This window comes from Phyllobates terribilis, unplaced genomic scaffold (genome assembly GCF_046119375.1).
Source record: "Phyllobates terribilis strain yellow unplaced genomic scaffold, ASM4611937v1 Scaffold_5__5_contigs__length_657084704, whole genome shotgun sequence".
Classification (NCBI taxonomy): Eukaryota; Metazoa; Chordata; class Amphibia; order Anura; family Dendrobatidae; genus Phyllobates; species Phyllobates terribilis.
The window spans coordinates 182,566,822-182,711,000 of NW_027362765.1; the positions used below are offsets into that span (position 1 = coordinate 182,566,822).

General features: G+C 45.6%; 1 protein-coding gene across 1 annotated transcript; it reads right to left on the reverse strand.

Annotated features, from left to right (window-relative positions):
* Positions 1-1,359: 1,359 nt before the first annotated feature.
* LOC141272649 (serine/threonine-protein kinase 17A-like) lies at positions 1,360-72,027 on the reverse strand. Its single transcript, XM_073683575.1, has 7 exons — positions 71,645-72,027; positions 19,123-19,335; positions 8,044-8,188; positions 7,304-7,430; positions 4,984-5,032; positions 4,640-4,819; positions 1,360-3,866 (listed from the first exon to the last, which is right to left on the reverse strand). The coding sequence occupies exons 1-7, from the start codon at positions 71,740-71,742 to the stop codon at positions 3,614-3,616; spliced, it is 1,065 nt and encodes a 354-aa protein (XP_073539676.1). The 5' UTR covers positions 71,743-72,027; the 3' UTR covers positions 1,360-3,613.
* Positions 72,028-144,179: the final 72,152 nt, after the last annotated feature.

Sequence of the window (144,179 nt, forward strand, 5' to 3'; positions counted from 1 at the left end):
AGTGGAGCTGGGAACTTAAGATTTCAGCCCATGAAGCGGATGATTAAAATAGAAACTACTGATGTGTCCTGCTCGTGAAGTATGGGAAGTTGTTGTTTTTTTCAAGTCCCATTGCTTCCATCCAAATTCTACCCTTCACTATAATGATCACAGACTTCATTGTAAAATATTTATATCTTTATTCACAAAACATATTAAATTGACACAGACAAAACAGAATGCTCCTATTATACAAGGTAAGGGACACTCCTTTTGGAGTTTGCTTGGATCCCTTTCATGGAGGACACAAGGTACCGGCTACGACTGCAAAATCAATTATCACTGCTGCAATGTAAAATGATAGGCTGCACTTTAGGTTGGGGCTGTATGAGTGACCACTGGCAATCTTGACATACAGGCATTGGTTGAGTGGGGTGTTGGGTACCATAAAATGCCCAAATGTGCCACAGCCCAAATTATTGTTACTTCAACCTGTGATATCTGGATATTAATGAATATGTGCGCTGTGCAGCACTTGACTGCGTAATGCCAATCTAAAGCTATACAATATCAGCACGTATCTCCGCTGCGTATATACGGACATATAGTGTTCCTGTGCACTGGGGTAAAGTGTACTCCGAAGTGTATCTACACCTAAAATCTGCAGTATCACCACCATGTCCCATATTTTGACTTGGAAAAAGCATTAACTGGAGCCATAAGTATAAATTGTAATGCAGTCCTAAGTATTAAATGGTGGTAGATGTGTGTGCGAACAACATGGATTACTGAAACTTCTCTGGTAAAGCGAATGGGTGAGGGAGGGACATGGTTGGCTGATACAATGCAGTTTAGCCTTGGAGAAACAATTAGCATTTTATTTAAATATCTTAATTAGCTAATTGCTCTTGTTTATAATTTAAAAAAAAAATTAATGGATCCCAGGAAAAACATTTCTCAAAAGGTGCCAAACAGTAGTGGCCACAGCTATGTACTCTGCGGCCTGGAGACAGTGAAGCTTCAACTGATGTAACCTTCTTATTGGAGGAAATATGCCAACTCCTGAAGAAGCCTTGCTAAGAGGCTTCCAACAAGCGATAGGACGCAAATTCTTTCATAACTTCATGACAGTTTTGTCCACTAGGTGGCACTGTTTTTTTTTTTAATATTAAAGTGTTTATCAAGTTTCTTGCCTATAGACTACTTGTTTCAATATTTTCAATAAACTTTATATGCTCTCTACATAGTCACGTAGGCATGTACATACGTAGCAGTTTTATGGATATGTCGTCAGTGCCAAAAATATATAACTAAGAGCGCATAGAGATTGCAATAAAAGTACATTAGACAACCGCTTTAAAAGTGTTTTCAAAGCTTACGGTATTATTGACCTATGCATTGGTGGGTGTCCAACATCCAACATCAGATGGGTGGGCGTCCGACATCCAGCACCACCACTATTCAGCTGTTTGCAACTTCGGTAGAAGCTGAATGTTAATTGGTGAACAGCGTTCCACAGGACAGCTGTGTATATTGTGTTGTAGCCATTCTCAGGTGTTATAGCACAGTTCAAGTACATACTGGAGGCGCTGTACTGCAGTCCCCAAAACAACCACTATACATTGAATGTAGCAGTGGTGTTTCAGTTACATAGTATATATCCAGCTGCAAACAGCTAATCAGTGGGGGTACTGGACCCCCAACTGATCTGATATTGCTGACCATTATTAGATCGTCATTAATATCATAAGCATGGAAAACCCCTTTAAGTTACGGCCAAAATAGCACAAAAAGTTGTCCTTTTTTTTCTTTAGAAAAATATAATAAACCACATTTATAAATATATTGTATTTTACATAACTAGTATTTCCCAAATGGGGAATATTTACATCTTAAGTGGGTAGGTTACACTATAGCAAAAAAGTGTAAAAATGACACTGAAAGTACTAAAGGACATGCAATTATGCTGTGACAAGTGGCGTCCTGCTGCTGTTATATGGTTATAATACTGGTTACTTCTAGCATCCAAGTTGCAGAAGATACAGCTGCAATACCTGGACCTACTGAACCCACCATAGAACACTTTAAAGGGATTTTGTCAGCAGGTTTTTGTTGTGTAATCTGAGAGCAGCATGATGTAAGGGCTGAGACCCTGTTTCCAGTCATGTGTCACTTATTAGGCTGTGTGTTGTTTCAATAAAATCAGTGTTTTATTAGCAGGAGATTAACACTATAGGACTAGTTGTGTCATGCCTCCTAGTACAACTGTTCTGTATAACCACGCCCCCACTACTGATTGGTAGCTTTCTGTGAACACTGTATATTGACAGAAAGCTGCCAATCAGTGCTGTGGGCGGGTTTATGCAGGGCTCAGTATTCTGAACACTACTTAATCTGCATAGATGAAAACAGTGACTACCAAAATTTACAGCAAGCAGACCAACAAGTGACACGTATTGCTGGAATCAGGGTCTCAGCCCCTACACTATGCAACTCAGATTACATAACAAAATCCTGGTGACAGATTCCCTTTAAGGATCTATGTTTGGTTCAGCTTATCCGGGAGGTCTAACAGGCCATGGTATGGACACTATAATGTGCCTATATTAAGTCAAAAATGTAACAAATATTAAAAAAAAAACAAAAAAAAAAAACAAGGCTGCAGGAACCGTAAATAGTCATGGCTATGTTTTCTAGTAATCTGTATAAGTTCCATTATGACACCCAACAATGGCAATTTTATTGGACCTACGAATGGCAGACCAAAGGTTATGTGCACAGTTGTTGCTTCTTTTGCAGTGTCCTATCATCACCAAATGATAATTTCAGGCGCAATGTATGAAAACTGAAATATTTACGACAGTTAACCCCCAAAAAAATCATCCCAATAATATTTTTCTTATGAAATACAATTTCATCGCTGAATCATAAAAAAAAGTTGAAAGGCTTGATCTTCAGCTGGCGTCTGAGGGTAAAATACCTGCAGTGCCAGCACTCATATTCTCTAAGAAAGGCTTTCATATTAAACATTTATTAATTCAATCTCACAAAAGTCCCAATAACTATTTGCCATATTTTCCAAAGGCCCCCTTTTCACTGGATTCTTAAATATCAAAGGCGAAGTGCATTAGGAAATATACCACACACATGGGCATTTCTGGTGCATTTTGTTAGCTACTAAGTGAATCAGGGGGCTAATGCTCAATATGTCCCACAAATGGGGATTCGGATACTGGGATATCAGTGGGCATAGTCAAGGTTTTAAGTCTTGAGAAGTTAAATGGTATTCTGGACCAAGCATAACGTAGGCTCTGTCCGATCTTCAAGATGCTTCCAAGTGCACTTAGTAGTCTTTAAAGTTGCATAAATTTTAATGTTTCCGAAATTCAGGTTTAATGACTAAAACAAAGACTGTGGTCTCAATATGGATAGCATTTGATAGTCAAATCTCTTCCACAGGCAGTAAGGCAGCAGTAACACAGTAATGCCTAGGGTTGAAAAAAGGCAACAAGCTAAGCCTAGTTTCAAAGGACCCGTTTCATTCCTGACATGTAAAACACGGGCTGTTCTAGATCTCCACGTCCAGCCTTGAAGGACACAACCCGCTTTGGTTGAATCAAGGATCATCCTGATGTTAACACACAACCTCAGGCTGAATTTCCTTCAGAGCTGTAAATTGGTTCCTCACACCTTGTAGGTCAGTCTCTATGATTTCCAGGCATGGACAATGAACAGTGTAGGAGGCTAAAAGCACAATTTCTTCTGAAGCTTCAGGTATCTCCAGTTCACTTTCATTCTGCTCAAAACTTATGGCCTTCAAAGGCTCTGGCTCTTGGTGTGAAGATAGCCATGAATGTTTAAGACACTGGTCAGCTCGAGCCCGCTTCCTGTTGAACAGAGGGTTGAGATAGGTTTACTTCTACTTAGAAATTTATGGGTGAGTTACAACAGATGAAACCACCTTTATCTAGACATGAGTAGGGTAAGGGTATGTTCACACGTGGCATTTTTTTCTGAAAAAACGCTGCGTTTTACAGTACCATCAAAGTAAATGAGATTTCTAAAATCTCATTCACACACTGCATTTTATTCCTTGCCTTTTTTGAGCAGCTAGGCGTTTTTAGAAATCCGCAGCATGTCAATTCTTTCAGTGTTTTTGCAGTATTTTTCATTTATTCAAATGAATGGAAAAAAATACAAATAAAAATGCGGAAAAATGCATGAAAAACACACATATTTTAAGCAGAGTTTTCCCAGCCAACAGTTTTTTTTTTTGTATTAAAAACTCTGCAGCAAAAAAATGCTGCATGTGAACTTAACCTAAGAGAAGATGCAAAAATTTACTTTACAATGCATCATAATCTCTGGACAACAAGATAGTAAGAAGGTATGATCCTCAGTTCTGGATCTTGAGGCTGAAAGCTGATGGCGAGACGAGACCACAACTCATCTGGTAGCCATCTCTGTGTATGATCACCTTTAGCTGGTAAATACAGCCAGCTTAAAACATTCCCTCAAAATCAAAAACTTTGAAAATGTTTCAACTTCTGATATGCCCGACATGACCAAATAACCATATTCAAATTTTTTTTAGCCACAGTAAGTTTTTTTTCTATCAATTTCACATCCTTCTACCCAGTCAGGTAGTAAAAATCCTTACCTGGGGTTTTTAATAAGAAGAGACTTGATGAAGTTGATAGCATCATCCGAGATCCCCTCAAACTCTTCCTGTGGGTATTGTACGGCCACTTGTGAAATATTCAAGAATGTCTCCTGCTTGGTGTCTCCCAGGAACGGAGATATTCCGGTAAGCATGACGTATGTAAGGACTCCAATACTCCTGTGACATAACACATAAGAAATGAAATCTTACAATCTCTTAAGATTCAAGCACCTCTAGTGATAATAGGTATGTGGGGTAATAGTAACCAGGTGCATTAATGATAATGGAAGTCACAACAGGGGACTAAGTGTTCGTCCAGTTATCTACATTTATAAACTCACCACATATCTGTTGCTGTGCTGATTGGTTCATAACTCAACACCTCAGGAGCTAAAATCAAGAAGAAATCCAATTAACATGTTCTTCAGAACAGGAGTCAAATTTTACATTTACTATATTATCTAATATATTATAACATACATTGTGTTTCATTTTTACACACATATTCCACAATGAACATCCAAGCCTCTTGCTAAATTTAACCTGTAATCTTTAAAACTCTCCTGAAATCTCGGTTCCAGTAAATATATGAATTCTTTATAAAAGCCATTTCTGTGGCATCTTTTCCCAAATCTTTGCGCTCCTCTGGTACTTCTAAAAATTTATGAAGCAATTGATAACTGAGAGTCACGTGTGACATGCAGAAGTAGTGATGTTGCTTTCAAAGCATTCAGCAACTATTAGAAGTAACACAAGCACATGAGACAGGAAGTGTTGTGCTCCAAAAGCATCCAGCAACTAGAGGGGTTAACACAGTCACAGGAGACAGGGAGGATTTTAGCAGAGCCCCAAGGGGATTGTGGGGAAGTTGTTTACTGTCTGGCTGGAGCCGAAGAGAAAGGTGGTGTGTGTGATCTGTATCTTACAGAAGGTCCCCTGCAAGTGAAAAGGATTCAAGTCAAGGATGAAGCTAAGCACAGGTCAGGTAGAGTTCCTGAACTAGCAGTGCAGAGTATTCTCAAGCAGAAAGCTAAGGACTGGAAGAAATGGTGTCACAGGGATCATCTCCGTCAGCAAACCCTTCCCCCCTCCTCTATCTCACTGTGCTGTAAAGAATGCTGTGTTCATTAATATGCCTTTGCATTAGAACTGTGTTGTCCTGTACTACTGGAAAGACTGTGAACTGCTGTGCTGCTAAGGAAACTGTACTGTTTGTCACTGGAGCTTGTTGCTCATAAGACTTAACTTGCACTGGCCGTGTGGCTTCTTAATAAATGCTACTGTTCTACAGTTTATGAGGATCGGTAGGTAGGATCCTGCTGTGATTAAAAACGCCACGGGCTGATGGGTGGAGTGCTCGGTCAGAGGGCCTATGTATAAACATCAAAGGACTGATTTTAATTACAGCAGGATTCTACCCATATAAATGTAGGATTTAGCCTAGGAGAAAAATCACATTAGGATAGATTCCCAGCAATGAAGGTCATCTTGGCATGGCAGCTGGGCATGCATGAATTGGCCAAATTATGTTCTAAGTATCTTAGTTTTTTCCTATTTTCTATAGCAGTAATGCAAATCAAATTTCATATATTTCATGTTTACATGCTATAAGACTACAGAGTGCATCTTTATTTGTTAGATATCTATTTGGGTAAATAGTTATATTCACCATGAAATAAGAATCCTCATCCTCTTTTCTTAGAACTCAGTTTCGTGCTGTCCCTCTGTTATTCCTCCTAATAAATTTTGAATAAATTGACAAATGGGTGTTCCTGCACAGTGTGACACGTTCCAATTGGTGTTGTCAGTGTCAGACTGTCATGAGACACGCCCCTTTAACAAGTAGCAACACCCAATTGTCAATATATTCATAAATATTCAGCAGGAATAATAGAAGAATGGCACAATGAGTTCTAGGAAAAGATGCTCCAGATTGGTTATTTCATGAGTCTCATCCGATTTCTGGAGGAAAATTGTGCAGGCTGACACTTTTTTCACACACAATTTCGGTCAGTGAAAGAAAAAACCTTTATCTGCACTGCCTCGTTAAACAACATTGGTCTGAGTGCGATCTGTTTTTTTAACGGGTAGCACTCGGTCCCAAACTACAATCGTGTGCACGAGTCCTAACTCGCACAACAGAAACCTGGATCTTGATACACATCTGCTCACAATTCTTAAAGAGATTTTCCACTACTTTAACATTGATGGCCTATCTGCAGGATAGGTCATCAATGTCTGATCGGTGGGGGTGCGAAACCTGGCACCTCCGATGATCAGCTGTTTACGGTGTTGGCAGCAGGAACTGCACAGCTCCGTCAACAATATAGTGGCTGATACCAGGTACTGCACATCTGCCCCCTATTGATTTGATTAGGGGAGGTGCAGTGCCTAGCCGAGGCCACGATACAGTAGACAGAGCTGCGCTGTACAGCTCTGTAACTAGGCAGTTCCAGCTGCCGCTGACACCGAGAACAGCTGATCAGCGGGGATGCCGGGTCTCGCACCCCCACCGATCAGACATTGATGACCAATCCTAAGAATAGGCCATCAATGTTTAAGTAGTGCACAACCTCTTTAATAATGCCAGTTGATGTGCAGTCATTGCTCGAATGATCTATATGCATGCTTATTAGTTCATCTAACATCATTCTGACTTACCTACATACTCAGGGGTCCCAAGTATCTCTCGCACCTCTTTAATGTTGTCTACCTGCCGGGACAGACCAAAGTCTACAATACGGATGTCTCCCAGTGGTTCACTGCTGGTAAGCAAAATATTTTGTGGCTGTGAAGAGGAAAACAAGATTAGCAAGAATGCAACTTTGCACAGTGTAATGTAGGCAATGACATTCAGTGCTATACTAAATAAAAATAGTAATAAAAAGGGAAATCCAGTCAGACAATCTTCTTATCTGTCATAGATACATATGCAAAGATCACATTGGAGAAGTCTGTAATCTCGGGCCACCAAAAAGGTCTTAATACAGTAAATATAACCAAGCAATCATATCAGTGTGAGTCTGCTGAGAACATTGTGTCAGAATTACAGTATAGAGACGTTTCATTCTCAAAATCAGTGGTGGTCCGAGATTACAGACTTCCCCAATGTGATCTTCTCACATGTATCTGACATATCAGAAGATCGTTTTGACTTAATTTCCCCTTTAAACCATAATGTAGCGCCCTCTAATCACAATTCATGTTCCTGAATGCTGTCTTGTCAAGTCCTTGTAAGGCCACTGACATTCACAGTCATTCTCATATATGAGGCTGCTGAGATTGGGTCAGGAGATCAGTGGTCCATTGTGGTCCGTACTTGGACCGTGAATGTTGGATGTGGAAAACAAGCTTAAACTGTAGATTATGTTTACATTAGATTATATCCATAGTATCTTTACCTTTAAGTCAAGATGGACGACATTATTTCTGTGTAGGTACAGTACACCCTGCAGGATCTGACGGATGAGCCGCACGACATCCTTCTCTGTGAAAGCTTCATCTTGGTCGGCCACACATTGATTAAAGATTTCACCTCCTGCCGCACTAGAAGAGGAATATTATTCAGAGAATTAGAATTTATTATAGATCAAGATACTATAAGATTGTGGTCACATGTGTCCACGTGCAAAGTTCCAACCACATGGTGACTACTTCCACCTTGACATATATAAGGCAATAACTAAAAACAGGTCATCACGAAGATGTTCAATGTGACAATGGGGTATTTCCACTTTGACACCTCTCCTTTTGACACATCGATCACTGGATCTGATGCTGAGGCTGCATGTTTACTGGGATGTCAGGGGCATTTTTCTGGCAACATCCTTCCATAAGTCAAAGAAAAAAAAAGAGCATTGTTGCTTTATTGCTGCTCCGCCATATGAAGAAAGCAGCATTTTTTTTATCACCCAATCCCAAAAATGCATCAAAGTATTAAAAAACACCCAATAAACTTCTTAAAAATCGTAAAAAAAGATAAAATCTGTCATTCATCAGGAACCAATCCTCATATATTGAAGTTCTGATACTAAACCCTTCCATAGGAAACTGGTCAATTGGACACGACTTTACGTGGAACCTTCACAAGAAGCATTACACAGATGAACAATGAAGCTCCCCTATCAGTAAGGTATATGCTGCGCAATGCGGTAATTCATATTTTTTTGGACACGCTAGTAGTCAATTACTGCTCCTGAAATCATACAGCCTCGGGCTATGAAAACATTTTGTTCACCTTCCTAAATGACAGTATAAGCATGTTATCTTTGTTGGAGTACAGAACAATCTGTATCTATGTGATTCTGAACCAACACAAATATACAAGACAGATCTTGTCACCGGATTTTGCTATGGGCTGTCATAAGTGATGAGTAAGTCTGAGAAGTTTACAGCTAGCAGCATAATATTCTGCCAAATGTTATATTATTAGGGTATGTTCCTATCTATGAGCCTCCATGGAAGACTACAAACAATCCAGGTGTGGACTGATCCTGCAGAGGACAGGTGGACGGGAGTGTGACTGCGGCGACAGACTGCATAAGGTTTATTTGCAGCCATAGAGACACATAAGTCCACATAGAAACTACTGTAAATACACAAAACATTTTTTCAATTAAAGGGTTATTCCTATTTTAGTGATGAAATATTATTAGGACATGCAAAAAAAGGAGGAGAGCCTCGTACAAAAGATTGGTTGCACTTCCTATATTTAAACAATGTAACAAATAACTAGAAAAGGCAAATAAAAGCATTTAAAAATGTGCACTTTGCGCCAAAACTTGTTTCCTAGGCCAAAAATTGGACTGGGATACAACCCCTATCCCCGGCATGATAACCAATATAACAATGTAAATGTGGTGGACATCTGAGATAAGTATAAATGGACACTACCCCTGAAGTGATTTAGTATTCAGTAAAGAAGAAAGGTGCAATGAACATGTACTGATAACAAATAATGCAGTATCAAAAAATATATAAAAGTAAGCATTAACTATGTGCAATAAAGTACCATGTGCAGAGTCACACAGGTAAATTAGCTCATAGAAAAAGCATCATATGGGAATGAGGACCCCACGTGTATCACCACAGGAGATGGCTTCCTCAGGAGGCACTTTGCTGCACATACAGTGGGGAAAATAAGTATTTGATACACTGCTGATTTTGCAAGTTTTCCCACCTACAAAGGATTGAGAGGTCTGTATTTTTTATCGCAGCTACACTTCAACTGGAAAAATCCAGAAAATCACATTGTATGATTTTTACATAATTAATTTGCATTTTATTCCATGAAATAAGTATTGGATACAATAGGAAAACAGAACTTAATATTTGGTACAGAAACCTTTGTTTGCAATTACAGAGGTCAAACGTTTCCTGTAGTTCTTGACCAAGTTTGCACACACTGCAGCAGGGATTTTGGCTCACTCCTCCATACAGATCTTCTCCAGATCTTTCAAGTTTTGGGGCTGTCGCTGGGTAACATTGAATTTCAGCTCCCTCCAAAGATTTTCTATTGGGTTCAGGTCTGGAGACTGGCTAGGCCACTCCAGCACCTTGAAATGCTTCTTACGGACCCACTCCTTAGTTGCCCTGGCTGTGTGTTTCATGTCATTGTCATGCTGGAAGACCCAGCCATGACCTATCTTCAATGCTCTTACTGAGGGAAGGAGGTTGTTGGCCAAAATCTTGCAATACATGACTCCATCCATCCTCCCTTCATTACTGTGCAGTCGTCCTGTCCCCTTTGCAGAAAAGCAACCCCAAAGTATGATGTTTCCCCTACCATTCTTCATGGTTGGGATGGTGTTCTTGGAATCGTACTCATCCTTCTTCTTCCTCCAAACAAGGTGAGTGGAGTTGATACCAAAAAGTTCTATTTTGATCTCATCTGACCACATGACCTTCTCCCATGCCTCCTCTGAATCATCCAGATGGTTATTGGTGAACTTCAAACAAGCCTGGACATGCGCTGGCGTGAGCAGGGGGACCTTGCTTGCCCTGCAGGATTTTTATCCATGACGACGCAGTGTGTTACTAACAGTAATGTTTGAGACTGTGATCCTAGCTCTCTTCAGGTCATTGACCAGGTCCTACCGTGTAGTTCTGGGCTGATTCTTGATCTTTCTCAGAATCATCCTTACCCCACGAGGCGAGATTTTGCATGGAGCCCCAGACCGAGGAAGATTGACAGTCGTCTTGAGTTTCTTCCATTTTCTAATAATTGCACCAACAGTTGTTGCCTTCTAACCAAGGTGCTTGCCCATTGTCCTGTAGTCCATACCAGCCTTGTGCAGGTCTACAATTTTGTCCCTGGTGTCCATACATAGTTCTTTGGTCTTGGCCATGATGGAGAGGTTGGAGTGTGACTGATTGAGTGTGTGGACAGGTGTCTTTTATACAGGTAACAAGTTCAAACAGGTGCAATTAATACAGGTAATGAGTGGAGAGTAGGAGGGCTTCTTAAATAAAAACTAACAGGTTTGTGAGAGCCAGAATTCTTGCTGGTTGGTAGGTGATCAAATACTTATTTCATGCAATAAAATGCAACTTAATTATTTAAAAATCATACAGTGTGATTTTCTGTTTTTTATTTTTAGATTCTGTCTCTCACAGGTGAAGAGTACCTATCATAAAAACTATAGACCTCTACATTCTTTGTAGGTGGGAAAACTTGCAAAATCGGCAGTGTATCAAATATTGTTTTCCCCACTGTAGTTATTGTTATGATGGTGGAAGTGCACATTACTTTTCTAAATTGCAAAATGGCAGCCGTCTCCTAATTCATCACAATGGACATCTCTGCAGTTTTCTATAGCTCCTCCATAGAATATAGGCTATGACAATTAGTATGGACAAGTGATTCCTCCAGGTAACTGCTGTTGTGATCAATTTGCAAAGTTACAGCTCAACCAGAGGTTTCCAAGCTCAGTCACAATGTCAAACAGAGGGCTGTTCACGGAGCCAGATTATAGATGCTAACTAAATGCAATATAGCCAGAGGAAAACTACTTAACATGCCTGGGTCACCATGGAAAATGTAAATCACCGCTTGAGGAAAGGTGCTGCAAATATTAGCTCACTATATCCTTCAAAGCCTGTAAACTGTCAGGTCTAAGCCTTTGTAGTCTTCTTTTTTTGTCTCATACATTGTTTTGGTAAGGAAGAGTTCCAGGCCTGATGTGTATTCCCTACACTGGTAACAGATTCATAAATCCCTTTCTTGTCACCCATCTTCTGTATCTTTCCTGAGAATATGTTACAGATGTGTTCTGATTATAGATGTATTGAGTCTATATGGGACCGTACACATGAATGTCGGCCGAACCAATCGATCTTGATAGAACTAGTTGAGCATTTAATGTGCATGGGGTGTCTAATTTCTCACCCAGTTGCGATGTGGGAATGCTGGATTGGTTTTCAACAAGCCCAATCCTTTTGTTCTTATGGGAGATATCTCCCCATTGAGAATACAATTATGCTTGGCTAAGCCAAGAGCGCGCATGTATCAGGGCAGTCAGGAGGAATAGCTGCCACTGCTATCTAAGGGTATGGCCATTGTTACCCTAAATTACATTTTTGCTTCTTTTCATCTTTCTTTTAGCAATTAAATGTCTCCTGTCACTCAATTTCCTGAAATCTGTAAACCAGATTGTGCTCCCAAGTGGAGACAAAGACCATTGGGAATGGTTACTTCACCATTGATGCAAATGGGGACACGGACCTCTGTTCAAACCGTGGAATATGTAGTATCCTGCAGATGAGAAAAGAGCGGGAAGAGCCTGCTCGCTGTTTTACTATGAAATGACACATTTTTCATAAAAATGCAGAAAATCATAGTAAAACTCCATGTAGTTCTTGCCATAAAGTTGAATTCTCGGCAGTGCGGCGTAAAGTGCTATAAGCAGAATAAACCAGGCTTAAGAGGCTGTTCGTTGTTCAGTCCAAAAAGATGCAAATATTCAGCTTGCATCTTTGTTCAGGATAGTCCTGGCACCTCATTAGAAACCGGACACACTGCATGATCTCCTTGTTGGCCAGCCGACCCTTAATTTGGGATTCCTGGTAAAATGTAGACATGCTGCTGACTTCTAAAACTATAAAAACATATTTGACATAAAAGTAAAATCCTCCAAAAGGACAAGAGCTGAATAGGTTAATCTCCTCCCTGGCTGCGATAAGATGCCTTTATGAGAATTTATTGTCTCAGCGCATTCCATGTCCAGAGGCCTGCAAGTCCCATTTACTGTCTACACGAGCGGCTAATGAGATCTCAAGCACAAGGCCAACTGACAAAGAAATAATTAAAATCATTATTTCCTCACCATCCTCTCATCTCCAGCTGCTGGGTATACGTCATGGAAAAAAATGATCAAATAATAAGCCAGAAATACAGTGTGAAGATAATCTGCCGTAGAATGTACACAGCACCTGGCCCTCCATTTACCACATTAAGTCAACTGTGCACGAAACACTAAAAGTCCATTCTGTGGGTTATAGGAGGAATGTCATAATCCTATTTACCTCTCAGAAAAGTCTGGCTTTTTGTTTCCTGTTGGTGTCCTTTTCCACACTGCTGTATCTTTATTAAAGATCATTTCCCCTACAAATAATAGGGCAGCATGGTGGCTCAGTGGTTAGAACTGAGCACAAGGACAACATCAGCCAGGGGTTTATATGTTCTCCCTGGGTTTCCTCCCACACTTCAAAGACATACTGATAAGGAATTTAGATTATGAGCCTCAATAGGGACATTAATGATAATGTATGTAAAGCGCTGGGGAAATTAATAGCACTATATAAATACGTAAAATAAATAAAAGCAAAAAAAATCACCGACAAATAGAAGTCCAGTTGTTTCTGTTAATGCACCCCTGCAAGAACATGGCTATCATTCGAATGTTCATTCATCCAACAGCAATCCCCGATACAGAGGAGCGCTCCTGTGTCCTCTATTAGAGCTGCTGACAAACTCCTCTGGCTGCAGCTTATCTCCCAGAGAACTAAACGATCCGCCATTGGAAATCCAACAGGCCGGATCCTTCTTTCCTCCAATATCATCTGTCAGGGGAGAGTTGGAAGGCCTCCATAAACATAAGACTGTTGGCTGATTCAGCTGATATCGGTGGATTTGGCCATATTTAGTCTAATGTGTACGGTTCTCAGAAAAAAATAATTTTCATATATTTTTTGTGACACATGGGTGATGACTAGAGATGAGAAAACCCGAACTTAAAAGTTTGGGGTTTGTACCGGGCAGTCAGTGCTAAACGCTGAACATGGACTTCTCCCAGAAGTTTGTTGCAATAGAATAAATTTCGGATATGGTACCAGAACTCAAACTTTCAAGTTCGGGGTTTGTACTGGACAGTTAGTGTCCAGTGTTAAATGCCGAACATGGACTTCCCCCAGAAGTTTGTTGCAATGGAATAAAGTTCAGGTTGGGTACCAGAACCCAAACTTTCAAGGGTTCACTCATCCCTAGTGATGAATGATGATGACCAAAAAGGCCTCCATGACACCTATGCGGGGCGGTAGTCACTTAAACTTCCCTGGTCTCTATTTAATCGTCACTCATATTCCCAAAAATTTAAGAAGAACGAAGAATATTTTCAACAATTTGGCAGAAGACAAAACGATTGCAAAGGGCGGTCTGCTTTAAATGACCATTTACCAAATACCCTTTTAGGATGTTTAGAAGAAAGGAAAAATGATTCAGTTATTTGCTATATATCGAGAAACTGGCATATCCGTCTACAGATTCAATAGCCACGTCCTCCAATAAGGAAACCTTTACTTAAATATCTGAGTATTAATTCCCTTCCTAATAGTTTACTTATCATTTAAGCACATTGATGGCATCCCATCGTATTAATAAGGAATCCATCTTGATTAAGACGCACCAATGTACCAAATATAACATGCGGAAAATGTAGCATTTACCGTATATTCCGGCGTATAAGACGACCTGGTGTATAAGACGACCCCCCTACTTTCCTGTTAAAATATAGAGTTTAGGATATATTCACCGTATAAGACTACCCCTTTTCCAACGCATACCAAACACCGGTAAAAATTAAAAAAAAACAGATTTGAATTTAACATGGTCCTTTTTTTAATTTAAATTCTTATGACATGCAGGTATATAGCAGGAAAACTGTCACTCATAAACATATTAAAATAGGGGGGACCCCACGTCATTTTTTGGGGGGGTCCCCCATTCTAATAGCTAGTAAAGGCTAGGTATTCAGCTGGGGGCTGATATTAGTAGCCTGGGAAGCTCCGTGGGTATTACCCCCTTCCCAGACTTCAAACATCTGCCCCAGCCGTCTGCTTAACCTCCGCTAGAGACTATAATGATGGTGGATCCCACGCCAATTTTCTTTTTAAAAAATCCTTTATTTTAACACTAAATGACAATTGAGGGGTTAATAAAGATGCAGTCCCTAAATTATTATTAATTTTGTAATTAATTTTTCCCAAAAATGTTGACGTGGGCTTCGCCATATTTTTGTGTCCAGCCAGGTACAGCAGGCAGGAACGGGCTGCCCCCAACCACCAGCTGCCTATTTGTACCTGGCCGGACACAACAATATAGGGAAGCCCTTTTTTTTTTAAATTATTTCATGAAATAATTAAAAAAAAAAAGACGTGGGGCTTCGCCCTATTTTTGTGTCCAGCCAGGTACAACTAGGCAGCTGGGGGCTGGAATCTGCAGCGCAGGGAGGCCCAAGCTTTCTGGCCCCCCCCCGCTGCAAATTGCAGTCCGCAGCCACCCCGGAAAATGGCGCGTTCATAGAAGCGCCATCTTCTGGCGCTGTACCCAACTCATCCAGGGCCCTGGTGCGGTGGCTCACTGGGTAATAAAGGGGTTAAGGCCAGCTTGGCATTATCAGCTGGCCCTAAGCCCGAAATTCATGGGGTCACGCCAATATTAGACATGACCGCCATGAATTTCTAGTAAAGTAATTAAAAAAAACACAAACACCCAGAATAAAGTCCTTTAATTGAAATAAAGACACAATTTTTTAATGTTCTAAATTAAACCATACTTACCATCACGCCCATTCCAGCTGAAGCCAACGATCTCCTGCAATAAAAGTAAAATAATAAAGCAACCTCATCCTTACCTCTCCATGGTTCCCAGGACCGGTCCAGCTCTGCTACATTCACATGACAGGCTGCACCGCAGCAGAACGCTGCCGTTCAGCTTGCCATGCGGCAGACACTGAGAAGCGCAGGCATGCTTGTGCTCCTCAGTGTCTGACTGTGACGGCATCCAGATGAGCCGAGATCATGTCCAATGAACTCGGCTCACCTCATGCACGTCACTCACAGCGTGGGAAAATTCTCCTGCTCCCCGCATGAGCAGTAGAAGTTTCCCACGCTGTCAGTGACGGACGTCCAGGAGGTGAGCTGAGTTCATTGTCGGCTCATCTGGATGCCGTCACAGCCAGACACTGCAGAGCGCAAGCATGCCTGCGCTTCTCAGTGTCTGCGGGATGACAGGCTGGATGGCGGCGTTCTGCTGCGGTCCAGCCTGTCATCTCGATGTAGCAGAGCTGGAGCTGTCCTGGGAACCATGGAAAGGTAAGGATGAGGTTGCTTTATTATTTTACTTTTATTGCAGGAGATCGTTGGCTTCAGCTGGAATGGGCGTGATGGTAAGTATGGTTTAATTTAGAACAATAAAGAATTGTGTGTTTATTTCAATTAAAGGACTTTATTCTGGGTGTTTGTGTTTTTTTTAACTTTTACTATGGGGTTAGTAATGGGGGTGTCTTATAGACGCCTCTCCATTACTAACCTGGGCTTGATGTCAGCTGGCATTATAAGCTGACATCAACCCCAGCCCTATTACCCCCTGCCACCGCACCAGGGCAGCGTGGAAGAGCGAGGCTAAGTGCCAGAATTGGCGCATCCTATGGATGCGCCATTTCTGGGGCGGCTGACGGTTGGTGTTTCTAGCCTGGGAGGGGGCCAATATTCATGGCTCCCTTCCTGGGCTATTAATATCAGCCCCCAGCTGTCTGCCTAGCCTTTGCTAGCTATTAAATTAGGGGGGACCCCACGTCATTTTTTGGGGGGGGGTCCCCCATTTTAATAGCTAGTAAAGGCTAAGTATTCAGCTGGGGGCTGATATTAGTAGCCTGGGAAGCTCCGTGGGTATTACCCCCTTCCCAGGCTTCAAACATCTGCCCCAGCTGTCTGCTTAACCTCCGCTAGAGACTAAAATTAAGGGGAACCCCACGCCAATTTTTTTTTAAATAAATCCGTTATTTTAACACTAGATGACAAGTACAGTAACCAGCACTGTCACTGTACTTCTTATATATGTGACTGACATGTTTCTATCTATCTAATCTATGTGTGATGCTCTATCTTTCTGTTATAAATTGTCGGGTACAGATGCTGAATTGCCGGACGGCTTTTTTAAAGAGACGGTGCATGAAATCACTAATATTTGTTTTAATAAATCCTTTACACTAAATGACAAGTACAGTAAGCAACACTATCACTGTACTTCATATATATGTGACTGACATGTTTCTATCTATCTAATCTATGTGTGATGCTCTATTCTTTCTATTCTAAATTGTCGGGTGCCGGCTTATGCCGCTGCTGAATTGCCGGCTTTTCATATATTGTCACAGAAGCGATGCGAACTTCCCTGCTCCGGACACAGCGCAGCGCTTCTGTGACAAGTGAAAGCTGTCGGCACAGAAGCCCTGCGCTGTGTCCGGAGCTGGGAATACGCAGCGATGTGTCAGTTTCAGCACAGAAGCGCTGACTGTCTGGACCTACCGCCGCCGTATTTTAACTCCCTCCACCTTATATTAACTCCGACATGGCAGGGATACGGCCACGGCAGCTTATTAACACCCCCAGAGTATCCCCGCATGTCAATTTCTGAAAGTTCAAAAGCATTACCGGCGTATAAGACGACCCCAGACTAGACAGAAGATTTTTCAGTCTTCAAAAGTCGTCTTATACGCCGGAATATACGGTATATTGTTGACCTTAGAAAAGGTTTTTTTAACTCCTGTCCATGAAGGCTTTTTTATATCTCAATGGTAGCCATACACATTAGATAGAAGTAAGTTAATCAGCGGGTGACCGATCCTTACGTAGAAGCAGCCATACACATAACAGCCTATATTGGCAGTTACAAGCGATATACTTTTAATGACATTGGATGAATATCATTCTGAGAACGTTCTTTCAGGAAAGATCTTTTGTGGACAAGTGACTTATTGGACAAAAATTTTAAAGGGAACCTGTAATGTAAAAAAATGCTACTAACTTGCACATAATAGTGTTCTGAACCTGCACTTAGAGCCCCGCTGGCGGGAGGAAATTAACTTTATTCTCCCGGCAACGTTCGGGTTTCAGTCACGGGGGCAGCGCCAGCGCGGATTCAGTCACCGTTCTGTGTATAGAGAGCAGCGCCTGTAGCTGCGCCCGATGCATTGACTGACAGCTGACCCTAATGCTGAGCTGCTGTTAGTCAGTTCTGGGGGCGCAGCTACAGCCGCTGCTCTCTATACACAGTGGGGTGACTGAACCCCGGTGACTTAAACCTGAACGCTACTGGAGGGGAAGAAAGTTTCCTCCCGGCAGCGGGGCTCTAAGTGTGGGTGCCGGGCAGGTTCACAACACTATTAACATGCAGATTAACCCCATATCTGCAGATTAATAGCGTTTTTCCTGTGACAGATTCCCTTTAAACAAGACTGATTTCTTTCCTCATGCTGATAGTCAGTCACCAGTCAAATGAATCATTTTAGTAGAAATGGTTGGTATGTTCAGTTTTAGACAGATGTAAAGGCCTACGTTGTTTATTGGAGGCTGATATGCCTTATGACAGACTGGTTGCTATGGATCGGCCAGGGCACATATGCTTAGCAACCTGTCTCCACTTGACATAAGGCAGAAAAGGCCAGGAGCTTTGGCAGTGCTTTACATATGATTTTTCTCTTTTTCTTACCGGCTTATCTATCAGATCTTTTTAGACAATTTATGTAAATCTTTTTGGCTTTACACAATTGAAGAAGAAATGGTGTCAGGAGAGGTGATATTTTCTGCAGAATTAAACCTCGCATTTAATAGGTGCAACCACAACTTTTTCGCAGACACTTTCAGAAGCTCCATATAAGGTTATACACTTCAGCCTTAAAGGGCTTTATAGACATTACCGTCTGTGAATTGGGCAGGAAGTGGTCACCTTGGTTCAGCTGACACAGACACGAACATGTGCTTCTCAGAAAGATGCTGCACAGTGTTAGAGCAATGTGGTAAGAATTTCCTCTGAGTTTGTGGATTTCCATCATTACAGTTTCGAGGCACTTCACCTACACCAGTTCTTAGCATAGCGTGGAGCGCGTTTCTTATCAATGCAAGGTGGACTTCAAGAAATTTGTGTGACCCTAAACCCCCTGTGACAGCTCCAGACATCAGTCCCAGGTGACGTCACTACTTACTATTCCATGACGAGGATTATTTCACTGTTGGTCTCAAAGACTTCATGTAGGTCCACCACATGGGGTGAGAATCGAGCCAATTCTAGAATGGCGATCTCATTGATGATGTCACTGCGGCAATCTTCACCTTTTCGTCGTTTCCTCAGACACTTTGCAGCGTATTTCTTGCCGGTCGATAATTCCACACATTTCTTGACCACTGCAAACTTCCCCCTAAGACAGAAGAACAGAAACGGTTTACAATTCATTTTAGCCATTTGCAACAAAAATAATAGCATTTGGACATAATCCTAGATTTATGAAATTCTCAGTAGTAATGGAAGACCCAACTGGGATATAGGGCTAGATATGCCAGAGCCTTTACAGCCACCCCTTCTCAATAGTGAAATAGTGCCAGAGGTTGCCAAACTTGTATGCCAAAGTCACTGGTTGTGGAGATACATTGTTTTAAAGGGAATCTGTCATCAGGTATTTGCCACCTAATCTATGAGCAGCATAGTATAGGGGCAAAGGCCTTGTCACGTACTGGACTGCTTGCTGAAGTTTTGATAAAATCACTGATTTATCTGCTTCAGATCTAGCAGTTATCTGAATGATGAGCCCTGTATAACCTCGCCCAGCTTTCTGTGTACTCTGTGCATAGGCAGAAAGTTGCCAATCAGTGGTGGGGGGCAGGGTTATACAGAGCTCAGAATTCAGAGAACTGGTAGATCTGCAACAGATAAAACAGTGTTTTTATCAAAACTACAGAAAGCATCCATGTAAGTGATATATCACTGGAATAGGGGTCTCTACCTCTACATCATGCTGCTTTCAGATGGGGCAGCAAACACCTGGTGACAAGTTTAAGTATAACTAAGGCTGTACATCTAATGTGATTGGTAAACGGGCCCATGAATAATGAGCCCAATCCTATGAGGCACCATCCCGTTTCCTATTAGGAAGAAGAAAACTATTCAGGACCCCCCTGTCAAGATGAACTGTATTGTAAGTATATAAAGGGTGGTACAGGCACAAAGGTCTAATTATATGAGTGGGCAGTGAAGCAAACAGAAGGCTCTCATGTCCTGTATGGCAAAACCCTGTACCCCTCTCTCCTCTCTGTGTACGCCAATGATCATATATGTATTGTCCAGCACCGTGGACTCAATTATAGTGTCAGTAAGCAAATATCATAAGCCATAATAATTAGAACCATTGTTTCCCAGCATGCTTCATTCTCATTATCTTATTCTAGTTATATGAGTACAATACATGAATGCTGAAAACCATTATACAACTTTCTCATGATCAGAGAGGAAACCAGATTGTCTTCAGTGAAGCGTGAACATCCCACGCATGCTACATACATCTGCTAATTGTGACTACTTTGCATTTCTCGATAAACAGGAAACTTAAGATTAAAGGTATTATAGAACTTTTAAAGTATTCATGATATAGCAACAAGAGCTCTGTGTAGACTTCACTGCCTCCTACCAACTATCTACAGGAGCTGTGAGAATACAGGGTTATATAAACAGCAATTATTATTATTGTTATTATTATTATAGCACCATTTATTCCATGGCGCTTTACATGCGAAAAAGGGGTATACATGATAAAAAGGATACAGTAGGTCAGGGCAGAGCTGGTCATGCAGAGGTATAGTAGAACGGTGGTTACTGCAAGTTGTACCCTTGTCGAAAGAGGTGGGTCTTCAGGTTCCTTTTGAAGGTTTCCACGGTAGGCGAGAGTCTGATATGTTGGGGTAGAGAGTTCCAGAGAAGGGGGGATGTAAGGGAGAAATCTTGTATGTGATTTTGAGAAGAGGAGATAAGAGGGGAGTAGAGAAGGAGATCTTGTGAGTATCGGAGGTTGCATGCAAGTAAGTATCGGGAGACTAGGTCACAGATATATGGAGGAGACAGGTTGTGGATGGCTTTGTATGCCATGATTAGGGTTTTGAACTGGAGTCTCTGTGTAATGGGGAGCCAGTGAAGGGATTGACAAACGGGAGAGGCCGGGGAATAGCGGGGGGACAAGTGGATTAGTCGGGTAGTAGAGTTTAGCAGAGATTGGAGGGGCGCGAGAGTGTTAGAAGGAAGGCCACAGAGCAGGAGGTTGCAGTAGTAGAGGCGCGAGATGATGAGGGCATGCAATAGTGTACAAATACATGGTAGTCTGTATTCTGCACTGCAGGTTATTACGGGCATCAATAGAGTTTATCTGGTAACTGGTTGTCACACAGTATTATCACACATACAGTTATATGAAAAAGTTTGGGCACCCCTATTAATCTTAAGCTTAATGTGTTATAAAAATTGGTGTTTTTGCAAAAGCTATTTCAGTTTGATCTATGTAATAACTGTTCGACACAGTAATGTTTCTGCCTTGAAATGAGGTTTATTGTACTAACAGAAAATGTGCAATCTGCATTCAAACAAAATTTGACAGGTGCATAAGTATGGGCAACTCACCAGAAAAGTGACATTAATATTTAGTAGATCCTCCTTTTGCAAAAATAACAGCCTCTAGTCGCTTCCTGTAGCTTTTAATGAGTTCCTGTATCCTGGATGAAGGTATTTTTGACCATTCCTCTTTACAAAACAATTCCAGTTCAGTTAAGTTTGATGGTCGCCGAGCATGGACAGCCCTCTTCAAATGATCCCACAGATGGTCAATGATATTCAGGTCTGGGACTGGGATGGCCATTCCAGAACATTGTAATTGTTCCGCTGCATGAATGCCTGAGTAGATTTGGAGCGGTGTTTTGGATCATTGTCTTGCTGAAAGATCCATCCCCTGCGTAACTTCAACTTTATCACTGATTCTTGAACATTATTGTCAAGAATCTGCTGATACTGAGTGGAATCCATGCGTCCCTCAACTTTAACAAGATTCCCGGTGCTGGCATTGGCCACACAGCCCCAAAGCATGATGGAACCTCCACCAAATTTTACTGTGGGTAGCAAGCGTTTTTCTAGGAATGCTGTGTTTTTTTTCCACCTTGCATAACGCCTTTTTGTATGACCAAACAACTCAATCTTGGTTTCATCAGTCCACAGGACCTTCTTCCAAAAATAAATTGGCTTCTCCAAATGTGCTTTTGCATTCCTCAGCCGACTCTGTTTGTGGCGTGCTTGCAGAAACGGCTTCTTTCGCATCACTCTCCCATACAGCTTCTCCTTGTGCAAAGTGCGTTGACCGATGCACAGTGACACCATCTGCAGCAAGTTGATGCTGCAGCTCTCTGGAGGTGGTCTGAGGATTGTCCTTGACTGATCTCACCATTCTTCTTCTCTGCCTTTCTGATGTTTTTCTTGGCCTGCCACTTCTGGTCTTAACAAGAACTGTCCCTGTGTTCTTCCATTTCCTTACTATGTTCCTCACAGTGGAAACTGACAGGTTAAATCTCTGAGACAGCTTTTTGTATCCTTCCCCTTGTAGCGCTGGCGTCCCTGCCCTCTGCTAGGCAGGGACGCTGCTCCCCTCACCGCTCTGCTCCGTGCCCGGCGTCCTCTCCCCGCTCTGCTGTCAGCGCGCGCTCCTTCCCGGCGTCCTCCTCCCGCTCTGCTCTCAGCGCGCGCTCCTTCCCGGCCCCTGTGCTTAGGGCGCGCGCGCTCCCCTCCTCTTAAAGGGGCCGCGCGCGCCGTCCTAAGGAGTCCCCGGCCAATGGCCGGAGGACTTCATCATATATAAGGCACCTCCTCCAAAATGGAGGTGCCCGAGCAATGTTGTTTGCACCTGTGTCTCACCTGTGCTTCAGCCCTCAGGTCCCGTTGCCAGTTACCTGCCAGTTACCTGCCAGTTTCCTGCCAGTTTCCTGCTAGTTACCTGCCTGATTCCTGCCTGAATACTTGTTACCTGCCTGCCTGCCTGAGGTCCGACGGTCTGCCTTACAACTCCGGTCAGTCTGTCTAAGGACCAACTTGTCCGCTCACCTGGGAGCGCACATCAGCTACCTGCCTGCTTGCCTGAGGTCCGACGGTCTGCCTTACAACTCCGGTCAGTCTGTCTATGGACCAGCTTGCCCGCTCACCTGGGAGCGCTTCTCCGCTACCTGCCTGCTTGCCAGCCCGGAGGCTCCGTTGTCACGTGCTGTGACCACCAGCTATCTCAGAGACTCTTGCCCGCTCACCTGGGAGCGCTTCTCCGTTACCTACCTGCCTGCCAGCCCGGAGGTTCCGCCGTCACGTGCCGTGACCACCTGCTATTCCAGAGACTCTCGCTTGCTCACCTGGGAGCACACATCTACCATCTGCCTGCTAGCCTACCCGGAAGTTCCGCCATCACAGGTCGTACCTACCCCTTACCCAGAGACTGCCCTGATCACTTGCCGTAACTCCCTTTCCGTTCACCCAGAGACTGCCACCCGCTCCCTTACAAGGGCCGCCCCCTTGTATAGTAGCTCAGAGGTTCCGCCTCCCGGACCCGTTACAGTTTGCTCAGGCCATGGAACCCGGTGGCACCCAAGCTCCCTCGCTCTTGGACCTCTGTCTTGAACTGTCCCGTCAGAGGTCCCAACAGGAGGCCATCCTGGGTCACCTGCGGAATGTTAATACTCGCCTGAACACTCTGTCTGATCCACCAACAACCTCCGCCAGTGCCATATCTTGCAATCCGGCAGCTCCGCTGCCCACTAATACTATGATATCCTACCCCGGACCCCGGCTCTCTGCACCTCCTCGCTTCGGAGGCGACCCCGTCCAGGCTCGGGGCTTCATAAATCAGTGCACCCTGCACTTTGAACTTTTGTCCCATCAGTTTAATTCCGACCGGGCCAAAATTGCCTTTATCATGTCCCATCTCACCGGGGAGGCCCTGGCCTGGCTAAATCCTCTATGGGAGAGAGGAGACCCCCTGGTGTCCAACTTGCCTGCTTTTCTCTCGGATTTCCGGAAAGTCTTCGACGAACCCGGACGGAAGACCTCATCCGCATCCCCTCTGCTACGCCTCCGTCAGGAGGGTCTCACCGTGGGCCAATATGCCATACGGTTCCGCACCCTTGCCTCGGAGCTGGCTTGGGATAACGACGCTCTGGTATCCGTCTTCTGGGAGGGTCTGTCCGGTTGTATTAAAGATGAACTTGCTGGTCGGGACATTCCTACCTCTCTCTATGATCTAATAACCCTTGCCACCCGGATTGACCTACGGTTCCAGGAGCGTGCCAAAGAGGTCACCCGTGAGAGAAGGATTCCACGTTTAGCTCCTACTTTCCAGAAACCCGTCATTCCCTCCATCTCTCCCCAGGTACACTCTCCTGAGCCTATGCAGGTCGACCAGACCAAGATGGTCAAAACCCGTCAGGACTCACGCCGTGCCGAGGGGAGCTGCTTCTACTGTGGCAGTAAGGAGCACCGGATCCGTGCCTGCCCGGAGAGGTCGGGAAACGCCTGTGTCTAGGTTCGCTCAGAGAGGTCCACCTAGACAAGAATAAATCCTCTCCATCCCTGCTGTTGTCAGTTTCGATCATCTACGGGGAGAACCGTTATTTCGAACTAGCCCAACTTGACTCTGGAGCAGCCGGGAACCTTATTTCACAGTCCCTGGTTGAGAAATACCGCATCCCCACCAAACCTCTGGCTGTACCCTTGTCTGTCGCTGCCGTGGATGGGGGCCTCTTACCTCGCCCCATTCAACTCATCACCGAATCCATTACCCTGCAGGTGGGAATGCTGCATTCTGAAAGTATCTCCTTTCATGTTCTGCCTGGACTCTCTCACGCCCTTTTGCTAGGTCTGCCCTGGCTCCAGAGACATGCACCCGTGCTAGACTGGCAAACCGGAGAGGTCCTTCGCTGGGGACAAGACTGTCATAAAACCTGCCTGGTTCCCGTCCATCCCGTCCGTCCCTCTCCTACCCCAGCTAATCTACCTGGACTTCCGATTCCTTATTGGTCTTATGCAGATGTCTTTAATAAAAAGGAGGCAGAGACATTACCACCACATAGACCATACGACTGTCCCATCGATCTGCTACCCGGTACTACTCCTCCCCGTGGGCGTATCTATCCTTTATCCGCTGCTGAGACCCGGTCAATGTCCGAATATATTGAGGAGAATCTGGCCAGAGGATTCATCCGGAAATCTACCTCCCCGGCGGGAGCAGGCTTCTTTTTCGTCAAAAAGAAGGACGGCTCTCTCCGTCCCTGTATAGACTATAGAGGCCTAAACCTGATCACGGTGAAGAATAAGTACCCCCTTCCGCTCATTCCAGAATTATTTGATCGCCTGAGGGGGGCTAGGATCTTCACCAAACTGGACCTTCGTGGGGCGTACAACCTGGTTCGTATTCGTCAGGGGGATGAATGGAAGACGGCATTCAACACCCGGGACGGCCACTATGAATACCTGGTAATGCCCTTTGGTCTCTGTAACGCTCCTGCCGTCTTTCAAGAGTTGGTCAATGACATCTTCCGGGACCTTCTCTACTCCTGCGTAGTGGTGTACCTGGACGACATCTTGGTCTTCTCTCCGGATCTCCAGACTCACCGGAGGGACGTTCGTCAGGTCCTGCTCAGGCTAAGGCAGAACCATCTCTACGCTAAATTTGAGAAGTGCCTCTTTGAGCAGACCTCGCTTCCGTTTCTGGGCTACATTATCTCTCAGACCGGCCTACAAATGGATCCTGAGAAACTGTCTGCCATCGAGAAATGGCCCCGACCGGAGGGGTTGAAGGCCATTCAGCGATTCCTGGGCTTCGCCAACTACTACCGCCTCTTCATACCACACTTCTCTTCCCGGACGGCCCCAATTTCTGCGCTCACCCGTAAAGGTACTAATCCCAAAGAGTGGCCACCCGAAGCAGAGGAGGCCTTTCTTTCCCTTAAACAGGCCTTCTCTTCCGCCCCGGTGCTGCATCGCCCAGATGGCAACAAACAGTTCTTCCTGGAAGTTGACGCCTCCTCCTCTGGAGCCGGAGCGGTACTTACTCAAAAATCATCTTCCGGGAGGATGGTAACTTGTGGCTTCTTCTCTAAACTCTTCTCCTCCTCTGAGCGCAACTATTCCATAGGAGACCGAGAGTTATTGGCCATCAAACTGGCATTGGAGGAGTGGCGTTACCTGCTCGAGGGGGCTCTTCACCCAGTAATAATTTACACTGACCACAAGAACTTGGCTTACCTCCAGCATGCCCAGAGACTTAACCCGCGCCAAGCCCGGTGGTCCTTGTTTTTTGCTCGTTTTGATTTTGTCCTTCATTTTCGCCCGGCTGACAAAAACATCAAGGCGGACGCCTTGTCTCGGTCCTTTCTGGTGTCTGATCTCGAGGAGGATCCGAAACATATCATCGATCCCGCCAGAGTAATGCAGGTGGCTCCCGTGAGTCTAAATCGTCTTCCTCCTGGTAAGACGTTCGTACCAGTACCTGATCGGGAGAAGATCCTACACTGGGGTCATTCGTCTAAACTAGCTGGCCACGCCGGTCAGAAAAAGACCCTCCAGCTTATTACCCGGCACTACTGGTGGCCTAACCTGCACAAGGATGTAATAGACTTTGTTTCTGCCTGTGTGTCCTGCGCCCGCAACAAAGTTCCGAGACACCTGCCGGCCGGCCGCCTCCTACCTCTGCCAGTACCTGCTGCCCCCTGGCAGCATATAGCGATGGACTTCATTACTGATCTACCCGTCTCTGCCGGTTGTACGGTCATTTGGGTGGTCGCTGACCGCTTCTCCAAGATGGCTCACTTCATTCCACTGCCAGGTCTTCCGTCTGCACCCGAGCTGGCTAAAGACTTTATCCGCCACATCTTCCGTCTTCATGGCCTGCCCCGTCACATCGTGTCGGATCGTGGGGTACAGTTCACTTCCCGTTTCTGGAGAGCCACTTGTAAATTGCTGGACGTCACCCTGGACTTCTCCTCCGCTTACCACCCACAGTCTAATGGTCAAGTGGAGCGGATCAATCAGAACCTGACCAGTTACCTTCGGCACTTCGTTAATGCCCACCATTCTGACTGGGTGGATCTCCTGCCATGGGCCGAATTCTCGTACAACAATCACGAGAGCGAGTCTTCCTCCAAATCCCCGTTTTTTGTAGTCTACGGTCAGCATCCTCGGATCCCGTTTCCCGTCTCCACCTCGGCGGACAATCCGGCTGCGGAATCTCTTGTTAACAAATTTTCCTCCATATGGGAGAGTACCCGGTCCGCACTCCTTCTGTCATCCGAGCGTATGAAAAGACACGCTGACAAAAAACGTCTGGACCCTCCTCAATTCCGCCCTGGGGATAAAGTCTGGCTCTCGTCCAAATATGTCCGGCTCAAGATCCCTTCCTATAAGTTAGGGCCTCGGTTCATCGGCCCACTGGAGGTCATCAGTCAGATCAACCCGGTGGCCTATAAATTGAAACTCCCGGCCAACTTACGGATCCCTAACTCCTTCCATGTGTCTCTCCTCAAACCTGTGGTGCTTAACTCTTTTTCCAAGTCTACAGGTACGCCTCCTGCTCCGGTTTCTGCTGAGGACGAGTTTGAGGTAGAGAACATTCTTGCCACCAAAAGGGTAAGAGGAAAGACCTTTTTTCTGGTAGATTGGAAGGGGTTTGGTCCTGAGGAGAGAACGTGGGAGCCCCGGGAGAACATCCATGCCCCTCTCATCCTAGCTAAATTTCTGTCTGGCCTAAAGAAGGGGGGGCCTAAAGGGGGGGGTACTGTAGCGCTGGCGTCCCTGCCCTCTGCTAGGCAGGGACGCTGCTCCCCTCACCGCTCTGCTCCGTGCCCGGCGTCCTCTCCCCGCTCTGCTGTCAGCGCGCGCTCCTTCCCGGCGTCCTCCTCCCGCTCTGCTCTCAGCGCGCGCTCCTTCCCGGCCCCTGTGCTTAGGGCGCGCGCGCGCGCGCTCCCCTCCTCTTAAAGGGGCCGCGCGCGCCGTCCTAAGGAGTCCCCGGCCAATGGCCGGAGGACTTCATCATATATAAGGCACCTCCTCCAAAATGGAGGTGCCCGAGCAATGTTGTTTGCACCTGTGTCTCACCTGTGCTTCAGCCCTCAGGTCCCGTTGCCAGTTACCTGCCAGTTACCTGCCAGTTTCCTGCCAGTTTCCTGCTAGTTACCTGCCTGATTCCTGCCTGAATACTTGTTACCTGCCTGCCTGCCTGAGGTCCGACGGTCTGCCTTACAACTCCGGTCAGTCTGTCTAAGGACCAACTTGTCCGCTCACCTGGGAGCGCACATCAGCTACCTGCCTGCTTGCCTGAGGTCCGACGGTCTGCCTTACAACTCCGGTCAGTCTGTCTATGGACCAGCTTGCCCGCTCACCTGGGAGCGCTTCTCCGCTACCTGCCTGCTTGCCAGCCCGGAGGCTCCGTTGTCACGTGCTGTGACCACCAGCTATCTCAGAGACTCTTGCCCGCTCACCTGGGAGCGCTTCTCCGTTACCTACCTGCCTGCCAGCCCGGAGGTTCCGCCGTCACGTGCCGTGACCACCTGCTATTCCAGAGACTCTCGCTTGCTCACCTGGGAGCACACATCTACCATCTGCCTGCTAGCCTACCCGGAGGCTCCGCCATCACAGGTCGTACCTACCCCTTACCCAGAGACTGCCCTGATCACTTGCCGTAACTCCCTTTCCGTTCACCCAGAGACTGCCACCCGCTCCCTTACAAGGGCCGCCCCCTTGTATAGTAGCTCAGAGGTTCCGCCTCCCGGACCCGTTACACCCCTGAGCAACTATGTTGAATAATTTTTGTTTTCAGATCATTTGACAGTTGTTTTGAGGAGCCCATGATGCCACTCTTCAGAGGAGATTCAAACAGGAGAACAACTTGCAAGTGGCCACTTTAAGTAGCTTTTCTCATGATTGCATACACCTGGCTATGAAGTTCAAAGCTCAATGAGGTTACAAAACCAAAAAAAGTGCTTTAGTAAATCAGTAAAAAGTAGGTAGGAGTATTTAAAACAAGAAAATAATAAGGGTGCCCATACTTATGCACTTGTCAAATTTTGCTTGAATGCAGATTGCACATTTTCTGTTAGTACAATAAACCTCATTTCAAGGCAGAAACATTACTGTGTCCAACAGTTATTACATATATCAAACTGAAATAGCTGTTGCAAAAACACCAATTTTTATAACACATTAAGCTTAAGATTAATAGGGGTGCCCAAACTTTTTCATATAACTGTACATACAAGTAGGAAATGGGTGCTAGGAAGGACAGGATAATTTCCAGACTTAACGGTTCTTTTACTTGTGTGTCACTAAATTGTATGTACAATAATAGAAGCTTGAGGTGACCATATACATCAATTTATTTCAATGGGACCAGATGACCATCAAATATGCCTATGGTTAGTCTATGTAACCCTGTCTTGATGGCAAATATCAAGGATAGAAAGATCGGGCTGATCAATTTGAACATGTACTATCCTTTTGTTCCTAACAGAGATAAGCTGCCAACAGAAGACTCTGGCTGGCAGCGATTTACTCCTTTCTCCTTATTGGGAACACACGCACAAAGACAAGCCGTGTGCGTCTGAATAAGGAGATAGGAGTGATAGCTTTAGGCTGAATGGGTCACAACCAGCCGGCAGCTGACAATATTCTAAAGTTTATGGCCGGCCTTAGGGTAATACTTCTTTATCAGTGACTTAGATAAATACTGTCTGTAACCTTACTATACCCAATGAAGCGGATAAGTCAATTCTCCAGCAGGACTTTGTGGTTCTCACAGACTCAACAACCTCTGGACTAAGGTTATTCTGCAGGCTGCTATTATTTCAAGCCTGCTCTCTGGGAAAATCAAGAAACAATCAGTGGAGGACGAAACATTAGACATGGATGGCATATCCTAGTGATATACAGTTAGGTCCATATATATTTGGACAGAGATAACATTTTTCTAATTTTGGTTCTAGACATTACCACAATGAATTTTAAACAAAACAATTCAGATGCAGTAGAAGTCCAGACTTTCAGCTTTCATTTGAGGGTATCCACATTAAAATTGGATGAAGGGTTTAGGAGTTTCAGCTCCTTAACATGTGCCACCCTGTTTTTAAAGGGATCAAAAGTAATTGGACAGATTAAATAATTGTAAATAAAATGTTCATTTCTAGTACTTGGTTGAAAACCCTTTGTTGGCAATGACTGCCTGAAGTCTTGAACTCATGGACCTCACCGGATGCTTTGTTTCCTCCTTTTTGATGCTCTGCCAGGCCTTCACTGCGGTGGTTTTCAGTTGCTGTTTGTTTGTGGGCCTTTCTGTCTGAAGTTTAGTCTTTAACAAGTGAAATGCATGCTCAATTGGGTTGAGATCAGGTGACTGACTTGGCCAATCAAGAATATTCCACTTCTTTGCTTTAATAAACTCCTGGGTTGCTTTGGCTTTATGTTTTGGGTCATTGATGTCCATCTATAGTATGAAACGAAGACCAATCAGTTTGGCTGCATTTAGCTGGATCTGAGCACACAGTATGGCTCTGAATACATCAGAATTCATTCGGCTGCTTCTATCCTGTGTCACATCAACAATAAACACTAGTGATCCAGTGCCACTGGCAGCCATGCATGCCCAAGCCATCACACTGCCTCCGCCGTGTTTTACAGATGATGTGGTATGCTTTGGATCATGAGCTGTACCACGCCTTCGCCATACTTTTCTCTTTCCATCATTCTGGTAGAGGTAGATCTTGGTTTCATCTGTCCAAAGAATGTTCTTCCAGAACTGTGCTGGCTTTTTTAGATGCTTTATTAGCAAAGTCCAGTCTAGCCTTTTTATTCTTGATGCTTATGAGTGGCTTGCACCGTGCAGTGAACCCTCTGTATTTACTTTCATGCAGTCTTCTCTTTATGGTAGATTTGGATATTGATACGCCTACCTCCTGGAGAGTGTTGTTCACTTGGTTGGCTGTTGTGAAGGGGTTTCCCTTCACCATGGAGATTACTCTGCGATCATCCACCACTGTTGTCTTCCGTGGGCGCCCAGCTCTTTTGCATTGATGAGTTCACCAGTGCTTTCTTTCTTTCTCAGGATGTACCAAACTGTAGATTTTGCCACCCCTAATATTGTAGCAATTTCTCAGATGTTTTTTTTCTGTTTTTGCAGCTTAAGGATGGCTTGTTTCACCAGCAAAACCTTCCAAATGCAAGCACCACACCTCAAATAAACTCCAGGCCTTTTATCTGCTTAATTGAGAATGACATAACAAAGGGATTGTGTAGCGCCCCGAGGGTTCGGCCGCTACAGGAGTATTGCACCTCAGACCAGAGGTGTGGTATTCCACTCCCGGGTAAGGATGGAGAATGGACCAGGGCTCAGTTAGCTGCATGCAGCACACACACCCCATTTCCGAGGGACAGCTCAACGGTGCTCCCACTAGTCAGAAGTGCAGGCACGACCGACTATGTCCCTGTCTGGAGTGGGGAGGGGGGTGGAATACCCAGTGCTGTAGGGGCAGATAGGGGTTGGTTCCTGAGCGTAGGAAGGAGCCCATTGGTTGCTGGTCACCTGGGCTCATGGCTAGAGGGAGGTATAAAAGGGAGGAGCCATCTTAGCTCTAGGAGAAGAAGTTCAGTCTGTGAGGAGAGGAGAGCTGACAGGGAGCAGCAGCTCAGGCTGAGTGCTGCTCCAGAGGCAGGCCTAGGGAAGAGGCCGGGGCCTGAGAGGAGAAGGAGAAGTGGGCCTGGAGAAGAGGCCGAGTAGGAGGTGAAGGGGAGCTGAGATTCTGGCTCATCTCAGCTCCAAGAGAAAGGAACAGAAAGGAACAGAACAGGAACTGCAAAGAAGGAGAGACAGAGAAACAGAAGGGCTCAGGAACAAGAAGGTGGAAGGGACCCTAAGAACCCACGAGAATCCAGGGTGCAGGGTCAGGCAGATTAAGGGTACCGGATCCCAAGTTGGTGGAGGAGAAACAACCCTCAGCCAAAGACCGGTCGTCGTGATCATATATTGGTGCGACACCTCATCAAACCTGCTAGGAAGGCACCATATAGGACAGCGGAGGACGGGGCCCACGTTTAACCGCACAAGTCCGCGTCAGCTGGACAAAAGTGGGTCACTGGTGAGGCAGGCCAGAGAAAGGATAAAAGGGGGTCCTGTGCCATGCTCCTGAACTGCCTGGGAGTTGACCGAGCCCCACACCTGGTGGACGCAGCACGGCTCGGGCGGTCACTGCTGACAGAAGTGACCCGGAACAAACGAACTGTGAGTAAAGACCCTGGACTGTAACTTGTTGTCTGTGTGCTCCTTCGCGCCTCCAGCACTATTAGCACCGGGACTCACACTACCATCACTCCCACCATCCACTACACTGCCCTGGGGCCGCACTCTTCCCGTGGGGAGTCTCATCACCTCAGCTGCACCCATCATCAGCCCCAGCGGACTGCCTTGCAGCGGCGGTTCCTAATAACCGCAATCCACGGGTGGCGTAGTCGGACATTATCTAAAGTACAGCAGCAGACTACCATTGGTCTGACCACCCTGAGCCGCGGAACCGGGCTGCCACTACTACTCCCAGCGTCTCCCTATTGCCTGGTTCCGCGTGCCCCACGGCCCAGGGGGCGAGTCAGCTTTGGCGTAGTCGGCAGGATCGTGACCAACCCACCGCAAACGGGTATTGCGTGCCTGAAGAAGATTGTACATGTACCTTGAAAAGAAGTCTCCCGCCATTTCCAGAAGTTTCCCGCCGTCCGGAGTCATTTCCCGCCATCCCAAGCCGATTCCCGCCCTCAGACGCCATCTTGGACCGTTTCCCGCCATCCGCAGCCGCTTCCCGCCATCGGACGCCATCTTTGGGACGCCGCTCAGGAAGAAGAGGGGCGTGGACGCCGAAAGCGCGCGAGATCCGAAGCTCCGCCCCACGCACTGACGCTGCGCAAGGTCCTGGAAGGGAGAGGGAGCGACGCTGACGTCACAGGAGCGCGACGCCAGGTCCTCAACCCCGACAATCGACTGCGGAGCCGCGGCCTACGGAGGAAGATCATCGCAAGGTAGGCCACGGTCCACCAGGGGGGAGGAGGACACCAGGAACGGAGAGCAAGATGGCGGACCGGCAGCAGACCAAGCTGCCCAGCATCGGCAGTGCCCCAGCCGTCGCGGGCCCCGACCAGCACCAGGAGAAGACGCGTGATGCAGGAGCTGTCGCGGGAGCAGGTAAGAGGAGTCTCCCTGTCCCGGACGCTGCCAGCGTCAGCCTGCTCCCGGGCCCCCTGGTGGAGCCGCCGATCCCGGGCGCTGCAAACATCGACCTGCTCCAGACCCCGCAACAAGCCCTGCTGCCGAGCCCTCCAGCCCTGGGCGCTGCCACCACCAGCCCGCGCCCAGGCCCAAAGTCGCACCCTCTGATCCCGGGCGTCATCAACAGCGGCCCTCTCCAGGCCCGATCGCAAGGCCTGAACTCCCCAGGCGCCAAAGGACCGTACGCCCTCCATGTCCATCGGCTTGCCGAGGAGGAACAGCAGCACTACGGCTGTGAGGAGAGCCAAGAGGACCTGGATGGGTCTGAAGAACCATATGAGGAGGAAGAAGGAGCATCAGGAGAACACCGTTACTAAGGAACGGTAAATTGAACTGTATATAGTTACCCATCAGGGTATGAGAACTGTTTCAAATTGAGTGTGGTCCCCGTTGGGACTGATATAGGACTGTGTGAAAGTTATCCCCTACCAGGCTGATGACTGTGAGCAGCCATTTCCCTATCCCCACCGGCCGAGGACTGGGAACGGCCAATCCCATGTATATAGTTGCGCTTCTTAAAGCGCCCCCTACTGGTTTTATAAAAAGACTGCAACATCTACCTCAAGACAAATTTGTTGCACCTTTAAGAAGGAAAGAACACCTGGTCGCAAGTTGCACCGCGACCATGAATCAAGAACCCAAGAATGTGCTTTACTTAAAAATGTTTTACTGCAAATGTTTTACATGAAAAGTTTTTATATGCTGCTAGGTGATAATGCGAATGTTTTACAAGATGTTTTATATGACAAAAGAGTTCCAGAGGCATTAGCAAAGTGTTTTATAATAGTGAAAAGAAAAGTGTGTCCCATAAAGGGAGTTGAACAATGTCGTCCGTTTCTAAATGTAAAAAGTTATTGAAAAAGGTTTGCATGTCCTGTATTTAACTGTTTTTGCTCTTTTCCAGCCCGAGGACGTGCTGTGCTTTACCAGGGGGGAATGTAGCGCCCCGAGGGTTCGGCCGCTACAGGGGTATTGCACCTCAGACCAGAGGTGTGGTATTCCACTCCCGGGTAAGGATGGAGAATGGACCAGGGCTCAGTTAGCTGCATGCAGCACACACACCCCATTTCCGAGGGACAGCTCAACAGTGCTCCCACTAGACAGAAGTGCAGGCACGACCGACTATGTCCCTGTCTGGAGTGGGGAGGGGGGTGGAATACCCAGTGCTGTAGGGGCAGATAGGGGTTGGTTCCTGAGCGTAGGAAGGAGCCCATTGGTTGCTGGTCACCTGGGCTCATGTTTCTAGAGGGAGGCATAAAAGGGAGGAGCCATCTTAGCTCTAGGAGAAGAAGTTCAGTCTGTGAGGAGAGGAGAGCTGACAGGGAGCAGCAGCTCAGGCTGAGTGCTGCTCCAGAGGCAGGCCTAGGGAAGAGGCCGGGGCCTGAGAGGAGAAGGAGAAGTGGGCCTGGAGAAGAGGCCGAGTAGGAGGTGAAGGGGAGCTGAGATTCTGGCTCATCTCAGCTCCAAGAGAAAGGAACAGAAAGGAACAGAACAGGAACTGCAAAGAAGGAGAGACAGAGAAACAGAAGGGCTCAGGAACAAGAAGGTGGAAGGGACCCTAAGAACCCACGAGAATCCAGGGTGCAGGGTCAGGCAGATTAAGGGTACCGGATCCCAAGTTGGTGGAGGAGAAACAACCCTCAGCCAAAGACCGGTCGTCGTGATCATATATTGGTGCGACACCTCATCAAACCTGCTAGGAAGGCACCATATAGGACAGCGGAGGACGGGGCCCACGTTTAACCGCACAAGTCCGCGTCAGCTGGACAAAAGTGGGTCACTGGTGAGGCAGGCCAGAGAAAGGATAAAAGGGGGTCCTGTGCCATGCTCCTGAACTGCCTGGGAGTTGACCGAGCCCCACACCTGGTGGACGCAGCACGGCTCGGGCGGTCACTGCTGACAGAAGTGACCCGGAACAAACGAACTGTGAGTAAAGACCCTGGACTGTAACTTGTTGTCTGTGTGCTCCTTCGCGCCTCCAGCACTATTAGCACCGGGACTCACACTACCATCACTCCCACCATCCACTACACTGCCCTGGGGCCGCACTCTTCCCGTGGGGAGTCTCATCACCTCAGCTGCACCCATCATCAGCCCCAGCGGACTGCCTTGCAGCGGCGGTTCCTAATAACCGCAATCCACGGGTGGCGTAGTCGGACATTATCTAAAGTACAGCAGCAGACTACCATTGGTCTGACCACCCTGAGCCGCGGAACCGGGCTGCCACTACTACTCCCAGCGTCTCCCTATTGCCTGGTTCCGCGTGCCCCACGGCCCAGGGGGCGAGTCAGCTTTGGCGTAGTCGGCAGGATCGTGACCAACCCACCGCAAACGGGTATTGCGTGCCTGAAGAAGATTGTACATGTACCTTGAAAAGAAGTCTCCCGCCATTTCCAGAAGTTTCCCGCCGTCCGGAGTCATTTCCCGCCATCCCAAGCCGATTCCCGCCCTCAGACGCCATCTTGGACCGTTTCCCGCCATCCGCAGCCGCTTCCCGCCATCGGACGCCATCTTTGGGACGCCGCTCAGGAAGAAGAGGGGCGTGGACGCCGAAAGCGCGCGAGATCCGAAGCTCCGCCCCACGCACTGACGCTGCGCAAGGTCCTGGAAGGGAGAGGGAGCGACGCTGACGTCACAGGAGCGCGACGCCAGGTCCTCAACCCCGACAATCGACTGCGGAGCCGCGGCCTACGGAGGAAGATCATCGCAAGGTAGGCCACGGTCCACCAGGGGGGAGGAGGACACCAGGAACGGAGAGCAAGATGGCGGACCGGCAGCAGACCAAGCTGCCCAGCATCGGCAGTGCCCCAGCCGTCGCGGGCCCCGACCAGCACCAGGAGAAGACGCGTGATGCAGGAGCTGTCGCGGGAGCAGGTAAGAGGAGTCTCCCTGTCCCGGACGCTGCCAGCGTCAGCCTGCTCCCGGGCCCCCTGGTGGAGCCGCCGATCCCGGGCGCTGCAAACATCGACCTGCTCCAGACCCCGCAACAAGCCCTGCTGCCGAGCCCTCCAGCCCTGGGCGCTGCCACCACCAGCCCGCGCCCAGGCCCAAAGTCGCACCCTCTGATCCCGGGCGTCATCAACAGCGGCCCTCTCCAGGCCCGATCGCAAGGCCTGAACTCCCCAGGCGCCAAAGGACCGTACGCCCTCCATGTCCATCGGCTTGCCGAGGAGGAACAGCAGCACTACGGCTGTGAGGAGAGCCAAGAGGACCTGGATGGGTCTGAAGAACCATATGAGGAGGAAGAAGGAGCATCAGGAGAACACCGTTACTAAGGAACGGTAAATTGAACTGTATATAGTTACCCATCAGGGTATGAGAACTGTTTCAAATTGAGTGTGGTCCCCGTTGGGACTGATATAGGACTGTGTGAAAGTTATCCCCTACCAGGCTGATGACTGTGAGCAGCCATTTCCCTATCCCCACCGGCCGAGGACTGGGAACGGCCAATCCCATGTATATAGTTGCGCTTCTTAAAGCGCCCCCTACTGGTTTTATAAAAAGACTGCAACATCTACCTCAAGACAAATTTGTTGCACCTTTAAGAAGGAAAGAACACCTGGTCGCAAGTTGCACCGCGACCATGAATCAAGAACCCAAGAATGTGCTTTACTTAAAAATGTTTTACTGCAAATGTTTTACATGAAAAGTTTTTATATGCTGCTAGGTGATAATGCGAATGTTTTACAAGATGTTTTATATGACAAAAGAGTTCCAGAGGCATTAGCAAAGTGTTTTATAATAGTGAAAAGAAAAGTGTGTCCCATAAAGGGAGTTGAACAATGTCGTCCGTTTCTAAATGTAAAAAGTTATTGAAAAAGGTTTGCATGTCCTGTATTTAACTGTTTTTGCTCTTTTCCAGCCCGAGGACGTGCTGTGCTTTACCAGGGGGGAATGTAGCGCCCCGAGGGTTCGGCCGCTACAGGGGTATTGCACCTCAGACCAGAGGTGTGGTATTCCACTCCCGGGTAAGGATGGAGAATGGACCAGGGCTCAGTTAGCTGCATGCAGCACACACACCCCATTTCCGAGGGACAGCTCAACAGTGCTCCCACTAGACAGAAGTGCAGGCACGACCGACTATGTCCCTGTCTGGAGTGGGGAGGGGGGTGGAATACCCAGTGCTGTAGGGGCAGATAGGGGTTGGTTCCTGAGCGTAGGAAGGAGCCCATTGGTTGCTGGTCACCTGGGCTCATGTTTCTAGAGGGAGGCATAAAAGGGAGGAGCCATCTTAGCTCTAGGAGAAGAAGTTCAGTCTGTGAGGAGAGGAGAGCTGACAGGGAGCAGCAGCTCAGGCTGAGTGCTGCTCCAGAGGCAGGCCTAGGGAAGAGGCCGGGGCCTGAGAGGAGAAGGAGAAGTGGGCCTGGAGAAGAGGCCGAGTAGGAGGTGAAGGGGAGCTGAGATTCTGGCTCATCTCAGCTCCAAGAGAAAGGAACAGAAAGGAACAGAACAGGAACTGCAAAGAAGGAGAGACAGAGAAACAGAAGGGCTCAGGAACAAGAAGGTGGAAGGGACCCTAAGAACCCACGAGAATCCAGGGTGCAGGGTCAGGCAGATTAAGGGTACCGGATCCCAAGTTGGTGGAGGAGAAACAACCCTCAGCCAAAGACCGGTCGTCGTGATCATATATTGGTGCGACACCTCATCAAACCTGCTAGGAAGGCACCATATAGGACAGCGGAGGACGGGGCCCACGTTTAACCGCACAAGTCCGCGTCAGCTGGACAAAAGTGGGTCACTGGTGAGGCAGGCCAGAGAAAGGATAAAAGGGGGTCCTGTGCCATGCTCCTGAACTGCCTGGGAGTTGACCGAGCCCCACACCTGGTGGACGCAGCACGGCTCGGGCGGTCACTGCTGACAGAAGTGACCCGGAACAAACGAACTGTGAGTAAAGACCCTGGACTGTAACTTGTTGTCTGTGTGCTCCTTCGCGCCTCCAGCACTATTAGCACCGGGACTCACACTACCATCACTCCCACCATCCACTACACTGCCCTGGGGCCGCACTCTTCCCGTGGGGAGTCTCATCACCTCAGCTGCACCCATCATCAGCCCCAGCGGACTGCCTTGCAGCGGCGGTTCCTAATAACCGCAATCCACGGGTGGCGTAGTCGGACATTATCTAAAGTACAGCAGCAGACTACCATTGGTCTGACCACCCTGAGCCGCGGGACCGGGCCGCCACTACTACTCCCAGCGTCTCCCTATTGCCCGGTTCCGCGTGCCCCACGGCCCAGGGGGCGAGTCAATTGCCCACAGCCTTGGAGTCAATTGTCCAATTACTTTTGGTCCCTTTAAAAACAGGGTGGCACATGTTAAGGAGCTGAAACTCCTAAACCCTTCATCCAATTTTAATGTGGATACCCTCAAATGAAAGCTGAAAGTCTGAACTTCAACTGCATCTGAATTGTTTTGTTTAAAATTCATTGTGGTAATGTCTAGTACCAAAATTAGAAAAATGTTGTCTCTGTCCAAATATATATGGACCTAACTGTACCACCAGTATCCGTTATCAGATAACCCCTTTAAAACCTTCTTAATCATTTTGGCTCCTTCTTTATCAAACTGATTTCATAACAAATATGTAATCTATTAGGGCATGCTGGGAGTTGCAGTTTCACAATAGATAGAAACTACACCTTTCAGACCATTGCATTTTAAGGACCTAGATTTCCAGGTATGGTAAAGGGAACACTGGATTAGTGTGGATGTAATGTTTTTAGTTGCTTAATGCTTTACCTGTAATCCTCCACTTCAAAGTGATTATCACGGTTACCTGGCTGTTGGCTACAGATCAGGCGCGGTCCTTACAGATAACCTTGAGATGTCCAGGCACGCTGCAGCCTGACTCCACCGCCGAGAACGACAGACCTTATCTCTGAGTGGAGCCAGTGGGATTGCTGAGTATTTACTATAATACCTGGATAGATACAGGTATAGGAGGAGGGTGTCGGCCGCACAGGTAGTACACGGGGCCTGGAGTAACCTCATAAGCTAAATAGTGGCATTAGCCCCTTACTGCAAATGTAAACCATCTCCTCTGGCTCCAGCTACCTAAATGGGCCCATACACTTACAGCTCTGGTAAAGCAGCCCAATGTGTAGTGCCCCCCGACCCGACAATATGTAGTGCCCCCGACCCGACTATATGTAGTGCCCCCGAGTCGACAATATGTAGTGCCCCCCACCCGACTATATGTAGTGCCGCCGACGCGACAATATGTAGTGCCCCCGACCCCACTATATGTAGTGCATATTGTAAGTAGACCCCGACTGGCAATTTGCAGAACTGCTGAATATTCACATTAACATGGTGCTTTTGGAGACCTTTCATGAAACAAAGGCTGTTTTCTATGTAGCCAAGGGCATATCTTTAGGGAGTACATTTGCAGCAGAGACCCAATGACCCCTATGCCACAGCGCAGTACTATAAATGATATGTGATAGTTGGGGGTACCCTATTTAGATAGATTCTGCAATGGGAACTCATGAGCTTTAAAGCATAAGGATGACTTTTTGGACATAATGGATACAAATAACTTTTCCAGTTTGGTTTCATTAAAATTGTAAAGCACCAGCGTTTTTTTTAAATTTTATCTCTGGAGTGGTTCCACTAATATAAGTTCCCTGCCTCTAGTCTTATACTTACCAGCTGCCATCTTAATCTGTTATCGGTCGATGTTCAGCAGTTTATGACCTGTCGGATCTCTCCAGTGTTTGCTGGGCGAGCCGGAAGTCACATCTCAATGTAAGTCTATGAGGCCAGAACGAAGTTCCCATAGACTTACATCGAGAGCTTGTGAACGTTACCTCTGACTTTCCTTTCAATTAGAAGTTGCAGTCACAAGATGGCGGCGTGGGACCGGAGCGGTGTCGGGAGGAGCTACAGCTAGCAACTGGTGAGAATAATACTAGGGTCAGGGTACTTACGTTAGAGGTACCACTCAAAAAAAACCAAAAACCGCTGGAGTGGTGCTTTGAGTTTCGGTTATTTTAATGTCAGGGTCAGTAACCTTTCCTACTTTCTTATTACTGTTTTTTAACCTGATTTATGACCACATCAAAGTTACACTTGGTGTGATCTTGAGAAGCTTAGAACTGTTCAGGAGAAGCAAGATAGTGGTTAAAGATCCTGCTGTTGTCAGAACAAGCTCACTAATGGATTCTCTGGTAACTCATTCTGGAGCCAGTTATCTACTAAAGCCATGTTATGTGATACATAGAGGCTGAAGAAGCCAAAGAGTTAATATATACATAGAGGCTGAAGAAGCCAAAGAGTTAATATATACATAGAGGCTGACACTTCACTGTATCTCTGTTGGCTTATCGCAACTTTGCTATATATGTATATAGTTTTTTTATATAGTAAATACTGCACCGCAATGGACCTTACAGGCTATTCAATTCACAATGCGACTGTATTCAAAGGAGAATTCATACTATAATTGAGATTACCATAGGGATCTATGGTAATCTAAGTACAATTCATACAGCCATAGGAGATCTGGATCATAATACAAACTCTAAAACGCGTTAGCATTACATCCGTCTGAAAGTAATAACGACTTCCACTGTGTAACGTCCAAGCGGTGACAGTCCCACCTTACACCATGTACAATGACAGATGTCTTTCCCCAATTCATTGTATACAGAAGTGAAAGAAAACTGTTTGCTTGGAAATGGGCAGTTAACTAAACAAATTAACCTCACGGGTTAACAGGAGCAGAATGCAGACGAACAGATGGCAATCCAATACTAACAGGGATTGCTTGGAATTCTAACACATACTAATGTTTTCCACCTGTGCCCTGTAGGTGCCCACTCCGAGACCTTCATCTTCAAGGTCAGATACACAAGAATGCAGGAGAGCAGATTAATTCCAAACTTTGTTAAACTTATCCCCAAGAGGTGCGCCGGCCTAATCCTGCAGCTGTAATTCAATTACATTTCTCTTGGGGCTATGTCAGTATCATTTCACATATTAGACTGAATTATTATATTCTTCTGCTATTTCCACAAAGCAATTCACAGGCGACATTATTACCTGCTCCCTTATACAAGAAAGAGTACATCTCGGTCACATTCATGCCACCTTTCTAAATTCTGTTGAAAGGTACTGTTGTTTTTCAAGATCAGAAAGACACCTTCACAACAGATACCTTGGACAATGCACAATCCGACAAATGTCTCCTACAGTTTTCTAGGACTACAGTCACGTTAAGGGGTTTCTCCCATCTCATAAGCCCGTTCTTTATAGCTCTGAAGCACAGAATTAAAGAAAAAACATAGTACTCTCCTCCTGGACTGGCACTGTTCCTGCAATGTCGGCTCTGTGTCACGTAACCAACATGCCAAATACTGCTTTTCCCCAGCATCTACCAAAGTGTGAGAGTCAGGACAACGCCATACACATAAGATGGCTGACTGAGTTCTGCTGACATATTTCAGTAGCATCTTTTGTATGAACCCCAAAAATATTGGATTTTTAGCACATTTCACCAAATTTCGCAGGACTTGCCAATTATTTGCGTGTAAATATGCAATGTGTATGGCCAGCTTTAAAGAAGTTGTCCCTATTCATAAAATATCACTCTCGGCAACTGATATTGGCTGCAGCCAATCACTGAGCTCAGCTGCTCTGCCCACCTAGACGAAACGCCATGTTCTGGCCTACCGAGGTCATTGATTGGTTGCCGCGCTGTCAATGTGACGTCAGAGTTGCAGCCAACATTAAATACCAGGAGTAGTGGCGGAGACTCAGCCGTGATTGTTTTTCTTTTCAGAACAAGCTGGGCCCAGGGACAAGTATTTTCTAAAAGCTAGGACCGATTAACCAACTAATAGGTAGGGGGGCCCTCCTGATTCTACCACTGACGGCAAATGTAGGGAGAAAGAGAATAAGCTACTTGACTTCCTTCAGTATGTCTGATCCTTTTGTTCTCAGCAGTGATAAGTTACCCTCTAACGAAGTCGGGCAATGGTCTGTTCAACTCTCCCCCTAAAGAAGGTGTGGAGACATATCTGTCATACAAAAAAATTATTTCGTCAAAAGTTTAAAAAAAAAAACTGTATAGAAACAAGACCTAATGGGCAACCTTCAATTCACGGTACTGTTTAATCTGCCACGAACAATAGTTAATAGAGTGGAGAACCCATAGACTTGTGGACGAGAATTATCTTTCTAGAACAACCCGATCAAAGTATTACTCAGTCATGTTCATGAGTCACGGAAAAACAGATTCAGCTCTCAGATTTTTCTTCTAACTAGGAAACCAGACTTTCTTCTTTTGGCCTCCGATGCGGGGGCAGGCTGCATTGGCCTGGCATGTTATCATCACGATTATTCGAGGTTAGGAGGTCATAATTTAGGTGATATTAGTAAATGTTTGCTCTCTCTAATGCATCAGAGAAGATAAGGAGCATTTTAATGTGTCACTTGTCTATTGACCAAACAAAAGACTTTGCCCTCACATTCACTAAATGGATTAGCAGCGCATATGTCTTATTTAATGTCTCTTCATGGCGGTAAACATAGACTTGGTTCTTTCTTTTTGGCTTCAAAGTAACCTGACACAACTCTGATTAGGAGTCAAGGACACATCTCAATAATGTTGAGTACCTGAACTAATCCCATCTGGCCTGACATGTTTGTCTAGTGGCTATATAAATGGGGAACACATCTCCGGATAGATCCTGTGCCCTTTACTTTTAGGATGTGTGCCTACGATGCGTTTTTGGTGCGTATTTTCAGCGCGTAAACGCTCCTTAAACGCATTGCATACCTTATCCCATGACTTCCTATGACATTCTGAAAGTTCTGTGCACATGGTTAGGATTTTTTCTGCGCAGATTTTACTTGCAGAAAAAATACGGACATGACCAATTCTTGTGCGTTTCTGGATGCGTATTTGCCTATACAATGCATTGGAAAAACGCATGGCAAATACGCATGCAAAAACGCTTCAAATACGCATGGAAAAACCGCATGCGTTTTTCTGCCAAGGAGATGCAGAAATGCTCAGGAAAATTTCTGCTTCATAACCCTTAGGCTGTGTGCCCAGGATGCGTTTTTTAAGCGTTTCCGCAGCGGCAATTCCGCTGCAGAAACGCTTAAAAAACGCTTAGTAGAAGGTCTGCCATGTTCCCCAATGATAATCTGCATGTGCTGTGCACATGCTGCGGAAATTTCCGCTACGGATTATCATTGCGGAAAAAACGCAGCACTAACAATTATTTTGCGGAAGCGCTGCGTTTTCGCAGCCATTGACTTACATTAGATTGCATGGATTACGCATCACAGCATCTGTACATGCGGAATCCATGCATTTCAATGTGCGGATGGTACCCGGGTTTGGAGAAGAGGAGACTCTCCTCCGGACCCGGGTACCATAGTACCTGTAAAAAGAAGAATAAAATAAAAAATAAATATTATACTTACCTTCTGATGGCCCCCGATGTGCTCGTCTTCGCTTGCCGGCAGAACGCGGTGGACTGAAGGACCTGCGCTGACGTCATTTAGTCATGTGATGGGTCACGCGACCGCTGACGTCGGAAGGTCCTTCAGTGTACCGCGATCTGCCAGCAAGCCAGGACGGAGCAAAGCAAGACTCCAGGGGCCATCAGAAGGTAAGTATATATTTAGTTTTTTATTTTTTAACATTCTTTACGGTCACACTATATAAATCCATGCCGGTTGCATTAATTTATATAGTGTGACCAAGTTGACAAGCACTTTCCAAGTGATGCTAAAATGCTTCACATCCGCATGTCCCTGGCAGGAAAATGCATGTACAATCTGCATGTACAATCCCCATGTACAATCCGCATGCGTTTTTTCTGCCAGGGAGATGCGGAAACGCTCAGGAAAAATCCGGAGCATTTCTGCATCGTGGGCACATAGCCTTATAGCAGCCATCATGTTTAAGTAAATAGAAGAAAAGGTAATGTATATGTTGGGTACTACTTAAACTAAGGTTGTCTGAGATTTGATATCCTGTATATGGGATCATGCCAGCATTACATATAGGATGGCCTCTGACTAAAAGCGGTTTCAGTTGGTAGGAATTACTCAGTGTAAACCTGGCCATCCATACTTATAATTTCTTATGCAGCAACAACACATTCTGCAACACTTTCCACTCACTATTCCCATTAGGGGCTCACAATCTAAATTCACCATCAGATGGGAGTATTGGGAAACTAGACTACCCAAAAGAAACCCACGATGAATGTACAAATGTCATGCAGATGTTGTACTTGGTCTGATTTGAACCCAAGTACCCCAATGCTGCAAGGCAACAGTGCTAACCACTGAATCATTACACACATTAGATTAATGTCTACCAAATCAGCTGATTTTGGTGGGACCGGCCAACCATGTAATGTATATTGGACCACCAAAGTTTCTGATGACAGATGTCAGGGGAGAAAAAAAAATAGACAAAGAAATAGACAGTTTTATTTCAACATGGATCCTTTTGTTCTCTCCATGAAAAGCAGAGCCAGCATGTGTATAGGGGGTGTCAGGAAAGTCAGTTTTCGATGAAACAAGCATATGAGTAAGCATTCATTATCCATAGGGGAGAATTGGAGGTCACCATACAGTGTCAGAGTTGAGTGGCTAGGGAACACCAGTAACACTAACTCTAGGGGCCCACTGTTCAGTTACAGATAAAGGTAAAGATATAGAAAAAGATATTTAAGGTGTCCGTGATTTTTTTTTTGAAGCTGAAAAATACTTCAGTTGCGTTAATACTCAAAAGGACCTCATCCTAAAAATACAGTATCTTACTGATCTTTTACATTAGCAAGGCATGTCACTGTCCATGATGTTAAGGGCTAGTAATAAGCATCTACGTTTTCCCAAAAAACATCACAAATCTCAGAACTATGTCTAGTTTTATAACATATACTCTTTCTATTCAAAAGAGCTTATCTATAATATCAGACACAATACATGGACAAGTGAGATATTTTGTTGGGGGGGAAAAACCCCACACCCATTATTCTAATCCTGTCATCCACTCTTAGGCAAGTATATAACCTGATGCCAAATGTGGATACAACCTTGATTACTTTGCTTAATCGTTTAGCTAACTTAAGACCCTATTAGTTTTTTAATCATCTTCTATGGTTATAACAAAAAAGGGGGGGGGGCAAATGCCTCAGCGAAACGCGCGTTGGGGGTGTTCCCCATATAGATGGATTTATATATTTTGTGCTGAATGGGTTAATTTTCATTATTTATCCTTCCTGGCTGTTTTTACCTTTGACTGTGGAGCTATTTATTTTTTTATTAACTATAAGATAGTGGCCTTATCCCTCTTTCCATTCTTACTTATCGATACATTATTTTAGGTGTATGTACAAATTGATATATTGTTTGTCATGCTTGTATTTTTTGCTGTCGCCTGAGTTTGAAACCTTCACCTTGTCTATGACAGTTCTCTTGAAATTATATGATATGTAGCATATATTTTTTTTCCCTTCTCTTTTCAAAATTACAATCTTGACTATACAGTCTAGGTACCATTATAATGGTAGGTGCCCTTTTAATGCACCAATTTGATACAACATTATATTAACACTGCATATAAATGCAAAGTTTCTGACGAACCAGAGGATCTAATAAACTGCTAAGTCCAGGGAACGTCTGAGTATACATAGCTAAAACAACGCACCCTATGAGAAGGGGCATATTGCTATTATACAGCTCTTTGCATCCATTTCAGAATTCAGCAATGTTGGGGAGGGAAACAAATTTCAGACAAAGGAAAGCCCTAAGACAAGAGGCCCATTGTTAGCATGCAGAAGGTGGTCAGCCAGGGGGACAGTAAAGACGTATGCTACAAATAGGGTGGGATTCTTGGAATTCCAGCACAGCAGAGGTGGTGATCCCAGCAAAATGCCTCAGATATAGAAACTGACTTGTATCTGAATCTAAAAGCACATTTTTATAACATGTATGAAAAGGTCAGATGTTGTCCACAAAAGCTGTTTTCCATGTTTCCTGCATGTCAATGTGCAGTCTCCACCTGCTGCGCCTTTGTTCTGGAACACTATGGACTATGGCGTATTCCCACCTCTGTTTGTACCTGGAACTGGAGTTACATAAGTGTCGTAATTCAGTCAAGCATGGCTTCAGGTTCTTCCCAGTTTGACAGATTTATTACACAGTGATGTAAACGCGGCTGCTGACACTGTCAGGGTAGTTGTTTTCTGACTGTAAGATACACGCCAGGATTTATAGACAGATCCAATACTGCAGATGATAATCATTAACTGTACCCATAACCCTTGACAGCTTTCATATGGATCCAAGCCAGAGAAACATTTTGGATAGGGTACAGAAAAGGGAAAAACACAAAAAAGCACTTGTCAGTTTCTCAATGGTTACCATTAATCCAATATTAAATCTCCTCTAAAATATATGGGGTCTGCTTTAGTGTCCCTAAAATTTTTCCTTGTTAATGTATTCCTTGTTAACATTTTTACCAGTTCTTGAGATATTAACACTTTTCTTTTGTTTACTGCTCATTGCCTTGGAGACCGACCACTGCTGCCAGACAGAACATGCACATAGCTTACAGCTCTTTTCTGCTGAGTTTTTAAGCACTATTTTGAGGCTGGCCAGGATCGCACTGTTACCTACTTATGCCAACCAGCTTCAGTGCTTTGCAACATGTCATGTCAATTTTGCCTATTTTTGTGTTTTATGAATTGCCAGAAGATACAACCAGTAACCTTCAAAGAGAAAACACATGACCATATTTTATTCATTTTTTTGCCAAGACCACGAAAGAATCCAGTTGGAACCAAGCAGGGAACATTCTACAACCTCCTTTTACAGTACGGTGACATGTTGGAGAGGTTAGCATTGCCGCTTTCTGGGTGTCAATCTGATCAGAGGCTACTGTTTTCATATTCTATATGTGTTTCCTATATGTGTTCTTCTCGTTGTCTCCTACACTCTAATAAACACTCATAAATCAATTCACTTTTTAAGAAATTGTCAGTGTGCATACGAGAGGTTAAAACACAGAGATTAAACTGTGAGCTCCACAAAATTCTGTACAGAATATATGATCGCTCTAAAAATAATGAATGATTTTAAGTATTTACAGTACAGATCATAACCGCACACCACAGGCTTATATCATTAAGTATGGATTGCAGGGTAGAACATATATTAACTGCTGGAATGTATATGTATCTGCAAATACTTTGTACTTCATGGTCCGACTTATATTTATGAGGTATCACTGAGAAAGGATGTCCTTTTACAAACATAACTTCTACGCTTTAATGTATGCAGCGCTTTATGTGTCCATTTCAATGCAGCCTGCCTCTCTAAGAGCTTGCACATGGACATGGCATCAAGAATGGATGTGGTACATTGAGGAACCCAAATATCTAATCTAGACAGAATGCCAAAGTTGTAGCTATCTTTTCCTTCCCCTACAAGATTCAGTTTTTTCTCTTGCCAAGGCAGAATTTCTTGTTGGCACCCCTTCCCTGACACCATCACATGGGCACATGTCTGGCCAGTCCTCTAACCTAGACCTTAGTTGACCATTCTGAGTCTTATTGCTGTATTTAAAAAAAAACTAAGATACACCTATTTCCATTATTAAACAAGCATAGGGGTGATCAAAATCATCCTAAAATCTAAATCTTTGCCGCTTACACTGCAAATTGTGCTTGCAAGAAGCCTATGAAGAGAAGGGTCCCAATCTATGTGTCATATCACAAGTAAGGTCTCCATTATTGTCATGGTTATTAATTTTCCAAATATTTAAATGTACAGTTTTCAACTTGGATTCTATGTATTGGTCAAAATAAACCCAATCAGATCATTATAAGCCAGTTATGTAACATACAGATACTGTAGATAATTTGTTTTTGAACATTTCACAAAGTGTCAGTTAAAGAGATTGACCCTTGAAAAACAGTGTAGCTGCTATATGCACAAATGTCGGACCCCTACTAATCTACTAAAGTCAGTTTATGGTAACATTCTAGAGCAGAAATCAGTACAAAGGGGGTCCCAAACTTCTGCTGTGGTGGAGATTAAATGTCACGTCATTCAACAACTGTAAGGCTGACAGAGATAGGCAAGCACTGTAGTTGGGTGTCTACATCAGTCCCAAAAACAATTACTGGAGTGGTAGTGCGCAAATGTGACCACTACATCCAAATGGGATACGGGGTCCCAGTTATCGTGATGGGATGAGGGTGTCAACATTAATATAATTATGACATTTCCTATAGTTATGTGATAAATTTGTCAAATCGATCTTGAGATACCATGACCTGAACCATAGTTGTATCAGCGATCACTTCCACAAATTAAAGGGGTGTGCTTATCTTCTGTCTTCAGGAGTGCATCACTCTTCTGCCTATTGGCTTCTTGCTTGTTGGCAAATGGTGTATTCCTGATGATTGACAGTTGTGACCAGTACCATGGTCGCACAGCTAGTCTGAACTGTGTGCTCTTTTATTTTGCTAGCAGAGGCAGTTTTGCCTCTGCAGCTTAGGGCAACTACAGGGGTCCCCTGAAGTTGGCTACATCTAGGCATCCGGTCAGCAACTTGCAATCGCATGCTTCTTTACTTGGAGACTGGCCACGCTAATGTGGATGGTAACCTATGTAGCGAGCAATAAATGATGGAATTAAAAATCCCCCTGTTCTTCTAGTAAGAAGTAAAACATAAAGTTGTTTGTTCTTAAAAGCACTTGACAATTTTAACCATTAATGAGCATGAGGCAACCCCATATTACACATTATACTGTCAGCCGATATCCCTGAAATTGGTGGGTTTGAGCAACATTAATATGATGCGTATGGGGGCCTTTACATATAGCCATTGTGTAAGCAACATTAAGTGTGTGTATCAGTTTGGAAACCAAGGCTCAAATTAATCAAGACCGGCATTGTTCAAGCTGGTCTTGAGTGGGCATGTTGGAGCCAGACGCCCTTGTTTCATTAAGGGATAAACACCTATTAATGAATCTGGGGCGTCTCAAAAGTGATGTGCGCCTCGCCAGTAATCACACTGTAGTCACGGACTAGGGCTAGAGTAAAATTTCTGGCTTGAGGTGTGCCACAGATCTTCATGTATTAAATGAGCTGTGGCGTCATGTCTTATCCCTCCCCTATCCGGACCCAGCACCACCTATTTTGACGTAGCGTGGCAAAACTGGCACATGAATGCTAAAAGCTGCAAAATTTTTACGCATTTATGAGTTGCACAAAAATTTTGCAACTTATCAGAGTGATTTACACTAGAAATCTTGCGAATGCACTTTGATGAATCGGGGCTTTGTGATGATGGACACGAGGGAAGGGCCACACAACTTTTTTTCCTTGACTTGCACTATGTTACAACCAATTGTAGTCTTACTTCTATAGCAGTAGAACAATCACTACACTGTGCCATATAACTAATTGATGTGGCCCATGCCGCAGTGCAGCAATAATAATGATAGCTTCTTAACTACTATACAAGATAGTTTCTTGTCTCCACTTGTAAGAAGAGCAGAGTGCGGAGTGCTGATGCTCTCCATGCCTATCACTCAGGCTTTGATGTAGGCCTACATGACACGCTGTGTATACAGATGTTCCAATCTCTCGATAAGGTAGCCCCTTTTCTGGGTCATGAAAGGTTTAGCCTACATATCTGTAACCCCCACCATGTTCTTGTCCTGATATTGACAGGCTCATCGCTTACAGTGTTGTCACGTCTTTTATCGCTTTTCCTCTCTCTTCTATGTTTCTTTTTTTAGCTTTTTTTTAAGCTCAGTTCATAGTAACATTGTAGAGAGGAAATCAGTGAATTGTGAATGTGCATGTGTTATTAGCAAAATGACTCATTGACCTCCAAGACACAGCCAGCAGTCCCATACAAACGTACCCTTGTACTATAAACAGTATATCCCTTTACATGCGGGTAACTTGGAGAATGGCATACATTCAAAAAAGAAAATATGGCTTGTATTAATCACCCAGAATCACCATTTACTGGGCCGTCATCTAACACCGCCGGTAAAGTAACTCGCTGATTACATATCTGTATTGAATACTTAGAATACTGCGGTGCATTACTTGATTAAAACGTTTTTCTTGGAAGATATAAGTGCAGCATGCACTGATGTAATGTAATGTACACTACTAAACTACAGAGCCTAAGCACCATATTAGGGATGGTGGCTGCATGAAAAGGGTGGGGGTGACCTACATCTCTTCTATAGGATAAGTCTATAGAATTAGTATATTGGATCGAATAGATTATAGTAGACAGATGGATAGAGCTATAATGTGCTATTTTATTTCAGTCCCATTTACAGATTTGTGAAAAAAAAAAACTTTTACAGAAAATTTTCAATATTTTCTGGTGCTAACAACAATAATGAAATTGTTATTTTTTAATGTTTTAAAGATGGTTTCCTACCATGTAAAGAGATGCTATATCTCTAGGATATGCTATCAACTATGGCACCCACTAAAGTGAATGTGGTGAAAGATGCATTAAGGCCTCATCCGTGAGTTTTCACTTTCACAAAAAAACACTGTTTTGGATCCGATTTTCATCAGTGCTTGGCTAGTGTCAGTTTTTATCAACATAGTTTCATTAGTGATTTCATATAGGAAAAAAAATTACAAAGCTTATCCTATCCAATACAATGTTAAAGGGGTTGTCTGGTCCAATCCGATATGTCTGCAGTCACTGAAGACATATGAATCCCCCCAAGCGCACACACTGTATGGAGTATATGGAGAGTGAGGCTGTGCCCACTGACTAGGAGTGTGTATAACTCATACGTACCCTCCGGTCCCGACTCAGAAACTGGCGAATCCCCAGAGAGCACTGTGCGTGCGCTGTGGGGATTCATAAGTCTAAAGTCACGCAGAGTGACTGCAGACTTATCGGTTTGGACTGGACAACCCCTTTAATGTAGATGGATGCCATTCATGTGCTGTCCATGGCTTTCACAGAAACATATGGGTATGGGTAATTTTGATCCTTGATTTCGATCAAAAATGGACATCTCCATGATTTTTTTTTCAAATGGACCCATGAGTTGCAGGTATGGTATTTGCTCTATAAGTAAAAATCACAGACAGAACATATATGTGATTGACATACGTCTGAATGAGACCATACGTGGGCTGCGAATTGGTGGACAAGGCTGCACAAGAACGCTGGTTCAAGATATCTAACCCATGTAAAGATGTCAGTGATCACCTGATGAAAGAGCCAATCTCTTGACCAACAGGTGACTGGATAAAAATGACCGTTATTGGCAGCGCATCTGCCTGTCTAAACAGGGGGATGTGCTGTGATAATATGATACTGTATGGGGCTAGAACAATCATATTAACCATCATTCTGTTCACTTAAATTTTTTTGGCCTGTATAAACAGGGGAAGAACACTGAACTATATATGTAGTTGATCGGTGCTCATTAAAGGGAGCCTGCCATGTCCTTTGTACTACCTAAACTGATCCCATTGCGTTGTTAGTGATGCAATGAGCATCACTAACACGCTTTTTTCATTAAAATTGGCGCTAATATAATGTGTAAAAACCACTTTATATACTTATATCATACCTGCTTGTTTAGTCATTGGGGTATGATTCATCGCATTCAGTCCGGTTTGTGGCCGTCCACGTCATTTGAATTCTGTTCCCAGGTTTGTGCTGACGTCGGAGCTTAAATCCCGCACTTGCGCAGTATGTCATGGCCAGCCGCACTTGCGCAGTGTGTATTGGCCAGCCGCGCTTGTCGAACTGGGAGCCGCGCATGTGCCATGATGAGCGGCTCCGAACGCACACAGTGAAGCTGGGAACTACACACAGCTTCACTGCGCACGCGCGAGAGTCAGTTGTCACAGCGTATGCGCGGCTCCCAGCACGGCTGGCCACCAATTTGAATGAAAAAAGTGTGTTAGTGATGCACATTGCATCACTAACAACGCAATGGGGGCAGTTTAGATAGCTAGGACGTGACAGGTTCCCTTTAATGGCCGAAGAGCAGCCACTCTGAATGCACCCTTTCATTGTGGCTCCTTTGGTTTGTGGGTCAGTGGGGATCCCAGGAGGTGGACACCACTAATCGGACAGATAATGATGGTAAGTCCTATAATGGTGGGAGCCTTGATTGGCTATTTTACTTGACTCAAAGTAAATAGATCAAGTTACCCAAAACGCACATTATTTTTTATATTACTTCAGTTATAGTAATTGAAGAAAGAGGGAATGTCTGCTAACCAGCTGCCTTGAGCCTGGGGATCCTCGTACTGTTCCATGCAAATTGCATATAAATACTGTAAATTACTAAGTTTTCTAAAACAAAAAAGTATTTTTTGCAATGTAGGCAAAAACAAAAGAAAACGAGAAGTAGGGACATCATTAATGGAAAACTCTAGTTTTTGCAATCAGGGAGCCCTTTAGTCTACCTAATGACTATTTCTGTTCATTCTCCGGCAGAGACCACTTGGTACTTAGCAGATTGGATGGTGCTTCTGTAGCACCCCGAGGGCTCGGCTGCTACAGGGGTATTGCACCTCGAACCAGAGGTGTGGTATTCCACTCCCGGGTAAGGATGGAGTGTGGACTGGAACTCTGTTAGCTGCATGCACCACATACATCCCATTTCCGGGGGACAGATCAACGGTACTCCCACCAGATAGATGTGCAGGTACGACAGCGTCTGTCCCTGGCTGGAGTGGGAGGGGGGGAGGAATATCCCAGTGGTGCAGGAGCAGAGAGGGGAGGGACTCTGGGCATAGGAAGGAGCCCATTGGTGGCTAGTCACCTGGGCTCGGGTGTCAGAGGGAGTATAAAAGGTGGGCACCATCTTAGGAGTGAGGGAGTTCAGTCAGACAGAAGAAGAGGAGAAGAGTAGTGACAGGGAGCAGCAGCCCTGTCTGGGTGCTGCTCCTGAAGGGAGCAAGAGAGAGAAAGACAAGAGGAAAGGAACAAGGAACAAGGAAGGGTTGGCAGATCAGGGTACCGGATCCCGAACTGGTGGAGGCCACTTATCCTCAGCCAGGAACCGGAGGTCGTGGCCACGTCTTGGCGCGACCACTCACTACACTCACCACGAAGGCACGCCACATAGGGTCAGGGAAACCGGAGATAGGTTTCGCCACCAGAAGGCCCGAGGAAGCTGGACATGGGTGGGTCCCTAGTGGGGACGGCCAGAGAAAGGAACGGAGAAAGGAGTTCAAGGTCACACTCTGGAACTGCCTGGGGGTTGGTCGAGCCCCGTACCTGGTGGACGCAGCACGGCTCGGGTCGTCATCACCTGCAGGACTGACACTGATAACATCTGTGAGTAAAGCATTGAAAACTGCCATCAGTCTCTGTGTTCCATCGTACTACCAGCACTAAAGGTACCGGGACGCCCTTTCTATCACTCCCTTCACCCGTACCAGCTCCCCTGAGGCCATACCTCTCCCGTTGGGGGTTATACCACCATTGCTGCACACATACCACCGGCCTCAGCGGACTGTTCTGCAGAGGCGGCCTTGCGGCCGCAAATCAACGGGTGGCGTATTCGACACTTAAACAACATCTACTGCCATAGACTGCCATTTAGTTTGACACCCTGGGCACGGACCGGGTCCCCGCCACTCGGAGACTACTAACCCCATCGGATCCGGCTCCGGGTATTCCCCCGCGCACACGTGCGCCGCACTACAGCACAGGCCCAGGGGCGCGTCACTTCTTTTTGGTTTTGGTTTGTAACTGAAGTGCAGTTAGTCCCCGAACAATTTACTATCAGATTCCTGTTATCTGTCCAGCTTTAATTCCGATCCTACAGTGGTGGCCAAAAGTATTGGCACCCCTGCAATTCTGTCAGATAATACTCAGTTTCTTCCTGAAAATGATTGCAATCACAAATTCTTTGGTATTATTATCTTCATTTAATTTGTCTTCAATGAAAAAACACAAAAAGAATTGTCCTAAAGCCAAATTGGATATAATTCCACACCAAACCTAAAAAAGGGGGTGGACAAAAGTATTGGCACTGTTTGAAAAATCATGTGATGCTTCTCTAATTCGTGTAATTAACAGCACCTGTAACTTACCTGTGGCACCTAACAGGTGTTGGCAATAACTAAATCACACTTGCAGCCAGTTAACATGGATTAAAGTTGAGTCAACCTCTGTCCTGTGTCCTTGTGTGTACCACATTGAGCATGGAGAAAAGAAAGAAGACCAAAGAACTGTCTGAGGACTTGAGAAACCAAATTGTGACGAAGCATGAGCAATCTCAAGGCTACAAGTTCATCTCCAAAGACCTGAATATTCCTGTGTCTTCCGTGCGCAGTGTCATCAAGAAGTTTAAAGCCCATGGCACTGTGGCTAACCTCTCTAGATGTGGACGGAAAAGAAAAATTGACGAGAGATTTCAACGCAAGATTGTGCGGATGGTGGATAAAGAACCTCGACTAACATCCAAACAAGTTCAAGCTGCCCTGCAGTCCGAGGGTACAACAGTGTCAACCTGTACTATCCGTCGGCGTCTGAATGAAAATGGACTGTATGGTAGGATACCCAGGAAGACCCCACTTATTACCCCGAGACATAAAAAAGCCAGGCTGGAGTTTTCCAAAACTTACCTGAGAAAGCCTAAAACGTTTTGGAAGAATGTTCTCTGGTCATATGAGACAAAAGTAGAGCTTTTGGGAAAAAGCATCAACATAGAGTGTACAGGAAAAAAAAAGAGGCATTCAAAGAAAAGAACACGGTCCCTACAGTCAAACATGGTGGAGGTTCCCTGATGTTTTGGGGTTGCTTTGCTGCCTCTGGCACTGGACTGCTTGACCGTGTGCATGGCATTATGAAGTCTGAAGACTACCAACAAATTTTGCAGCATAATGTAGGGCCCAGTGTGAGAAAGCTGGGTCTCCCTCAGAGGTCATGGGTCTCCCAGCAGGACAATGACCCAAAACACACTTCCAAAAGCACTATAAAATGGTTTGAGAGAAAGCACTGGCGACTTCTAAGGTGGCCAGCAATGAGTCCAGACCTTAATCCCATAGAACACCTGTGGAGAGATCTCAAAATGGCAGTTTGGAGAAGGCACCCTTCAAATATCAGGGACCTGGAGCAGTTTGCTAAAGAAGAATGGTCTACAATTCCAGCAGAGCATTGTAAGAAACTCATTGATGGTTACCGGAAGCGGTTGTTCGCAGTTATTTTGGCTAAAGGTTGTGCAACCAAGTATTAGGCTGAGGGTGCCAATACTTTTGTCTGGCCCATTTTTGGAGTTTTGTGTGAAATGATCAATGATTTGATTTTTGCTTCATTCTCTTTTGTGTTTTTTCCTTGCAAGCAAATTAAATGAAGATAATAATAGTAAAGAATTTGTGATTGCAATCATTTTCAGGAAGAAACGGAGTATTATCTGACAGAATTGCAGGGGTGCTAATACTTTTGGCCACCACTGTATGCCCTGATCAGAATCCCAGCCAAACATTAAGACCCCCATACACATTAGACTAATATTAGCTGAACCCACTGATATTGGCTGGTTCGGATGACTGTTCAATGTGTATGGGAGTCTCCTGACTCTATCCCGTCATCATCCTGAACTTTCAATTTCGGACAAGCTTTATTTTCTTCTGATCCACAGAGAATTCCAAAAAATGTTGAACAAGGAAAAGAGGCCCCCAGCTAAGAATGTCTGTCAATGTAATTCTGTCAGGATAAGACTCTACATCTCTACAGGGAGATGAGGTGCAGACATGATTCAGAGAGTGAAGGACAGAAATGCAAAGTGTTCAGTGAGATGGCTCCTTCTGCAGGATCTCAAGGTAATTTGAGGCAAAAATGAATGTAACAAGAAACAGAATGTATGCATAAGGCTGTGTGCCCACGATGAGTTTTTTAAGCGTTTCCGCAGCGGCAATTCCGCTGCAGAAACGCTTAAAAAACTCTTGGTAGAAGGCCTGCCATGTCCCCCATTGATAATCCGCATGTGCTGTGCACATGCTGCGGAAATTTCCGCTACGGATTATCATTGCGGAAAAAAAGCAGCACTACCAATTATTTTGCGGAAGCGCTGCGTTTTCGCCGCCATTGACTTGCATTGAATCGCTTGGATTCCGCATCACTGCATCTGTACATGCGGAATCCAAGCATTTCAATGTGCGGATGGTACCCGCGTCTGGAGGAGAGGAGACTCTCCTCCGGACCCGGGTGCCATAGAACCTGTAAAAAAAAGAATAAAACTAAAAAATAAATATTATACTTACCTTCTGATGGCCCCCGGTGTGCTTGTCTTCGCTTGCCGGCAGATCGCGGTGGACTGAAGGACCTGCACTGACGTCATTTAGTCATGTGATGGGTCACGCGACCGTTGATGTCGGCAGGTCCTTCAGTGTACCGTGATCTGCCGGCAAGCCAGGACGGAGCAAAGCAAGACTCCAGGGGGCCATCAGAAGGTAAGTATATATTTATTTTTTAACATTATTTACGGTAACACTATATAAATCCATGCCGTTTGCATGGATTTATATAGTGTGACCAAGTTGTCAAGCACTTTCCAAGTGATGCTAAAATTGCATGGAAAGCGCTTGACAACCCGCATGCAGAAATGCTTGTGAAGAACGCTTCACATCCACATGTCCCTGGCAGGAAAAACGCATGTACAATCCGCATGTACAATCCGCATGTACAATCCGCATGTACAATCCGCATGTACAATCTGCATGCGTTTTTTCTGCCAGGGAGATGTGTAGCACCCTGAGGATTCGGCTGCTACAGGGGTATTGCACCTCAACCCAGAGGTGTGATATTCCACTCCCGGGTAAGGATGGAGTGTGGAACTGAGCTCGGTAGGCTGCATGCACTACATACATCCCATTTCCGAGGAACAGGCCGACGGTACTCCCACTTAGAAATGTGCAGGTACGACCGAGTCTGTTCCTGGCTGGAGTGGGAGGGGGGTGGTACATCCCAAGTAGTGTAGGGGCAGATAGGGGGAGCAGCCTGGGTAAAGATAGGAGCTCATTGGGTGCTGGTCACCTGAGCTCACACATAGAGGGTGTATATAAGGTGGGCACCAACTAAGAACAGGGTCAGATGCAGAGAACAAGTCAGCAAGCGAGGAGAAGAGAGACCCAGAGTGAGAGAGGAGAAGAGAGACCCAGAGGGGGAAACAGAAAAGGGGACTCCAAGAACCCAACTTAAATCCCCGGGTGAAGAGTCGGCACAGGGTACCGGAACCCAAGCTGGTGGGGGGGCAAAACACACCCCAGCCAGAGACCGGAGACCGTGGGCAGCGTTTGTCACGGTCACCCATCACATCCACCCCGAAGGCACACCACATGAAGGGTCAGGGAACCCAAGGCCAAGGGTGTCCCAACAGAAGGCCCGAGGGAGCTGGACCTAGGTGGATCACTGGTGGGGACGGCCAGAGAACGGGACAGAAGGAGAGCTCAGGGCCACGCTCCGGACTTGTTTGGGGGTTGGCTGGATCCAGGACCTGGTGGACGCAGCACGGCTCGGGTGGTCACTCGAAGCTGGAGTGACCAGTACAACATCTGCAGTAAGTAAACACCCTTAACTGCACAACCTGACTCTGTCTTCATTGCCGTCTGCACTGCACCACCACAACCCCCATCCTCTACACCTGTCCCCCCTGAGGCTATACCCCTCCCGTTGGGGGTTATCTCACCAAGCTGCGCACCCACCATCAGCCTCAGCGGACCCTGCTGCAGCGGCGGCCACAGTGACCGCATCACAACGGGTGGCGTAGTCGACACAAAAGAACTCTTAATAACATCTGTAGGACTGCCACATAACACTGAGCTTGACGCCCTGGGCACGGGCCGGGTCACAGCCGCTCGGAGACTACAACCCCCCATCTGATCCGGTGCCGGGTATTCCCCTCAAAAAGGAATATGTCCCAGGGGGCGCGTCAACTTTGGCGTAGTCGGCAGGATTACGTGCCCGCAACAACCGGGTACTGCGTGCCTGAAGAAAAGTGCAAGTTTACCTCAGAAAGAAGTCTCCCGCCGGTTCCGGAGGGTCCACGCCATCGGACCCCATCACAGGTCGTTTCCCGCCGATTGTCCGCCATTTCCAGCTTGTTCCCGCCATCTGCAGAGTTTCCCGCCACTGGGCGACGCTTCCCGCCAAATCCGAAGATTTCCCGCCTTGGAAGAGCAGCGGACGCCATTATGGGCGTGCCAAAGGAGGGCAAGAGGCCGCCTCCCATCGTGGGCCAGGACAGAAAATGGCGCCAAAAGTGGAAACCGCCCCCACCAACAGAGACTGTGATGCTGGAGGTGTCTGTCAGCGTGAAAGAACTACCCCTGGAGCTGACAGTCACCGAGTTGCCCCGGGACCGCCCTCGAAGTGGGAGGAGACGAAAGAAAAGAACGAAGATGGGTGCCGCCTGGAGCAGTCTGGAGCGAGCGCACCCGGAGACAAGAAGTCTAACGAGGAGTCTGGAGCGAGCGCACCCGGAGGCAAGAAGCTTGGAGAGGAGTAGCGGAGGAGCTTGCCCGGAGATGGAGAGAAAGCAGAACAGCACCGGCCCGCTGGCCAGGAGTCTGCTAGAGACCGAGGAAGGAGAGCAGAGCAGCACCGACCCGTTGGTCAGGAGCCTGCTAGAAACCACGACCCCACTAGGCCTAGTGGAGGTCCTTGCACAGCTCCCCCGAGACCGGGAGTGTGCACAGACTGCCCTGGAGGGCCTCGCACGGAGGATGGCCCGGGTACAGCGAGAGACATTGGCGGAGTGGAGCCGAGAGATGGCCCAGCAAACCAAGACCCGGAGCACGCCAGCCAAGATGAGGAGACAGACCGCCTCTGAGGATGGCGCGGGAGGACCCAAGGCCGGAGACGGCGCCGAGAAGGGAGCCGAACGCATGGAGGCAGGTAAAGGGGACGCCTATACCCCAAGCCGGGAAACCGCCCACCTGCCCCAGCTCCCCGTCGCAGAGCCCGAAAGTCCCCCTGCTGTGCCCGTAGCCGCCATGTCACCGCTATGGACTAAGCCCCGACCGGAAGCCGCCGCAGCGACCCCTGTGACGTCACGCGCCTCGACCCGGAGCGTGACAAAGCAGGAAATACCACCAGCCTGGTCGCAAGGCCTAGTACCCCCGGGCGCCGCATCACCAACAGCGCCCCCTACCTCCGCGGAGCCTCCGGCCTGGCCGCAAGGCCAGGTAGCCCAGGGCGCCGCCGTCCTAACGGTGCCCTTCACCTTCCAGGTGCCCCAGGCCTGGCCGCAAGGCCTGGGCAACCCGGGCGCCACCACCACCGCGCCCGCGCCCGTAAAACCAAGGGTGCCACACCTGGGGGAGGACTTGTTCAGCCAGCTCACATGGCCGGACGGGCGGCCCTTCATCTGGCCCGAAGAATTCCATGAGCTGGAACGGCAGCAGAGACTAGGGCCCTTGTGTGAGCCCCTGATTCCGGCTCCGAAGCCCGTGGCACGGATCTCGCCCCCGCTTGAAGAGGCCCAATTTGAGTGGGACCCCACCGGAGAAGACCTAATGGGGTTCACTCAGGAAACCAGGGCAGCTGCAGCGGAGCGTGCTGAGTGTTGCCGACAGCAGCTCGAAGAGTTTGCGAGGGAGCGGAGAGAGAGGCGGGTCCGGGAACAGCAGGCCCAAGTACGGAGTGCCGAGCAGAAGAGCCGAACCAGGAGGGACCCCCGTGCAGCGCACAGTCCCCGTACCACCGGGACTGTAATAAAGTTTAACCTGCAGCATGGGTGGGGCTTCATTAGAGACAACAACACCCCCGGCGACGTCTTTGTCACGCGCAGAGACGTGGAGTCCCATCTGCCGGAAGGGCACAGAGGTCGTGACCTTTACATCGGGGACGAGGTCACCTTCACCCGGCACAAGTGTGCCAAAGGACCTTACGCCCTCCACGTACACCGCCTGACGGAGGAGGAGTTGCGGTGCGAGGAGGAGGAGCAAGAGGACCCGGACGGGTCTGAAGTTACAACCAGCTACAAGCAAAGAGCAGGAGGAAGACGCCGTTGAGTGCGGCAGAGCAGTAGATGTAAATAGTTACCCGACCGGGTACCAAAGAAACTGTTGCTACATATATATAGTCCCCGTTGGGACCAGCATGAGTGAACTGTTTACCCGTTATTCCGTAATCCATACCAGGCTGAGGACTGTGAGCAGCCATTCCCTTCCCTTTACCTGGCCGAGGACTGAGAGCGGCCAACTTCCCCTGTATATAGTTGCGCTTCCTAAAGCGCCCCCTACTGGTTTTATAGGAAAACCAGTTTTCTGGAGAGACTGTCGCACTTTACCCGGTCACACGTTGCACAGTGACCGGAGGAGGAGCCAGAGGCGACGAGAATGTTTTATTTGCTAATATATGTTGTTTTATATGTTTATGAAAAAAAAAAAAAAAAAATGTATGTTTTTGGTGTTATTTATGTCTTACAGCCCGAGGACGTGCTGTGATTTACCAGGGGGGAATGTAGCACCCTGAGGATTCGGCTGCTACAGGGGTATTGCACCTCAACCCAGAGGTGTGATATTCCACTCCCGGGTAAGGATGGAGTGTGGAACTGAGCTCGGTAGGCTGCATGCACTACATACATCCCATTTCCGAGGAACAGGCCGACGGTACTCCCACTTAGAAATGTGCAGGTACGACTGAGTCTGTTCCTGGCTGGAGTGGGAGGGGGGTGGTACATCCCAAGTAGTGTAGGGGCAGATAGGGGGAGCAGCCTGGGTAAAGATAGGAGCTCATTGGGTGCTGGTCACCTGAGCTCACACATAGAGGGTGTATATAAGGTGGGCACCAACTAAGAACAGGGTCAGATGCAGAGAACAAGTCAGCAAGCGAGGAGAAGAGAGACCCAGAGTGAGAGAGGAGAAGAGAGACCCAGAGGGGGAAACAGAAAAGGGGACTCCAAGAACCCAACTTAAATCCCCGGGTGAAGAGTCGGCACAGGGTACCGGAACCCAAGCTGGTGGGGGGGCAAAACACACCCCAGCCAGAGACCGGAGACCGTGGGCAGCGTTTGTCACGGTCACCCATCACATCCACCCCGAAGGCACACCACATGAAGGGTCAGGGAACCCAAGGCCAAGGGTGTCCCAACAGAAGGCCCGAGGGAGCTGGACCTAGGTGGATCACTGGTGGGGACGGCCAGAGAACGGGACAGAAGGAGAGCTCAGGGCCACGCTCCGGACTTGTTTGGGGGTTGGCTGGATCCAGGACCTGGTGGACGCAGCACGGCTCGGGTGGTCACTCGAAGCTGGAGTGACCAGTACAACATCTGCAGTAAGTAAACACCCTTAACTGCACAACCCGACTCTGTCTTCATTGCCGTCTGCACTGCACCACCACAACCCCCATCCTCTGCACCTGTCCCCCCTGAGGCTATACCCCTCCCGTTGGGGGTTATCTCACCAAGCTGCGCACCCACCATCAGCCTCAGCGGACCCTGCTGCAGCGGCGGCCACAGTGACCGCATCACAACGGGTGGCGTAGTCGACACAAAAGAACTCTTAATAACATCTGTAGGACTGCCACATAACACTGAGCTTGACGCCCTGGGCACGGGCCGGGTCACAGCCGCTCGGAGACTACAACCCCCCATCTGATCCGGTGCCGGGTATTCCCCTCAAAAAGGAATATGTCCCAGGGGGCGCGTCAGATGCACAAACGCTCAGGAAAAAATCCGGAGCACTTCTGCATCGTGGGCACATAGCCTAACAGGTAACTAAGGATAAATACCCAGTCGCACAGTCTCTAAAATCAGACACCTGGGTTTAAAGGCAATATATACAGATCCTAGCGGGTGACTGGATTATGTAGCTTTACTTTTAGGGGAACCTGTCACTTGATCCATGCTGCTCAAACCACAGACAGCATGAATCAGAGCCTGACAACACAACTGCAGCCAGGTATATTTTTCTCTTTGTCCCAGCTCCAGGTGATTGACAGGTCTCTCGCCAAGTACAGACATTGAAGAAACCTGTCAATCACCGCAGAGAGAAGCTTGCCTGGGGGCAGCATGGGACTATTCTCGTCTCTGCCTGTGTCCCTGGCCAGACTTCTAAATATATTTTCTCTGAAACGCTAGAGTGTTTGAGAGAAAATTAAGCCTGGATGCAATCACCCAGCCAGTCTCTGATTCATGCTGCCGGTGGTTTGGTCACCATGAATCTAGTGGCAGGTGCTCTTTAATACCTTTATTGTAATGATGGCTGTACCATACACTACAAGCAATTTTTACTTTTCGTGTCCAGCATACTTTCTTAGGCCGGTTTCACACATCCGTATATTTCCGGTACTGGAAAAACCGTGTCCCGTGTGTATCACACGTATGACAACCGTGTGCCGCATCAGGATCACACGGACTGGTGTCTGGGAATCAGCGCTACAGTTAGCGCTGTTCCCAAGTGCCAGGTACTAAACTCTGCCCTCATCATGGTTCCTGCCGGCGCTGGGATCAGCACCAGCAGGGACAACAATGAGGGTAGTAGTAGTCTTCTCCCGCAGTGTCCCTGTGTAAAAATACGATTAAAATAATAAAATCCTTATACTCACCTGTCTGGAGATGTCCCACGCTGTAATCCTCTGACCACTGACGCCAAGGAGCTGGGGAGAATGAGCTGCTCCAGTGAGCGGATCCCGGAGCTGCGCTCAGTGAGTGACAGGACACCGCTCCTCGGCTCCTTCTCCCCAGGATACAGGTGAGTATAAGAATTTTAGTGTTTTATTCTTATTTTTACACAGGGACACTGGGGGAGCAGACACTACTACCCTCATCATTGTCCCTGCTGGTGTTGATCGCAGCGCCGGCAGGAACCATGATGAGGGCAGTGTTCAGCACCCGGCGCTTGGGAACAGCGCTAACTGTAGAGCTGATTCCCAGGCACTGGTCTGTGTCACACTGATGACACATGTCATCTGTGTGTGTTCAGCGTGAGAAACTTTTGCGGACTGTGCATCCGCAAAAAAATGAACATATCAGCATGTGGGGCACAAAAACACACGGTCCGTGGAAAAACACTGACTTGTGCGCAGACCTATAGATTTGAATGGGCATAAGTGTCTCAGTGTCTCCGGTACATGTGGAAACTGTCACCACACGTACTGGAAACATGGACGTGTGAAAGAGCCCTTATAGATTGTAAATTTGAACGCAGGGCTCACACTCCTAAATGATTGAATTATGTATTAATCTGTCATAGCTGACATTATTTGTACATGCAAAGTGTTGAGAAATATGTTGACACTATAGAAAAAAAGTACTATTAATATTTATTAACACATGTAAAGCGCCATGGAATAAATGGCGCTATAATGATAAATAATAATAATAATAACTGAGGAAACCTTGACATGAGCTGTGTAGGTCATACCAGATTCACATGGTTAAGATTTCAGTGGCTTCCTTGGTAGTAGATTCCCAGTAGTATATGAGCACATAAAATGATATCTACCAAAGACAGATACAATATTGTGGACATAAAGACAAAGAGTCCTCTCCTCACATTTGTTAGTATGTGTTAATCTAATCTTAAATGTGTCTATCGGAAGCTTCATTTTGTAGGTTGCATTGTCATGGATGGATAAAAACTAATAAAAGCGTAACCTGGATTGTTACAGCCATGATTCCATTCATTTTGGGAAGTATTGACAAAAGATAAGCTTCACTGCTACTTCCACAGTTGACTAAAGCCTAAAAACAAAAAAGTAGGACCATGTCTAATGGTAAATAAGCAGTCAGGTCATGTAATCATTGTCTTCTGACCTGGCCAGGCCGCCTGGAATTCCTACGTGTCAGCTCACAGCTCTCGTATAAACAGGCCGGGGTATAGTTTCTCCTGTAAATGTATAGCTAGAACTCTAGTATCAGAACACCTGACCATCCTCGGATCCCGCAATAACATTCCCAGACGGACAGTCACATTTTCTCATTGTGTAGTGTGGTAATAAATTCAATGTGGCTCCAGCAAAACCACAGAGTCCACGAAAGAGGAAGTTCCCTTCTGACTTTTTGCATAACATGATCTTCACCGGACAAAAGACCCCAGAATTTACATATCTCATGCAGATCCATCATCACCAGCATCAAGCTCAAGTGAAGACAATAACAGATATAACCCAAATATTTATTCCCAGTCACTCATATAACACTAGCGTACTCCGTAGCGCTGGACAGAGAATAAATTCTCATTGACCTGCTCATCTATTTTTTTTTTAATCCTAAACAGTTAAAATAAAGTAGAGGTCCCCATACTTAAGGTCCAGTTACTGTATACTGTGTGTTTATCGTGAATGATAATCATGATAATCGTAAAGTCGATCACTGAAGGAAAGAGCAAAACACTTGTTGGTCAGGTGAGGTGAAATGATCTTTTGGTTTGCACAAGAGAACATTCTCTGCAGTGAATTGACCTGTGTAAACAGGACCTGTGCTGCCGAGACCAATGGCAGCCTATGAACAGCGAAAGATCTATTACAGATGAATCAATGCGCATCGGAAGAGCGGTCAGCCTGTGTAAACAGGGTATTCATTTACTTCTGAAGTAGCTGATTGGTGGTCGTTTAGTGCTGCAGTTCGTAAGGTGTATACACACTTATATTAAAGTCGGGCAAATCCTCAGATCACGTTAGGACCAGATGGATGGGGGACTGGGTATAGTGAAGTACAACAACAGACTCTTTTACTTCATTGGCAGATAGACAAGAGGTGCCAGGCAGCAGCTTGCCACGCTCCTTACAATGAACCAAGGGGTAAGGTTTCTCCTTGCGGAGAGTGACAAGTCAAGCCTTACAAGCCAAGGTGAGGAGAATTTTAAGCCACAATGTTCCTCTGGGAAATATGCAAATTGTCTCTTCAGAGAGGAAGAGGACTAGAACTCTAATGCCACCAAAAGGAAGTAGCAATCCTTAAAGACAATATCGACTCTTTAACAAGCTCACACTGTGCACTGACGAGAGGCAGCACCCCGAAACACAGTGCCTATAAATTGAGATTCTGGTTTTGGCTTTTATCCTAAGTCATGTGACAAGGCTTGTTAGAGAATCGATATTGACTATAGGATTGCTACTTCCTATAGGTGGCGCTAGAGTTTTAGTCCTCTTCCTCTCTGAAGAGACCATTTCCTTACAGTGAGAGGAGCATGCATGTGTATAGAGGTCAGGACAGACAGCTAAGGATGCATGGGACATCTTTTGGGGTCAAGCAGACAATCTACAAAAATAGATGGAGGCAACTCCTCTGAAGAAAATGCAAACTACATGTAGATAGTTGCCCCTGGTTAAATAATCTGAACCCATTGTATGAAGCATGCCAACCTTTAACTTTACAACTGTGAATTATCACAAGCAGTAAAGGATTTGGACATCCTTTAAAGATGGGTGACAGACTTTTGGCTTTATTAGTGTTCTTGGAAACCTCTATCTATTGGCCATGTGCACACTTAAAAACTGACAGTATTTGTTAAAAAATAAAAAGGGGTTATATTAAAATAAATCTGAACATAATAATGAATGCACAGTAGATTTTGAAGTAATATATTATTTCTGCAATAAATTCCATGAAAATTACAATGGGGCTTGCGTGTGGATACACAAGCCAATCAGTTTTAGAATTCTGAGCTATAAAGCGCTGATATCAGTCTTGGATTTTCTGAAAAATTCACAACGGATCTACCCTTGACAAATGAGAGCCAAGAGAGGCTTTATTATGTCTTTTCAATTAGTAAGCAATTACACGTGGACATTCGTCTCTTACAGGACATGCTGAGTTATTACTAAACAGGTGGAAATCCTTTAAGTAATGGTAGAAGGTATACGTCTTGCTTTTAAGTGTTTTTTCCATTAACTCATCACCTTGTCCACAGGATTTATGTCTTGAAAACCCTTGACCTTAGATGAACAACCTCCAACTACCTGCTCAAGGTATATTGTTATAGATCACAGCTCAGATTAACACTTGAGCCATAAAGTACATAGTGTAGAGAACTTCTAGTTCCCTCAAGAACCCCATGTATCATCCTTTTAAGCATATGTATCATCCTTTAAGCACATTTAAGCATAGCATCCGCCATGCTTAAATGTGAATTTGAGATACCCTTTCCAAACAAACTCAGGAAATGTCCTGGAATTTCCCTCTGGTCCCTGGAATCCTTTCACATTTGCAAACTTCCAGGTGCAACCACAATGTATCACAATGGAAAATCCGACTTTTTCTCTTAACTTCTTAATGGGAATCTGTCAGCAGGTTTTGTTATATAATCTGAAAACAGCATGATGTAGAAGCAGAGACCCTGATGTAGAAGCAGAGACCCTGATTCCAGTGATATGTCACTTACTAGGCTGTGTGTTGTTTTCGTTAAATCAGTGTTTTATCAGCAGGAGATTACACACAGAAAGCTGCTAATCAGAGGTATGGGCGAGGTTATAAAGGGCTCTGCATTTGAGCTCTGCTAGATCTGCAGCAAAGAAAACAGTGGTTGTACCAAGATGACAGTATGCAGACGAGCTAGTAATACATTGCTAGGGTCAGGGTCTCTGTCCCTACATCATGCTGCTCTCAGATTGCATAGCAAAACCCTGGTGACAGATTCCCTTTAAATTGGTAAAATTACAAAGTGCTTTAAAGCACTATACTATATATTTTTTTCCACCAAACTTTCTCCGGTGATTCCTATTAGGGGGGTTATTCACCCTTAAATTCATTTTTGTGGCACATATTCTAGATTTATTCTTTATCTTTGCTTAATATTTATATATAATTATTTGTTGAGTATAGCCACACTCTTTTCTTTACCACTGATTTATCATACTTCATATTGTTTTATTTACATCTGATCTTATCAGATAGTACTATTCTATTTTTTATTGCCTCTTGATTATATACATTGTACATATTACAAGACTATTTATTATTTTAGTATATATTTGGGTGTCATTATATTTTGTATTCATATTTTGGAGGTGTTTTGTGGGTTTGAGGGGTTTGTTATGACCTTTATCACAAAGTTTATTCTTTCCCACTTTTATGGGACTTTTTAATACTTTAATATTCTAATATTTGTCCATGCAAATGTATTTACCTCTGATGCTGCAGTGCCAAAACTACCTTTTCTAGTGTCATCAGACATCGTAGACAAATCCTATAAGCTGTAGGATGCAGTCTTTTCCACCATACTATATGGTTAACATGCCATAGATTTCCAATACTAATGAACAAATGACACAATGTATATTCATATATTCGTATATTCTCATTGTTAGTGTGGTTTCTTAAGACATCGTGTGTGGTCAGGGGGTGGATAGAAGACAATTAATTCCTCCAAGTGCTGTCACTGAAGCTAAGGAATGAATTTGTAAGGTTGGTGTTACTCTGAAAGTAACAGTCTACTTTGGGAATAGCACTGTGGTGTGAATGGCCCATGATGGGAGCAATTAACCCATTGTCTCTTATCTCTTCCTTACAGAGTCCTTAGAGTAACCTGGTTCTACACCACTGATCAGTAGATAGCACAGACATTAACATCTATCTCTTACATTGAGATACTATAAATACTATTATCAATGTCTAAGCCCGCGACTAAGCCACGATAATAATACATTCATGGCTTTACAGATCAGATCAAGGTACAATAAAGATCAATGCTTTGTTGTCTGGGTCTAGAGGTCAAGTTTCATTTCAGTTTTCCTAAAAATCTTGCTATATTATAGTAAACCAGCACAGTAAACCATGGTTCACTTTTCAAAGTCTGGCAGCCTTTTTCTAGGCTTCTTTTTGTAGAAAAGTTGCATCAAATGAAAAAAATGGGCAATCATAAGGGTCTTTGCAGTTTTTCAAGGGACAAATTGTGAGTTGATTTGGTCAAAGCATCTCCAAAATGGCAGAACTTGTAAGATAGTCCCAGTATGCAATGGTTAATTGCTACCAAAAGTGGTCCTTGCGAGGGCAACTGGATCTGCAACACTGTAATGGGTGCCAAAGGCTCACTAATGCATATGGAAAGGCTAGGTCAACCAGACTGGTTTGAACCCACAAAGGCACTACTGTATTCTTAAGACTTATTTAAAGGGGCAGTCTCAATGTGACAACTTCATTCCATGTACCCTATTAGGACATATGAACATTATCAAGGGGATCCCCTTCTTGGAATATCACCTATGACCTAGAGTGGAGAATCAGCGGCTCTCATGCTGGCTGACCTGGATCTTGTGTGTTATTACATGGATGGATAGTAATTTGAATGGCTGCTTAAAAAGTTAACTCAATAATAGAACGACAGTGTATTATTCCTTGCTGCGTAGCCACACACAGCTAGATGCCACCTCCACCGCCAAACGCGCCTGCAACGGGTACATGACCATCAGAACTGAACCATGTAAGAAAAAAACCTTGGGTTCTGTCAATTTGGATTTGGATGTTACTTTGACATAACACCTACTGTATCTATACATTGTTGCACAACAAACAGTGGCCTCATGATAATATAAATTGTTTAGGAATGATTTGATGAAGATGACAGAGTTCAAGGTGTTTACTTGGCCTCCAAATTCTCCAGATCATAATCCAATCAAGCATCTGTGGGACATTCTGGAAAAACAAGTCCACACTATGAAAGTCCCAACTTACAGTACTTACATCTGTTTTTGTCTTGGTGTGAGATGCTACAGGACATCTTTAGAGATCAATAGTCTGTGAACTGGGTAGTCGTCATTATGATCTCTTTCTTCCAGTTGAGGGAGGCAGCTTTTATTCCCTTAAGGCTCCTGTACACATTAGACTAATGTTGGCTGAACCCACCGATATCGTATGGGAGAGTCGGCTGAGATGGCTGCTGGAGGAATGATCGGCTGAAGCGTCGTTCGGAGGACAGTGATCTAACATGTATGCCCAACTTTATAGCCATTCAATGGTCAGTAACAGCATTAGCATCAGCTAGCTTACTTTTTTTAGGGTTTCCATTGGTTGCCCAAATTTAGAAAGTTCGGCCTGCTCAGGACCTGAGGGGATGGTGCACGATACAGGGATTCAAAGAAATCAAGAGAAAGACCCTCGCTATGCAGTAGGCATAAAACAGGGACAGGCAGCTATTGGCTGCACGATGGTTTGGCAGCCGTCTCTCCCAACTCCTCCATGAACAGAAGCATGGCCAGACTCCTCCTTGTCTTGCCAAGAGCAAAAAAATTGTTAGTCCGAAATCAGACAGGAAGGATTTGTATCTTCCCCAAAATCACCTGTAGGGGGAGAGTCGTGAGACCCCTGTCGATATCGGTGGGTTTGGCCGTCGTTAGTCTTGTGTGTATGGAATCCTTTATTGATGGTCTAGGTTACAATAGTATCATTACAGGCATCTGTACACTCGTAGGCATCCGGAATATACATCTGTTTTATCCACCATTGTAAAAGAATGCATGGGAAGAGAGTGGCACTATTATCTTAACCCATTTGAACACAGGAAATAATTGGGCAGAGTGCTTAAGTCAACACCTTATAATGATTACTAATGATGTGTTGGGACAAATTCACAGAGGGTATTCCATACCTTTCAAACAAGTCATGAAGAGTTAGTCACATGGAGGACTGAGGGTGTGCTATTGCTGGTGTGGGGGCAATAATCTAAGATCATCAATATTTAATAGAATTATAGTATGTAGATATTAGTAAACTAGGTACCAAATCCACTGTACTACTACTCAGTAGCGATGATCTGCAGGGACAACTTTTCAATGAATTTGCAAAATTAAGAATATTTTTGGACCATACAAGACCTTCTGATAGGAGACCCCTAACGATACCTAAACACCTTTGGCTCAGTGGTAGACTATGTCATGAGAAAGGCAATTGAAAAAAGCCTTGGACAGGCTGAAATGTTTTTGGAGTTGTGGAATAAACAAATTATCCACCAACACATGAATGCCGGGATTTGCCTTTCTTAGAACATTATTTTCCACGTGCACCACCCTAGCTGAACGGAGTGCCGACTATATTCCTTTGATGTAGGCTATGTCATGAACACCTACTAATTTTATACTTGGATATGTCCTCCTTAAAGGGTTCATCTAATGATATCTGGTGGAGGACCACCGCCTATCAGCTGACATTGGCCATTGCAACAGTTTTTTGGGTAAGCTGTGGATTTGCCTACCTCTCTATATTAGGCCTCTTGTCGTTACAGAAGTGGCAACATATCAGACTTTTCCAGAAAATAGGCCAGAAATATATTTTGTCTGAATTCCCATTTTTTTTAATTTGTTGTGCAAAATGGTAACATTAATCTGGTAAGATTGGATTCAATGTAAAAAGATTATATGAGTAGCTATCAAATCATCATTGGACCCAATAGAATTAACTCCATAATTCTGGTACACTGAAGCAACTTGAATGGATGTAGCGTATCATTTTTTAGGATAGGTTCACAAAGGCTTTTCAGCAGAATATTTCAACAGAGAGATTTGCAGCAAACAATTCAAATCAGATCCCCACCAGTCTCTTCCCCTTTTCTACTGATAGTCTCTTCCATGGTCCCCAGCCAGTCTCATCCATGATCCCCAGCCAGTCTCTTCCGTAGTCCCCAGCCAGTCTCTTCCATGGTCCCCAGCCAGTCTCTTCCATGGTCCCCAGCCAGTCTCTTCCATGGTCCCCAGCCAGTCTCTTCCATGGTCCGCAACCAGTCTCTTCAGTGGTCTCCAGCCAGTCTCTTCAATGGTCACCAGCCAGTCTCTCCCATGGTCCCCAGCCAGTCTCTTCCCTGGTCCCCTACCAGTTGCTTCCCTGATTCCCTACCAGTCCAGTCTCTTCCCTGATTCTCGCCTGCCAAGGAGGGGAGGCTGGTAAATGGAGATCAGTGAGGAGCCAGGGAATCCTTGCCATAAGAGCACCACATGAATAGAAGGGAGAATATATTGTTTGTTTTCCATTTTTTATTGGTTGATTCACAGGTAATCTGCCAAAAATCCACAACACTAGGATGTGATCGGAGATTCTGTCTTCCCCATTGTTGTCCATGAGGAAAATCCACAACAAATCAGTACTCATTGAGCAATAAAAATGGGCACCATAGCTCAATATCCATATGGATATTTAGTGGATGATATCTGATAAAATATCATTTGCTTGCCTGGTAATGTATTCCCAAAAAACGTGAGTGATCACTCCACTGACAGTTCCCATCCTCAATGCCAAAAGCATCCTCATCCTCAATAGTCGCCAATAACTGAGGGCAATAAGGCTTGGATTATGGCAAACATTGCCAAATCCAATGCACAGGAAACCTTGCAATTAGTGAGTAAATGCTGGTACCTGTAGTTCCATAACTTCTAGCAAGTATCAAACAAATGCAAATATGAACATGCTAGAAATAACATCTGACAACCTACCTGCCCAGCTCCTTGCCCACCACACTGTAGAGGTCAGTGAAGGGGTCAGTCCTCAGGACAGTCTGAGTATGAGTGACCAGGCTGCTCTTATCCATCATCTCAAATGCAATTGTCCCAAATAGTCAGAAGTGAAGCAGGACAAGTCAGGAACCCCGAACTCTACACACACAGTCCAATGCAGGAGGAGAAAGAAGATGCAGAGGCTGCGCCCCTAGAGCCCTCACTGCAGCCTGCCGGTGCTGACAGCCGGGGACATGATGCAGGCGCCGTGCACAGTGACTTGTCGGGTTTGCTGTGAGACGCCTCCGGAGCTGCGCTCACACTGCAGACTCCTCCACAGCTGCCTGTGCTCTATATAGAACGTGCGGTGTGTGCAGGGACACAGTTCACAGCTGCCTGCGCCGCAGCCAATCACAGCGGACGGCTCCGCACAGCGCCCCCAGTGGCGGCTTTTTAGAAACTTGTAATGACAAATTCCAGTTTCAGATGAATGATATCATCAATTAAAATAGCAGCAAATATAATTTATGCAAAAATACGGCTGTATGTGTATGAAGATTTCTAATTAATTACCCCCAATTTGATTAAATCGTTCACATGGTGATTATTACCCTTACATTTTTTTAAATGTTATATAATACTTATTTATAGGAAAGATATGCTTTATTCATCAAAGTTAGCCATTTATCCAGTTTTGAAGATTGTTATTTAATGTATATGCTATCTTCCCCAGCTAATACATTAACATGTGGCTTGGTGTAAGTATATTTATTTTTAAATACTAGGAGGTGACCAGATACCACTGGTGCTGCTTATCTTTAACTATCCTCACCTCCCATTACTAGAGAAGTAGACATGAAAGTGGCAGTAAATCCTAGGCTATTCTATGTCATAACACTATGGTTGGTCTTCATACCCATAGGATTTTCACTTCCAAAGAGGCTTGGACAGGCCCACGGGAGAATAGGAGAATCCTCCGGTGGGCCCCTGTGCAAGAGTGGGCCACCACCCTGTTATATGAGCAGTACTTGGCACAATACTCTTGAATCACTATATACAGACAAAGGCAGCATCTTATTCATCTAACAATCTACCCAGTTCATTGTTATATGAATTTGTGATTGAGGATAATGTCACATTTGCATTTAGCTGAAATGTAGGACCCTGGAGTAGGTTACTGGTGGTGCCATGACTCCCCAGTCCGACACTGCTTCCAAGCCTTGCTCAGTTCACGTGAACAGAGCTGAAGAACTAACTGAAAGCCCCTACTCTTCTGAAGATATTGGGGGTTACAGCAGTAGGACACCAATCAGGAGACTATGCAATTTCCATCTGCTATGCCATCACCACCAATAGGTAGCACCATGTTAGCACAGTTGCTTTGCACTCAGGATTGAACTGGCCCATCGAGGAACTGGAGAATTACCCGGTGGGCCGCTGTGCACAAGTGGACCCCCACCACTATATGAGCACTAGTTGGCACACCACACTTGATTCACCATGTACAGACAAAAGCAGCATCTCATCATTTATTTAACAAAGTACCCAGTTTATTATTATGTAGGTTATAATTATAGTTATATAGATTATAATTATATAGAAGCCTAGGTAATTTGTGAATGAGGGTAATGTAATATTTGCATGTAGCAGAGTCAATGGGCCCTTGGCACCTCAGTCTGACACTGTCTGCAGCACTGGGGTCCTGGATTTGACCAAGAACAACATCTGCATGAAGTTTCCATGTTCTCCCTGTGTTTTCCTCTGGGTACTCCGGTTTCTTCCCACAATCCAAAGACATACTGATAGACAATGTAGATTGAGAGCAACAATGGGGACAGTGTCTACAAGATACTGCGGAATGTGTTGATGCTTTACAAACAAGCATAATAAAAAAATAAACCCGTTAAAGGGGTTTTCTCATGATTAATCATCACTAGCGCACCGCTCCCATGTGTCCTGGCTTCCTGATTGTAAAGGACGGTGTGCTCATGAAGATTTACAGTTCGGACCAACTGCACGGTCACTCTGCTGGTCCTGAGTGCTTGCCCAGGCTGCTATGCAAAGGTAGAACGTTCTCATTGCCTAGGTAACCGGCCACTCTCAAACTGCAAGGTGGCTAGTAAACTTGGTAATGAACTGTAAAAGACCCTCCATTCTTGAGAACTGAAAGGATTTTTAATAAGAGATAACTTGCTAAGTTGCTAGTTTTTACAAGCCCTTTGCAATTTTACCCATTTGAAGTGCAAATTGCCTCTTCAGAAAAAAAGAGGACTTGAACTCTATAGCGCCACCTATTGGAAGCAGCGATCCTACAAGTCACTATCGACCGTTTAACGAGTCATGCAATGTGACTTAGGATAAAAGCCAAATCAGAATCTCAGTTTGCTGACACGGTGTTTCGGGCTGTTGACCCTCGTCAGTGCAAAGTATGAGAACTGATTTGGCTAGATGAGTGGCTCTGGACTGAGGTCTAAGGGGTAACGTTTCTCCTTGTGGAGAGTAACATACCGGCTCTGGCATGTCAAGGTAAGGAGGCTTATTTGTCATGCAATGCTCCTCTGGGAAATATAATATGCAAATTGCCTCTTCAGAGAAAAAGAGGACTTGAACTCTATAGCGCCGCCTATGGGAAGCAGCAATCCTACAAGTCATAATCAACCCTTTAACAAGTCATGCAATATGACTTATTTAAAGAGGACCTTTAATCAATTTTAGCACTGCACACTGTACAGTCCTGTACATAATGGCAGGAATGTACATGAATTTTTTTTGTGGAGATACAGGGCGCCGAAATTATTGATGTCAAATCAGTTAATTTTTTTTATCCTTCAACTGGAAATTTGATGCTGTGCAATGGTCGTGTACTTTCATCCCACTATGACACTGTCCAATCATAAAAAGACATCTTGATAGGTAGGAAAATGCAGACGCCTACAATTGTAACCGAGATTAAACACTAGTGCAGATTTTCCCCTGGGGCCATAGGACTTTAGTTACGCCTCTGATCGGAGCTGTGTTTATGTGAGTTTGAATATATACTGTATATATACATGTGTGTATGTAGCAGAGATGCGTGTATGTCTTGATGTAGCAGAGTTGGTTGTGTGTGTGTTGATGTAGCAAAGTTGTGTCTACATATATACAGCAGAGTTGAGTATGTGTGTATGTATACAAACATTACATACAGCAATGCATAGTGTGTATATAGCAGAGATGAGTTTGTGTGTGTGTATAGCAGAACTGTGTGTGTTCATATGTAGCAGTGTTTTGATGTAGCAGATTTGTGTGTACGGTATATAAAGCAGAGCTGGGTTTATATATCAGAACTGAGTGGTTGTTTTGATGTACCAGAGCTGTGTGGGTTGAGGTAGCAGAATTGTGTGTATATAAAGCAGAGCTGGGCGTATATTCCACTCATTGATCACCCTTACTGTCAAAAAGATTTTTCTATTATCTAATGTGTACATTTTCCCTTTCAGTTTCATTCCATTGCTTCTCGTGTTGTTCCCATGTGCAAATGAGAATAAGGATGATCCCTCTACACTGTGACATCCCTTCAGATATTTGTAGACAGCTATTAAGTCTCCTCTTTGCCTTCTTTTTTGCAAGCTAAGCATTCCCAAATCCTCTAACCGTTTCTCATAGGACTTTGTTTGCAGTTCGCTCACCATCCTGGTAGCTCTTCTCTGAACTTGCTCCAGTTTTTCGATGTCTTTCTTAAAATGTGGTGCCCAGAACTGTACACAGTATTCCAGATGAGGTCTAGCCAAGGAGGAGTAGAGGGTTATAATTACTTCATGTGATCTAGGCTTTATGGTTCTCTTAATACATTTTTTGCTGCTGCATCACACTGTTGACTCATGTGCAGTCTGCGATCTATTAGTATACCAAGTCTTTTTCACACATGCTATTGCTTAGTTCTATTCCTCCCATATATGTAATAGATGTAATTTTCATTTTTCTTGCCCACATGTAGAATCTTGAATTTCTCCCTGTTAAATACCATTCTATTAGTTCCTGCCTATTGGTCAAGCTTATCTAGATTCTTCTGAATCCTTTCTCTGTCTTGTCTAGTGCTAGCTATCCCTCCTAGCTTTGCATCATCTCCAAATTTGATTCGATTACCTTCAGTTCCCTTATCCAGTTCATTTAAAAATGTTGAAAAATACTGGGGCCAAGACAGAGCCTTGTGGTACCCCACTTGAAACACTCTTCCAATTGGATGTGCAACCATTTATTACCACTTTTTGAGTACTATCACTGAGCCAATTATGAATCAACTTAACCGTAGCTTTGTCAATTCAATACTTGGTCATTTTTCAATAAGGATAGTATGAGATACTTTATCAAATGCTTTGCTGAAGTCAAGATATACTATATCTACCACATTTCCCTGATCCACCCAGTCAGTGATTCCAACATTGGACGGAAATTAGAGATTAGTCTGACATGACTTGTTTGCTACAAACCCATGCTGGCTCTAGTTAATTACTATATTCTTATCCAAGTACTTAAATGAATGCTGTTTAATAATTTGTTCAATGATCTTTCCTGGTATAGAAGTAATGCTCACTGGCCTGTAATTTCCTGGCTCCATCTTCTTTCCTTTTTTGAAGATAGGGACATCTGTAATTCTGGTATTTTTTAAAAAAGTTGGATGAGTGCGCACTATTATTATGATTATATTATTATTACTATTGCTCCCACTATTATGGCCCAGCTTGCAGTACACAGATTGTAAAGTCTCCCATACACATTAGACTAATGTCGGCCGAAACCTCCGATATCAAAGGGTGCGGATGACTGTCTAATGTGCTTGGGGTCACTGGCCGACCGATGGTTGGGGGAGATGTTGATCATGCATGTCTGATCACATTGTTCACCCAGAGATAGGCCGCCAGCCAACATGTCACGTGGTGGCATCTTTCTGATAGAGAACACAGGAGCGCTCAGCCGAACATGTATGAGAGAGTCGGCTAAGATGACTGTTGGCTGAACGATTGGTCGAAGATTCGTTTGGCCGACAGCCATTTCATGTGTATGACCAGCTTAAGAGATGCAATGATGAGATCACCAGAGATTACAGCAAGAGAAAAATGTCCCCACATTTCCCGCCCTTGTGGGTGGTTGGTGCCACCATACCCTTGGTAGCAGAATTGTTCTCCCTCTTACAGAGACGGGATTTGTGGTCCTCAGTCTGCTTCTCCATTCTCTTATTTTTAATACAACTTTACACAGATTGACACGACCCACGTGAAGGAAGGGTGGTGCCACTAGTGCTGGGCTCCCTCTATGGCCCCGTAACAGCCGCTTCATCTGCCTTTATGTTAAATATAGCATCATTTGGTGTATGGCGGATTATACAATTAGTTTATGTAAAAGCTGTTTTCTGAACATTGTGTCCTCTACGGATGCATCATCTCATGTATTCACCAGATTGAGCTTCACCCCCGGAGCGACGCTACAAATGTGTTTTTTTATAGGTGTGATGTCTGTCCCTGGGATACAGCTTTATAATATATAAGCAGTTATTATTTACATGACATGATGGCCATCAGCCACAATAATGGGGTGAGAGACATAAGTGGCTGCAAGGTCCCTGTGTGCCCTCTCATTGTACTGAAGAGGGTCCAGGCTGAGTCTATTCACCATACTAGCCAATATACGGCCCTCCTGGATTCTCCAAATTCCTTTGTGTTTTCCATGGAAATTGCAGGAAACAATTAGAAAACAAAAGGGACACTGCTGCCAGAGAACCAACTTACATGAAAACCCCAGAGGTAATGGAGACAGATAGCGAATCCCAGAGTCCTTTATTTAGCCCAATAATTCTGTATCAGTCTACAGAAACCCATAAAGTTCTATATACATAGATTATATTATTTACCATCAATAGTCAAAGTATATGCAAATATATGATTGATTATATATTTATTACTGGTGTTATTCATTTTCTGTTATGTACTTTATAGGTGATAGCTATAACATAGCTCCACTCACAACCTACACTGACCGTAGCTAACTCCGGTATCCTTCTTTTCTTCATATCACATTTACAAGGGTGCCATATGCCTAAATATGGGTGTTATTTGGTGCATCACTGTAATGCACATGCCCGGGCTGAGCGGCGTGTGCGTGTGATTCCACTGGACCGTGCCGGAGAGTGAATGCCTGGAGGGGCGTAACTAGGTATTCACCCGATCCGACAAGGGTCGCACGACGGCATACGACGCCAGTGCACCAAGGAGGAACCGAGCAGAGGGACCAGGTGCTACTCCAGGACAGACCCCGGACACGACTGTTGACCCACACAGGGGAATACAGAAACAGACAGGTTAGGCTGGCACACAGACCAGTTGGGTATAGGCAGGCACGACTGGTATGCAGGCAGGCGGGTATGCAGGCAGGGGGGTACAGGCAAGCACGGCTAGAGTGCAGACAGGGAGGCACTAGCAGGTTGCAACACAGGCGGGATAGGACCCAGTACACACTGGGACTCAGGAACAGAACCACAGATGTGGCGGACAAACACAGCAGAGTGAGACCGCCCAGAGAGGTGAGCGAGAGCAGGGCAAGACGAGACCACCTAGAGCGGTGAGCGAGAGTAGAGCAGGACGAGGCCGCCTGGAGCAGTGAGCAAGAGTAGAGCAGGACGAGGCCGCCTGGAGCAGTGAGCAAGAGTAGAGCAGGACGAGGCCGCCTGGAGCGGTGAGCAAGAGTAGAGCAGGACAAGGCCGCCTGGAGCGGTGAGCAAAGGGTCAGAGCTGAGCGAGACTGCCGGAGCAGTGAGCAAGGAGTCAGAGCAGAGCGAGACTGCCGGGCCAGTGAGCAAAGGAGTCAGAGCAGAGCGAGACAGCCGGAAACAGTGAGCAAAGGGCCAGAGCGGAGCGAGACTGCCGGAGCAGTGAGCAAAGGGTCAGAGCGGAGCGAGACTGCCGGAGCAGTGAGCAAAGGGCCAGAGCGGAGCGAGACTGCCGGAGCAGTGAGCAAAGGGTCAGAGCGGAGCGAGACTGCCGGAGCAGTGAGCAAAGGGTCAGAGCGGAGCGAGACTGCCGGAGCAGTGAGCAAAGGGTCAGAGTGGAGCGAGACTGCCGGAGCAGTGAGCAAAGGGTCAGAGAGGAGCGAGACTGCCGGAGCAGTGAGCAAAGGGTCAGAGAAGGCCAGAACCGCCGGAGCGGTGAGCAAAGGCAGAGCAGGCTAGAACCGCCGGAGCGGTGAGCAAGGCAGAGCAGGCTAGAACCGCCGGAGCGGTGAGCAAGGCAGAGCAGGCTAGAACGGCCGGAGCGGTGAGCAAGGCAGAGCAGGCTAGAACCGCCGGAGCGGTGAGCAAGGCAGAGCAGGCTAGAGCCGCCGGAGCGGTGAGCAAGGCAGAGCAGGCTAGAACCGCCGGAGCGGTGAGCAAGGCAGAGCAGGGGGGACAGGGCTTTGTACACACGGAACAGGCAGGAAGGGAAAGGCAGAACCAGATACCCACAGGGTACTTGCAGTGAAGTAGCGAGTGGACCACAAACTCACAAACGGAAGTACAGTGACAACGAGCAGGAGTTAGGTACGAGATCAGACTCTGCAGAAAAAGGAAAGGTACGGGCATAGAGAAACAAAGGAAACAGGCTAGAAGAGTATACAGACAAGAACAGACACAGTAGCAAGATACAGGAGCGGGTCTAGGTATGCAGCCCCTAGAAGGCGGGAGGAACAGGCTAGGAGCGTGTTCAGACAGGACAGACAAGATACAGGAGCGGGTCTAGGTATGCGGCCCCTAGAAGGTGGAACGAACAGGCTAGGAGCGTGTTCAGACAGGCCTGGAAATACAGCCTCCAGGAAAGGCAGGCAAGCAAACACAGAAAGGGACCTGGCACATTCAGAGTGAAAGAGCACACTGAATGAAACACAATGCTCAGGCAGGGATTCATTGGAGCAGCTGGATTAAATACCAGGTGACAGACAGCAATAGGCTGAGAATGCACAAGGGGTGTGCCCGCAGCAGGTACAAGAAACAGGAAGTGATCGGGCGCCGCCCTTAAGCAGCAGAAGCAGAGGCAAGCAGACAGCATGGTGGGAAGCCAGGCTAGCAGACTGGACTGGAGATCAAGTGCGCGCTCTTGCACAGTGGGAGATGGACCACTATGCAAGGTCGCCGCCAGGTATGTTACAATCACTTGTCCTGGATAACACCTTTCTCAACACCTATGTCTGATAATACCATGGGGTGGACACTACCATCAAGTGGCGTACTTAAAATGGTGGCATGCCATGTGACTGCTATGGGGCTCCCAAAAAGGACCACATCACAGTCACGTGGCCTGCCATGATTACCACAGACTAGTGATGGGTGACCCTGTTCGGCACTGCTCGAAACTCAAGTATCAAGCAGTACCGAGTATCGAATGGTACTTGAGTGTTCGGGTCCCTGTAAGAAGCTCATTTGAATCATCTGAGCCACGCAACGCACTGAAGCGGGGTATTCCCTTGCTGGGAGCGCAGAGACTCCTCTGTCACCTGGACTCTTTGCAAGCTGTAGAACGAGAGAGACCGTCTTTTGGAAAAATGCTTGAGTTTCACATTCACTTCCATCATGCTTGCTACTCGAGTTGGACACATCCAAGCATCCGACGGGCTCGATTCGAGTGCTGAGCACTCAAGCATTTCAGTGCTCGACCATCACTACTGCAGACACCTGGCAGTAACTGTTGTGATTTGAGCCAGCTCTTACCACTGCAGTTAAACCCTTAGATGCCATGGTGAAAAATTTCCATGGCATCTAAGTTTTTAGACGAAGACGAGACCCACTGACGACCTCATTGGGTCTTCGTAACACAATGGAAGGAACCCAATGGGTTGTTTAATGGCAGCTTGGGGCCTAGGAGAGCCCCCAATTTGGACCTTCGTTTTGGGGTTTCCGGATTTCTATTTACGCTCCTGTTGTCATTTCTGATAATGTTCTATACCTGACAAACAAAACATGGCAAAAAAATAGTTCTGACCCTGACAGTGGCTTTTTTAATCTCAGTTTATAATACCTATTAAATCAAGTGTGTAAGGGAAAAAAGGGTAGCAGTTGAACTGGGCCCTTTTGACCAGGGGTAATATAAGTGGCACAAAGGTGAGGGTCCTTGTTAAATATTTTGCACTGGGGCTTCAAGTTATGCTTTGGTACTGAACCATGGCCATTCACACATTGGGATGTGAACTATCAATTCCCGTGCACCAGTGACATCACTCAGTTTTAAATCCATCACCAGGATTTAGTTATGCTGGTCCCACATGATGTAATAAAAGTAACAAAAAGACACTATTTGTCTTGGTCCTGATGACACCCAATTCAAATTATGACGGTGTTGAGAGATTATAATTGTATAAGGAGATGACTACTGACAGTCCATGTCATGAATCTGTGTGGTCATCAATCTAACATGCTGACCATCATGGAGACAGAAGATATTTGTGGCCAAGCTGGAGAACTGTTGTCTGCTGGTGATCACTAGCTAACAACAGGATTGTATGATGCAGTTAATATGATATATGAAATATATAAACTTTTAGTAGTTTAAATGAGTATAAGAGAGGTACAAAATTGATGTCCAATCACTCAGTATATCATGTGGGACTGTGGTCTTACAGGAATAAACTCCTCATATTTTTATTAGGAAGTTTTTTAAAAAAAGGAATTAAAAAAATGGGAGTGTACCGGTAGTGCTGATTAAAGAAGCATTCCCAACTAATTTTTTTTCTTCGGAATATATTCCAATCATCATATTATATAGCACTGTGTACTTACAATTGCTCAATTTGCCCTTCTACCCAGCTAATTCTTCTGTTTTCCAAGACATCACGTGATTAAAAACTGACTAGCTGTGTGCCCAAGGTGTGGGGTTGGTCCAGCGGATAGTATACACATGTTCTGGATGTGCGGTGCAATAGGGAATTTCTGGAATCAAGCCCTAAACTACATTGATAATGTGTTTAAACTCAGGATCCCTGAACAATCTTTGGTATGCATCCTGGGTTTTGTTGATGAGGAAACAGAGGATGAAAATGTCAGGGTGACACTTAAAAGGATTTTGTATCAAATTAGGAAAATTTTCGCGGCACATTGGCTGGATGGGGCATCACCAAGACTCAGGGAATATATCGAAAAAATGTATTTGCATATACTTCTGGAGGAAGAGGTATGCAAAAAAAACAGAGAGCTACGCATAAATTCTACAAAATATGGGCGATGTGGAGAACTTATCATGGGATGTCCATCCTATCCTTACTAGGCTGAAGCTGAGTGGTCACTTAGTTGTGTGATCCATATCCAGCCCTGGCCTTTAGTAATATTATTGTGTAATCCTTAATATTGCGTTATGAGATCAATGTCTGATTTAAGAAGAAACAAAAGGACGATTTGATGGAACAGTTTTCTCTTTGCCAGTTCTTTATTTTCATGTATCAACATTTTCTGTATCTTTGATTGTGAATGATGGTCTGCTATATGTATGTTGAGATTCATAATGTCCAGAGATGGAGGAGAGGGGTGGGAGCAGGAAGAGGGTGAGGATGTTATTGTTTGTGGTTATTGTATTGTTATAAAACTTTAATAAAAACTTGATCTGAAAAAAAAAGCGGACTAGCTGAATCCTTCTAAGTTCTGTGTAGAAAAAGGAGGTCAATATTCAATGTATGAATCATAAGTCACTGCAAAAGTCCCTGGTAGGGGAAGGCGGGAGCAGCTGGGTCAGTAGTTGAAGAGGGGAATGATAAGGCTATGTGCTCACGATGCAGAAATGAAGAAGAAAATTTCTGCAGCATTTCTGCATCTCCCTGGCAGAAAAAACGCATGCAGATTGTGCATACGTTTTTCCTGCAGAATACATGCGGATCCACATGCGGATTCACATGCGTTTCCGCATGCAGATTGACAAGCACTTTCCAGGCGATAGCATCACTTGGAAAGTGCTTGACAACTAGGTCACACTGTATAAATCCATGCAAACAGCATGGATTTATATAGTGTGAACCGTAAAAATTAAAACAAATAAAGCTATACTCACCCCCGATGCCCCGGCGTGGCTGCAGCGCTGCTTCCTGGCTGGTTCCTGGATGCCAGCATATCGCGAGACAGAGCGGTGAAGGGCCTGCGGTCACATGACTGTGACGTCACCGCAGGTCCTCAAGCGATGCCGGCATTCAGAGAGAAGCCTTCGGAAAGGTGAGTATAAACTTTATTTGTTATTTTATTCTTTTTTTACAGGTAGAATGGTACCCAGGTCTGGATGAGAGTCTCCTCTCCTCCAGAACTGGGTACCATCCGCACATAGAGACGCATAGAAGCCGCTTGTAGAAATGTACAGTCGCGGTTTCTATGTAAGTCAATGGCGGGAATTCCGCTGCGCTTCCGCAAAATTAAATGACATGCTGCGGATTTTTGTACGCAGCATAAACGCTGCGGAAAAATCCGCAGCATGTGCATAGAACATGCGGAATCCCCTTGGGGACCATGGGGTGCGGATTACCTAGCGTTTAACAAGCGTTTATGCTGCGGAAAAACGCTTGAAAAACGCTACGTGGGCACCCAGCCTTAATGCAGGGAAAAGAGATTTCCTGTTTCTACATAGAGCAGAGTAGAGAGAAGAATTAGCTGGGTAGAAAGGCAAAATGAGCAATTGTAAGTACACAGTGCTATATAATATGATGATTGCTATATATTAAAAGAATAAAAACTTTAATGGAAGGAGGAGTGCTTCTTTAAAGAAAGTTAAAGCTATAGCAATTAAAAAAAGTTAAAGCCATCACATCTGGCAGATAAAAGTTAACTCGTTTCTACATCAGATTGGTGTGTTCATTTGGCCATGGAAGACATCATTTTATTTGACCATATCATTTATTTTTTAATAGATACCAAAAAAATCACTGTTTCTGATGCTCTAGTTGTACTTGTTTTTAATTGGCAGTGCAACCTGTACACTCGGATTTATTATTTACTTTTTGCTTTTTTAACAATCCTACTAAGTTTATGGTTGTCCACTCAACTGTCTGTATGGGGCAAATAGTATCTGATTATATATATACAACCCGCAACAGAGGTGTGAACAACTTACCAAAGTGACCGCACTACCTGGCACTCTCTCTCTATCCTTGGAAATTTTCTATGGCACCCTGTTTTCTTTTTCTAGCTTAGTTCATCATATAATGTTATGACATAGTGCTAGTATATTCAGTTGAGGTCCAATCTTTGGGACCCCCGCATATTTAGAAAATAAAGAGACAAATGGCCCTTTTGCACTTTTTTTACACTGCTGTACTAAAAATGCAACACAATTCCATTGGAGTGAAGGAGGTTGTATTGTCAACTCCTTGCACAACGATTGACTGGAAGCGTCCAAAGGGAGCTGCATTGCTTAACTAGCGCTGAGACCCCCTTAATTCTAAGCATTATTGCTGTATGAATCAGGGACAGACTCCGTAATGACAGATATCTCTGTTATACTCTGAAATGCTGTAGCATTTTAAGAAAAACATAAGCCGGAGCCAGCAAAAAGGAGATTAGTCACCGAGGCAAAATTCTTCCCGCCTGGCTTTTCTTCATTGGCAGTTCCCCCCATGTGCATATAGGGAAAGACCTATCAATCGAGCTGAGCATACGAGGATATCTGCCTTTGGGAAGCTCGTCTCTGACAGGTTCCCTGTAAATTGATGTTCATTTTCATAATTATCACATATTTAGGCTATTTATACCCCAAACTAAAATTGACCATTTGTACTGGCATTGTATAATAGTGTATTTTTTTATCACAAAAAAATTGAATAGACAATTAGTAACATTCTAGACATAATGAAATCAATATTTTCCAACTGTATTGATGGAGAAACACTTATAATTTGCTGTATGAAAAGTCCATTTTGTCATGCATATTCCTATGCCTGATTATTTTTTTTTATTTAGACCCTGTCCTCATTCATTGGGAAAGTGCGCGGTGGATGCTGGGTGTGACGCGCGGGGTAACCCCGCCCACAACCCAGCAGCCACCGCGGGGACCCCAGCGCTGAGTCACGCCTCACTTGACGTGTCATCAGCGGGGGTCACGTGCTGCCTGTGAGCGGCCAGCGATAGCGCCGCTCACAGGCAGAAACAGCAGTACAAGGTATTTACAAAGACACTTCTTTTCACCATAAAAATACATTGGGGCATTATCAATAGTACTGGACAACCCCTTTAATAAAGTATCCAATCATTTTTGGTTACAGCAGGAAGTCTAGAATGGTAATTAAGTGGTTAGGACAATTACTATCCAAAAACCTGGTGTGGCTTTAATAACATAGAACTATGGAAAGATGGATAGATAGACAGACACAGATACAGTAGATAGATGTAAATTATATGACTACAATATATAATATAACTGTAAAATTACTGATGGATCCTGTGCTGAGAAAACGTGATTAATAATATACTAAGGTTTATGTGCCTAGTGCTAGTCTCCTTATTATTCTACACTAACATTGGATATATATATTATTTCTTAAAGAGCTATGGAAATTCTGCTAAGAAAAATAGAAAGCAAAAGTATAATAGAAAGATTTATGCATCTTATTTCTGGATCTATTCCTAGTTCTGGAAAAGATTATCAGCCTAAAATATTTCCTCTCAAAAAGTCATCAACTCTTTCAAAGGGTTTTCTAGGTCTTGTACACAAGGCATTTTTTTCTCAGTTTTTTCATTTACTTTTTTTTAGCCCTTAATAATCAATGGATCCAAAAGGGATGAAAAAAGGTTTTCACCCCCACCCATAAAAATGGTAATGTCACATGAAGAGAACTTACACTATTTTTATACTAAAAGTTATGTGGTTTCCGTATATGATTGATAAAACCACTTCATGTACTTTTAACAGTGTAGGTTCTGAGACCCCACTAATCTGAGGAAAGCTGAACAGCACCCAGACTCCACTGAATAAAACTTGGCAACTCTGTGTGCAAAGGCCTTGTACCTTGTACAATGGTACTTAGAGTGAATACCGCTCTCTATAAAACCTCAGAAAAGTCCCAATAATATCCCAGAATTGCTCATATCTAAGCTTATTGGAGTTCTGTGATAAGGAGAGATTGACCTGTTTGAACACTGTTTTTTAATTTGGACTGGAGCTGTTACGTTCATTATTTAGTTGTAATTTACTCTACTGTCATGGCTTCTGGTCATATAGGCTTTGAGTCCTGAAGATCTGACTTTTTTACTCCCTAGGGATCAGCTGTTATTGTTGGAAGAGCCATGGGGAGTCACACAGTACCCAGCAGTGGCCGATAAAATATCGCCTTACATGCCGGCTATTCATATGAGTGGCCATCCATGCATACATTGGGTCTGCCAGAGTAGGAGGTAGCTTTACACAATGTCACCCCATTCTAGTACATAGAGGGTATGTTATACAGAGGATCAACCTCTATGATATTTCTTGTCCTAATAGGGCATGTGGTCAGGTTTTGTCATGGTGGCATGAGAAACAGACTGATGCGTTTTCAAAAGAATCCCATCTCATTCTCGTGGACTCCATTGACGAATAATGAAGTCTGTCAAGCTTTTGTCAGGTTTCCAGTGATTTTGATGGAAAGAATAGTGCTACAAATTATGCTTTGCTTGTTCACCCTAGCATCTGAAGGGTTAATAAGACGATGACTTATCCATAGTCACTTGTTTTGCACTGATGTGAATGGCAGCCTGGCAGGGTGAAGTCATGGCTTGGCACATCATATAATGTGTGAGTCGGTTGTTCAGGTTGTAGCATGCAGGATCTGAACTGAGGTGACTTTCCCATTTTTGGGCTATGATACAACTCTGCGTCAGGCAATGATGAAGCAAATGTCTGATTTGGGCAGCTGTTTATTCTCTATAGCATCCATGTTTCTTCTACACTTTTTAAGCTTTCACAGTAGGCTAATTTTAGTTTTTTTTCCTCACAATGTTACCAATCCTTTATCTTATATGGTTTATACACAGATAAGAGTGGGCTATGTGGCTAAGATTAAAGCTATTTCAAGGGCTTGTCCATACAACAATAAACCCAAATTCAACAACAGCGGGGATCACTTAGCTTTCTCAGTCACCCTATCCAACCACTGCAGAAGGGAAGGGTTGGCCATACCCTAGGGCTGATTCCTCCCTTCCTTTTGGTAAGGAGATGTCTTGTGTAGGTTCATGTGAGAGTAAGGAAACCTACTGGTATACCTTTACCTTATACTGTAGACTCTTCTGCTCTTGTTGCCTATGTTACCCATCAGACATTTTTATTTTGTTCCGACATTTATACTTTAAAGGGAACCTGTCATGTCCCAAAACGCTATTAACCTTTAGATATGGGATTAATCATCTGCAGACTAATAGCATTCTAAAGCTGTGGAGTCACCACACTGACAGCTCGGCAGATGGGAGGAAATTATCTTTATTCTTCCCATCCTGGCTTTCAGTCGTGCACGTGCAGCCGGCACAGCTTCAGTCACCGCTCAGGAGATAATGAGCGGCGGCTGTAACTGCACCCCTGGCACTGACTGACAGTCAGCTCTGCAGTGCATCAGTGCTGAGCAGGCTGTCAGTCAGTGCCAGAGACGCAGTTACAGTCGCCGCTTACCATCTACTGAGCGATCACTGAAGCCTAACCAACTGTGCCTCTATGACTGAAAGCCGGAGGCTACTGGGAGGAATAAAGTTAATTAATTAAGTTAATTAAGCCGGGCCTTCAGTGTGGCGGTCGCTCAGTTTTAGAATGCTTTTAATTCGCAGATTAACCCTATATCTGAAGGTTAATAGTGGTTTGGGACATGACAGGTTTCCTTTAATCCTTTGACGAGGAAAAAAATTGTTTGTATTAAAGTATTTACCAACTACTGCTTGGTTATTAAGATCCCCTGATAAGTGGTGGATCAAAGCAAAAGTCTGAATAATGGGGTAATGTTTTGTTATTGCATTATACTCTGGTAATTTCACACAATTATGATAGTGCCAATGCCAATAGTAATAAGCCTATATTGGAAACCAAATATTAGTACTGGAACAGGAGAACAGTTAAATATTTCATGTCACATTTAAAGATGCAAGTGCCAAAGATAATTGTGCCATCCTTAACAACTTCCTAAATAATTAACTTAAGAATTAGGGGAAATATATTCTTGTTTGGTGTGGGTTTAGCACCCTGGTTATCAGCACTAGATATAATATTGAGGTTACCATGGGCATTGTGACATTCCGCATGTGGTCACTGATGAATGACAATAGCTAATGAATGAACTGGAAAATAATGCTCTCAAACTATGTAACTCGGAGGCAATCATTATAGAAATAGTTACTGTCACAGGGAAAATTAAAATCCATAAGACATCTTCAGGGAGGGTACATGTCATAATAAATAGAGAGAAAAACTAATTATACTGAACTGAGGAAGAGAAAGCTAATTAAACCAAGGGACGTTAGGAAGAGAGCTAACACCTCATCTTCTTTGAAGCAGAGAACTCCTGCCTTGGACAGGTGATTAGAACAGGATATCTGCTTGGCAAAAATACAGTAATCTTGAGATCTGTTTACACAGAGACTGAGAAGTTTAGGGGATGCCTTTGTTCCAAGGAAGGAGCATCCTGGATTCAAATGATTTTTCTGAGAGTGTTCTAGATGTTTTGTCTCCAGTGTCCAGATATGAATATTGGGGTTTGCATCAATTCAATACTTAGATACATTTTCAGTGTCGTAGACAAGGAATGGACGTGACGCATTCACTAACATTGCCGTGAGGCCACTAGAACCCCTCCAACTTAATAATGGACTGATAGCTAGTGATGAGCGAGTATGTTCGGTTAACCCTTTTGGCGAGTATGCTCAGACGAGTACTGAGTATCTTCAGCGTACTCGGTGATATGTTTAAATCACTCCCGTGTGCATGATTTGTGATTGTTTGACAGCTTTAATACATGTGAGGAATGCTTGTTTCTTACGCATTCTTCACATGTATTAAAGCTGTCAAACAGTAGCAAGTGATTCAAACATATCACCGAGTACGCTGAAGATACTCGGTACTCGCCCGAGCATACTCGCCGAAAGGATTAACCGAACATACTCGCTCATCACTACTGATAGCTGATGTTATCCATGCCATGTTTGACCTCTATGTAACTGTAAAATCATGATAAGAAATATGATGCAATATCTACAGCTTGGAACCTTAAAGGGCGAAGATATCTCAAAAAAATTCTAAAAGACCCAGCCCAGCACATCCCACAATTCGCCCCCACATGAGCTCATCAAGGAGAGGTATGTGGGCATAACCTTAAGTTTATAAAAAGCAGTATTTGGGTTTTGGTCATTTGTCAGTCCTTGGAAGACATAGTTCACTGTGGGTTCTGTCCATTTTCCCAAACGGAGTGCTTCCCTCCGCTAAGCTCGGAGCCATTTCCATGACACAGGTTTAGTACTTTTCTTTCGTTATTCTTTTTTATTTTATGTAATTGTTTATATCGTACTGTTTGTTCCCATTTTGTATCAATGTATATATATTTTTTATAAACACTGCCTATCTTTGTGGATTAAATGTATAAAATCTAATAGCTCTGTTCCTCTTGTAAACCGCACCCTGAAGCCATACGCTACTTGTAACCCTTGTCCAATTGGCCTGTATGAACGATTGGTGGTGATAGCTAGTAGTGGTTCCTTTTTTGTTATTGTGGAGCTGGCAGTGGCTGTACAGAGGGTATATACATACAGTATAATCCATACGTTGGAATCGGAGGTATATATACCATATGCTCACTGTTACTTCCCCAATAACCAGCCTAATAGAGGAAGCAGCCACGGTCTCATCCATCACTCAACAGTCAATTGCGTAATTTTCCTGGTCCCCTTGACAAACTGGTGGCAGCGGTGAGATCTCTGTGATCTCTCCAATGTCATCTGTGACAAAGTGGTAAGAGTGGTGGGTTCTACACTGTTCTGTCACGGATAACCCCCCTGGCTGTTATCCTTAACCGTTATTATCAACTATCAAGTAGCATAATGGTTCAATATCACACACTGTTGCCCTAACGCACTGGGACATTGGATAAGTTCCAACTTTGGCAACAAATACATGAAGTTCTTTTGTGTGAAAATGACTCTAACTTGTGTGCAGGGTCATACTCGTCCACAAGAATATCCTAATCTCTAGGCTTAACATTGGTCCCAGAGATCTAGCAGAAGACAAACCTATTTAGAGCTGAATTTGAAGCCAATCACTTTCTGTAACTTCTTATGGGATTTATAGACTACCTTAGTGATATGACCTGTGTGCAATGATATCAATAAAGTTTAATATACATCTAAATCTGGACTTGCACATATTCTTTAAAGTTGTAGGGTTCACCCTCAGAACCATTTCCTCTGGTGGACCCAAAGGACCTCAGTCCAATTCCACTTATGTGTGGGAAAATAGTCAAATAAGTCCATCAAGAGGCAAGGCCTAATGGGAATGAAAACCACCATACAACCACAAAATCTTGCTACAATATACTAACTTTGCTCCAAGTATTTACACCTCATTGGTTTGATGTGCCAGAATATTGGTTTGATGTGCCATTTATAAGCTATTATAACCAGGACGATTTATTAAGACGTGCTGTGCCAGTCTTGATGAAGCTAAAGAGGCTTCGAATGCATTAAGAGGTTCATACCACATAATGAATTCAGTGCCTCTTCTGAGTTCTGTACACCCACCTGAAATACATTTTTGGCATAAAAACTGCTGCCACTTTTCAAAAATTGGACTGGTGGGCATGATCACACTTTGTCCCACCCTATGTCCTCATCAGCTCCACCTGTTTAGATGGAGCTGATCCAAAGTGGAGTGAAAACTCCAAAAGTCACAGATTTTTTGCCCAACTCTTTGATGAATTGGCCACATAGTTTTCTCTGATTAAAAGCCACTTGACTATCAAGATTTCATCCTACTTCGGGCTCAGATATAACTGAGATTTCATTTATGGTAAAAAAAAGGCACATGTTCCCTCAGCACATGATCTTTTATGGGATGGATCTTCTGATACCTAGTCCATGTCCACTTATTGAGGCTTCTGGCACTGCTGTCAGAGTATTCTTGGTACTTGGTACGCTTGGTATTGCATTTCTAGCTTGTGGCCATTTTGACAGCTTAAAATTAGATGCACAGGGGTGATTTATGCTTTCAGATGACTACAGATGACACTTTGAAGCAAGTCAACCATAGATAAGTCTCAAACCAAATGTAAAAATGTAATGAAATGACAACATACATTATACAGCCATGGCCGAAAGTGTAGGCACCCTTGAAATTGTCCCAGAAAATGAAGTATTATTGCAATGTCATAGGTTTTGTTATATACATGTTTATTTCCTTTGTGTGTATTGGAACAACATAAAAAGGCAGACAAAAAAAAAGCAAATTAGACATTCGTTCACACAAAACCCCCAAAATGGCCAGACAAAATTGTTGGCACCCTCAACTTAATATTTGGTTGGACACCCTTTGGAATAAATAACTGCAATCAATCGCTTCCTATAACCATCAACAAGCTTCTTACACCTAGCAACTGGAATTTTGGACGACTCTTCTTTTGCAAACTGCTCCAGGTCTCTCATATTTGAAGGGCGCCTTCTCCCAACAGCAATTTTAAGATCTCTCCACAGGTGTTCAATGGAATTTAGATTCAGAGTCATTGCTGGCCACTTCAGAACTCTCCAGCACTTTGTTTCCATCTATTTCTGGGTGCTTCTTGAAGTATGTTTGGTGTCATTGTCCTGCTGGAAGACCCATGACCTAGCAAGCAAACCCAGTTTTCTGACACTGGGCACTACATTGCCACCCAAAATCCTTTGGTAATCTTTAGATTTAATGATGCCTTGCACACAGTCAAGGCACCCAGTGCCAGAGGCAGAAAAGCAAGCCCAAAACATCTTTGAACCTCCACCATATTTGACTGTAGGTACCGTGTTCTTCTCTTTGTTGGCCTCATTCCATTGTTGGCAAACAGTAGAATAATGTGCTTTACCAAAAAGCTCTGTTTTGGTCTCATCTGTCAACAAGACGCTTTCCCAGAAGGATTTTGGCTTACTCACATACATTTTGGCAAACTGCAATTTAGTTTTTTTATGTCTCTGGTTCAGCAGTGGGGTCCTCCTAGGTCTCCTGCCATAGCGTTTCATTTCATTCAAATGTCGACGGATAGTTCGCGCTGACACTGATGCACCCTGAGCCTGAAGGACAGCTTGAATTTCTTTGGAACTTAATTGGGGCTGCTTATCTAGCATCTACGTTGCAACCTTTATCAATTTTTCTCTGCCGTCCATGTCCAGGGAGATTATCTATAGTGCCATGGGTTGTAAACTTCTCAATTATGTTGCGCACCGTGGACAAAGGAACATCAAGGTCTCTGGAGAAGGACTTGTAACCTTAAGATAGGTTGATATGTTTCAACAATTTTAGTTCTCAAGTCCTCAGACAGTTCTCTTCTCCTCTTTCTGCTCTTGATGCTTAGTGTGGCACACACAGAAACACAAATGCAAAGATTGAGACAACTTCTCCCCTTTGTATCTGGTTTCAGGTGTGATTTTCATATTGCCCACACCAGTTACTTGTCACAGCTGAGTTTGATTGAGCATTACATGCTTGCAACAAAGTTGTTTACCCACAATTTTGGAAAAGTGCCAACAATTTAGTGATTTTATGTGAAATTATGTCCAATTTGTCTTTCTTTCTCTTTTTTTGTGTGTTGCTCCAATACACACAAAGGAAATAAACATGTGTATAACAGAACTTGTGTATTTGGAATCATTTTCTGGGAGAAATACTTTATTTTCTGGAACAATTTCAAGGATGCCAGCACTTTCGGCCATGACTGTATATTCAAAGAATTTTATAGTACGATGATGGGGACATTGCTGGAGAAACGTAGCATTGCATGGATATCATTCAAATGGTTAGTTATCCATGTAATGCATGTACTTTCTGGGTCCTAACAGAGTGGTTCTTCATTTTGGCACATAGAGGGGTGGCTGTGCGGGGGAACATCCTTTATGACATTTATATACCATAATACACTGGATCTGTAATGGTGTACATCTCCAAGTATTAGCAGCCATATACAGGGAGATGGCAGCCAGGATCCAAAATTGTGAATTGCCAGGTAAGTCTGTTACTTTAATTTGCACTACCAAAATTGCTAAACTATTTTCAACAAGTAAAGTACAGAAAATAAATGTATACAATACCTAAACTTACATCCAAGTATTGTTTGTTCTTATATAACAGGCGGACAACCCATTTTATCATAGTCATTTCCATTTTCCTTGAGCAGAAGTAAATCAATGCTCTATGATCATGTCAGCCCTTGTACATATGCCTCTGCGTGAGTGACAAATTCTTCCTGCAGCTGTTTGCGTTAAGAGACAAGAACTTATGCCAGTGCTTTATCTGTAAGATTTACAGCTCAGAAGTGAGATTTCATCAGCTCCTTTCCATCTCAACAGAAATGTAACTTAACTGATAATGTTATAAACTTCTAATCCAAATGTACATAAAACTTGGAAATTTTAACCTTCCTTTTATTTTTGGAGCTATATATCAATTTCAAGACACTAGATTATGTATTACATCAGTAAGACTACAACTTACAGATATTATATTAAAGGGGTTATCTACTTCTAAAGCTGTTAGCAATGGCCTATTTTTTCGCCAACAGCGCTTGTTCGACTGAGCGCCCTGTGTTCTCGCTAAGAGAGCTGCCGACTGACATGTTGGCTAGCAGTTTATTTCCAGGATAACAATGTGATCGGCAGTCTGAAATCGGTCATACTGATATCTCCCCCCAACGATCAGTACATACATATTTGACTGTAGGCCAAATTCATCGATATTGGGTTCAATCGACATTAGTCTAATATGTATAGGGGTGTTCAGATTGTGATGGCCTGTCCTTAGGATAGGTTATCGATATCACATGTTTGCGGATCAGGCACCCGCACCAATCATCTATTTGCAGTGATGGTGGCAGATGGATGTAAAGAGTATATTGAGTCAGAACAGCATGCCTTAATGCACTGTCCAGAAACCTTTCTCCAGTACTACAAGCTCAGCTCACTGCAATAGGACCTTGCATCCGACAACCAAGTACCATAGATCTAATATTGATGACCTATTTGGACAACCCCTTTAAAGTTACATCCTACAGTTTTATGTTGATCCAGAACGATTGCCACTTGCGATTGTGAATGATTTTTTTCTTAGCTTAGGGTAAATTGGCTTATGGCATTTTATTTCTATTCCAATGGGTCAATGGGGGGATATAAAGCTCAAAGACGGTGGTCCCAGTAGTGTAATAAACAAATAAAGTGGCATTTTGCAGTGCTAAAGCATGTAAACATGAAATATATAAAATTTGAATAGCATTACTGCTCTGGATAATAAGAAAAAAATGGAGATGCTTAGCACATAATTTGGCCAATTCATGCACGCCCAGCAGCCAACGACAAGGCGATCTCTGGTTTACTGGGAACCTATCTAATGTGAACACTTTCTTAGGCTAAAGCCTGCATTTATTTGTTTGTTATATATAGAGATGGCTACTCTTAGTTCGCACCTGTACACACAAGTTTTCTGATTTGGAAGTGACAGTCTGTCTTTTTGGTATTTGGTATTTGGTATTTGGCTCTCTGATCGAGCACTCCACCCTCCAGCTTGTAGCGGTTTTAATTGCAGCAGAATCCTACCTACTCATGAATGCAGGTTTTTGTTATGATCTGCTACAAGCACTAAGGAAAGAAAGGAGATCTGTCCCTACAATAGAACTAAGCTAGATCCCTACGATGTAACGGGGAACCTGATCCTGCGATCAGACCCGCTAAAGTCCTCGGCTAGTCTGTACGAAGACCTATAGATGCAAGGGAGGGATCCCTACAAGAACTAGGGACTGGGATAAAGTTGGACACCTCCTAGCAGAGATTGTAGCAGTAAAAGACAAACACACAACATAGAACATAAAGGTCCGAAGACCTAGCTAAACTGACTGAGAAAGGAAACTAAGCACCAGGCAAGCTTAAGAGTAGAAATTACAATGAAGTCCAGCAAGGCCAGGAGGGCGGAGCAGGATTAAATAGGCAAAAAAGGTCATGTGACCAGCAAGATAGAAAAAAACTAACAGGAGAGTTCTAACAGTACCCCCTCTTCTATGAGGATCCCCCGGATCCCCTAGGCCCAGGCTTATCAGGAAACCTCTTGAGAAACGCTCTGACAAGTCTGGAAGCAGAAACATCATCTGCCCTCACCCATGAGTTATCCTCGGGTCCGAAACCCTTCCAAGCGACGAGATACTGCAAACTCCCTCTATACCGTCTAGAATTTAGGATGCGGGAAATTTCATATTCCCCGTCCTCCACCACCGGAGGAACAGTGGCAGAGGCGTCTCCATCCGACACATAAGCTCTTTTCAACAGAGAAACAAGAAACACCGGATTAATCTTCCAGGAGGTAGGAACCTCCAACCTAACAGCAGATTGGTTAACTACCTGAAGCACCTAAAAAGGCCCTACAAACTTGGGACTTTTTAGAAGGAATCCTCAACCGCAGATTCTTAGAGGACAACCAAACCATGTCACCAATAGCAAACAAAACCTCTTGCCATTTCCTATCAAAGTACCTCTTAGATTTTTTGTTAGCCTCCTGGAGATTACCACGCACATCCGTCCAATCTCTCTCCAAATCACCGGAAAAACTCTCCTCCTCAGGCACAGCCGATACCAATTTGGAGAATGACCCAAAAGACGGATGTCTCCCAGAACAACAAAAAAAAGGCGAACAACCAGCAGAAGAGGATGTATGGTTGTTAAGAGCAAACTCAGCAAGTGGCAGAAACTCAGACCACCCCTGCTGATTGTCTGCCACAAAACAACGCAAGAACTGCTCAACATCCTGATTCTTCCTTTCTGTCTGGCCATTAGACTCAGGATGATATCCGGATGAAAACGACAAATGAACTCCCAACCTGTCACAAAAAGCACGCCAAAAACGAGCCACGAACTGAGGTCCCCTATCCGAAACAATGTCAGTAGGAACGCCATGTAGTCTGACAATTTCCTTGACAAAGGCCTTAGCGAGTGTCTTAGCGCAGGGCAGTTTGATGAAAGGAACCAAGTGACACATCTTGCTAAAATGGTCCACGACCACCCAGATGACTGTGAAACCCTCAGAGGGGGGAAGGTCAGTAATAAAGTCCATAGCCAGATGTGTCCAAGGTGCACTAGGAACCTCCAGAGGGCAAAGCAACCCCGCTGCAGGAGTATGTGAAGATTTAGATCTAGCACACACCGTACATTGACGCACCCACTTAATGACTTCCTTCTGCCATCCAGGCCACCAAAAACTGCGACCCACAAGTCTCTTGGTCTCAGAAATTCCTGGATGACCTGCCAACCGAGACTCATGACACTCAACAAACAAATCTCTCCTAAAGGTCCTAGGCACAAACAACCTCCCATGGGGAGTGTTAGATGGGGCATTCTCCTGTGCTTTAATAATCTCATCTTCCAAAACGGAGTCCAATGCAGCAATCACAACACCTTCTTGTAAAATGCTCCCCTCCTCCTCAGCACCGACCATGGGAGAAAAGCTGCGAGACAAAGCATCAGCTTTAACATTCTTGGTACCCGGGATGTAAGTAACGGAAAAATTAAACCGCGAGAAAAAAAGTGCCCACCTAGCCTGACGGGCATTCAAGCGCTTGGCAGCATCAAGATAGATCAGATTTTTATGATCAGTGAAAACCTGAATGGGAAATTCAGCACCTTCCAAGAGATGACGCCAGTGTTCAAATGCGAGTTTAATAGCCAGCAATTCCCGATTACCAATATCGTAATTAAGTTCAGTCTCAGAAATTTTTTTTGAAAAAAAAGCACAGGGATGTACTCCATCCTTGTTTTTCTGAGACAACACCGCACCGACCCCCAACGAAGAAGCATCAACCTCAACCAAAAAAGGCTTAGTCACATCAGGCTGCATAAGGATGGGAGCAGAGCTGAACCTCTCCTTTAGAAACACAAAAGCTTCAATGGCCTCAGTAGTCCACTGAACTGCATTAGCACCTTTCCTGGTGAGATCGGTCAGTGGTTTGACAATAATAGAAATTTTTTTAATGAATTTTCTGTAATAATTGGCGAAACCCAAAAACATCTGTATTGATTTCAAACCAATAGGCCTAGGCCATTCCTGCACAGCTTGAACTTTAACCGGGTCCATCTCAAAACCTTCACTGGAGATAATGTAGCCCAAAAAACTAATTCTCTGTACAGCGAACTCACATTTCTCCAGCTTAGCAAAAAGCGAATTGTCAATTAATAACTGTAATACCTCACGTACGCTCCGCCAATGAGACTCCAGATCTGGTGAATAAATCAAAATGTCATCCAAATACACAACCACATTTTTGCCGATCAAAGGTCTAAGGATGTCATTAATAAGATTCTGAAAAAATGCTGGAGCATTGGTAAGACCAAAAGGCATAACCAGATTCTCAAAATGACCCACAGGAGTGTTAAAAGCAGTCTTCCATTCATCACCCTCCTTCATGCGCAACAAATTGTATGCTCCCCGGAGATCAATTTTAGAGAACCACTTGGCCCCCACTAACTGGTTAAACAAATCAGGAATCAATGGCAGTGGGTAAGGATTGCGTACAGTAATTTTATTAATCTCACGAAAATCCAGACAAGGACGTAAACCGCCGTCCTTTTTTTTAACAAAAAAAAATCCAACAGCCACAGGAGATTTGGAAGGCCTAATGTGACCGGCGGCCAAGCTTGTCTGTATGTATTCCTCCAAAGCCTTTCTGTCAGGAATAGTAAGATTAAATAAACGACTTTTAGGAAGAGTCGCTCCAGGAGCAAATTCAATGGTACAATCGTAGTCTCTATGGGGAGGCAAAATTTGTGACTCCTCCTCAGAAAAAACTCTCCAAAAATCCTGAATAAGTACAGGTAATTCCCCTTTTTCCACCACAGCAATACGTCCGTTACAACACTTGTCATAACACTTAGGGCTCCAGGACTTAATTTCATTGGTAGACCAATCCAGTACAGGATTGTGCAATTTTAACCAGGGTAACCCCAAAATTACTGGAGAAGGCAAATTATTTAATACTACCAAATCCAAATTTTCTTGGTGAATACCATTAATAGTGAGGGGAAATTCACAGACCTTGTGAGTAACACTCTTCAAGGGGGAGCCATCGACAGAAACCACAGCAATAGGGGATGACAAAGGTTTGGGTTTTAATTTAAGTTTTTCCAAGAATCCCCAATCAATCACATTCAGAGTAGAACCACAATCCACAAATATCCGAAATTCAATTAATTCTTCCTGAGCAGCAGTAGTAGCAGAAAGAAATACCCCCTTAGTATTTAAACAGGCAATACGGGCGTAACTGACCTTTTTTTTTTCTTTGTTCATACGAAGCACACAGTTCTTAATAAAATGGTCAGATTTCCCGCAATAAAAGCACAAACCTTCAGAAGATCTGCGGTCTTTTTCCTGAGAGCGGGGTGCCATCGCCCCAATCTCCATCGGCTCTCCAATGTCATTACAGACCCTCTCAAGACTAGGAGCTGACATGGCAGAGGATTTACTCTCATTAGCCCTTGCACGCAGTCTCCTGTCCACCCGTATAGCTAATTGCATTGCCTCCTGCAAGTTTCCAGGTGTGGGATAAGCAATCAGCAAATCCTTAACCCTTTCACCTAGCCCCGCAAGAAATGAACTTTTCAAAGCTGAATCGTTCCACCCCACCTGGGCAGACCACTGACGGAAGTGAGAACAATATTTTTCCACATTACCTGATCCCTGCCTCAAACGTCTCAATTCAGTCTCAGCTGATGAGACACGATCAGGATCATCATACAACAAACCCAAAGCAGAAAAAAAACTATCCACTGATCTAAAGCATGGATCACTAGGTTGGAGAGAAAAGGCCCATCCCTGAAGTTCTTTGCGCAAAAGTGACATTATGAACCCTATGCGCTGTGATTCATCACCAGAGGATCTGGGTCTCAAACGAAAATACAACAAACAAGCATTTTTAAAGGAAAAAAACTCTTGCTGTTCGCCAAAAAAAAATAAATCAGGCAAACGTACCTTTGGCTCCACAAAATGTGCTCCAGAACAGCTACTCACGTGTTGTTGGAGCTCGGCCACCTCCAGAGAGAGTCCCTGCAGGCGTTGAGCCAAATCCTGAACCGACACCATGATGGAAACTGGAGGTCTTTCCTTAGAGATATTTTTGGGCTGGACTTACTGCTATGATCTGCTACAAGCACTAAGGAAAGAAAGGAGATCTGTCCCTACAATAGAACTAAGCTAGATCCCTACGATGTAACGGGGAACCTGATCCTGCGATCAGACCCGCTAAAGTCCTCGGCTAGTCTGTACGAAGACCTATAGATGCAAGGGAGGGTTCCCTACAAGAACTAGGGACTGGGATAAAGTTGGACACCTCCTAGCAGAGATTGTAGCAGTAAAAGACAAACACACAACATAGAACATAAAGGTCCGAAGACCTAGCTAAACTGACTGAGAAAGGAAACTAAGCACCAGGCAAGCTTAAGAGTAGAAATTACAATGAAGTCCAGCAAGGCCAGGAGGGCGGAGCAGGATTAAATAGGCAAAAAAGGTCATGTGACCAGCAAGATAGAAAAAACCTAACAGGAGAGTTCTAACAGTTTTAGCCTAGGAGAGTGTTCACACTAGATAGGTTCCCAGTAAACTGGAGTTCGCCTAGTCATTGGCTGCTGGGCATGCATGTGTAAGGATGTGTTGGTATCTACGCATGCTCTTCATCCCTTCCTTGTAAAACATTAGATGTTATATGAGTAATAACCAGTCTTTAATAATGGTTTTATGTATAGTATGTGACTAATATAATGTGTACTGTTTTGGTTGAAGAGGACTAATGTTGAAATAATGAAAATGTGTTTTATTATGCTGTAATAAAATAACATAGGAAAAATATAGGAAATTAAGATTGAGATAAGGTTAGTTAGGAACAGGTAGTGCAAGAGGAGGGCACTGTATTGTAAGAAATAGGTAAAGTTATAGTTATGAGGTTCAGGGAATTTCCCAGATGGGGGGGAGTGAAGTGATAACCAGGAGTGCTGGGGAAGAGACTTGAGGAAAGGCAGATTAGGTCAGAGAGCCTGGAAAAGTACGGGAAGCACTTGGACTGAACGGAGAGACAGCATGCGGACTGATCGGCTCACTTGATTATACATAGAGGTAGACACAGGAACACTGTCTCTTTAAATCTTCCGTTGTGGTTTATTAAGGAAACTGCATAAACCACAGAAATGTTAGCAAAACGAACACGGTCTTTCCGGCCTAACAGGAAAACAAAACATAACAAATGGCACAGTTCTTGTTGCTACGGATAACCACCCGCGTCAGGAACAAACAACCCAAGGTTTATCTTTCCTTCACATGACAAAACAGCCCCAAAGCTTGTGCCTCCAGACCCACCCTACACCAAATGCTCTAAAAAGCTGGGAATTTATCCTCTGACCTCCTCCCTCTCTACAGGTGTTTAATCACCCTAGCACTAAATATAGCTGATTAACCCCTCTTCACTTCGTGTGCTGAAACATTTTTCCTATGTCTATATTCTGGAGCTAACAATCTCAGTGCTACACAGTACTTTGACAGTGACTTTGTCACTATCCATATATATATATATATATATATATATATATATATATATATAGTGTCATGTGAAATGTGAATTATGTACTGCAGTTCTTAGTGTATGTTGTAACTAGACTGTAATATGGAATACAAGTATAGGATATAAGATAAGATATAGGATATAAGATAAGGACAAAAGGCTTATCATATAGTGATTACAGGATAGTAACTGTAGGTAGCTGAAGGTATAGGATAAGATACAGTTAATGTTTGGGGTTAGAACACAGTGGGAGGGGGTTAGTGCTAGTAAAAAGGGGGCACTTCCTAGAAGTGACTCGGATAGGGAAGTACAGTAACAAGGTCAAATTCAAGTGCACTGGGCTGCTAGGGCCAGCATGTACCAATCGTTCAAGGCAGGGGGAGGCCGTACTGATATCCCATTCGGACATTCCGGTAACGTCAAGAGCTCTAAGCTCAGTGTGGGGACTGATGGGCACATCGTGTCCTCTGGAAAGATGGATGCTGAAGCGTATGAGGAGCAGGTGGCTGATCCCGGATGCACTGCAGAACTGGACAGGAAATCCCTGGGGCTGAGGGAGTCAGGGGTCATGGGGATAGTCCAGGAGGAACAGATGGTAGGGCTGAAGATGTGTTGTGCTAACGAAGAAAGGAATAAAAAGTGTTGTGCCCTATCCCACATATCACAATCTGATAGCCTTGAACTGACCAGTGAACTTCTGTTTGTTGAAGTGAGCTTGGTGTCCCCTGAGTTGTGTGCGGTGGCTCCTGTAGATTGAGGCATTGAGACAGTGAAGGCCTGCGGCCTACAAGTGAGGGTGATGCACCCCACACCTAACCGCACACTGGGACATTCTTTTCCTGTAAAGTGCCAGAGAATAACCGGACAGCAGCTCAGTCAGGACTACTTCTCTTGGCCACTTTACACAATAATAGGGACACATACGACAGCAGCAGCTTAGAATTAGGGTGACAGCAGGACAAGGAGTTTGTTCAGGTTAGGAGTAGATGGGGCGGTGCTGGAAATGTGAGAAGTCAAATGTGTATTTATTGTAATCTCTATAGACGACTCATGGCTGAAGAAGTTGCCATGTCAGTCTGGTCCAGATGGAAAAGACAGGAAAAGTGAACTACTCCATCAGAAAGAACGTCATCTGTAAGTCACCATCAATAATTGTACTGTGATCTCTCATATGTTCTACCACTATATGGTCACCATATGACAGTAATATCAGTGTTGGTCTTTGTATAGTGAGTTATTTTCAGTAACAGCACGGTCATCTGCTGGGGTTCTCCTCTACCCACAGTTAGGGTGTGCTACCATCTTTGTAATCAGGATTACTTGTTAGGGGCCTGCTCAGATGTTTTGCTTCCCTGAACTGAATCCCTAGCTACACCTCTGAGAGGTCTCCAACCTTTTTTACCTTGAGAGCCACATTCAACTATGAGAGATGGTTGCATTCTATAAGAAGAAAACTTTATAATCAATAAATCAAACAGAAAACAATGGGAATAGTGTCCCTCCCTCACAGTAGTGCCATCAAAATCCCTCCACAGTAGTGACATCCAGACCTTCCCTACATTAGTGACATCCAGACCCCCCAGAGTATAGACATCCAGAACCCCCCTACAGTAATGACATTCAACATCCCCAACAGTAGTGACACACAGAGCCCCCCACAGTAATTACATATGACTTCTTCCGCAAAAGTGGTGACACCCAACATCCCCCCACTGTAGTTACATCCAGTTCCCCCACAGTACGTCCATACACTACCTCCCCACACTAGACCATTCAGCACCCCCCACAGTAGTGACATCTGTCCCCCTCCCCACAGTATTGACATCCAACCCTCCCCCCAGTAGCAACATCCAGGCTCCGATTCTCCCACAGCTTCATCCTGCTTCAAGCACCCCCACTGACCATCAATATAATCCCATGTACAACAAATAAAAAAAAAGAAAAGGTCCTGCACACCTTTAGTATTAAATTATTAATGCATATACAAACATATACATACATGATTGCGTCAGCACACTGCGATTAATGAATACATAAACTCCACTCTTGTGGGCACATGAAGATATGATTCATTAGAACTAGGGACAATCCATAACAGTTAAACGAGTGGTCTGGAGGTCAAAGAAATTTTCATCTAAATCCCCATCTATTTGATGCCGTAATCTAAACTTGTGGCACCCTGCTGTTCACAGGTACCACAGGACCCAAAAGGGTGCATGGATGGACTTCTCCACAAGAGGCCCTCATTACATACAAACACCTCCACCCTTCCACCTCATACCACGAGAGGGAGCCCGTTAGGGATAGATATATGGAGGGTGGAGCCAGGCAGTTCAGTCAGTCAGACAGAGTCAGAGAGTCTGAGAGCATGCTGACGCTGAGAGCAGCGAAGACGCAGCACGTCTGCTGCTGTGTTCTGAGGGCCCCGAGTGTGGCCAACGGTGAGGAGGAGAGGAGAGAGGAGTTGAGGGGGCAGAGGAGCATCATAGGCTCACCCTGAATATGCAAACTGGACACTGGGTCCGCGCCTACAGGGTCCTTTATACCCAGTAGGGATCACCGGCATACCAGGAGGACTACAATTCCCTGGCCGACCTGAAGCTAAACCATTAACAGGATCAGGAACCACGAAGGCCCCAGCGTTACCAGGGATAGTGGTTGCCAGCCGAAGGTCCTACTACCAAGCGACAGGTGAAGGAACAGCACGACACATAAGCTAGGCCCAGTTGCAGGCTGGCCAGGAGCATACAGAGAGGCAGACACGGACCAGGAGGCCTTATACCCGCTCACTGGGGAGAAGTCCTGAAGTGCACCCATCCTACGGAGTACCCTGGACCGTACCTGGCATCCGCACCAGTAAAGTTATTGAAGCGAATCCCCTGTCTCTGTCAGTTACTCCTGCTGCGCCATTCCGCCTGTACTACAGGTCCCAGCATCACCACCCACCATCAAACTCTACCCTGCCCTGAGGCCCGCTCCACCTGTGGGGAGCCGTTCCATCACAGCTGCCTTACCAACTGCCTCAGAGGTCTGCAGCAGCGCTGGTACAAATTTCCAGAAACCACAGGTGGCGTCACGATCGAACTATAAACCCCCTATAAACTTTCCCCCCTTTTAGTTGACCGCCCTGGGCCACGGACCGGGCCAGCCACTGTGACATATCCCTTTCCCCCAGCATCTATCGGCCCGGACTCCGAGTACCCTATTGCCCTGGGGGCACGACAAACTAATTTCTAATATACTTGCATTAAAAATTCCCTATCGTTCCCTAACTACACTAACTGATATTGTACTTTATTTTCCCTACTATCTGTGGTGGATGACTCTTCTTTTGAGAATCCCAGTGCATGCTGGGATACTCAAATGGAGCATCATCAGGGCAGGGGGCAGAGGCTACAGTCACTGTCACAGCCTCTTCTCCCTGAAATGAAGCATCATCAGTGCCACTCATTCCATGAAATCTCTTGCAAAACGGGGTCTGCATGCATTCGCTGACGGGACTATAGACTGTAATGATGAAGATAGAGCGATCGTGCACTCTGACGTGCATCATTTTCCAGAGTGTACGTCTACAGTAGGCTGACATTCAGACATAGCAGACTGTGTGTGAGTGTCTTCCTCCTGTTGGCATATACTCCCAAAAAAGTGCAACGCAGAATTCACATTCGCTCTGCCGTCAGCATTACAGTCTATTGGCCCCGTCGGAGAATGCGTCTGGACCCCGTTTTGCTGGGAATTTTGGACGTATGCCGTGACGGGAAACAGAACACAATGTGAAAGCACCCTAACACGTAATTTCTTCAGCCAATCACTGGGCTGAGTGGTGTAGTGCAGTCTACTTATATGGTTATGGTCTACTTATATGACAGCTATGCCAAGTGATTGGTTGCAGTGGTCATGTATTGTAGTCATGTTGTCACCGCTGCAACTGTGTCAACAAAGATGAGGAACAACAGCAGAGAGACAGGACAAAGGTATGTAAGGGTTTTCACATCGCGTTCAGGTGACGGGGCCAACGAACCGGTGCCTGAATGCAATGAGAAAGCAGCCTAAGACTTATTTTTTTATTTGTACTTACATATAGTAAGCCTGTGGAGGAGAAAATCTTTAACCTGGAAGACCCCTTTAATTGATGGTCTCCTACGAAGTCAGTATTGACCTTGTTGGTATTTTACCTGGAGGCAGATAGTAATTATATTTTGCTTTGGTATTAATTCTATGACAGTCAGTAAAATGCCTGTTTTTCTTATAATTATCTTGTTAGCCCTCGAGGAAGCTGTCAGAATGCAATGAATTCTTAGAGTGAAGTAACTCGAAGTTTGGTCCCAGACTGGCCTGACTAGGTTGCAGAATGTGACCTCCGTGGACCAGGGGATGAGGACAGTTTACTTAGCACTGGTTTGCAGATTCCAACCCCTGGGCCTTCTGGCATTTGTGTGCAATGTGCAGATCCACAAAAGATGACATTCCTTCCACGTCTGGCTGTCCCACACACTTTAAAAGACTTTGATAAATTTACTGTGAAAATATGTCCGTTTGCAAAGAAACAACGATACAAGTAAGCGATGAATTAAAAACCCAAGTTATGATGTATCAACAATCTACATCTTTTATCATTGCAGGGGAATGAACAAATTACAATAAAGGTAAACTGGTTCTGGTCCTGACTTGGTCTGAAGGCCTGCGAAATCCTGTTCAGTCGGTCAGGACAATAACCTTCATAACCCATTTATAATGAATGAAAGTTATTAGTTAATGTACCCCTTACAACAATATTTAAAGCTTAATAAGCCTTTCTGCATTCTCCATGTAACATTAAGGCTACGTTCCCACGATCAGGAAGTAGTAGCTCTTTGGACGCCGTGTATATATTCGCTGCGTCCAAAGCGCTGCGTTCTAACCACTCAGGTAAATTACCGCAACCTATACATTCTATTGTGGAAATTTCTGTTGTGGAGACCAGTGTCTCCACAACAGTAATTGACATGCTGCGGTTCCTAAAGAGTTTACGCGGCGGCTTATAGAAGCACAGTTGGCATGGGATTTCTATAAATCCCATCCATTGTGCTTGTACTGTACAACGCAGCGATTTGGACGCAGCGCAGGTGAGTTGTGTCCAAATCGCTGCTACTCTGGACCATGGGCACATACCCTAACTTTATACATTCATTAAAGTGTTGTCACATTTGGAAAACCCTGATTGAACACATGGACATCATAAAAGCAAGTCCCCTAGTCAAGATCTCATCTATAAGCTAGTGCCTTGAAGTACTCAGCATGTATGGGTGCACTGCAGTACCAAACTTCTTCTGTAGTGGACATCTGGAGCTTCTCCCAGTGATCACAATGGATTACCAAAGGTTTAAGAGGGTTATTCCCACCTTCATAGATACAGGTGCTTCTCACAAAATTAGAATGTCATCAAAAAGTTAATTTATTTCAGTTGAGTACAAAAAGTAAAACTCATATATTAAATAGTCATTACAAACAGAGTGATCTATTTCAAGTGTTTATTTCTGTTAATGTTGATGATTATGGCTTACAGCCAATGAAAACACAAAAGTCATTATCTCAGTAATTTAGAATACATTATAACAACAGCTTGAAAAATGATTTTAAAAATTCAAAATGTTGGCCTACTGAAATGTATGTTCAGTAAATGCACTCAATACTTGGTCGGGGATCCTTTTGCATCAATTACTGCATCAATGTGGAGCGGCATGGAGGCGATCACCCTGTGGCACTGCTGAGGTGTTATGGAAGCAAAGGTTGCTTTGATAGCAGCCTTCAGCTCGTCTGCATTGTTGGGTCTGGTGTCTCTCATCTTCCTCTTGACAATACCTCATAGATTCTCTATAGGGTTAAGGTCAGGCGAGTTTGCTGGCCAATCAAGCACAGTGATACTGTTGTTTTTAAACAGGTATTGGTACTTTTGGTAGTGTGGACAGGTGTCAAGTCCTGCTGGAGAATGAAATTTCCATCTCCAAAAAGCTTGTTGGCAGAGGGAAGCATGAAGTGCTCTAAAATCTCCTGGTAGACAGCTGCCCTGACTTTGGTCTTGATAAAACACAGTGGACCTACACCAGCAGATGACAGGGCTCCCCAAACCATCACTGACTGTGGAAACTTCACACTAGACCTCAAGCAGCTTGGATTGTGTGCCTCTCCACTCTTCCTCCAGACGCTGGGACCTTGATTCCAAATAAAATGCAAAATTTACTTTCATCTGAAAACAACACCTTGGACAACTGAGCAACAGTCCAGGTCTTTTTCTCCTTGGCCCAGGTAAGACGCTTCTGGCTTTGTCTATTGGTCATGAGTGGCTTGACACAAGGAATGCGACACTTGTAACCCATGCCCTGGATACATCTGTGTGTGGTGGCTCTTGAAGCAATGACTCCAGAAGCAGTCCACTCCTTGTGAATCTCTCCCAAATTTTTGAATAGCCTTTTTTTAACAATCCTTTCAAGGCTGTGGTTATCCCGGTGGCTTGTGCACCTTTTTCTACCACACTTCCACTCAACTTTCCATTAATACGTTTGGATACAGCACTCTGTGAACAGCCAGCTTCTTTACCAATGACCTTTTGTGGCTTTGTGGCGCCCCTGAGGGTTCGGTCGCCACAGAGGTACTGCATCTCACCCAGAGGTGTGGTATCTCACTCTCGGGTAAGAGGAGTACAGGTCGGGACCCTAACACCTGCATCCAACACATACCACCAGTGGGGGCAGGGCGAGATTGCTCCTAAGGGAGAGCACAGCCCCTGGTCCCTAGCTGATGGGAGGAGCTATGTAGTGGGTGTGGGTGGAGGAAGTAGCTTAGGGGAGCACATGAAAGGAGAGTATAAATAGAGAAGCCATCTTGTTTAGTTAGAGTAGTAGCAGTGAGAGAGAACAGTCTACAGTGAGAGGAGTTGGGAGCAGTAGCTCTGTAGGAGCTCTGCTCAGGCGGAGGGCCTGAGGAGAGGCCCAGGACTGAAGGAGAAGGAGAGAGGAGCAGGAAGGGCTCCAGGAACGAGGAAGGGACCCCAGGGGTACGGCAGTGCTGGAGGCCACCAGTACGCCCGAATCTACCAGGAGGTGGAGGGGTCAGGCCACACAAAGGGGACCGGTCCCTCAACTAGCGGAAGACTGTACGTCTCAACTAGAAACCGGAGGCTGCAGTATTTCAAGTCCTGCAGCCAACAGTCCATATCAGTCTAACCAAGAAGGTAGCTATAGAGGACTCAGGGGATGGAACAGACGTCACCTGACAAGGCCCGCGGGTACCGGATTGGGACACTTGGTATGAGATACAGGGAGACGGCCAGAGAGAGAAGGCACAGAAGGGGGTCCTGCTAAGTACTCCGGAGATATCTGAGGGTGGACTGAACCCCTCCCTAAGTAAGCGCAGCACGACGAGGGAAGATACACTGGTACCTGTAACTTGGACTGCAACAACCGTGAGTAAAGACCCTGAGGACTGCACCCCACTGTCTCTGTGATTATTATCTGCGCCATCAACCCCTGCACTACAACGCCCAGCATCACCTATAACATCTACACTGCCCTGGAGCTAAGCTCTACCTGTGGAGAGCCACACCAGCTTTGCTGCAGTAACATCAGCTCCAGAGGACCTGCTCCGCAGCGGCGGCTCCCTTTAGCCGCATACCACAGCTGGCGTCACGAACTTTGTACATAAAAACTATAAAATCCCCTTTTTACTGACCGCCCTGGGTCACGGACCGGGTCACCGCCACTGTGACATCTCCCCTAGCAACGACCGGCCCGGCACCGAGTACCCCACTGCCCAGGGGGCGCAGTCATACTTGGCGTCACGAACAGGATATGAACGCACCCGTTATCACCGGGTATTGTGCGCCTAGAGACTGTGTTTTATACTGAATGTGGCGCCCGCCCCAGAAGAACAGGCGCCATTATGTACGAGCCAAAAGACAACCAGAAAACCACCTTCCATCGTGGGCCGGGTTCCAGAATGGCGCCAAAAGTGAGGCCTGCCCCAAGCACCCAAGCAACAGTGACCATGTATGTGGATGTGTCCATCAAGCTGGGGGGCCGCCTCAAGGTGTGGCCGACAGCAATTTGCCATGGAACCGCCCCCGAAAGGGGAGAGGAGAGAAGAAACCTGGGAGACAGGGCGCAGTCTCCGGGAGTTCAGACAGACCACACCCGGTGGGCAAGATGGAGAGTCAGGAGCAAGCTACCATCCGTGGTCTGCAACAAGCGGCAAGGCCTCTGACCTTGGAGGAGGCCATGGCAGAGCTATCCCTGGAGGATACCGAATTCCTCCGGGCGGAAATCCAGGAGCTGGGCCGGAGAATGGAGAGGGCCCAGCAGGACGCCATTGCCGGCTGGAAAAAGGAGCTGCTGGAGAAGCTGATAATCCGGCAGCAGCCAGCGCTGCAATCCACCAGCAGCGCACCAGCCCCGGAGGAGCCTGAACAGAGTCAGGAGGCAGAGGATGGCAGAAGCGCGGCCGCGGGAGCAGGTAAGGAGAGACTCCCTGTCCTGGGCGCTGAGAGTGCTAGCCTGCTCCTGGGCTCCTTGGCGGAACCTCCGATCCCGGGCACCTGCTCCACCTTCCTACTCCTGGGCCCCCTGGCGGAACCTCCAACCCCGGGCCACTGTTCTGCCAATCTGCTCCCCGGTCTCCAGGCGGAATCTCCCGTCCCGGGCACCTGCTTCACTGACTGGCTCCCAGACCCCCTGGCGGAAACCCCGATCCCGGGCGCTTGCTCCGCAGACCTGCTCCTGGGCCACCTACCGGAGCCACCTGCCCCCACACCCAAGTGGGTCTATGGAAACACCACCTACAACTGGTCTGCCAGATATGAGGACCAGCAAGAACCCCCGCTAGCACCTGCACCCCCGGTTACCTGCCCAGGAGGAGAGGAGTTCCGGTGGGACAACCGGAAAGGGGACCTCATGGGGTTTCCCAGGGAGACGCAGGCCCAGGCCCTCCGGAGGGAAGAGCACTGCAGGAGTGAGCTCCTGCAGTTGGAGTGGGAGCGTCACGACCGGCAGGTGCGATGGAAACGGATGGAGGTCCGGAACATGGCGGCCCAAACTCGGGCCCGCCAAGCAAGAGCTGCCACCCCTAGTCCCCGTCTGGAGGTCATTGTAGTCAAGTTCGATCTGGACACCGGGTGCGGCTTTGTGAGGGAGCCGCACACCGATCGAGACGTATTTGTCAACCGGCCGGATGTAGAACCCCACCTCTAACAGGGGCATCCCGGCCGAGACCTCTACCCTGGTGATCACGTCACATTTACCCATCACAAAGGCGAGCGCGGCTGGTATGTCATCCAGGTATATCGAGTGGCAAAAAGGAGACACATGCCCCTGCACCGCGAGGCTGAAGACCCGGCTGGGTCAGCCTGCAGGAACCAGGAGTTCCCCCGGGGGGAGCACCCCTGTTAGACTGTTTAATGTAAAGAAACTGTCTATAGTTACCTGGAAGGGTACAACCCTGCCATTTTAGAAAGTTACATTGTGTGCATTTTAGGTTTTGTTGTTACCCGTTTAAAAAGACTACCAGGTTATGGACGGTGAATGACCAAAGAACTGACCTTGTAAATAGTTGCACTTCTTAAAGTACCCCTTATTGGTTTTATATATACAAAGCTGACCTCAGAACAAAAACTCGTTTGGCGTGGCCGAAGACGTGGTCCAACACCTGGATCATCTATGCCCTGCAGCCACGCCCAGGGCCTACGTTGAGGGTTCCTCATGTTCACCAAGTTGCACCTTTGTCAGTGACATGGACACCCGGTTGCAGATCGTGCTGTAACCTGTTGAAAAATGTTTTATGAGAAAAATGTTTTATAAATATAAAGAAAAATGTTCTTTAAAAAGTCTTATAAAGTTTTGATAAAAACGTAACCAGTAACGTTCAAGGAAAAGTGCCTTCCATAAAGGGAAGAAATGTTATGTTTATGATCTTATATGTGATGCATCAAAAATTTTGTATGTGTGAAATACCCTGTTTTTTTACTCTGTTCCAGCCCGCGGACGTGCTGTGTTTTACCAGGGGGGTATGTGGCGCCCCTGAGGGTTCGATTGCCACAGAGGTACTGCATCTCACCCAGAGGTGTGGTATCTCACTCTCGGGTAAGGAAGGAGTACAGCTCGGGACCCTATCACCTGCATCCAACACATACCACCAGTGGGGGCAGGGCGAGATTGCTCCTAAGGGAGAGCACAGTCCCTGGTCCCTAGCTGAAGGGAGGAGCTATGTAGTGGGTGTCGGTGGAGGAAGTAGTTTAGGGGAGCACATGAAAGGAGAGTATAAATAGAGAAGCCATCTTGTTTAGTTAGAGTAGTAGCAGTGGAGAGAACAGTCTACAGTGAGAGGAGTTGGGAGCAGGAGCTCTGTAGGAGCTCTGCTCAGGCGGAGGGCCTGAGGAGAGGCCCAGGACTGAAGGAGAAGGAGAGAGGAGCAGGAAGGGCTCCAGGAACGAGGAAGGAACCCCATGGGTACGGGCAGTGCTGGAGGCCACCCGTACGCCCGAATCTACCAGGAGGTGGAGGGGTCAGGCCACACAAAGGGGACCGGTCCCTCAACTAGCGGAAGACTGTACGTCTCAACTAGAAACCGGAGGCTGCAGTATTTCAAGTCCTGCAGCCAACAGTCCATATTAGTCTTACCAAGAAGGTAGCTATAGAGGACCCAGGGGACGGTATGAGGTGCAGGGAGATGGCCAGAGAGAGAACACACAGAAGGGGGTCCTGCTAAGTACTCCGGAGATATCTGAGGGTGGACTGAACCCCTCCCTGAGTAAGCGCAGCATGACGAGGGAAGTTACACTGGTACCTGTAACTTGGACTGCAACAACCGTGAGTAAAGACTCTGAAGACTGCACCCCACTGTCTCTGTGATTATTATCTGTGCCATCAACCCCTGCACTACAACGCCCAGCATCACCTATAACATCTACACTGCCCTGGAACTAAGCTCTACCTGTGGAGAGCCACACCAGCTTTGCTGCAGTAACATCAGCTCCAGAGGACCTGCTCCGCAGCGATGGCTCCCTTTAGCCGCATACCACAGGTGGCGTCACGAACTTTGTACATAAAAACTATAAAATCCCCTTTTTACTGACAGCCCTGGGTCACGGACCGGGTCACCGCCACTGTGACATCTCCCCTAGCAACGACCGGCTCGGCACCGAGTACCCCACGGCCCAGGGGGCGCGTCAGCTTACCCTTCTCGTGAAGTATGTCAATGACTGCCTTCAGGACATCTGTTAAGTCAGCAGTCTTCCCCATGATTGTTGAGCCTACTGAAACAGACTAATGGACCTTTTTAAACGCGTAGGAAGCCTTTTCAGGTGTTTTTTGTTAATTATTCTAATTTACTGAGATAATGACTTTTGTGTTTTCATTGGCTGTAAGCCATAATCATCAACATTAACAGAAATAAACACTTGAAATAGATCACTCTGTTTGTAATGACTCTATATAATATATGAGTTTCACTTTTTTGTATTGAAGAACTGAAATAAATTAACGTTTTGATGATATTCTAATTTTGTGAGAAGCACCTGTAGATATTGTTGAATAGGGCTGGTAAAAATATTTACTGCTTAGTAAATATTGCAGCCGTTCTTGAGATTTTTATTTTGTTTACAGCTCACTGTCTAGGGGACTAATCACCGCTGCTGGCTAGCTTGTAACCTCTGTGCTGAGGTTGGACAGGTTTAGGAGGTAATGACACGCTCCAGTGATCCTAGCCAACAGCACTTACAAGCTCAGAAAAAAAGAACTTGTAAGCACTGTGCATGTTCTATTGTCTAGAAGTGGTGGTCTGTCTCCAAGACAATGAGCTGTAAACAAAAGAAGATTAAAGTGTTAATATATCAAGAATGACTATTCAAACCTACTGAATACCTATGTGAATACCTATGTGAATTCTGCCGAAATTATACTTGATATCTAGGTATATTGTGTATCCTAGATAATATAACTAGAACTAGCCTTCTTCTTGTAGCGGTTAAAATGCATTCCCTCTATTAATCCAAGGAAAATGTAATTAATTTATTGCTATAATTATAATTGTTAACCACTTGTTATGACCTTTTCCTTCCACTAGACTTAAAGAGGACCTGTCACTTGCTCAAAAATGAGTTAAATACTTACATCATGCTGCTCTCAGATGAGGTAGAAAAACCCTATTGACAGATTCCCTTTAAATAACTTGAAAAAATCCCTAACATACTACACTCCAAAAGTAACAAATGTGAATATTTTTGCAAAGGAGTGACGCAGAACAGAATAAAAAAGAGTGGAATATTTACAAGGTATTTAAAGGAAATCTGTTGCCAGGTTTAAGCTACCCCATCTGAGAGCAGTTTGATATAGGAACAGAGACTCTGATTCCAGCGATGTATCACCTACTGGGCTGCTTGCTGAAGTTTTGATAAAATCACTTTTGAGATGACGCGCCCCCAGGGCAATGGGGTACTCGGAGTCCGGGCCGATAGATGCTGGGGGGTCCGTGGCCCAGGGCGGTCACCTAAAAGGAGGGAAAGTTTATAGGGGGTTTATAGTTCGATCGTGACGCCACCTGTGGTTTCTGGAAATTTGTACCAGCGCTGCTGCAGACCTCTGAGGCAGTTGATAAGGCAGCTGGGATGGAACGGCTCCCCACAGGTGGAGCGGGCCTCAGGGCAGGGTAGAGTTTGATGGTGGGTGGTGATGCTGGGACCTGTAGTGCAAGCGGAATGGCGCAGCAGGAGTAACTGACAGAGACAGGAGATTTGCTTCAATAACTTTACTGGTGCGGATGTCAGTTATGGTCCAGGGTACTCAGTAGGATGGGTGCACTTCAGGACTTCTCCCCAGTGAGCGGGTATAAGGCCTCCTGGTCCGTGTCTGCCTCTCTGTATGCTCCTGGCCAGCCTGCAACTGGGCCTAGCTTATGTGTCGTGCTGTTCCTTCACCTGTCGCTTGGTAGTAGGACCTTCTGCTGGCAACCACTATCCCTGGTAACGCTGGGGCCTTCGTGGTTCCTGGTCCTGTTAAGCGTTTAGCTTCAGGTCGACCAGGGACTTGTAGTCCTCCTGGTATGCTGGTGATCCCTACTGGGTATAAAGGACCCTGTAGGCGCGGACCCAGTGTCCAGTTTGCATATTGAGGGTGAGCCTATGATGCTCCTCTGCCCCCTCAACTCCTCTCTCCTCTCCTCCTCACCGTCGGCCAAACTCGGGGCCCTCAGAACACAGCAGCAGACGTGCTGCGTCTTCGCTGCTCTCAGCGTCAGCACGCTCTCAGACTCTCTGACTCTGTCTGACTGACTGAACTGCCTGGCTCCACCCTCCATATATATATCCCTAACGGACTCCCTCTGGTGGTATGAGGTGGAAGGGTGGAGGTGTTGTATGTAATGAGGGCCTCTTGTGGAGAAGTCCATCCATGCACCCTGGGTCCTGTGGTACCTGTGAACAGCAGGATGCCACAATATCTGCTGCAGTTCTGCCTGCTCTCTAATGCTGAACTCTGTATAACCCCACCTACACCACCAATTGACAGCTTTATGTGTACGCTGTGCATAGGGAGAAAACTACCAATCAGTGGTGGGGATGGGATTATACAGATTTTATGAATATACAAGAAACAAAATGAGCATAAACCCTGCTGCCGCAGAAATGCAGCGAAAATGCTTGTTAATCGGTCTGCTAGCTATTGCAATGGTAATCCTGATGTGCTGTGCACATGATGCGTAAATTTCAGCTCAGGATTACCATTGCGGAAAAAAACGCAGCATGACCATTGTTTGCGCGTTTCCGCCACAAATTTGCGCCCATTGAGGTCTATTGAACCACAGCAGATCCGCAGGTATAATAACTATACCTGCAGATTTGCTGCATTTCAATTAAAGCCAATGGGCGCAAATTCGCGGCGAAAATGCGCTGCGGGTGGTACCCGGGTCGGCATAGGAGGACTACTCCTCTCATCCGACCGCTGCTCCCGCTGATAACAGCGAGAGCGGCGCGGCTGAGGGGAGCAATAGTCTCCTCAGCCAAGCCGGGTACCACACGGTGTAAAAAAAGAAAAAATAAAAGTAAAAATTAAAAAAAACACACACTATACTCACCTGTCTGGCGTCACCCGGTGTCCTTCTGGTCCTCTGTCCCCGGAGATCTGATCAGGTCGGTGGCCGTTGGTACATTCTCAAGTACTGGTGATGAGCTCGCCGAGCTGATCAGCTGATCTTCAGCTGAAGAACCCCAGTGACCTCACTCCTGCAGCAGCAATGTATACTGACAGGAATGATTTTACACTCTTGTCAGTATACATTGCTGTATTCTACGGCAGTGACATCAGTGATTGCTGATGTCACTGCTGTAGAAGTGACCCAGATCGCCGAGGGACAATGGTTGGCGGTAATCGTGGACTAAGTTGTGACAGCGGACAGGTGTGGGATATTGTTGTTTTTTATTTTACCTTTTTTTCAGAAGGGGACTGGGATTCGGGGACTGTGAGTGTGCTAAAAAAAATTTTTTTAAAACCGTGTTTTTTATTTTATTAAAATACTTTATTCTCGCAGTGTATTTATTGAAAAAGCGGCGACCACTTTACTACGCGTTTAGTAATTGGGGCCTCTTATGGACGCCCACCATTACTAACCTGGGCTTCATGTCAGCCACCAATACAAGGCTGACGTGAACCCCAAACCCATTACCCCACTCGCCACCGCTACACGGCAGTGGGAAGAGCGGAGGCTAAGCGCCATCTTATGGATGTGCCATTTCTGGGACTGCTGAGGGGTGATATTAATATCCGCAGAGGGGGCTAGTATTCATGGCCCCTTCCCTGGCTATCAATATCAGCCCGCAGCTGTCTATTTAGCCTTTACTGGTTAGATTTTATAGGGGAATCCCACGTTAATTTTTTTCTGGGGTCCTCCTGTAATCTAGCCAGTAAAGGCTAAACAAACAGCTGTGGGCTGATAGTAATAGCCAGGGAACATTGTTGGCTAATGGCCCCTTCCCCGGCGACTAATATCAGCCCGCAGCGGTTGGCCCCCTCAGATGATTATAAAAAGGACGTGGGAGCCCACGCCATTTTTTTTTTACATTTTAGGCTATGTGCCCACGATCCGGACGTAGCGCGCTTTGGACACATATTTTTTTCTGCATTCGAAACGTTGCATTCTATTGAACGCAGGTAAATCCACAAGTGTTCACTGAACCATGCGGATTTATCGCATTCAATACATTCTAGTGGTCAAATTTCTGTTGCGGAGACTAGCGACTCCGCAAGAGAATTTGACATGCTGCAGTCCTGAAAGACGTGCCACATGTCAGTGTCCACGGATGATTCGCAGCTTCTGATGCACGCATAGTGGGCATGGGATTTCTAGAGATACCATCCACTATGCTGTAACATCTGGACGCTGTGGGTTTGACGCTGTATAAACACGCAGTGTCAAACCTGTAGCGGCTCCTGATCGTGGCCACGTACCCAAACTCACACGCAGCATGTCAATTTCTGTAGTGGACACGCTAGTCTCCGTTGCAGATTTTGACCAACTGAAGTGTCATTATATGTGGTGGACTCACATGTACAGACAACAAAAGTGCGGCATTAGAACACCGTGTTTTGGACATCGCAAAAATACACTGTGTTCAAATCGCTGCTTGTTGATGTTCGTGGGACGTAGGGGCTAATGAAATAGTTGTGAGCTGCTATTAATGGCCAGGAAAAATGTTTGCCTAATGGCACCATCCTATGCTAAAAATAGCAGCCGACAGCTGCCCCAGAAATGACATGAATGGAAATGCTAATGAGATTGGGTAAATGGGATTAGCTGACACCTAACTCTTTTGATTGGTGATGACAAGGTATCAATCAGACCCTTTCATCACCAAACCTAATTAAAGTAAAGAGTTAAATAAACACACAGACACAGAGTAAACACTTTATTTGAAATACAACAACACATTCTTTAATCCTTTAAATTAACCAATATACTCACCCCAGTTCTGATGGTAATCTAAAAAGCAATGTCCCACCAAATAACTTTATTTAGTGCCAAAAAGCATTCATTGATGTACAAAAATGATTCAAAAAATGCGTCAAAATCGCGTGGAAATTTCTGCTTCAAATCCTGAACGTGCGCACATAGCCTAAAAAGCAAAAGTTAATTTAAATAACATAGGGTTCTTAGTTTTTGATCAAAAAAAGCATAAAAGCCATCCCACCATGGCAAGGTGACTCTATTTGGTAGTCATACACTGTCTAATATTAAAACCTTACCATGTGTCAGAAGTGACCTGTGTGAATAAGGACAGACAAAGGACTGGGTCTCTCAGCCTTGGGAAACTTTTTAAATGTAATGTCCTGCTCAAAGAGGGGAGGCCATGCCCTCACTTGCACAAAATGCAAAAATCCGAGAAAAAACACACAAATTGAGCTGGAGTTTGAGTTGGTATACATGCAACATATAAATGCATGTTCACATTGGCCTTTAAACAGACAAAACCTACAACTTTCTTGTAGGTTTTGTCTGTTTAATGGCTAACGTGAACATGTGTTTATATGTTGCATGTATATCAACTCAAACTCCAGCTCAATTTGTGTGTTAGAGCTTATGAATATGGAGAATTAAATGGCAGCAAGTGTACTAGTCCTCTCATGATAAACTCTTGTGGATAAAACAGTTTTATTGAAATTAGCACACAACCCAGTAAGTGGCACATTGCTGGACTCAGGGTCTCTGTCTGTACATCACGTTGCTCTCAGATTAGGTGGCAAAAGCTTGCTGACAGATTCCCTTTAACTAATTGTTTAACATTTTTTTTAAACAAGCAACATGTCCTTTTTAATAATTTTGTTTTATAAATGGCTTTTGGTATATATACAATCATGCTAAAAAAACACCAAAATGGAACATAGCACTGGTTAATGTACAGTACAGACCAAAAGTTTGGACACACTTTCTCATTTAAAATTTTTTCTATATTTTCATAACTATGAAAATTGTACATTCACACTGAAGGCATCAAAACTATGAATTAACACATGTGGAATTATATACTTAACAAAAAAGTGTGAAACAACTGAAAATATGTCTTATATTCTAGGTTCTTCAAAGTAGCCACCTTTTGCTTTGATGACAGCTTTGCACACTCTTGGCATTCTCTTGATGAGCTTCAAGAGGTAGTCACCGGAAATGGTCTTCCAACAATCTTGAAGGAGTTCCCAGAGATGCTTAGCACTTGTTGGCCCTTTTGTCTTCACTCTGCGGTCCAGCTCACCCCAAACCATCTCGATTGGGTTCAAGTCTGGTGACTGTGGAGGCCAGGTCATCTGGCGTAGCACCCCATCACTCTCCTTCTTGGTCAAATAGCCCTTACACAGCCTGGAGGTGTGTTTGGGGTCATTGTCCTGTTGAAAAATAAATGATTGTCCAACTAAACACAAACCGGATGGAATAGCATACCGCTGCAAGATGCTGTGGTAGCCATGCTGCTTCAGTATGCCTTCAATTTTGAATAAATCCCCAACAGTGTCATCAGCAAAGCACCCCCACACCATCACACCTCCTCCTCCTTGCTTCACGGTGGGAACCAGGCATGTAGAGTCCATCCGTTCACCTTTTCTGCATCGCACAAAGACACGGTGGTTGGAACCAAAGATCTCAAATTTGGACTCATCAGACCAAAGCACAGATTTCCACTGGTCTAATGTCCATTCCTTGTGTTCTTCAGCCCAAACAAGTCTCTTCTGCTTGTTGCCTGTCCTTAGCAGTGGTTTCCTAGCAGCTATTTTACCATGAAGGCCTGTTGCACAAAGTCTCCTCTTAACAGTTGTTGTAGAGATGTGTCTGCTGCTAGAACTCTGTGTGGCATTGACCTGGTCTCTAATCTGAGCTGCTGTTAACCTGCGATTTCTGAGGCTGGTGACTCAGATAAACTTATCCTCAGAAGCAGAGGTGACTCTTGGTCTTCCTTTCCTGAGGCGGTCCTCATATGAGCCAGTTTCTTTGTAGCGCTTGATGGATTTTTCAACTACACTTGGGGAAACTTTCAAAGTTTTCCCAATTTTTCGGACTGACTGACCTTCATTTCTTAAAGTAATGATGGCCACTCGTTTTTATTTACTTAGCTGCTTTTTTCTTGCCATAATACAAATTCTAACAGTCTATTCAGTAGGACTATCAGCTGTGTATCCACCAGACTTCTGCACAACACAACTGATGGTCCCAGCCCCATTTATAAGGCAAGAAATCCCACTTATTAAACCTGACAGGGCACACCTGTGAAGTGAAAACCATTTCCGGTGACTACCTCTTGAAGCTCATCAAGAGAATGCCAAGAGTGTGCAAAGCAGTCATCAAAGGAAAAGGTGGCTACTCTGAAGGACCTAGAATATAAGACATATTTTCAGTTGTTTCACACTTTTTTGTTAAGTATATAATTCCACATGTGTTAATTCATAGTTTTGATGCCTTCAGTGTGAATGTACAATTTTCATGGTCATGAAAATACAGAAAAATCTTTAAATGAGAAGGTGTGTCCAAACTTTTGGTCTGTACTGTATATAAACGAATACCATGAAATAGAAGATATTTATAAGCAGAATCATCCTTTGTCTTAGAACATGATTCATGAATTCAGCTTATGAAATGTATGAGATCTAGGTGTGACTCCTGGAATGCATCCAGCTTAGAGAAAGACAAATTGATAATAATGTATCTACAATGAGTAAGTGTACTAGGGGCAAAATAGGAAGTTTATATAAGGTTAAAATAGTTGGTTACAAGTTAAGACACCTTCTAATATTGATGCCTTATAGACTCCAGACTGTTCCACTATGCTGAATAGTTGTAAGTGACACACGAAGACCAAACATTCCTTCTTAACCCATGAATTACATCTGAAAATGGACAGGACCAAATGACTGTCTATTATGGCAGCATGACAATGCTATCTGAAGTATGTGTGCTCCTAAAATATAAGAACTGGAGCCGTTACCTCATAGAGAAGCACTGACAATCTTCTGACTCACATACTTAAAGAAGAAGTCATCTTCACTAACTGGCATACCATTACCTGACCATGTTTGTTCCTTGCCATCCATATGTGTCTATTGGATGGAAGGGAACAGCTGGCAGATCTGTTTGAAGCCATATTATAGCACGATTCATTAAAGTGTTTATGCCACAACACTGAAAAGTTGCTGATTTTTGGAGCACGCCACTTTTGGCCAACTAAGCCAAAATAGGCAGAACTAGGGCAAGACACGGGATGACAACCTCCGTTCATCTATCTTATGAGAAACTGTGGCGTGCCTTATACCACAAACCTTACACCCCATCTCTGACTGGATTATGTGTGGCAAGACACATGGAGACGCACACAACACTCGTAGCACATGCCTGACTTATTAAGAGGTGTGTGCCTGTTAATGATTGTCCCTTCACCAAGACCTGCATGAACAAAGCAGATCTTGAGGAATTGGGGGCATAATCTTTTATGGGGCCCTACTTATCTTGATAACCTTTTGATCTAATACTGAATTGGGCAAAAGCCATCGGATGTCATATTATGGAGGCATCCTCCCCAAGAAGCACTAGCTTTGAGGAGGAATATGACCGAATACAGCCTCTGCCATGTTTATGAGACTTAGAAGACATTCCCGACAAAAATAAAATAAAAAAAAATTGTAAAAACATATTTTTTTCCATTTGTATCAAATTAATACAAAGCTCTTCTAAGGCCAGGTTCAGAGGACTGTATTTCATGGTTCATGTACAGACCGCAATAACAGGACCAACTGCAGCTCTGCTGACGCACAGCCTTATAAGTACATTTGAGGCAACAAACTTCACAGAAAAGGTATATACAGTACAGACCTAAAGTTTGGACACATCTTCTCATTTAAAGATTTTTCTGTATTTTCATGACTATGAAAATTGTACATTCACACTGAAGGCATCAAAACTATGAATTAACACATGTGGAATTATATACTTAACAAAAAAGTGTGAAACAACTGAAAATATGTCTTATATTCTAGGTTCTTCAAAGTAGCCACCTTTTGCTTTGATGACTGCTTTGCACACTCTTGGCATTCTCTTGATAAGTTTCAAGAGGTAGTCACTGGAAATGGTCTCCCAACAATCTTGAAGGAGTTCCCAGAGATGCTTAGCACTTGTTCGCCCTTTTGCCTTCACTCTGCGGTCCAGCTCACCCCAAACCATCTCGATTGGGTTCAGGTCTGGTGACTGTGGAGGCCAGGTCATCTGGCGTAGCACCCCATCACTCTCTTTCTTGGTCAAATAGCCCTTACACAGCCTGGAGGTGTGTTTGGGGTCATTGTCCTTTTGAAAAATAAAGGATGGTCCAACTAAACGCAAACCGGATGGAATAGCATGCCGCTGCAAGATGGTAGCCATGCTGGTTCAGTATGCCTTCAATTTTGAATAAATCCCCAACAGTGTCACCAGCAAAGCACCCCCACACCATCACACCTCCTTGTCCATGCTTCACGGTGGGAACCAGGCATGTAGAGTCCATCCGTTCACCTTTTCTGCGTCGCACAAAGACACGGTGGTTGGAACCAAAGATCTCAAATTTGGACTCATCAGACCAAAGCACAGATTTCCACTGGTCTAATGTCCATTCCTTGTGTTCTTTAGTCCAAACAAGTCTCTTCTACTTGTTGCCTGTCCTTAGCAGTGGTTTCCTAGCAACTATTTTACCATGAAGGCCTGCTGCACAAAGTCTCCTCTTAACAGTTGTTGAAGAGATGTGTCTGCTGCTAGAACTCTGTGTGGCATTGACCTGGTCTCTAATCTGAGCTGCTGTTAACCTGCGATTTCTGAGGCTGGTGACTCGGATAAACTTATCCTCAGAAGGAGAGGTGACTCTTGGTCTTCCTTTTCTGGGACGGTCCTCATGTGAGCAAGTTTCTTTGTAGCGCTTGATGGTTTTTGCAACTGCACTTGGGGACACTTTCAAAGTTTTCCAAATTTTTTGCACTGACTGACCTTCATTTCTTAAAGTAATGATGGCCACTCGTTTTTCTTTACTTTTCTGCTTTTTTCTTGCCATAATACAAATTCTAACAGTCTATTCAGTAGGACTATCAGCTGTGTATCTACCAGACTTCTGCACAAGACAACTGATGGTCCCAACCCCATTTATAAGGCAAGAAATCCCACTTATTAAACCTGACAAGGCACACCTGTGAAGTGAAAACCATTTCTGGTGACTACCTCTGTAAGCTCATCAAGAGAATGCCAAGAGTGTGCAAAGCAGTCATCAAAGCAAAAGGTGGCTACTTTGAAGAACCTAGAATATAAGACATATTTTCAGTTGTTTCACACTTTTTTTGTTAAGTATATAATTCCACATGTGTTAATTCATAGTTTTGATGCCTTCAGTGTGAATGTACAATTTTCATAGTCATGAAAATACAGAAAAATCTTTAAATGAGAAGGTGTGTCCAAACTTTTGGTCTGTACTGTATCTATCTATCTATCTATCTATCTATCTATATATATATATATATATATATATATATATATATATATATATATATATATATACAAGCGATGCATTGTGATCCAGACAGGGACCGTGAAATACGACTGTCTGAACCCTACGTAATAGTTGTGGGTGTGAGGGAGTGTGTCTATTTAGATTCAAATATATTGACTCATTATATCTTTATTTTATTCATTTATATAACGCCAACATATTCCTCAGAGCCAGGGCCGGCTTCGGCACCCGGCGTACCCGGGAAAGTGACGAGGCCCTGGACCATCAGAGGGGCCCACTCGCTGTCGGGGCCCTGGCCGCTTCCCCAGCATCTCCGCAGGACAGCCGGCACTTCACCAGACACAGCCGCGGGCAGTGTGCTGTGCGGCTGTGTCTGGTAGTAATGACACGGCAGGGGTGACACTATGTCTTTAATTGTGCTTGTGTGTCGCCCCTGTCGCATCATTGCTAGCAGACACAGCTACACAGCGCACGGCCATGTCTGAAGTGCCGGCAATCAAACACCGCCGGAGGTCCTGCACAGATGAGGGAGGAGCTTCCCGGGCCACAACGGCAAGTGGGCCCCCCTGAAGGTCATGGGACCCATGTCTGTGACATGCCGGTGGCCCTGCACAGATGAGGGGGAGCAGCCTGGGCCCTTACAGGGAGCGGGCCCCTCTGATGGTCCAGGGTCCCATGTCCGTGACACGCCGGTTGCCCTGCACAGCCACATGGCAGAAGAGCTGGACTGGAGACAGGACCTGGGGCAGGTGAGTGAGGTTTGTTACCAGCTTCCCCAATCCCCATATTAAAAATATTTCTACTGTGTGTGTGCATGTATGATGTAAATGTCTGTGTATGTCAGTGTGTATGACTGTATAATTATTTTTGTCTATTTTATATGTGTTTTTAAGAATTTGTGTTCAAATATGTACGTATGTCAGTATGTGTACGTATTTGTGTATGTGCTTGTCTGCGTATTGTATGTGTGCATATCTGTGTACAATGTGCATGTGTGTATGTGTGTGCATGTCTGCGTACCGTGTGCACATCTGCATACTGTGTGTGCGTGTGTAATGACCGGAGGTCCGAGAGGGATCCAGTGAGTCACAAACTGAGACAGAGACAGAAATAAACAACACTTTCTTTAATAAAACAGGGATTAGGCTAAAATTCAGTATTGGATGAATCAGTCTCAGTTTCCACCTGGGATGCTATCTCCACTAACTACACACAATCAGCAAAAGCTGAAATCAATGTGCCAATCTCAAGGTTCCCAGTTTATGTGAATTATACTAAAGATCTGGAACAATTTTATCTAAACACTCTGTCAATCTAGTGTGGGTGTTCTATAAGGACCCCTGAGATGGCACACTGAGTACAATCCTACCACTATTAACAATAACAATGCATGAATGTATACCAATTACTCTTACACCCTTGGTATAGGGATACCTGGGTATCTTATAGTTACGGTACCGTTAACCTCAGATGTGGTCTATCACAGGCTTGTGAATCACGTTGGCTGCAGCTAGTCCCGGAAAACTTTGGCGCCAAATAAAAAGCAACGTTTACAAAAAAAAAAGGTTCCTTGTCTTGTCGGCCGATGCCGAGCCCACACTCCGGGGACTTTAGTCCTGTAGCCTCAGGTTAAGGTCTGGGTTAAGGGCTTGTCAGTATCCTCTCAATGGGAATGGCATCAGACCCCGTCTCTCCTCTCACAGTCACTCACTGTTTTCCAGACCACCGACCACTCGCTCCGTCACAGAGATGATATCCTCAGTCTCTTTCCCTCTCACTCGACACTTGGCTCGTTCAGCACAAAGTCTCTAGTCCACTCAGCATGGACTTCCACTAAACTCCAAAGAGTCACACAGCTTTCCCCATCTCAGCACTCGTTCTTAAGCAGAGACACAGCTTCACCAGGGCCAGGGGTTAACAACTCCCACAGGAAAGCTTGTAGAGAGAGAGTCTTGTTGCAGTTCAGTCCTCACAGTTCTCCTCAGACTCCCTGTCCAGCATCTCACACAGCAGACACCCTTAGAACACACAGGGTCTCCCGATCTGTCCTTGCTTTGAGCTCAGCCAGGCAAAACCTACAGGGTCCTAATGCTCTCCTGCGGCTATCACAGTTCACACTCTCACAAGGGTGGAGATGCCGGGACGGCAATGTTTTAAGAGTGGGAGGATGTAAGGGGTGTGTGGAGAATGTCTGCTCCACTCCCCTGTAGAACTGTACTGTTTTAGTAATTCTATGTATGTTTTATTCTTCTGAAAATGTGCTATGTTTAGACATGGCCATTAGATGGCAGTAGAGTTTATATTTGTATTATCTTACCCTCATGGTAGTTGGGGGCACATAGAGGGTTAACTTAGGATGGGCCGGGCTCAGTGACAAAGGGGAACTGAGGGATCTCTGGGAGTTTAGTTTCGGCCATCTTAGTTCAGTAGTTGTTCAGGGACAGTGAAGAGTGGAGACGTGTCAGGAGGACAGAGGAACAAGTACCACAGAGGGTGTGTGTGTGGTTCAGTGAAAAAGGATGCAAGTGTTCTCAGCAAAACTACAGTGCGACAATGTTCTACCGGACACAGGCAAGTTGGGGGACCTACAGTGAGGAAGAGACGTTTTTTGAGGAACCTTTCTAAGAGAGGTGGTGGGAACGGCCCTAGTGCTGGATAGATCCGAGAGCTGCAGTCAGATGGACGGAGACAGCGAAGTCTGGGCACGTATTGGAAGAAGATAGTGGGAGAAGCTCCCTTATTTCTGTTCCCTAGGAAAGATTGGTCTGAGTGCAGTTCCACAGCGAAACACATCGACCCGGGTGGCGCTGCATTAGTAATATGGAGGTCCTCTGCCTAATCTGTGAATTGCCAGTAACGTTTGTCGCAAGTATTGTGCTGTCGCTAGTAAACGCCAAGAGCGTGCCTCTGTTTGGTGCAGAAGTGAGTAAGTGTAATTCCTGCTATCATTTGAATGATCGTTTGACAAGTAAAATAGACTTGGTTTTTATCAAACTGTCCGGTCTCCTCCTTCTGAAGGCTAAAAGAGTCCACACCCAGGATGGCGGGTCAGAAGTGAGTATGGAGGTTCCCTCCACAGTGTCACAACAACACACACACACCCAGGGATTCTCTGAGTCCCCATTGTTTGTAGCGGGTCAGGGTGAAGATCCAAACACTGAAACAGACATGCCACTCGCGACCGACTGCCACCCTGCCCCACGTTACACGTGCATGTCTGCGTACTGTGTGCATGTCTGCGTACTGTGTGCATGTGCATGTTTGCCTACTGTGTGTGTGCATGTCTGCATATGTGAAGGATGAGGTGGCAGGCTGGGCCCTGTGTTGTATACCTATATTTCACCGCCGTATCTGTGCATCATGAATCGTGTATGTGTTAAAGGGTCCCACTGAGACTCTTTCACCCAGGGCCCACGAAAACCTGGAGTCGGCCCTGCTCAGAGCTGTACTGAGATTTTCATCACCAACGTTGGTTCCTGTGCATATTTGGGCTCACAATCTAAAATTTCAAATGAACCAATCATCACGTATCTTGACAAGACCCTGGCAAACACGAGGAGTACATATAAGCATCATGCTGATGTTACCCTTCGTCAGATTTGGACACAAGGTGCAGTGTACAGCTGTTGTTTGGCCGATCATTCGGCCGGCAGCTATCTCTCCCGATTCCTCCATACACAGGGGCATTCGTTCTGCTGAGTGCTCTTGTGTTCTCTATGAAAGAGCTGCCGCCAAGCTCAAAAAGATCAACAGTCTGAAATCAGACATAACAGATCCTTCGTTACCCTGACATCATCTGTTGGGGGACAGTCTGAAGAACCCCATACACATTAGACTGTCAGCCGAGACCACCATTATCAGCAGATTCTGCTGAGGTCTAATGTGTATGAGGGCCTTAGGTATATCCTCCATTTATTTACAGTCTAAGTTCCTAGCAAGGTAACTATACTTGCTCTGAGTCTCCTTAAGATAAGGTTAATCTTTATAATGAGCCATGTTAGGCTATACTAAGCCGATATCTGTCAAAGAATTTTTGACTATATAAATTACATCATTGAGTAATTAAGTCAAGGAAGAAATAAGTAACATAAGTATCAGGTCCATTAAAAAAAGGAAATCACAACTAGCAACATAGCAAATGTAAGAGAGCAAATATATGGAAAGGGATGGGCTTGGCTCAGCATTAAAATCCTGATTATCTCTCTTGGCAAGTCCTTCAAGCATCATTTCCAATCACTGTACATTACATGGTTAGAAATGTTCATAATTAAAGCTAATTTCCTGTGAATGAAATTTTTGTAGATACAGATCTACTCAAAATAAGGGATTGACCTGGTTTGAACCAGTTGCAGGAAATTATTTTGGTAGCAGAATAGAGACTTTTGGCTTGTGGCATCAGTAATCAAGAACCCGGAGGAACAGGAAGACACCTGACCCAATAGTTCTCAACCTTGCATATTACAAGAAGCTGAGATTTGGGAATTATTTCCTAGACTTCCTGGTCTTTCAAGGTTACATACACATCAAGTTATCATCATTAACATCAAATTAACTCTAAACTGATTCCAACAAGTATTTCATTCTGTGCCTCCTTTGTAGTTGTGTCACAGGGAACATGAATAAGCACTACAACTAAACACATATGTGATACTATACCAGGATTATTAAAAAAGAATAAAAAAACAATTAAAAACCTTCCTCCAGTGGAATATTTTTTCTCATTAGATTAAAGACCTCTACAGTTTTGGGATTGTACAAATTTGTTTTACTTTTGTAAGTATCCTTCTATCCACCTGATGAAGTGATTTGCATAACCAGAAATGTTTTCCATCTTTGGATTTTCGGCACTGAGGACCTTTTTTGTTTAATTCTTCCAAAGGCCCCCATAGACATTGCATTAAAGTTGGGCAAGCCCATTGATTTCATCAGGACCTGACAATCATGTATTGTGTAGGGGAACCTGCTGACTCTGTCAGACAGATGATATCTAGGGAGATAAGGCTCAGACAGTTTGGATACAAAAGCCTGATCTTTTTGTTCTTACTCTGGGTAAGGTGTCAGCTTACTTCACTCTCCCCATTGACACAACTACCTCATACATAGGAATGCTCAGCCAAGCAAAGTGTTCATATGTATGAGGGAAGCTGAATTAACAACTGATGAACCTGCATCCTGGGGGCGACAGCTATCTATCCAACATAAAGTGACTGTGTGATGCCTCTTACTCGAAAAAGCCCTTTATTTTACCCTGGGAGATGGGGGACTCGGAGTCGGGTCCTGTGATGGAGAGATAGGGTGCAGCCGTGGCCCGGACCCGACCCGTGCTCAGGGCCGTCACATTAAAAAGGATGGTGTGGGCTTATCCGGGTTGAGTGGCTGATTTACGACTACGCCACCTGTGGCACCTGGTGAAGGCCACCAGCGCCGCTGCTGTCCGCTGAGGCATGGTGTTATGGCGGCCAAAGTTATTACTACTCCCCACAGGCGGAGCAAGGCCTCAGGGCAGAGGGACAGGATGGAGGGGGTAGTAGTAGAGGAGAACGGGTGCCGCGTCGTGCGGTGTAGCGCAGAATAAACAGTCCGGATGCCATAGGGGTGAACTTCCAAGGGTTTACTCACTTTAGAGATGGCAGAAGGAAGGCGACACCCTGCTCCCCGCAGAGTCCTGCGGTCACCAGGGACGGGGGTCCGACAACCTCCGAGTAAGTCCAGCATTCAATCGTGTTCCTGAACTACAGACCGAATCCTTTCCTGTCCGTGTGTGTGCAAATAGGCCTGGTCTCCCTCTGAGCTCCTCTCAGAACAAGGGCACGGGTGGCAGCTCCGCTCCGTCCGATACCCGGTGGGATCCTCTGGGCCTACCGGGCTTTCCCGACCAGGACATGGAGTAGCAAGGTCGGGTGTCGGGGGCTGGTACCCCTCTTGCAGCCGGACTCCCTCTGAATATATCAGCATGGCGAGGACAAGTGGCGTACACCGCTCCGTCTGCATCCTGCCTGGGATCCATTTGCTGTGGAGCCACACTCTTAAGCTCCGGGCCTTCTTGGTCATGGTCCTTGACCGGGTTGAGACATGTCTCGTCTACAACCTACCCCTCGTCCCAAGGCCAGGGTACGAGGGCTGTGTCTCCGTCCGATGCAGGCCCACACAGGATCTGCGCTCCGGGAGGGAGGTCACAGTGCCAGACTTGACTACCACTGTCAGTCAGAGTACGATCAAAGAACCAAAACCAAAGATGGCTTTTTATTATATATGAAATTTAAAGTGTAACTAACTTGTAAGTCCTCCACCCTCACCCACTAACTGGTTCCCCTAACTCTTGGTTCCCAAGTCTCCCTGTATCCAGGGGAGCAGCACCTAGTGCATACCAGCTCCCTCTGGTGGAGAAATGTGGTGTTGGATGCAAAGGTTGGGTCACGACTATCACACTGTTCTTACCTCAGAGGAGGAACATTACACTCCATTAGAGAAGTGCAGCATCCCTGTGGCGGTCGAACCCTCAGGGGCGCCACAACTGTCAGCACAGAATGACTGTGCAAACCAAATACAGGTGCTCCGAGCATCATGGCGGGGTCAATCATTAAATTGCATCTTACCACCTACTTGCTTTTCCTCTACCTCCACCTCCACGCCTTTTCTTTGATTGATAGCTTTGACTTTATAAAGCTAGAGTAGAGAGGAGATAGAGAGAAAACAAGTAGGTGGGAAGTTGAGCTTAAATGTTTGACGACGTCAATGGTGCACCCAGCGCCTTTACTTGGTTTGAACAGTCATTCTATGTTAACAGATTCCCTTAAATGGGGTTGTCTACTTCTTTGGACTTTTTTTTTTACCTATATCCATGTATTTGGGCATAAAACAATTTGTTCAATTGGGTTTTATTAAAAATTATGCACCCTCTAGCTTTTACAGGCTTTTTGTTTTCCTTCACATTTAATTTTGATTTGGTTTGTGGTCATCAATCAGCTAAGAGAGCTCCGAAAATATAGATAAAAGGGTTACAAACTCCCCAACAGATGATCATAGCAGACTGACTGACGGATTCTCAGATGAATTCTGCCGCTAACAACAGACAGTGTAACACAGAGTCTACAGAAGAAACACTGTGCAAAATTGTTAATGGCCCCCTAATTGTAAAAATAATTTTTAGCCTCAATTACATGTATTTAAATAAAAAAAAATAAATGGCCTGAACGTGGACAACCCATTAACTTTTTAGATAGAAGATCATATACCTGTATCATCAGACTGATTCTGTATCTACTCAACATGTTCTCTGCACGGAGGTAGTGTCTCAGCCAGTTTGCACTTAAATGCCCTCAGGTCCTGCAGCTTGACGGCAATTTGGTTTTACTGAACCAGCAGATTTTTGTTGTTAAGAGCCCTTTGATGATAATCATATGTTACACGCACATGCAAAGATTATTGTAAAATAAATTCACCATGATGTCCCTATCACCAAAAAGTACTGCTCTTGTTCCAATCTATGCATCCAAGTATCTGGAACGTGTTTGTGAAGCCAATGTCTTACAGCTTAGGACTTTCTCCTTTGCGATCATCACAAACTCTTCATCTTGCAATGTTCAGATTTGTCAGCAGAAATTTTTTGTTTCTTTTCATTTTCTTCCACTCTTCTGTTGCTTTATGATCCTTCTCAGTGAGCCTGTTTCTCAACAGACAGCTTGGACAATTGGACCATTCAGCAGACCTTGTGGTTTGCAGAAAGCCAAGACATAATTTGACAGCAACAAACTATATGAAGGACACTGGATTAATTCAGTTTCCATTTGGCCTTGTGTTATAAATATATTATCCCAGGGAAGTGTGAATGGGGAATTGTTATCAAGAGGAAATAAGATGATAAACCACTTGGTTGAACAATTAACTCTTGTGAAAACAGAAGAGGGTGAAGTGCCCGACAGAAGGACAGAATTCTCGCTTTTTTTTATTGGTGTGATTAATAAACTGTTGATTACAATATTAGTAAAAGTAGGACAACTGGCACCAGGTGAACAATCCAGAAGATGAACAGGAGCGATATCCAGAAACATGGCCAAGGTCAGGATCAGAGTCCTGCAAGGGGCAATATCAGGATCAAATAGCACAAGAATGGGGCCAGGAATAGGCTCAACCAGCATGCAACGGGTTGGGGGCTGATTGTTCTTTGAATATGTTGAGAGGCCAAATGTCATCAGCAACTGCCAGTTGACTAGCAATGCGTTTTGTAATTTAACTCTTTGTAGCGCCGGCGTCCCTGCCCTCTGGTAGGCAGGGACGCTGTTCCCCTCACCCCTCTGCTCCGAGCCCGGCGTCCTCCTCCCGCTCTGCTGGCAGCGCGCGCTCCTTCCCGGCCACTGTGCTTAGGGCACGCGCGCGCTCCCTCCCTCTTAAAGGGGCCGCGCGCGCCGTCCTAAGGAGTCCCCGGCCAATGGCCGGAGGACTTCACCATATATAAGGCACCTCCTCCAAAATGGAGGTGCCCGAGCAATGTTGTTGCACTGTTCACTACTCTGCTTCAGCCCTCAGGTCCCGTTGCCAGTTACCTGCCAGATTCCTGCCAGTTTGCTGTCTGATTCCTGCCTGATATTCTGCTTACCTGCCTGCTAGCCTGAGGTCCGACGGTCTGCCTACCGACTCCTGTCAGTCTGTCTAAGGACCAGCTTGCCCGCTCACCTGGGAGCGCTCCTCTGCTACCTGCCTGCTAGCCTGAGGTCCGACGGTCTGCCCTCCAACTCCTGCAGTCTGTCTATGGACCAGCTTGCCCGCTCACCTGGGAGCGCACACCTGTTACCTGCCTGCTAGCCTACCTGGAGGCTCCGCCGTCACGTGCTGTGACCACCTGCCATTCCAGAGACTCCTGCCCGCTCACCTGGGAGCGCACACCTGTTACCTGCCTGCTAGCCTACCTGGAGGCTCCGCCGTCACGTGCTGTGACCACCTGCCATTCCAGAGACTCCTGCCCGCTCACCTGGGAGCGCACACCTGTTACCTGCCTGCTAGCCTACCTGGAGGCTCCGCCGTCACGTGCTGTGACCACCTGCCATTCCAGAGACTCTCGCTTGCTCACCTGGGAGCACACATCAACCATCTGCCTGCTAGCCTACTTGGAGGCTCTGCCATCACAGGTCGTACCTACCCTTTACCCAGAGACTGCCCCGGTCACTTGCCGTGACCTCCTGCCCGTTCATCCAGAGACTGCCCCGGTCACTTGCCGTGATCTCCTGCCCGTTCATCCAGAGACTGCCCCGGTCACTTGCCGTGACCTCCAGCCCGTTCACTCAGAGACTGTCCCGGTCACCTGCTGTGACTGCCTGCCCGTCTTCCCTGGTCGCCACCCGCTCCCTTACAAGGACCGCCCCCTTGTATAGTAGCTCAGAGGTTCCGCCTCCCAGACCCGTTACAGTTTGCTCGGGCCATGGAACCCGGTGGCACCCAAGCTCCCTCACTCTCGGACCTGTGTCATGAACTGTCCCGTCAGAGGTCCCAACAGGAGTCCATCCTGGGTCACCTGCGGAATTTCAATACTCGCCTGGACACTCTGACTGCTCCACCAGCAACCACCGCCAGAGCCATGACTCGCAATCCGGCAGCTCCGCTGCCCACCAATACTATGGTATCCTACCCCGGCTTTCCGCACCTCCTCGCTTCGGAGGCGACTCCGCTCAGGCTCGGGGCTTTATAAATCAGTGCACCCTGCACTTTGAACTCCTGTCCCACCAGTTTAACTCCGACCGGGCCAAAATTGCCTTCACCATGTCCCATCTCACCAGGGAGGCCCTGGCCTGGCTAAATCCTCTATGGGAGAGAGGAGACCCCCTGGTGTCCGACTTGCCTGCCTTTCTCACGGCTTTCCGGAAAGTCTTCGACGAACCTGGACGGAAGACCTCATCCGCATCATCTCTGCTACGCCTCCGTCAAGGAAGTCTCACCGTGGGCCAATATGCCATACGGTTCAGTACCCTTGCCTCGGAGCTGGCCTGGGATAATGACGCTCTGGTATCTGTCTTCTGGGAGGGTCTGTCAGGCCGTATTAAAGATGAACTTGCCGGTCGAGACATTCCTACCACTCTCGATGACCTAATAACTCTTGCCACCCGGATTGACCTACGGTTCCAGGAGCGTGCCAAAGAAGTCACCCGTGAGAGGAGGTTTCCACGTCTAGCTCCTACTTTTCAGAAATCCGTCGCTCCCTCCGTTTCTCCCCAGGTACACTCTCCTGAGCCTATGCAGGTCGACCAGACCAAGATGGTCAAAACCCGTCAGGACTTACGCCGTGCCGAGGGGAGCTGCTTCTACTGTGGCAGTAAGGAGCACCGGATCCGTACCTGCCCGGAGAGGTCGGGAAACGCCTGTGTCTAGGTTCGCTCAGAGAGGTCGACCTAGACAAGAATAAATCCTCTCCATCTCTGCTGCTGTCAGTCTCAATTATCTGCGGGGAGAATCGTTATTTCGAACTAGCTCAACTTGACTCTGGAGCGGCCGGGAATCTTATTTCACAGGCCCTGGTAGAAAAATACCGCATTCCCACCAAACCTCTGGCTATACCATTATCTGTCGCTGCTGTGGATGGGGGCCTCTTACCACGTCCCATCCAACTCATCACCGAATCCGTAACTCTGCAGGTGGGAATGCTGCATTCTGAGAGCATCTCTTTTCATGTTTTGCCTGGACTCTCTCACGCCCTCTTACTAGGTCTACCTTGGCTCCAGAGACATGCACCCGTGCTTGACTGGCAGACCGGAGAAGTCCTTCGCTGGGGACAGGACTGTCATAAGACTTGTTTGGTTCCTGTTCATCCCGCCCGTCCTTCTCCTACCCCAACTAATCTACCTGGACTTCCGATTCCCTATTGGTCATTTGCTGATGTCTTTAATAAAAAGGAGGCAGAGACATTACCCCCTCATAGACCATACGACTGTCCTATCGACCTGTTACCCGGTACTACGCCTCCCCGTGGGCGTATTTACCCATTGTCCGCTGCTGAGACCCGGTCGATGTCCGAATATATTGAGGAGAATTTGGCCAGGGGATTCATCCGGAAATCTACCTCCCCAGCGGGAGCAGGCTTCTTTTTCGTAAAAAAGAAGGACGGCTCTCTCCGTCCCTGTATAGACTATAGAGGCCTTAACCAGATCACGGTGAAGAATAAGTACCCCCTTCCGCTCATTCCAGAATTATTTGATCGTCTGAGGGGGGGTAGAATCTTCACCAAACTGGACCTCCGTGGGGCGTACAACCTGGTCCGTATCCGTCAAGGGGATGAATGGAAGACTGCATTCAACACCCGGGACGGCCACTATGAATATCTGGTAATGCCCTTTGGTCTCTGTAATGCTCCTGCCGTCTTTCAAGAGTTGGTCAATGACATCTTCCGGGACCTTCTCTACTCCTGCGTAGTGGTGTACCTGGACGACATCTTGGTCTTCTCTCCGGATCTCCAGACTCACCGGAGAGACGTTCGTCAGGTCCTGCTCAGGCTCAGGCAGAATCACCTCTTCGCTAAATATGAGAAGTGCCTCTTTGAGCAGACCTCGCTTCCGTTTTTGGGCTACATTATTTCTCAGACCGGCCTTCGAATGGATCCAGAGAAACTGTCTGCCATCGAGAAATGGCCCCGACCGGAGGGGTTGAAGGCCATTCAGCGGTTCCTGGGCTTCGCCAACTACTACCGCCTCTTCATTCCGCACTTCTCTTCCCGGACTGCCCCAATTTCCGCGCTCACCCGTAAGGGCACTAATCCCAGAGAGTGGCCGCCCGAAGCAGAGGAGGCCTTTCTTTCCTTAAAACAGGCTTTCTCTTCCGCCCCGGTGCTGCATCGCCCAGATGGCAACAAGCAGTTCTTCCTGGAGGTTGACGCCTCCTCCTCTGGAGCCGGAGCGGTACTTACCCAAAAATCATCTTCCGGGAGAATGGTAACTTGTGGCTTCTTCTCCAAACTCTTCTCCTCTTCTGAGCGCAATTATTCCATAGGAGATCGAGAGTTATTGGCCATCAAGCTGGCATTGGAGGAGTGGCGTTACCTGCTCGAAGGGGCTCTTCACCCGGTAATAATTTACACTGACCACAAGAACTTGGCTTACCTCCAGCATGCCCAGAGACTTAACCCGCGCCAAGCTCGGTGGTCCTTGTTTTTTGCTCGCTTTGATTTTATTCTTCATTTTCGCCCAGCTGACAAAAACATCAAGGCGGACGCCTTGTCCCGATCCTTTCTGGTGTCTGATCTCGAGGAGGAACCGAAACACATCATCGATCCCGCCAGAGTAATGCAGGTGGCTCCCGTGAGTCTAAATCGTCTCCCTCCCGGTAAGACGTTCGTATCAGTACCTGATCGGTAGAAGATCCTACACTGGGGTCACTCGTCTAAACTAGCTGGCCACGCCGGTCAGAAAAAGACCCTCCAGCTTATTACCCGGCACTATTGGTGGCCTACCCTGCACAAGGACGTAATAGACTTTGTTTCTGCCTGTGTGTCCTGCGCCCGCAACAAGGTTCCGAGACATCTGCCAGCCGGTCGCCTCCTTCCGCTCCCAGTACCTGCTGCCCCCTGGCAGCATATAGCAATGGACTTTATAACTGATCTTCCCGTCTCTGCCGGTTGTACGGTCATTTGGGTGGTCGCTGACCGCTTTTCCAAGATGGCTCATTTCGTTCCCCTGCCAGGCCTCCCGTCTGCACCCGAGCTGGCTAAAGACTTTATCCGCCACATCTTCCGTCTTCATGGCCTGCCCCTCCACATCATGTCGGATCGTGGGGTACAGTTCACTTCATGCTTCTGGAGAGCCACTTGTAAACTGCTAGACGTCACCCTGGACTTCTCCTCCGCTTACCACCCACAGTCTAATGGTCGATCTAGCGGATCAATCAGAACCTGACCAGTTACCTCCGGCACTTCGTTAATGCCCATCATTCAGACTGGGTGGATCTCCTGCCATGGGCCGAATTTTCTTACAACAATCACGAGAGCGAATCTTCCTCCAAATCCCCGTTTTTTGTTGTCTTCGGTCAGCATCCTCGGATCCCATTTCCCGTCTCCACCTCGGTGGACAATCCGGCTGCGGAATCTCTTGTTAACAAATTTTCCTCCATATGGGAGAGTACCCGATCCGCACTCCTTCTGTCATCCGAGCGTATGAAAAGACATGCTGACAAAAAACGTCTGGATCCTCCTCAATTCCGTCCAGGGGATAAGGTCTGGCTCTCGTCCAAGTATGTCCGGCTCAAGATTCCTTCCTATAAGTTAGGGCCTCGGTTCATCGGTCCTCTGGAGGTCATCAGTCAGATCAACCCGGTGGCCTATAAATTGAAACTCCCGGCCAACTTGCGGATCCCTAACTCCTTCCATGTATCTCTCCTCAAACCTGTGGTACTTAACTCTTTTTCCAAGTCTACAGGTACGCCTCCTGCTCCGGTTTCCGCTGAAAACGAATTTGAGGTAGAGAACATTCTGGCCACCAAAAGGGTAAGAGGGAAGACCTTTTTTCTAGTAGATTGGAAGGGGTTTGGTCCGGAAGAGAGAACGTGGGAGCCCCGGGAGAACATCCATGCCCCTCTCATCCTAGCTAAATTTCTCTCTGGCCTAAAAAAGGGGGGGCCTAAAGGGGGGGGTACTGTAGCGCCGGCGTCCCTGCCCTCTGCTAGGCAGGGACGCTGTTCCCCTCACCCCTCTGCTCCGAGCCCGGCGTCCTCCTCCCGCTCTGCTGGCAGCGCGCGCTCCTTCCTGGCCACTGTGCTTAGGGCGCGCGCGCGCTCCCTCCCTCTTAAAGGGGCCGCGCGCGCCGTCCTAAGGAGTCCCCGGCCAATGGTCGGAGGACTTCACCATATATAAGGCACCTCCTCCAAAATGGAGGTGCCCGAGCAGTGTTGTTGCACTGTTCACTACTCTGCTTCAGCCCTCAGGTCCCGTTGCCAGTTACCTGCCAGATTCCTGCCAGTTTGCTGTCTGATTCATGCCTGATATTCTGCTTACCTGCCTGCTAGCCTGAGGTCCGACGGTCTGCCTACCGACTCCTGTCAGTCTGTCTAAGGACCAGCTTGCCCGCTCACCTGGGAGCGCTCCTCTGCTACCTGCCTGCTAGCCTGAGGTCCGACGGTCTGCCCTCCAACTCCTGCAGTCTGTCTATGGACCAGCTTGCCCGCTCACCTGGGAGCGCACACCTGTTACCTGCCTGCTAGCCTACCTGGAGGCTCCGCCGTCACGTGCTGTGACCACCTGCCATTCCAGAGACTCCTGCCCGCTCACCTGGGAGCGCACACCTGTTACCTGCCTGCTAGCCTACCTGGAGGCTCCGCCGTCACGTGCTGTGACCACCTGCCATTCCAGAGACTCCTGCCCGCTCACCTGGGAGCGCACACCTGTTACCTGCCTGCTAGCCTACCTGGAGGCTCCGCCGTCACGTGCTGTGACTACCTGCCATTCCAGAGACTTTCGCTTGCTCACCTGGGAGCACACATCAACCATCTGCCTGCTAGCCTACCTGGAGGCTCTGCCATCACAGGTCGTACCTACCCTTTACCCAGAGACTGCCCCGGTCACTTGCCGTGACCTCCTGCCCGTTCATCCAGAGACTGCCCCGGTCACTTGCCGTGACCTCCTGCCCGTTCATCCAGAGACTGCCCCGGTCACTTGCCGTGATCTCCTGCCCGTTCATCCAGAGACTGCCCCGGTCACTTGCCGTGACCTCCAGCCCGTTCACTCAGAAACTGTCCCGGTCACCTGCTGTGACTGCCTGCCCGTCTTCCCTGGTCGCCACCCGCTCCCTTACACGGACCGCCCCCTTGTATAGTAGCTCAGAGGTTCCGCCTCCCAGACCCGTTACACTCTTTACTTATGGATGGAAATTTAAACTCTGCATGAGAACAACTGTGCTCTGGCCAGTATAAAAATCTAACAAATTATTCAGTACAGAATTCTAGTCTTATTTAAAAAAAAAAATGGTTCTCCAGAGCTGGTTTTAATTTTTTTTTCATTTGCAGTTTATATTGGCTTTTTGAGAAAGGAGTCAATTTGGTGTGAAACCATGTGAAACCATCCGGTGCTGCTTAAAAAAATGTTCACTCCTTGGTCATCTTTAAAGCTAAATCCCCCCATACACCTTAGATGACTGTCGGCTGAACAATGGTTGGACCGATCATTTGGTTGGCAGCTATCTTAACAGACTCACCCATACACAGGAGCGATCACCCTGCTGAGTGCTCCTGTGTTCTACCTGATAGAGACGCTGCTAGATATCTCTGGTGGCGGCTTATCTCTTGGGCCACGTGCACATGCCACGTTATTATTATTATTATTTATTATTATAGCGCCATTTATTCCATGGCGCTTTACATGTGATAGGGATATACATAACAAAAGCATTTACATAATCTTAACAAAACGAGTCAGCGACTGGTACAGGAGGAGCGAGGACCCTGCCCACGAGGGCTCACATTCTAGAAGGGATGGGTGAGGATACATTAGGTGAGGGTAGAGCTGGTCATGCAGCAGTGGTTACTGCAGGTTGTAGGCTTGTCGGAAGAGGTAGGTCTTCAGGTTTCTTTTGAAGGTTTCCACGGTCGGCGAGAGTCTGATGTGTTGGGGTAGAGACTTCCAGAGTAGGGGGGATGCACGGGAGAAATCTTGTATACGATTGTGGGAGGAGGAGATAAGAGGGGAGTAGAGAAGGAGATCTTGTGAGGATCGGAGGTTGCGTGCAGGTAAGTACCGGGAGACTAGGTCACAGATGTATGGGGGAGACAGGTTGTGGATGGCTTTGTATGCCATGGTTAGAGTTTTGAACTGGATTCTCTGGGCAATGGAGAGCCAGTCAAGAGATTGACAGAGAGGAGAGGCCGGGGAATAGCGGGGGGACAGGTGGATTAGTCGAGCAGCAGAGTTTAAGATAGATTGGAGAGGCGCAAGAGTGTTGGAAGGGAGGTCATGGAGCAGGAGGTTGCAGTAGTCGAGGCGGGATATGATGAGGGCATGCACTAGTGTTTTTGCAGAGTCTTTGCTGAGGAATGCACGGATCCGGGAGATGTTTTTGAGTTGGAGTTGGCAGGAAGTGGAAATGGCTTGGATATGTGGCTTGAAGGAGAGATCAGAGTCCAGGTTTACTCCAAGGCAGCGAGCTTGTTGGACTGGGGAGAGTGAACAGCCATTGACGTTGATGGCTAGGTCAGATGGGGGATGTGAATGAGAGGGTGGAAAGATGATGAACTCTGTTTTATCCATGTTGAGTTTTAGAAATCTGTCAGAGAAGAAGGATGAGATGGCGGACAGACATTGTGAGATTTTGGTTAGTAGGGAGGAGATATCGGGTCCAGAGAGGTAGATCTGTGTGTCGTCAGCATAGAGGTGATACTGAAAACTGTGAGACTCTATGAGCTGTCCCAGGCCAAAGGTGTAGATGGAGAAGAGCAGAGGTCCTAGAACTGAACCTTGGGGGACACCGACAGATAGGGGGCGAGATGAGGAGGTGGTCCGTGAGTGGGAGACGCTGAATGTCCTGTCTGTTAAGTATGAGGATACACGTTGAGTATTTTGTGACTTTTTAACTTCAGTATTTGTAAGACATTACCAGGAGTGGGTGATAAATACAGAAGTGGTGACCTGTTTCTATTATACTTTTCCTCTGATTGTTCCACTCCTGATTTTCACTTACATATACTGAGGTCAAAAACTCACCAAATACTCTACATGTGTGCACGTGGTCTTATAACAAAAGCACCAGTAATCTGAAATCTGACATGTCGGACCCTCAACTCCTCTGACAATCATCTGTCAGGCGCCCCCATTCACATTAAGACAGTCGGCCAAACCCATCAACATTATCTTATACATAGAACAGGGCTGCAGTGGTAATGCCCTAGTGTGAACAAATGCCAGGTCCGTTGCATGACTAGATCTCACAATTTGGGGACCTAAATCACAGACAACTTGGGTGGTAATGAAGCTCAGGAGGAATCTAAATGTTGCTTTGAATGAGCTTTAAACTTGATAAACTTAAATATTTCAGTAATCAATAAATACTGAAGGCAAGCTATGGGCTAATTCATTGGTCTTCTCAAAATACCCATGACTGCATTGACTATGCTTCCATAAGCACAGGTTGTAGCCAAGAATAAACCACCCTTAAAAAGTCAGCGTAATATGATTATACAATAACACAGATAAAAAATAAACCACATAGCCAGTGAGTTCTCTGCCAGAAGCTATCAGAGGATGATGGACTTGTTGAGCAGGTCTCATCTGTGGTCACATTATAGTCTCCCTTCCATAGCCTGTTAACACTGTTGTTTCTGGTTAATATCTGATGATACGAGGGATGAAAGGCCAGACGGATGACTACAACCTAGTTGCAAACCTCAGGAATTAAGAAATCCTTATTTTTAAACACTGCCACGGCCCAGACAGCAGGCTCCCCAAACCACAGAGGGATAAAACTCATTCCTCTTTTGTTCCTGCGTTCCTTCTCTGCCCAGGCTGCATACTTTTCACAGAAGGATCAAATGACTGGAAGTGTTTTTTTCCTGAGTTAGACAAGTATTTCTGGATCTGCGTTGTCTCTTCTCCATAATATAAGGATTCATGGTTCCCCAGCACTCAGTTCAGACTGAAAAGGAAATAATATGTGTTTGGGAAACAGGACCCCATGTAAGTCCCTGGGGAGAAATTACTTCATGTAAGGGGGATTCCTTTAGTTCTTCTCACTGAAGTAACAACTTTAAAGAAAATAATTGTCATAAATCTTACTTTGAGTTTTACATAAGATCCAAATTAATGTAAATATGGAATGTGTTAATTAACAATGACATAACATACTGCTGTCATACTTATTATTAAAAACATCCAACAAAGTATATGGACACATTCAGGAGAATTTGTTCTTTTTACTCAAATGGATGGTCCGACAAAAAAAGTAATTAGCATCTTAAATCCCTATTTATTTAATGCCATAATCTAAACTAATTTTTTGATATACTTGAATCAAAAAATTCCCTATCCTTCCCCAACTACACTGTCTGCTTTTTTTTACAACTTCCTTTGTGAGGACGCTTCGTTTGAGAATCCCAGTGCATGTTTGGATACTCATATGAAGCGTCATCAGAGGGCAGAGGCAGCGGTCACTGCCACAGCTTCTGCCCTCAATCTGAAACGAAGCATCATCAGTGACCTTCATTTCACTTGCTGGATTAGTCCCTGCACGATGTGCACTGTGCGATGTGCACAATGACAGTGCACTCTCTCTTGCTGGCTCAGATCAGTAGCAGTAAATGAGCACTAGAGCACAACGTTAGTCTGCGATGTCAGAATACCCATTGTGCAGAAACCAATGACACCCCCGCAAATTGCGTAACTTGCAGGGGGTGGCACTGGTCTGTACACGCCAAGTAGTCTTAGAACACACACTGACAGTGAGCTCTGGTGCTGCCTAATTACTGTTGATCTGAGCCAGCAACAGAGAGTGCACAGTCATTGTGCACATTGCACAGTGACAGAGCAGAGTCTAGAACAGACCATGAAATCATGAAGCGAAGGTCACTGATGACGCTTCGTTTCAAGGAGGGGGCAAATGACCACAGCCTTTGCCCCTTTGATAATACTTTGTTGAGTATCTCAGCCTGAACTGGGATTCTCAAACGAAGTGTCATCAAAAAAGGAAATAGAAAAAAAAAGAACATGAAAGTTAAGCTGAACATTGATGTGGTCATAAGTCAGCTGAGAGGAGTTCTGAAAAAGACAGATAAAAGAGTTACAAAAACTATCCAGCTCACTGAGAGATTCTCAGTTAATTCATTCGGCACCCAGCAAAGTGCAGTAAAGGGGCTGTAAAAATAAAAGGGCTTGTAAAAGTCATCGACTGCCAAAACTTTTAGGCAAACCCAAATGCAAATCATATTTTTATCCCGAAATACACACTTTTAAAGAGAACCTGTCATTAGAATTTTATATGTCAAACTTATTACATGTATATAAAGGTTACCAACACAATTCCACAAATGGAATCCTGAAAAATATTATCGGTAGTTAAACTCATATACCATATACACTTGTTCTCTTCTCAAAATAGGACACTAGTCCCCCAAGAAAAGACCTGAAGCGAGTATTTCAACCATAAAATCCATATTTATTGACACATTTTAAAAATGCAGTGAAATAAAACAAATCACAGTGCTTCAAAAATGCAAATGGGCAGACATTGGTATTAAATCCTACTGATACTCAAGGTATACTGTGTTCCGGTTAATGGCATGAGGCTCACAATCGTTGCCTATTGCTATCCCCTCATAGTGAAATGTGTAATGATAATCAATATTACTTATAGCATATTTCTGTCCCCACATATTATAATAAATTGTGCAGTGATAATCACTATTGATATAACAAAGATGCTATTAATTACACACATGGAGGGGCTATTGTGGTTAAGGTTATGAACCCATGGGGAAATGTCCCGAAAGAATAAAGCATGGAAACCAACTATCTGCAAACAAGCAGCATAAAATGGAGCCAAAAGTAAGAAGGAACCGAATAAAGTACCTGAGTCAGAGTAATAATGCTGTCGCTCTCCTGCTTCTCTCCCAATTAAATGAAAGGGGGGTCAGTCATTACATGATCAGGGAGATCTATGTCCGGCCCATAGATCTTAACAGCTCATTTATATATAAGAAAAACATGCATTTCTTTGAAATAAGATATCAGATCGCAGACATCAAGGTATCATTTTATTTGACTTTGTATGACCTACATGCCCATATAGACTGCTTAGGAGGGTTGACTTTACTAGCAGACTCTCTTTAAGTTTCCCCTGGTTGTAGATGTCTATGCAGGGCATAATTTTTTTTATTCTTGCATTAAGATAAAATAGATATGATCAATTGTGAAATGTTATTATATACACATAATCTGCACAGAAAATCCACAGCAATTACTTTCCAAATGCATTTACCCTAAGTGGGAAAGCATGGATGTCGCTACTGAAGTCTCCAAAGGGTCCTGGAATGCCTGTCGTGTGACCTCTGCTGATTCTCTCCATTTAGATAGTGAAAATCTGGGTTTTGTGCAGTAACTGAAAACTACAAAGGACAGTCTAGTAACTGGAGAACCCTGATAATTATAGCCATCACTTACATGTGAAATTCTGGAAATGTAAGTGGTGTAGCATGATCAGAGGGATGGAGCAGAGTTGACATGATTGAGATCAGATTATTGTAATACACTGCGTTTAGCCCCTGAAGTCTTACCTATGGGTTCTAAACTCTAATTTAAAACCTGTAACAGACCCTCCTATATACACCTATCATGCATCATGTATCATTTATTATCCTACTATTATTTTGGGCCCCCTCAGCCACCATGGATCATGGCACATGCATGACTCCTACCTTCACACCCTCTATTTCCCTTCTTCTGTTCCCTTTCTTAGCCAATGACAGCCATTTTTATTGACATATTGGTTTACATAGGGTGCGCTGCTCTCATTAGGTGAGAGTTTACCACTAATTTAACCATGAACCATTAGGATGCATGAAAGAAAATTTTTACCTTTGTTCTTGTGATCGAGTGACAATATAAACACCTAAATAATAGGGGTAATCAACCTCTCGTATTGTTGGGTCTCAATGTGGAAAGCTCCAAGTCATGATTTTTAGTTTAGCGAATATTCCTGCATAAATGAATTTCAGTCTAATGAGATGACAAACTCTCCAGGCTATAGCCTCACTCATCATAGTCACTCGTCATGTACGGGTTGTGGGTACAGTAGGTACTGCACTTCTGTGTGCCGCAACATGAAGTTTGTTATCAGCACATAACCAAAGACAAAGGCATAAAGGCTTGATTGCTACTTACAGCTCCCACTAATGGCCATGGCTCTGGCAACACATCCTGTCTCCTGACAAATGAAAAAAGGACGTCAGGTCTTGGTAGCCTATTAGGCTATGTGAGCATGTTCAGTATTTGATTGCAGAAATTTCTGCAAGGTTTTTGCATCTCTTGGCAGCAAAAACGCTTCAGTAAAAATGTGCGTTTTGCCGCGATTTTGATGCGTTTTCTGACGCATTTTTGTACAGCAATGAATACTATTTGGAGCTAAATAAAGATAATTGAAAAAAGAAATGTGGAACATCGCTTTAACACTTGGATTACTGTCTGAACTGGGGTGAGAATATTGGTTAATTTAAATGATTAAAGAATGTGTCTGTTGCATTTCAAATAAAATGTTGTATGCTCAGTGTGTGTGTTTATTTAACTCTTTACTTACAGGTTTAGTAATGAGGGTGTCTGGCTGACACCTCTTTATTACTAAAGCTATGGTTAGGTATCAGCGACACCTAATCCAATTAACCCTAATCCCATTACTCCAAATGCCTGACTTGTTTTGTCAGTACATGCGGATCCACCACATGTAATGACATTTCAATCAGTTTAAATCTGCAACAGATAATAGAGTCTCCGCTACAGAAATTGACATACTGCGGGTGAGTTTGGGTACGTGTCCATGATCAGGAAATGCTGTGGGTTTGACGCTGCGTATTTATGCAGCGTCAAACCCGCAGCGACCAGATGTTACAGCATAGTGGATGGTATTTCTAGAAGGCATTTTTGAGGCTGCAGATCACCCGCGGACAATGACATGCTGCTCATCTTTCAGGACCGCAGCACGTAAATTCCTCTTGCGGAGTCGCTCGTCTCCGCAACAGAATTTTGACGACTAGAATATATTGAATGAGGTAAATCCGCATGGTTCAGTGAACACATTCGGATTTACCTGTGTTCAATAAAATGCAGCATTTTGGACACAGCAAAAATATGCTGTGTCCAAAGTGCTGCTACGTCCGGATCGTGGGCACATAGCCTAAAATAAAAAAAATGGTTGGGGGCTCACGTGTAATTTTCATAACCAGCAGAGGGGAAGCAAATCACTGAGGGCTGATATTAATAGCCAGGGAAGGGGCCCATTAGCTAAAAATGTTCCCTGGCTATTAATAACAGCCCATATCTCTTTGCTTTGCTTTAACTGGCTAGATTATGTTACGCTCGCGCCCGGACTGACTGACGCGAGCGTGATTAGTGATCCCACTGGACCATGAACCGAGGAGTGCCTGGAGGGGCGTAACTAAGTATCAACCCGGTCCGACCAAGGTCCCACGGCGGCTAAGTCAACTCCGTGAACCAGGGAGGAACCGAGCAGAGGGACCAGGTGCTACTCCAGGTCAGACCCCGGTCACAGATGTTGACCCACACCGGGGAATGCAGGAACAGACAGGTTAGACTGGCATATAGACAGATGGGTACTGGCAAGCACGGCTGGTATGCAG

Excerpts from the sequence above, each read along its gene's own strand:
- LOC141272649 (XM_073683575.1), bottom strand. The coding sequence starts at position 71,742 with ATGATGGATAAGAGCAGCCTGGTCACTCATACTCAGACTGTCCTGAGG. Across the intron at positions 19,336-71,644 it reads GTGGGCAAGGAGCTGGGCAG|GGGGAAGTTTGCAGTGGTCA; the intron begins GTAGGTTGTCAG and ends CTTCTGTCTTAG. Across the intron at positions 4,820-4,983 it reads AGCACAGCAACAGATATGTG|GAGTATTGGAGTCCTTACAT; the intron begins GTGAGTTTATAA and ends GTTATGTCACAG.